The sequence below is a fragment of the Pseudophryne corroboree genome, chromosome 5 (assembly GCF_028390025.1).
Source record: "Pseudophryne corroboree isolate aPseCor3 chromosome 5, aPseCor3.hap2, whole genome shotgun sequence".
NCBI lineage: Eukaryota > Metazoa > Chordata > Amphibia > Anura > Myobatrachidae > Pseudophryne > Pseudophryne corroboree.
In genome coordinates, this window is record NC_086448.1 from 14,677,837 (window position 1) to 14,822,015 (window position 144,179).

At 50.8% G+C, this 144,179-nt stretch overlaps 1 protein-coding gene across 3 annotated transcripts; it reads right to left on the reverse strand.

Moving 5' to 3' along the window:
- Positions 1–4,252: 4,252 nt before the first annotated feature.
- On the reverse strand, positions 4,253–104,761 carry EPPK1 (epiplakin 1). 3 transcript variants are annotated; one of them, XM_063921104.1, is made up of 4 exons: positions 104,685–104,746; positions 82,202–82,301; positions 75,819–75,868; positions 4,253–27,606 (listed from the first exon to the last, which is right to left on the reverse strand). In XM_063921104.1, the coding sequence occupies exon 4, from the start codon at positions 27,546–27,548 to the stop codon at positions 5,700–5,702; it is 21,849 nt and encodes a 7,282-aa protein (XP_063777174.1). In that variant the 5' UTR covers positions 27,549–27,606; positions 75,819–75,868; positions 82,202–82,301; positions 104,685–104,746; the 3' UTR covers positions 4,253–5,699. The 3 variants fall into 3 exon arrangements, with proteins under 3 accessions (XP_063777174.1, XP_063777175.1, XP_063777176.1); XM_063921105.1 differs by lacking the exon at positions 82,202–82,301 and having other exon boundaries at positions 104,685–104,744; XM_063921106.1 differs by lacking the exons at positions 75,819–75,868; positions 82,202–82,301 and having other exon boundaries at positions 104,685–104,761.
- Positions 104,762–144,179: the final 39,418 nt, after the last annotated feature.

A 144,179-nucleotide genomic window follows, 5' to 3' on the forward strand; every position in this document is an offset into this window, starting at 1 on the left:
GTACAGAAGGCCACTGCTGTACCTACCTCTGTGTCGTCATTAAGTATACTATCCATCTACATTCTATACCTGTGGTGCATTTTAGTTTTGCAGTTTGCTGACACAGTGACCACCAGTATACTATATATAGCAGTACGGTACGGAAGGCCACTGCTGTACCTACCTCTGTGTCGTCATTAAGTATACTATCCATCTACATTCTATACCCGTGGTGCAGTTTGCTGACACAGTGACCACCAGTATACTATATATAGCAGTACGGTACAGAAGGCCACTGCTGTACCTACCTCTGTGTCGTCATTAAGTATACTATCCATCTACATTCTATACCTGTGGTGCATTTTAGTTTTGCAGTTTGCTGACACAGTGACCACCAGTATATATAGCAGTACGGTGCGGAAGGCCACTGCTGTACCTACCTCTGTGTCGTCATTAAGTATACTATCCATCTACATTCTATACCTGTGGTGCATTTTAGTTTTGCAGTTTGCTGACACAGTGACCACCAGTATATATAGCAGTACGGTACGGAAGGCCACTGCTGTACCTACCTCTGTGTCGTCATTAAGTATACTATCCATCTACATTCTATACCTGTGGTGCATTTTAGTTTTGCAGTTTGCTGACACAGTGACCACCAGTATATATAGCAGTACGGTGCGGAAGGCCACTGCTGTACCTACCTCTGTGTCGTCATTAAGTATACTATCCATCTACATTCTATACCTGTGGTGCATTTTAGTTTTGCAGTTTGCTGACACAGTGACCACCAGTATATATAGCAGTACGGTACGGAAGGCCACTGCTGTACCTACCTCTGTGTCGTCATTAAGTATACTATCCATCTACATTCTATACCTGTGGTGCATTTTAGTTTTGCAGTTTGCTGACACAGTGACCACCAGTATACTATATATAGCAGTACGGTACAGAAGGCCACTGCTGTACCTACCTCTGTGTCGTCATTAAGTATACTATCCATCTACATTCTATACCTGTGGTGCATTTTAGTTTTGCAGTTTGCTGACACAGTGACCACCAGTATATATAGTAGTACGGTACGGAAGGCCACTGCTGTACCTACCTCTGTGTCATCATTAAGTATACTATCCATCTACATTCTATACCCGTGGTGCAGTTTGCTGACACAGTGACCACCAGTATACTATATATAGCAGTACGGTACAGAAGGCCACTGCTGTACCTACCTCTGTGTCATCATTAAGTATACTATCCATCTACATTCTATACCTGTGGTGCATTTTAGTTTTGCAGTTTGCTGACACAGTGACCACCAGTATATATAGCAGTACGGTGCGGAAGGCCACTGCTGTACCTACCTCTGTGTCGTCATTAAGTATACTATCCATCTACATTCTATACCTGTGGTGCATTTTAGTTTTGCAGTTTGCTGACACAGTGACCACCAGTATATATAGCAGTACGGTACGGAAGGCCACTGCGGTACCTACCTCTGTGTCGTCATTAAGTATACTATCCATCTACATTCTATACCTGTGGTGCATTTTAGTTTTGCAGTTTGCTGACACAGTGACCACCAGTATATATAGCAGTACGGTACGGAAGGCCACTGCTGTACCTACCTCTGTGTCGTCATTAAGTATACTATCCATCTACATTCTATACCTGTGGTGCATTTTAGTTTTGCAGTTTGCTGACACAGTGACCACCAGTATATATAGCAGTACGGTACGGAGGGCCACTGCTGTACCTACCTCTGTGTCGTCAAGTATACTATCCATCTACATTCTATACCTGTGGTGCATTTTAGTTGTGCGCAGTATATATAGTAGTAGGCCATTGCTATTGATACTGGCATATAATTCCACACATTAAAAAATGGAGAACAAAAATGTGGAGGTTAAAATAGGGAAAGATCAAGATCCACTTCCACCTCGTGCTGAAGCTGCTGCCACTAGTCATGGCCGAGACGATGAAATGCCATCAACGTCGTCTGCCAAGGCCGATGCCCAATGTCATAGTAGAGAGCATGTAAAATCCAAAAAACAAAAGTTCAGTAAAATGACCCAAAAATCAAAACTGAAAGCGTCTGATGAGAAGCGTAAACTTGCCAATATGCCATTTACGGCACGGAGTGGCAAGGAACGGCTGAGGCCCTGTCCTATGTTCATGGCTAGTGGTTCAGCTTCACATGAGGATGGAAGCACTCATCCTCTCGCTAGAAAACTGCAGTGCCACTCCTAGATGGGCCAGGTGTTTGTGTCGGCCACTTGTGTCGCTTAGCTTAGTCACACAGCGACCTTGGTGCGCCTCTTTTTTTCTTTGCATCATGTGCTGTTTGGGGACTATTTTTTTGAAGTGCCATCCTGTCTGACACTGCAGTGCCACTCCTAGATGGGCCAGGTGTTTGTGTCGGCCACTTGTGTCGCTTAGCTTAGTCACACAGCGACCTTGGTGCGCCTCTTTTTTTCTTTGCATCATGTGCTGTTTGGGGACTATTTTTTTGAAGTGCCATCCTGCCTGACACTGCAGTGCCACTCCTAGATGGGCCAGGTGTTTGTGTCGGCCACTTGTGTTGCTTAGCTTAGCCATACAGCGACCTCGGTGCAAATTTTAGGACTAAAAATAATATTGTGAGGTGTGAGGTGTTCAGAATAGACTGGAAATGAGTGGAAATTATGGTTATTGAGGTTAATAAAACTATGGGATCAAAATGACTCCCAAATTCTATGATTTAAGCTGTTTTTTAGGGTTTTTTGAAAAAAACACCCGAATCCAAAACACACCCGAATCCGACAAAAATTTTTCGGTGAGGTTTTGCCAAAACGCGTCCGAATCCAAAACACGGCCGCGGAACCGAATCCAAAACCAAGACACAAAACCCAAAAATGTCCGGTGCACATCACTACTGTATACTGCAATCATTGCTTCATTACCCCCAGCTGACGCAGCTCACACACTGCTGACCACAAATCACTTTATTCAGCTGCATTAAAAAACTTAACAACATGTAAGGGAGCTTTAAACTCTGTAACATGTTTCTTTATAAAATATATGTTAGTAACCTAATTGTTTTTAAACTTACTAAAATCGAGGTTTGACAACCACACTATTTTTTAAAAGCAAACGTTAATTAACATTTCCAAGCATTTTGTTTTGTAAGATCTGCTTAATGGCCCTCATTCCGAGTTGTTCGCTCGCTAGCTGGTTTTAGCAGCATTGCACACGCTAGGCCGCCACCCTCTGGGAGTGTATCTTAGCTTAGCAGAATAGCGAACGAAAGATTAGCAGAATTGCTACTAAATAATTTGCTGCAGTTTCTGAGTAGCTCCAGACCTACTCCTAGACTGCGATCACCTCAGTCCGTTTAGTTCCTGGTTTGACGTCACAAACACGCCCTGCGTTCGGGCAGCCACTCCCCCGTTTCTCCAGCCACTCCTGCGTTTTTCCCTGGCACGCCTGCATTTTTTAGCACACTCCCTGAAAACGGTCAGTTTCCGCCCAGAAACACCCACTTCCTGTCAATCACAATACGATCACTCGAGCGATGAAAATACGTCGCTCGAGCTTGTGTAGATCTACAAAGTTTTGTGTGAAAGTACTTAGCGCATGCGCGCTGCGTACCATGCACATGCGCATTTTTGCAGTTTTTTTACTTAATCGCTGCACTGCGAAAATCGGCAGCGAGCGATCAACTCGGAATGACCACCAATGTCTTTTAGCTTCCTAACAGTTTTTTTAGTGCTTTTTTAGCAACCAACACATTTTTTGTTAACAAAACATACCCACATACATTTGGTTATTTTTATTTTTTTTATATCGCCACACACACAAACATATGTTCAAGAACAGCGACACCATTTATTTTTATTATTTTTTTGGCCAGGAAAGTAGGTAGTGCAATATTTGAGCCTAAAACACAGTTGTTTGCAAAAATTGCAACATCAGAAACATGTAAGCAAAAAATGCGTAAAATTGTTAATTTATATGCAAATAATGCGTATTTTTTAAGGTCTTCACAATATTTGCACATTTCGCAAGCCCACCTTGTTTTTGTAACATTAAATTAGTGTTTCAGTTTTTCTGTTTGGGCGTGCTTTTCGCAATTTTTGCAAATTTGTACTTTTTGCAATCCTTACTGAATTGGCCCCTAGGTGCCCTAATAAGGGATGTGCCATTAATACAAATATACCCTAAATTAGTAGTAGCAACCTAAAAACTGATATGCACGCAGTATAATGTATGTACAGCTAATAAATGACACTGCAGGTTGCAAAAGAAAGTCTCAGATTTATTAATATCAGAAATAAAAAGAAACATATACACAGAGGTAGTATAGAAAATGTTGTGTCATACAATGTACAGTATAGAAGACATGTTGCATCATACAATGTAAAGTAGTTTATAGCAGTTATCCCAAAAGTTCCCTGACTGTTTCCTCTTTGGAACATTTTTGGTAGGTTTAAAACCAAATTCAGATTGTTGTATGGGAACCTTACATTACTGAAGTGACTGTGGAGCTTGGCAATAATACCTGTACTCCACAACTAGGCAGCCTAGTAACCTGCCCATTGCAAGAAGACGGACTGGCTGCTGTAATACCTGTACTCCACAACTAGGCAGCCTAGTAACCTGCCCATTGCAAGAAGACGGACTGGCTGCTGTAATACCTGTACTCCACAACTAGTCAGCCTAATAACCTGCCCATTGCAAGAAGACTGACTGGCTGCTATAATACCTGTACTCCACAACTAGTCAGCCTAATAACTTGCCCATTGCTACAAGACGGACTGGCTGCTGTAATACCTGTACTCCACAACTAGTCAGCCTAATAACCTGCCCATTGCTAGAAGACGGACTGGCTGCTGTAATACCTGTACTCCACAACTAGTCAGCCTAATAACTTGCCCATTGCTACAAGACGGACTGGCTGCTATAATACCTGTACTCCACAACTAGTCAGCCTAGTAACCTGCCCATTGCTAGAAGACGGACTGGCTGCTGTAATACCTGTACTCCACAACTAGTCAGCCTAATAACCTGCCCATTGCAAGAAGACGGACTGGCTGCTGTAATACCTGTACTCCACAACTAGTCAGCCTAATAACCTGCCCATTGCAAGAAGACGGACTGGCTGCTGTAATACCTGTACTCCACAACTAGTCAGCCTAATAACCTGCCCATTGCAAGAAGACGGACTGGCTGCTGTAATACCTGTACTCCACAACTAGTCAGCCTAATAACCTGCCCATTGCTACAAGACGGACTGGCTGCTGTAATACCTGTACTCCACAACTAGTCAGCCTAATAACTAGCTCATTAACAGGAAATGGACTGGCTGGCAATAGACTGCACATTTTAATAACGTTAGGTCCAGCCAACTGTTCTTTTTCTCTTTTGTGGAGACACTGTTGTTTATGCAGAACAGAATGATACAAACATATGAACCAAGGACCAAAATGGTGCATCAAATTAGTCCCATGTTGCATCAGTTAGGATCATAGCCATAAACCATGGAACCAACATTTACCAGGAACATGGACATAAAGCAAAAAACTCCCCAGAAAAACTATTTTCCCACAATGAAAGTTCTAGATATCACCACCATGCAGCACCTGCTATGCGGGAACTACTTTCTGTGGTTAGTGAAACTGTGATTCTGTACCGCATAAAAGACTGGAAATGTGGAACTTTGCTTTCAAATTCTTTCAAAGGATTTATTTCTTGGCGACCTCTAACATAAGCAGACCAGTGTCTGGGTCCTGGACACACCTCTGGAGCAGCTGTAGGTAGGTGAGGTTTTCGTGAGTGTTTGGGTCAAAAAACCCTTTCGTGTCATCAGAGGGATCAGAAAGAATTTGGTTCATCCCTTCATCAAAGTAGCCACGTGTATAGGCCACTTCCACTGGGATGCGGTGGCTGTGTACTGGGTCAATGATGCCACCGGTAGCAATCTGGGCTTCCAGCAGACGGATGCCGTGGTCTTTTACAATGAGGTCTTTTTGTATAGCCTGGAACAGGGATATTTTCAGACTGGTGGTGGGGTCTGTGTAGCTAGTCACAGCTTTCTCCGCAGAGAGTAGCTTTTGGTGGAGTTCATGCCCAACCACACGATTGGCTACTGCTTCATCCACGGTGAGCTTAGTATTCTGGATTGGGTCAATAATGAAGCCAGTGGCTGCCTGAGCCTCCAGTAAGACAAGTGCTGTCCCAGGTCTTAAAACATTCTTCAGCATAGCATCATAGATGCTCATTTTCTCTTTCTTGGTGGAATCGGTCTTGGATGAAATAAGTACACCAGCAACGCAGCTAGTGCCCTCAAGATACCTCCTCACTGACTCCATTTCTGCTACTTCACTTAAGGTCTTGGTTCCATGAATTAGCTCAAGTAGAGTGCTTAGGTCAATGATTTTAGATTGTAACAACTCAGAGGCGGACACCTGCTGACGCAGACCCTTAAACTTCAGGTTCCTGCTCTTTTCCTCAGTCTCTTTTATGATTGTTGTGATAACGTTGAAGATTTCTTCCCAAGTTATAGTTTTGGATTCAAACTTCTCAAGAAGTTCCGTTATCTTTGCATCTGTGACATACTTGGTGTGAAGGAGCTCCCACAGGGAATGCTCTTTGCCTTCTAATTTGAATTCCCCAATGTTGACCTGCACTTTGACAGATTTCAGGAATGTGGCGGTGTCTGCTTTTACTGCCACCGGAAGGTCTGCTTTGTGCAGCGATCCTTTCAGCATCATGACAACCCCTTCGATGGATAAATAGTACTTTTTAAGCAGTTGGCGCCATGTGTCTTTGGTAATGGTTTTAGAATGGAGAATATCCCATAGTGAGGTATTTTGTCCTGTGAATTCATTACTAGAAATATCAACAGAAAATGCCTGTAGGGAATTTCTAATTGCGTCTGGATATTCAAGAACTGATGGTTCTGGTGAAGAATGCATAACGATCTGTTGGATACTTTTTATAACATCTTCAAGGGCAAAAGATCCAGCTTCAAACCCTTCGAGAAGTTCCTTCCTTTTCTCACTTGTGATCTGTGCAGAGTTCAGTAGCTGCCACAGGGAAGTTTTGTGGCCTTTGAGGTGACCAACCTCAACCTCTACAGACTGGAAAAAGTTCTGGGTCTGTGCCCTCTTTTTTGCTTGCTCAGTGTCCTCAGGAACAGGTTGACTGATGATGGTGGCACTTCTCTTCTCCAGTTGCTCAATTAAAGATACAATGCTGGTTGTGAGATTTTCTACACTTATAGAGCCAGATTTATATTTGGTCATTAGTTCCTGCCTTTCTTTTTCCACATCTGCCAGGTGGTGAGAGCTGAGAATTTCCCAAAGAGAGATCTTTTGGCCTTGGTATTGTCCAATCTTGATATCTACAGTCAGTAACTCTAAGGTGTTTCTCTTTGCCTGATCTATTTGGAAAAGAGGAGACCCAGAGTCTTTCACTTCTAACATGCAAAGTCCAGTGTCTGGATCCTGAATTCCCCTCTTGAGTAACTGCAGATAGGTTAAATTCTCATGAGTGTTGGGGTCAAAAAATCCCTTTGTGTCATCAGAGGGGTCAGAGAGGACTTGATTAATTTCTTCATCAAAGTAGCCACGTTTGTATGCGACCTCTACTGGGACACGGTGACTGTGCAATGGATCAATGATGCCGCCAGTAGCAATCTGTGCTTCCAGCAAACGAATGCCGTGCTCTTTCACAATTAGATTTTTGTTCATTGCTTGAAAGAGAGAAATCTTTTCACCCGTATAAGGATCATTGTAGCCTGTCACAGCGCGTTCGGCAGATAACAGTTTAGGTTGGAGTTCTTTCCCAATCACCCCAGCAGATACAGCCTCATCTACGGAGAGCTTTTTATTGTTGATGGGGTCAATGATAAACCCAGTTGCCGCTTGAGCCTCTAACAGTACCAGTGCAGTTCCTGGCCGCAAGACTTGTTTCCACATAGCCTGGTATATGCTCATTTTCTCCTTCTTTGATGGATCCTTTTTAGTTGGAACAAACACGCCAGCGATACAGCCAGTGCCTTCCAGGTATCTCTTCACATTGTCCATCTGAGTGACCTCCTCAAGCGTTTTGCTGCCCTGAGACAATTCATTGAGTGTCTTCTGGTCAATAATTTCAGAACTCAGTAGCTCTGTGGCTGTGACTTGTCTCCTGAGTCCTTTGAACTTTAATGTGCTTGACCTCTCTTCTATCTCTGCCAGTATGGTAAATATCATTGTAATAATGTCCTTAACAGTTAAAGTTCCTGCAATATAGGCTAAGAGAATGTCCTTCCTTTTCTCAGGCATTATGATTTCAGAATGCAGAAGATCCCAGACAGATAACTTCTGACCTTTGAAGTGACCCACAGAAATTTCAGTCATGGTGTCTTGTAATGTTTTTTGTTTTGCTTCATCGATCAAGATAGTCTCAACAGTAGAGGCTTCCCCTGTACTCCCCTGAATAATGCTGGTGCAAGCACTCATGACCTCTCTTACAGAACATTTATACATCTGCAATAGCTCATTTTTTTTACCCTCAGACAAACCTTCGCTGTGCAAAAGGTCCCAAACTGAAGCACTCTCCTGTTGTGATTGCTTTGCTGATAAGTCACTGGGAATCGCTTGTAGTGCTTTCTGCAGCTGGTCTTCTGGCGGCCAGCGATCAGCCTCACTGGAAACCGATGGTGCATTTACCACCGGTACAATTACCTCATGCCTAGTTTGCTCTGATTTCTGAATCACAGATAAAACTATGCTGATTATCTCTTCAATGGTTAGTGTTCCAGACTGAAATTTCTCTAACAATTCCTCCCGTTTATCATCAGGGATATACTTGGAATGTAGAAGGTCCCAAAGCGACATGGATTTTTCATGGAAACTTCCTATGGAGATGTCTATTTTTACAGATTGGAAAGACCGCTTAATAGAACTGGGACTTGGCTTTGCTTTCTCTGTAATAATTGTGATAATTATGGTTATCAGTTCTTCAATAGTAAGAGAGCCAGAGTGGAATCTCTTCAAAAGCTCTTTTTGTTTCTCTACTGAAATATACTGAGAATAAAGTAGATCCCAAACGGATATATCTTTCCCTTGAAATTCACCAGCTGCAACCTGAACAGTTTTAGACTGTAGAATAGATTTGTATTTTTGTTCTTCATGAGTAGACGTCTGTGTGCTGTCCTTCATTTCCAGCATACATAAGCCTGTGTCCGGGTCTTGGATGCATCTCTGGAGCAGCTGCAAGTAAGTGAGGTTCTCATGGGTATTTGGATCAAAGAATCCCTTTGTATCATCAGTAGGATCAGAGAGGATCTGGTTCATTTCTTTGTCAAAGTAACCTCGTTTGTACGCTACTTCGACAGGGACACGATGACTCTGCACTGGGTCAATGATGCCACCAGTAGCAATCTGGGCTTCCAGGAGGCGGATCCCATGCTCTTTTACAATAAGGTCTTTTTTCATGGCCTGGAACAGAGAAATCTTTCCGCCTGTGTAAGGGTCATTATAGCCAGTAACTCCTTTTTCTGCTGACAGAAGCTTCTCATAAATCTTAGGCCCAATTAGTCCTGCGAGTAATGCCTCTTCTACAGACAGCTTCTTGTTCTGAATGGGATCAATCACAAATCCAGTAGCTGCTTGTGCTTCAAGAAGAATCAAAGCAGTTCCAGGTTTCAGTATACGTTTCAACATGGCATCATAAATGGTCAGCTTTTCTCTTTGTGAAGGATCTTTCTTTGACGGAACAAACACACCAGCAATACAACTGGTTCCTTCCAGGTATCTCTTAACAGAATCTAACTGAGTGACCTCCTCTACAGTTCTGCTACCCTGGGTCAACTCATTCAGGGTGGTTTGGTCAATGATTTCAGACTGGAGAAGTTCAGCAGCTGTCACTTGCTGCCTAAGACCCTCAAACTTCAAACTGTGACTCTTTTCAGTCTCTTCGATTATTGTTATGATAATTTTAAAAATGTCTTCACTTGTTAATGTCCCTGACTTGTACTTTTCAAGCAGTTCTTTTCTCTTCTCCTCAGTAATATATGTGGAATGGAGAAGGAACCAGACAGAGACATTTTGTCCTTTGAGTTCTCCAACAGTGACCTCAGTGAGCTTAAGTTCCAACTGTTGTTGTATCTGCTCATCGGTTTTCATTTCTGAATCCTCAATTAGTACTCTAATGATTTTCTTTAGTTTTTCTACAGTTGCCTGGTGCTTTTTCAGCTGCTCTCTCCGTCTGTCCTCTGAAATATAGTTAGAGTGGAGGATTTCCCAAAGAGACACTTTTTGTTCTTGAAACCGACTAGTTTTAATGCTGAGAGCAATGGCATTTAAGGCTTTGTTGAATTCATCAGTGTCAATATTTTCCGGTGGTCTTGGCATAGAGACTGTCTCTTCACTAATAATTACTGTGATGATTCTAATGATCTCTTCTAGATCCCAAATCCCTGAGAAATATTTCTGTAAGATCTCTTCCTTTTTACTCTCCGTAATGTACTCAGAGTGCAGAAGATCCCATACTGAGAGATTATTGCCTTGAAATTTACCATTAGTAATCTCAATTAATTTAGTCTTCAGTAGATTTATGTTATTTTTTCTCTGTTCCCATTCTTCAATGGTTGTAATAATGATTGTGGTTAGCTCCTCTGTGGTTATAGTTCCTGATTTGTGTTGTTTCAGGAGTAGCTGTCTCTTTTCTTCCTCCTCTGTGAAATAATGAGAGTTTAGGAGATCCCAGATGGAAATATTCTGTCCTTTATATTGACCGACTGTAACTTGGACAGTTTGTGTCTTCAAGGTGACGTCTAAGGTCTTGTCTGCTGGCAGAGCTTTCTTGTCTTTCATATCCAGGAGGCACAATCCAGTATCTGGGTCCCGAATGCACCGGTTGAGCAGCTGCAGGTACGTGAGATTCTCATGAGTATTTGGATCAAAGAACCCTTTTGTATCATCTGTGGGATCTGAAAGGATCTGATTCATTTCTTCATCAAAGTAGCCACGTTTGTAGGCAACTTCCACAGGGACACGGTGGCTGTGTACTGGGTCAATGATGCCACCAGTGGCAATCTGGGCCTCAAGCAGACGAATGCCATGGTCTTTTACAATCAGATCTTTCTGCATGGCTTGGAAGAGAGAGATTTTGTCACCAGTGTATGGGTCGATGTAGCCAGTCACTGCTCTCTCTGCAGACAGGAGCTTTAGTTTGAGCTCTTGACCAATTATGCCAGTTGATGCAGCTTCATCTACAGATAGTTTCTCATTTGTCAGAGGGTCAATGATAAATCCAGTGGCTGCCTGAGCTTCTAGGAGACACAGTGCTGTCCCACGTGTAAGGATATTCTTAATCATTGCTTTATAGATGCTCATCTTGTCTTTTTTTGAAGGATCTTTGAGCGCTGGTACAAGCACTCCGGCAATACAGCTGGTTCCTTCCAAGTATCTTTTTACATTGTCCATCTGAGTTACTTCTTGCACAGTTTTTGTCCCCTGAGCCAGCTCTGTCATTGTTTTCTGGTCAATGATGTCAGATGTGAGCAGTTCGGTTGCTGTAATTTGTCTCCTGAGACCTTTAAATTTCAGCGTCTTGCTGCGCTCTTCTGTCTCCTCTATAATAGTGGTGATAGTTTTGATAATTTCGTCTATACTGATTGTCCCCAATTTCAGTCTCTCCAGCAGTTCCTGTCTTTTCTCTTCTGAAATGTATTTAGAGTTCAGTAGATACCACACTGAATATTTCTGACCCTTCAAATCGCCTATAGTTACTTCGCTCTGGGCCAGCAGCAGAGAATTATATACTTCCTCCGTCACATTGTATTCTGTGGCAAGAAGGTTTTTGCTGTTTTGGCGCTCAGCTTCCTCAACAGATTGTACAACCAGCCCTATGATATCTTGGACAGTTAGCTTGTAATTCCCTAGCAATTCTTGCCTTTTCTCCTCTTGAATGTATCTGGAGTGAAGAAGATTCCACACGGAAACCTCCTGTCCAGCATACTGTCCATTCCTGACGGAAATGTTTATACTTTGCAGGGCCTTTTTAATTTCATCATCTTGTAGAGATGGGTCAACTTCCACCGGTTGCTGTACTGGTACTGACACATCGTACTCATTCTTTTTATTCTCGGTCTCATTGATGATTGTAATGAGAATTGTAATAACGTCTTGCACAGTAATGGTCCCAGATTTTATGTTACGTAATAATTCTTTCCTTTTCTCTTCAGAGATATAATGAGAGTTCAGAAGCTCCCACAATGAGGCCTTCTCTCCTTTGAAGTCACCTACGTGGACCTCAATCTTTTCTGTTTGGAGCAATGTCTGAACTTGTGCATCTTCATTAGTACTGCCCGACTCTTCTGTTTCATGAATGATTTTGGTGACTACTGTAATAAGATCATTGATAGATAGATTGGCAGTTTTATACTTTTTCAGCAGCTCCTCTCTTTTCTCTGAGGAAATATATACAGAATTCAGAAGTTCCCAGACGGAAACCTCTTTGCCTTCTAAGTGACCCTGTGTGACCCGAACAATTTTTGACTCAAGAATAGTTTTTATACTTATTTCAGATGAAGGAAGCTTGTTTACATTCACTTCCAGCATACATAAGCCTGTGTCCGTGTCTCGGATGCATTTCTGGAGCAGCTGCAGGTAAGTGAGGTTCTCGCGGGTATTCGGATCAAAGAATCCTTTTGTATCATCAGTAGGATCAGAGAGGATCTGATTCATTTCTTCGTCAAAGTAACCTCGTTTGTACGCTACTTCTACAGGGACACGGTGGCTCTGCACTGGGTCAATGATGCCACCAGTAGCAATCTGGGCTTCCAGGAGGCGGATCCCATGCTCTTTTACAATAAGGTCTTTTTTCATGGCCTGGAACAGAGAAATCTTTCCGCCTGTGTAAGGGTCATTATAGCCAGTAACTCCTTTTTCTGCTGACAGAAGCTTCTCATAAATCTCAGGCCCAATTAGTCCTGAGGGTAATGCCTCTTCTACAGACAGCTTCTTGTTCTGGATGGGATCAATCACAAATCCAGTAGCCGCTTGTGCTTCAAGAAGAATCAAAGCAGTTCCAGGCCTCAGTATACGTTTCAACATGGCATCATAAATGGTCAACTTTTCTCTTTGTGAAGGATCTTTCTTTGATGGAACAAACACACCAGCAATACAACTGGTTCCTTCCAGGTATCTCTTAACAGAATCCAACTGAGTGACCTCCTCTACAGTTCTGGTACCCTGGGTCAACTCATTTAGGGTGGCCTGGTCAATGATTTCAGACTGGAGAAGTTCAGCAGCTGTCACTTGCTGCCTAAGACCCTCAAACTTCAAACTGCGACTCTTTTCAGTCTCTTCGATTATTGTTATGATAATTTTAAAAATGTCTTCACTTGTTAATGTCCCTGACTTGTACTTTTCAAGCAGTTCTTTTCTCTTCTCCTCAGTAATATATGTGGAATGGAGAAGGAACCAGACAGAGACATTTTGTCCTTTGAGTTCTCCAACAGTGACCTCAGTGAGCTTAAGTTCCAACTGTTGTTGTATCTGCTCATCGGTTTTCATTTCTGAATCCTCAATTAGTACTCTAATGATTTTCTTTAGTTTTTCTACAGTTGCCTGGTGCTTTTTCAGCTGCTCTCTCCGTCTGTCCTCTGAAATATAGTTAGAGTGGAGGATTTCCCAAAGAGACACTTTTTGTTCTTGAAACCGACTAGTTTTAATGCTGAGAGCAATGGCATTTAAGGCTTTGTTGAATTCATCAGTGTCAATATTTTCCGGTGGTCTTGGCATAGAGACTGTCTCTTCACTAATAATTACTGTGATGATTCTAATGATCTCTTCTAGATCCCAAATCCCTGAGAAATATTTCTGTAAGATCTCTTCCTTTTTACTCTCCGTAATGTACTCAGAGTGCAGAAGATCCCATACTGAGAGATTATTGCCTTGAAATTTACCATTAGTAATCTCAATTAATTTAGTCTTCAGTAGATTTATGTTATTTTTTCTCTGTTCCCATTCTTCAATGGTTGTAATAATGATTGTGGTTAGCTCCTCTGTGGTTATAGTTCCTGATTTGTGTTGTTTCAGGAGTAGCTGTCTCTTTTCTTCCTCCTCTGTGAAATAATGAGAGTTTAGGAGATCCCAGATGGAAATATTCTGTCCTTTATATTGACCGACTGTAACTTGGACAGTTTGTGTCTTCAAGGTGACGTCTAAGGTCTTGTCTGCTGGCAGAGCTTTCTTGTCTTTCATATCCAGGAGGCACAATCCAGTATCTGGGTCCCGAATGCACCGGTTGAGCAGCTGCAGGTACGTGAGATTCTCATGAGTATTTGGATCAAAGAACCCTTTTGTATCATCTGTGGGATCTGAAAGGATCTGATTCATTTCTTCATCAAAGTAGCCACGTTTGTAGGCAACTTCCACAGGGACACGGTGGCTGTGTACTGGGTCAATGATCCCACCAGTGGCAATCTGAGCCTCGAGCAGACGAACGCCATGGTCTTTTACAATCAGATCTTTCTGCATGGCTTGGAAGAGAGAGATTTTGTCACCAGTGTATGGGTCGATGTAGCCAGTCACTGCTCTCTCTGCAGACAGGAGCTTTAGTTTGAGCTCTTGACCAATTATGCCAGTTGATGCAGCTTCATCTACAGATAGTTTCTCATTTGTCAGAGGGTCAATGATAAATCCAGTGGCTGCCTGAGCTTCTAGGAGACACAGTGCTGTCCCACGTGTAAGGATATTCTTAATCATTGCTTTATAGATGCTCATCTTGTCTTTTTTTGAAGGATCTTTGAGCGCTGGTACAAGCACTCCGGCAATACAGCTGGTTCCTTCCAAGTATCTTTTTACATTGTCCATCTGAGTTACTTCTTGCACAGTTTTTGTCCCCTGAGCCAGCTCTGTCATTGTTTTCTGGTCAATGATGTCAGATGTGAGCAGTTCGGTTGCTGTAATTTGTCTCCTGAGACCTTTAAATTTCAGCGTCTTGCTGCGCTCTTCTGTCTCCTCTATAATAGTGGTGATAGTTTTGATAATTTCGTCTATACTGATTGTCCCCAATTTCAGTCTCTCCAGCAGTTCCTGTCTTTTCTCTTCTGAAATGTATTTAGAGTTCAGTAGATACCACACTGAATATTTCTGACCCTTCAAATCGCCTATAGTTACTTCGCTCTGGGCCAGCAGCAGAGAATTATATACTTCCTCCGTCACATTGTATTCTGTGGCAAGAAGGTTTTTGCTGTTTTGGCGCTCAGCTTCCTCAACAGATTGTACAACCAGCCCTATGATATCTTGGACAGTTAGCTTGTAATTCCCTAGCAATTCTTGCCTTTTCTCCTCTTGAATGTATCTGGAGTGAAGAAGATTCCACACGGAAACCTCCTGTCCAGCATACTGTCCATTCCTGACGGAAATGTTTATACTTTGCAGGGCCTTTTTAATTTCATCATCTTGTACAGATGGGTCAACTTCCACCGGTTGCTGTACTGGTACTGACACATCGTCCTCAATCTTTTTATTCTCAGTCTCATTGATGATTGTAATGAGAATTGTAATAACTTCTTGCACAGTAATGGTCCCAGATTTTATGTTACGTAATAATTCTTTCCTTTTCTCTTCAGAGATATAATGAGAGTTTAGAAGCTCCCACAATGAGGCCTTCTCTCCTTTGAAGTCACCTACGTGGACCTCAATCTTTTCTGTTTGGAGCAATGTCTGAACTTGTGCATCTTCATTAGTACTGCCCGACTCCTCTGTTTCATGAATGATTTTGGTGACTACTGTAATAAGATCATTGATAGATAGAGTGCCAGTTTTATACTTTTTCAGCAGCTCCTCTCTTTTCTCGAATGAAATATACACAGAATTCAGAAGTTCCCAGACGGAAACCTCTTTGCCTTCTAAGTGACCCTGTGTGACCCGAACAATTTTTGACTCAAGAATAGTTTTTATACTTATTTCAGATGAAGGAAGCTTGTTTACATTCACTTCCAGCATACATAAGCCTGTGTCTGGGTCTTGGATGCATCTCTGGAGCAGCTGCAGGTAAGTGAGGTTCTCGTGGGTATTTGGATCAAAGAATCCCTTTGTATCATCAGTGGGATCAGAAAGGATCTGATTCATTTCTTCGTCAAAGTAACCTCGTTTGTACGCTACTTTCACAGGGACACGGTGACTCTGCACTGGGTCAATGATGCCACCAGTAGCAATCTGGGCTTCCAGAAGGCGGATCCCATGCTCTTTTACAATAAGGTCTTTTTTCATGGCCTGGAACAGAGAAATCTTTCCGCCTGTGTAAGGGTCATTATAGCCAGTAACTCCTTTTTCTGCTGACAGAAGCTTCTCATAAATCTCAGGCCCAATTAGTCCTGCGGGTAATGCCTCTTCTACAGACAGCTTCTTGTTCTGGATGGGATCAATCACAAATCCAGTAGCCGCTTGTGCTTCAAGAAGAATCAAAGCAGTTCCAGGCCTCAGTATACGTTTCAACATGGCATCATAAATGGTCAACTTTTCTCTTTGTGAAGGATCTTTCTTTGATGGAACAAACACACCGGCAATACAACTGGTTCCTTCCAGGTATCTCTTAACAGAATCCAACTGAGTGACCTCCTCTACAGTTCTACTACCCTGGGTCAACTCATTCAGGGTGGCCTGGTCAATGATTTCAGACTGGAGAAGTTCAGTAGCTGTCACTTGCTGCCTAAGACCCGTGAACGTCAAATTATGAGTCTTTTCAGTCTCTTCGATTATTGTTATGAGAATTTTTAACATTTCTTCGCTTGTTAATGTCCCTGATTTGTACTTTTCAAGTAGTTCTTTTCTCTTCTCCTCAGTAATATACGTGGAATGGAGAAGGAACCAGATAGAGACGTTTTGTCCTTTGAATTCTCCAGCAGTAACCTCACTGAGCTTAAGTTTCAACTGTTGTTGTATCTCCTCATCTGTTTTTATCTCTGGATCCTCAATACATTTTAGAATAGTTTGTTTCAGTTTTTCTACAGTGGCCTGGTGTTTGATTAGCTGGGCATTTCTTGTGTCCTCCGAAACATATTTTGAATTGAGGATTTCCCATAGAGACACCCTCATACCTTGAAATCCTTCAAATTCATCATGAACAGTGAAAACACTTAAGGCATTACGTTGTTCCTCATCACCTGCCACAAGATCCTCTGACTGGGGAATAGAGAATGTGTGATCAACCTCTACTATCTCAATGGTATCTTTAGTCTCTTCAGTTTCTGTAAAAATTATTGTGATGATTCTAATGATCTCTTCTAGATCCCAGATCCCTGAAGAATATTTCTGCAATATTTCTTCCTTTTTAATCTGCGTAATGTACTCAGAGTGCAGAAGATCCCACACTGAGAGATTTTGCCCCTGAAGTTTGCCCTTAGTAATCTCAATTAATTTAGACTGCAGGAGATTTTTCTGCTTTTCTTCAGAAATGTTTTGGTTTAAATGGCTCTCTCTCTTTTCCCATTCTTCAATGGTTGTAATAATGACTCTAATAAGTTCATCTGTGGTTATAGTTCCTGATTTGTGTTGTTTCAAGAGTAGCTGTCTCTTTTCTTCCTCCTCTGTGAAATAATGAGAGTTTAGGAGATCCCAGATAGAAATATTCTGTCCTTTATATTGTCCGACTGTAACTTGGACAGTTTGTGTCTTCAAGGTGATGCCTGGAGTCTTGCCTGCTGGCAGAGCTTTCTTGTCTTTCATATCCAGCATGCACAATCCAGTATCTGGGTCCTGAATGCACCGGTTGAGCAGCTGCAGGTACGTGAGATTCTCATGAGTATTTGGATCAAAGAACCCTTTTGTATCATCTGTGGGATCTGAAAGAATCTGATTCATCTCTTCATCAAAGTAGCCACGTTTGTAGGCAACTTCCACAGGCACACGGTGGCTGTGTACTGGGTCAATGATCCCACCAGTGGCAATCTGAGCCTCGAGCAGACGAACGCCATGGTCTTTTACAATCAGATCTTTCTGCATGGCTTGGAAGAGAGAGATCTTGTCACCGGTGTATGGGTCGATGTAGCCAGTCACTGCTCTCTCTGCAGACAGGAGCTTTAGTTTGAGCTCTTGGCCAATTATGCCAGTCGATGCAGCTTCATCTACAGATAGTTTTTCATTTGCCAGAGGGTCAATGATAAATCCAGTGGCTGCCTGAGCTTCCAGGAGACACAGTGCTGTCCCAGGGGTAAGGATTTTCTTTAGCATCGCATTATAGATGCTCATCTTGTCTTTCTTTGAAGGATCTTTAAGAGCTGGGACTAGTACTCCGCCAATACAGCTGGTTCCTTCCAAGTATCTCTTTACATTGTCCATCTGAGTTACTTCTTGCACAGTTTTTGTCCCCTGAGCCAGCTCTGTCAATGTTTTCTGGTCAATAATGTCAGATGTGAGCAGTTCGGTTGCTGTAATTTGTCTCCTGAGACCTTTAAATTTCAGCGTCTTGCTGCGCTGTTCTGTCTCCTCTATAATGGTGATGATAACTTTAATAAGTTCATCCATACTGATTGTCCCCGATTTCAGTCTCTCTAGCAGCTCCCGCCTTTTCTCTTCTGAAATGTATCTGGAGTTCAGTAGATACCACACTGAATGTTTCTGACCCTTTAACTCACCTACATTTACTTCGGTCTGGGTCACTTGCAAAGAGTTATATACTTCTTCCGTCAAATGGTATTCTGTTTTTAATGTAGATTGGTTACTCAGTTTAATCTCTTTTACTGACCGTATAACTAGCTGCATTATGCCTTGGACAGTTGACCTGTAATCTCTTAATAAGTCATGTTTTGTTGGGTCAGGAATGTATTTGGAGTGAAGAAGCTCCCACACGGACACCTGCTGTCCCGCGTACTCCCCTTTTCTGATGTGAATGTTTATACTCTGCAGGGCCTTTTGAATTTCATCATAGTTTATAGAATGATCTTCAATTGGCTGCTCTACTGTTACAGCTGTATTTTGTGAGACCCATTTAGTCTTTTTAGCCTCAGTCTCAGTGATGACCGTTGTGACAAACGTAATAATTTCTTGTGTGGTCATAGTCCCAGATTTCACCTTTTCTAATACTTCTTTCCTTTCCTCTTCTGAGAAATAATGGGAGTTCAGGAGCTCCCACAATGATAAACTTTCTCCTTTGAAGTCACCAACAGACACTTTCAACTTCTCTGCTTTGAGTGACATCTGGACACTGGAGTCTTGACTTTGTGGGCCTTTTGCATCCACTTCCAATACTGCTCCTTCTGTTTCAGTAATGACTTTGATCATTATAGATATAATTTCTTCAATAGATAATGAACCAGACTCATATTGCTTCAGCAGCTCCTCTCTTTTCTCTACAGAAATATATTTAGAATAAATAAGCTCCCAGATGGAAATACTCTGTCCTTGGAACTCCCCGGTAGAGACCTGAATAACCCTGGATTGTAATTTGTTTTGGATCTGTGAAAAGGAGAACTTCTGGTCTTTTAGCTCCAGTAGATAAAATTCAGAATCTGGGTCTTGGATGCATCTCTGGAGCAGCTGCAGGTAGGTGAGGTTTTCATGGGTATTTGGATCAAAGAACCCTTTAGTGTCATCAGTAGGGTCTAAAAGACTCTGGCTCATTTCTTCAGCAAAATAACCCCGCTTGTAAGCCACTTCCATGGGAACACGGAGGCTCTGCACTGGGTCAATGATGCCACCAGTGGCAATCTGGGCCTCCAGCAAGCGAATGCCATGCTCCCTGACAATTAAATCTTTCTGCATTGCTTGGAACAAGGAGATTTTCTCACCAGTATATGGGTCGGCGTAGCCAGTAACTCCTTTCTCTGCAGATAAGAGCTTTGGATAAATTTCATGACCAATCAGTCCGTCAGTTAAAGCTTCAAATACTGAAAGTTTTCTTTTTTTTATGGGATCAATGACAAAGCCAGTAGCTGCCTGAGCTTCTAGCAGGACAAGAGCAGTGCCTGGTCTCAGCAGCCGCCTTTGCATGGCGTCAAAGATGCTTATGGTTTCCTTTTTGGTCGGATCTTGTTTTGAAGGGATGAGCAGCCCGGCAATGCAACTGGTTCCTTCAAGATATCTCTTAACTGAATGTATTTTAGAAATTTCACTCACAGTCTGTTTCTTCTGAATTAAATTTTCAAGAGTTTCTCTGTTTATAATTCCGGCATCAAAAAGTTCTACTGCTGTGACCTGTTTCCTCAATCCCTGGAACCAGATGTCATTCTGGCCCTTTTCCTTTTCCTCAATTGTTGAAAGGATCACATTGATTATCTCTCTAAGTGTTAAGGAGGTCTTTGTTTTGTAATTCTTGATGAGGTCCTTTCGCATCTCTTCGGAGATGTAGGTGGAACACAGAAGATCCCACAGGCAGACCTCGTGTCCCTTGAACCTGCCTTCATTCATTTTCACCATAGTGGATGTTAGAAGGAGTTTAGTTGGTTCATCAATGTAGAAGTAGTCATCACGTTTTTCAGCCACTTGAAGTAAATACAGTCCAGTTTTAGGATCTTTGACACATCTTTCCAACAAGCTTTTGTATGTAAGTCTTTCATGAGTATTAGGGTCCACAAATTCTTTCTTTTCATTAAGAGCATTTGAGATCATAATGTAAACATCTTCATCCAAATAACCCTTCCTGTAGGCTACTTGCAGAGGAAGCCTATGACCATGAACTGGATCGACAATCCCTCCAGTTGCCAGTTGGGCATCCAACAAAGCAATTCCTTGCTCTCTGTCAATGATTCCTTTCTTGATGGCTTGGAAAAGGGAGATTTTGTTGCCAGATTTAGGATCTATGAATCCACTCACTGCTTTCTCAGCAATTTCAAGTTGCTCCTGAACATCGATGCTGACCACTCCTGCAGACAATGCCTCGGTGAAGGAGAAGGTCTGATTTTTTGAGGGGTCTATAAGAAATCCAGTGGCAACTTGGGCCTCCAGAAGTATCACACCAATGTCTCTAGGTATAATGCTTCTCTTTATAGCCTCATAAATGCTGAGGATCTCGTTGTTTGGTAAGGATATGATTCCAGCTATGCGGCTTGTTCCTTCCAAGTATCTCTTAACCGACTCCATTTGAGAGACAGTTTCTACAGATTGTGTGCCTTTTCTCAGGTCATCCATGGTCTTTTTGTCAATTATGTCTGCGTTGTACAAGTCCGTGGCACTCACTTCTCCTCGAATACCCTTGAATTTCAAGCTGCTACTTGTGGTCTCATATTCTTCTATAAGTGTGGTGAGGTTAGATGTGAGTTGTTCTATGGTAAGCACTCCCATTTTATAGAGTTTAACCAACTCCCTCTTTTTCAGGTCTGTGACATAATGAGAAGTCAGAATCTCCCAGATTGATACTGTTTGATTGGCAAATTTTCCAAACTGCATAGTTATGTTTCTTGATTTTAAGTCCAATTTCATTGGTTCAGTAATAAAGAAATAATCATCTCCCTTATTCACAACCTGCAGCAGATACAACCCAGTTTCGGGGTCCTGTACACATCTTTCTACAAGTTGTAGATATGTAAGATTCTCATGGGTGTTGGGATCAAAGAAACCTTTAGTATCATCACTGGGATCTGAAAGAATTTTGTTCATCTCTTCATTGAAGTAGCCACGCTTATAGGCAACCTCTACCGGGACTCTGTGGCTATGCACTGGATCAATAATACCACCGGTAGCGATCTGTGCTTCCAGCAGGCGGATTCCATGGCATTGAACAATGAGCTCTTTTTGCATGGCTTGGAACAGGGAAATCTTGACCCCAGTATATGGGTCAGTGTATCCAGTCACTGCTTGCTCTGCAGAGAGTAGCTTAGCTAGTATGTCAAGTCCTATTAGTCCATGAGTCAGTGCTTCCTCCACTGATAGCTTCTCATTCTTCAAAGGATCCACAATAAACCCAGTGGCTGCCTGAGCTTCTAGGAGAACCAAAGCCGTTCCAGGTCTCAGAATGCGTTTGAGCATCGCCTCATAAATGCTCATCTTTGTGTTGGTAGACTGTAGGAGAACTCCTGCAATACAGTTTGTACCTTGCAGATACTGCTTTACGCTGTGCATTTCTGTCACTTCTACTATTGTTTTCTTTCCCAGATTAAGCTCGTCAAGGGTTTGCTTGTCTATGACCTCTGACTTGAAAAGGTCACTTGCAGACACCTGCTTCCGAAGGCCTTTAAACTTTATTTTTGTGCTGCTTGCTTCAGTCTCCTCAATGAACACAGTGACTGTTTTTATGATCTCCTTGAGAACTTCAGAACTACTGTTTTTGTATTTAAGGAGGAGTTCTTTCAGTTTATCGAAACTTATGTATTCAGAGTTCAGAAGTTCCCAAACAGACACAGTTTGGCCTTTAAACCTTCCAGCGTTGACAGTGTTAATTGTGGTTGATTTTAGAACATCAATGAGGTGTCCTTCAGCATAAAAGGCAGGACTTTCCGAGAGAGACAGAAACAAAGAGCTTGTATCCGGGTCCGTGTAGCATTTTTCTTTTAGCTGCTGGTAGCTCAGTTTTTCTTTTGTGTTTGGATCAAAGTAGATTTTCAGCTCATTTGTTTGTTTGGATATTTCTTCATCTAGAAACCCCAGCTTGTAAGCCAGCTGCAATGGGACATAATGGCAATGAATGGGATCAATAATTCCACCACTTGCCAATTGGGCTTGGAGCAGCGGAATTCCTTCTTTTTGAGGAATAAGTTCTTTATGGATTGCCTGTCCCAGAGATAACTTGTTTCCAGTGTAGGGATCAGGGTATCCGGTCACTGCACTTTCTGCAATCAGAAGCTTTTCATGAAGTTCAGGTCCTATTACGCCAGCCTTCACGGCACTGTCCACTGTGTGGTTTTCATTTTTTATTGGGTCAACTATAAATCCGGTTGCAGCCTGGGCTTCCAAAAGCATTAAGCCATTGGCATGCAAGATTAGATCCCTTTTCATTGCTTGATAAATGCTAATTTTTTCCTTTGTTGATGGCAGAAAAACTCCAGTGATGTTGCCAGTGCCCTGGAGACATTTTTTTACATTTTCCAGCTGTGAAACTTCTTCAATGGAGATGAGGCCCTGTACAAGTTCTTCAAATGTTTTCTGTGTAATAATGCCTAAATCTAGAAGCCGTACAACTGGCACATTTCCTCTCAGTCCTTGAAAACTAATATGAGTATTCATGGTTTCTTTCTTTTTGACTATTTGCAAAATTTCTGTGATCAGAACTTCCAGCGTCACTTTCTTTGACTTATATTTTTCCAGAATTTCATATCGCTGTTCTTCAGTGAAGAATCCAGAATGAATCAGGTTCCAAACTGTAGTGTTTCTTTCTTCAATCCTGGTGTTCTTGAATGTTTGCCGTATCACCTCATCAGAGTACATTTCTTGTCCTGGAACTTCGGCAAAATCTTGGGGCAGTGGGAGCAAATAAATGCCAGTAGATTCATCTTTTTGTGAACGACCGATGAGTTCTGAATAGGTCACCTTTTCTTTGGTGTTTGGGTCATAGAAGGACTTTGCGTCATCTGTGGGATGAGAAAGACTTTCAAGCACTTCTTCGTTAAGATAACCAAACTTCTTGGCAACAGAATCTGGGAGATGGATGCTGTGTATTGGATCAATAACTCCCCCAGTGGCTAGCTGGGCATCTAAGAGAAGTTTGGCATGTTTTTCTTCAACTAGACCTTTTTTCATGGCTTGGTACAGTGAGATTTTCTTTCCGGAAAATGGATCCTGGTAACCTGTTACAGCTTGCTCTGCAGAAGACAGTCTATCATAAATCTGTGGGTCAATGACGGCTGCTTTGAGAGCCTCATTCACAGACAACTTTTGGTTGTTCACTGGGTGTATTATGTGTCCGGTAGCAGCCTGGGCTTCTAGTAATGGCAGGATGGTGCTAGGCAGCAAGATGTTCTTCTTGGCAGCTTCGTAAAAACTGATCCTTTGGTTGGAGGGCAGAATGAGGATTCCACCAAGCACACCAGAACTGTGCAAGTACCGCTGGACTTTCTCCATTTTAAGTACATCCTCTGCTTTTAGTTTTCCCTCTAGGACTTGTTCAAATTGCTCTTTATCAATGATGTCATACTCCAGCAAATTGTAGATGTTTACCTGTTCTCTCAAGGCAGGGACACGAATCTCTGTCCACTTTTTTATTTCCTCCTCAATCAGTATGATGATTTGTTCCAGCGTTATCTTCTTCAGTCTGTAGTGCTCTAGAACCTCTCTCCTCCTCCACTCATTGAAGTACTCAGAGTTTATGAGAACCCAGGCTGAAACAGTTTGCCCCCTGAATCTTCCATATCTGACATAAATCTCCAGGTTCAGGAAAGAATCCTTGATGGAGCTAATGATGTTGAGCTGACGCTTTGTACTGATGAGGGGAAGAAGACAGAGCTTGGTTGATGGTTCTGAGATACATTTCTCCTTTAGCTGTAGGTAGGTGAGGTTTTCATTGGTGTTTGGATCAAAGAACCCTTTAGTGTCATCACTTGGATCTGACAGTATCACATTCATTTTCTTGTCAAAATACCCTCGTTTGTAAGCAACTTCAACAGGAATTCTGTGGCTGTTTATTGGATCAATGATTCCCCCGGTGGCAATCTGGGCTTCTAGAAGTCGGATGCCATGTTCTTCGACAATTAGGCCTTTGTTCATAGCTTGAAATAGAGAAATCCTTTCTTCTGTATAAGGATCTTTATAACCAGTGACTGATTTTTCTGCGGACAAAAGTTTTTCATAGAACTCTGGACCAATTACTTTTGACTTCATAGCCTCAGCAACTGAATATTTTTTGTTTTCCACAGGGTCAATGATAAAGCCTGTTGCAGCTTGAGCTTCAAGTAGAATCAAGGATGTTCCAGGTCTTAGAAAGCCCTTTCTCTTAGCTTGATAGATGCTCATCTTTTCTTGGGTATCTGTCAGGATCAATCCACCAATACTTCCAGTACCTTCTAGGTATTTCTTGACTGTGTCAATATTGACCACATCGTTTGCTGATGCTTCACCTTGTTGCAATTTCTCAAACAAATCCTTGTCAATAATTTCAGAGTCCAGCAACTGTCCAGGAGTAACAGACTCTCTTAACCCCGCAAATGTGATTTTGGTGGAGGATACCAGTTGCTTAATTGTCTCATCAACTTTGCTAGATAACTCTTCCACTGAAAGGCTCCCTGATATATACTGTTTAAAGAGGGACTCTCTCAGCTCAATAGTGAAATATTCTGAGAAGAGAAGTTTCCACAGGGAAACAAGTTGTCCTTTGAATTTTCCAGATGTCAGTGTAAGTTTTGTTCCATCTAAAGTCACTTTGGTCTTGAAATCTATGAATGAATGTGGTGCTTTGAGTGCATCCTGGGTATTGTCAAACACAGGGATCAGGTAGAGTCCTGTATGGGAATCTACAAGGCATCGCTCCAGCAGTTGTCTATAGGTAAGGTTCTCTTTTGAGTTCGGATCAAAAAATCCCTTGATGTCTTCTGTTGGACTGAGCAAACTATTATTAATTTCCTGGTCAAAACAGCCACGTGTGTAAGCCACCTCCTCTGGAACACGGTGCTTCTTTGACGGGTCAATGATTCCACCAGTAGCAAGTTGGACTTCCAGAAGATGAATTCCATGATCTTTCATAACAAATCCCTTTTGTATGGCTTGAAATAGAGAAAGTGTTTCTCCAGACAAAGGATCGCTGTAACCTGTGGCTGCTTTCTGCGCTGACAGAAGCTTTTCATAAAACTCTGGTCCAATCAAGCCATTTTTCACAGCCTCATCCACAGAGAATTTCAAGTTCTTTGCAGGGTCTATCAAATAACCCGTTGCCGCCTGGGCTTCCAAGAGAGCAATGGAAGTGCCTGGCATAAGAAAGTGTTCTTTCATTGCTTGGTAGATGCTTTTTCTCTCATTGGTAGACACTACAGCCACTCCGGCAATGCACCCAGTTCCCTGTAGATACTGCCTCACCTTCCCCTGTTCTGCAACATCTTGTACAGAGGATTTTCCCTGTTGTAAGTTTTCATAAGTTGTTTTATCAATGATCAGTGAGTGCAGCAGCTCATCACTTGTAACTTTTCCTCTTAAGCCATTGAAAGTGAGTTCCAAAGGTAAAAAGTAGATTTTTGAGTCGGGATCAATTGTACAATGCTTCCTCAACTCTTGGTAAGTGACCAGGTTATTAGTGTTTGGATCCATGAAGCCACCAACATCAGATATTATTTTTGCAGTGTCTTCATCAAGCAAGCCACGTTTATAAGCAACTTCCAGTGGTACATGGAAACTGTGAACAGGATCAATGATGCCTCCTGTAGCAACTTGGACTTCTAGCAGATTAATGCCCAAGTTCTTGGCAATAAGTTCCTTCTTGATTGCTTGGAAAAGGGAAATCTTTTCTCCAGTGTATGGGTCATTAAATCCAGTTACTGCTCTTTCTGCTGTGAGCAGCTTCTCTTTGAGTTCAAGCCCCACCAATCCTTCCTGAATGGCTTCAGTCACAGAGAACGTCTTGTTCCTCGCTGGATCTACAATGAAACCAGAGGCAGCCTGAGCTTCCAAAAGAGCAACTGCAAAGTCTGAAGGAACAAAGTTCTTTTTCATGGCCTGATATAAACTAACTTTCTCATTGGTACTCTTTATGTACACTCCACCGATGCTTGCCAGTCCATGTAGGTATTGCTGAACCTCTTGTAGTTCCTCCACCTTCTGGGTAGTCTGTTTGCCTTGTATGACTTCATCATATTGAATCTGGCTGATGATGCTGGCCTTGAGTAGTTGTTCTAGTGTTACAGTATTCCTCAGCCCTTGCAGAGTCTCCTGTAGGGGAAGCAGGAGTGATCCACTGTCGGAATCTTTGATGCATTTGGACAATAGCTCCTGGTAAGTGGATTCCTCCTTGGTGTTGGGATCAAGGTAGCACTTGGAAAATTCAGAAACTTCAGTAAGCGTTTTAAGCATATGTTCATCTACGAAGTTAAGCTTCAAGGCCTCGGACAAAGGCACTCGATGTCCACTTACATGGTCGATAATGCCACCAGTGGCCGCTTGAGCCTCCAGGAAGCGCACTGTATCGTTTTTAGCCACTATACCTCTTTTGAATGCTTGAAACAGAGATAATGTTTCTTCTTTGTCTTTATACCCTGTTGCTGCTTTGCTAGCGAAGATGAGTTTTTCCCGATACTCCGGCCCGGCGGCTCCCTGTTGGATGGCTGCCTCTACAGTGAGAGTTTGGTTAGTTGTTGGATTGATGATGTTGCCTGTGGCAGCCTGGGCTTCCAGCAGAGCTGTGGCGACTTTCTCAGACACAAGTTTCTTCTGCAGAGCTTGATAGATGCCGACTTTCTCCTTCGTATGAGCTGCTAAAAAGCCACCGATGCTGGGAGAGGCTTTGGCAGGCTCAATCGCTTGCAAGGTCTCATGGTGGCCGATGGCTCCATTAATGTGAGAGGTCTCGTGGTGGCTACTGGACTCAACCATATGTTTAGTAGATACATGATGGCTCTGGGAACTGACAGTGTGTGAGGTGTGCACGACAGTAGTGTGCGAGGAATGATGACTTTGGACACCGTGGAATTCCACTTTCCCCATAGTGTGTTTTACGGTGCGAGTGGTTTTCCTCTCCATGTTTGTGGCTGGGTGAGTAGCGGAGTTTCTTCTCAGTATTGCGTGGTTGCCTCAATCACTATTGAAAGAAAAGAAATGAATGTTATGTTTATGGCTGACATCTGAGCAATAATTATTATTATTATTATACTTTATTTATATGGCGCCACAAGGGATCTGCAGCGCCTTACACAGTACATAATAAGAAAACAGTGACATACAGTACAAAACAATGCAGGACAGGTACAGGGTATATACACATAGCTGCGCACACGTTGCGTATGATAAATGGTGCTCCAGCCAATCAGCTACTAACTGTCATGTGTTTGAAAAATGAAAGTTTTAAGACTCGTTGCATATGATAAAACTTGTTGATAAATGGGCCCCTATGTATACATATGGGAAACTTGGACATTTGTAATGACTATGGGGGGTCATTCTGACCTGATCGCACACTGTCATTCATCAGAAGTGTGCCGGCGCCGTAGTACGCAGGCGCATGGCTGACAGCCGCCGGCTGTTGTTGCCCGTTGCCTAGCCATCGCCTCCGCCTGATTGACAGGCAGAGGCGGTTGCTGGGCGGGAGGGGGAGGAATGGCGGCGTTGGCCGCTGTTTTGTAGTCGCGGTCAGGCCAGCGCAGGCATGGCCAGACCATGCGGGGCGTGGGACGCAGCGGCTGCGTGACGTTACATGCAGCCGCTGCGATCCAGGCAGCGACGAGTAGCTCCCGGCCAGCACGCAGGAGCTGCGCTGGCCGGGAGCTACTCCTGAAGTGCAAAAGCATCGCCGCTTTGCGATGCTTTTGTACTTCTGCGGGGAGGAGGGGGGGGGGCCTGACATGTGGGGCGGGCTAGCCCTGTGCTAGGCGTCCTCCCACATGTCAGGGTGCCTGATCGTAGCCCTGCAAAATTTTGCAGGGCGACGATCAGGTCTGAATTAGCCCCTATGAGAGGGAGCCGAGGACACAGGACATAAGATTCACAGCATCTTCAGCACTTACAACGCGCAGACTCAGGTAAGTACTGTATATAGGGTCATTGTTAATTTCCCGATGGTCGGAATCCTAACAGACGCTCGCTAATCCCACTCGGTTGCCGGGTCCATATAATATAATAGTATGGCGAGCAAAGCGAGCCACTGGGCCTGAAGTGTGGCGAGCGCGGCGAGCCCACGAGGGGACCCGATGCGTCGCTGTCAGGATTCCAACTGTCGGTATCTCCTGACCGCCGGGATCCCAACCATGGGTAAATCATACTGAATCTGTATATACGGTGTAGCTAAGAAAAGATAACTTTCACCGCGGAGATAACGCCAGCGACAAAAGTTATCTCATGAGAACAAAGAACCTGCCATGACAGCGAATTGCCGCCAGCGAGTGCAAATTGCCGCAAAACACTTTTTATTTCTTATAATAATCTTGAATAAACAAGCCCATTATTATAAAAACCGCAATATGGCAGTCTGACCACTGGGTGGCGGAAGAAGGCTGAGGTTAGACAACACTGGCTTTATTACGCACACCTAATAACACAGAATGTCACTACAGCCCCTCCCAACTGTGTCAGGACTCTCCTGATATGAGGAGACAGGAGCCATTACTGCAGCATGTTCAAAGTTCTATTCCCAGGACAGCAATGTTACAGTTATTTGAATGATGTTCACCTAATGACTGATTATCATGCTGCAGGGCTGGCACTAAAACTAGGCGGCTGCCTAGGGCACCAGGGTCTGGGGGGCACCTAAAACACTGGATGAGTGACATAATGCCTGATTGCAAATGACTGTGATTATCTCATTTGGATGTTCTCATTTATTACTCTTAACCAGCCGATGAGGCAGAAGATTGTGACTGGCAGTGAGTGCGTTCAGGCGCAGTATGGCGACAGCTGTGGGGATGCCCGGTACATACGTCTGGTATATCTTTAGAGCAGTGTAGTGATACATGAAGTGTGACACCAAGAACAAATGTCACCCTGAGATATACAAAGCTCTAAAACATATTCCACCACCAAAATCCCATCACCCCAACATCCGGGGCACGTGGGCCGGGCATTACCGTGGCTGCAATATGTTTTATTCATCCATCACTTCCCGCATCGCCCTGTGATCTGCCATTTATAGAGCCGGATGCAGCGGCGATGTGGGACGCAGCGGAGCGATGATATTGGTCCGCACATGCGTCCCCATGGTGTTGGTACAAAGGCGCAGTACAGATTCAGACGCGCGCTAGCAGAACTGTACAGGCAGTGTATGGGGCGGTAACAGGGGGTGTGGCTACAAAGACACGTGCATCGGTAGCGTCTTATGGTCGGTTATAGGTTCCGTACAGAGACGCTCCGCCACTCACACAGGACGCCACACTCAGGCAGAGAAACTCCACCTGATGTGGGGCTGCTGCAAGTTTAGCGTTCTCACTTCTGGCGCATCCGGACGCACGGATGGGCACCAGGGAAGGGCTGTGTAGCGCCATTTGCATAAAGTCACAGACACGTCTGTAGCAAATGACGCTACGTCCGGATCAGTATCCGACCCATAATCTGTCAGTTACTATTATAATTATTATTACCAGTTATTTATATAGCGCACACATATTCCGCAGCGCTGTACAGAGAGTATTTGGCCATTCACATCAGTCCCTGCCCCAGTGGAGCTTACACTCTATATTCCCCACCACATGTACACGTGGCTGTGGATCATTAGATCGACAGTGTCTAGGTCGACCACTATAGGTCGACAGTCACTTGGTCGACAGGGTATGAAGGTCGACAGAGTTTCTAGGTCGACATGTGCTAGGTCGACAGGTCAATAGGTCGACATAGTGGTCGAACTAGACAGTGTTGATCTTCAGACCGGATCCCGTACACGCACACACATTCACGCCAGGGTTAATTTTTCCAGGAGCCAATTAACCCACCAGTATGTTTTTGGAGTGTGGGAGGAAACCCACGCAAGTACGGGGAGAATATACAAACTCCACACAAGTAGAGCCATGGTGGGAATTGAACCCATGACCTCAGTGCTGTGAGGCGGTAATGCTAACCACTACACCCACCGTACTTATTCTCAGACCGCGCTTTTATATGCAATAAATGATTATTGGTTTATTTGTAGCACATTATGGGCTCCTAGAACCTGTGCCCCCTAATTCCTGGACGTCTGCTCTGTCGCTGCCATTACTTCCTAACAGGAACGCAGCATGAAACCCCCCCAGAAGGCGCCCCGTACTCCGTCAGCGAGATGACGCCATTGCAGTCCAGGCCGCCGGCTCCTGGCAATCAGAGGGTTATTCTCTGAGATAAAATGCAGGTAATAAATTCATATGCGGGGAATTGTCCCAACCTGCCCACATTCCAGCTCTGCAATCACAATTAGGTAACAATAAGTTGACGTCCATGATGTCAGCGCGGATCACTCCAAGCGTCGCCCAGTGTCATAATAAGGCCTGCGCTGCACGTAGGTCGGCAGGATGACGCCGCCGTCATATAAGGGAAACCACAATCAGAACCTGCAATTTACTGATATTAACGTTTTACTGCCTTCTGATAAAGAATAAGCATATATAAAATGTGTCTGTAACCTATCTACTTGTGAGCTGGAGAGTCCCACTCCTTATACGGCAATTTGTCCGATTTGTCCTGAGTGATCAGGGCCGTTTCTTGGTGCAGGCGAGCAGTGCAACCGCACTGGGCGCCCGCCGCGGCACTAACTGTGGCTCCCTGCTTCCCCCTCCTATTTCTCCCCAAGTAACCCGCTCGGGGGGCGGAGTTTCACCGAATGACGCGGTTGCGTCGTTACTTCACGACGCAACACCGTCACTCCGCGAAACTCCCCCTCCCCCCCCCCCGAGCGGAGTACAGATGGGGATCCAAGTTAGGAAGAGGGAAAGGCCGGCGCGAGGAGCGACTGGTGAGGCGGGCCGAAGAGCGGTAATCGCCTCTGTAAGTATTCTCTCTCTCTCTCAATGTGTAAAATGGGGACACCTGCCGTAATGTGTGAAATGGGGACTCTTGCCTGCCGTAGTGTGGGGATTTAATGTATCAAGGGCATTGCGGTGTGTGGCATAATATGGTGCAGGGGCATTACTGTGTGGGGCTTAATATGGTAGAATTTTTTTTCCTGTGGTGGTCGTGATCTGTTGGAGCAGGGTCAAAAACTGGATTGTGAGGTAGTCTTTTCAGACGAGGCCACACCCATTTAGACGAGGCCACGCCCCCTTGCCATGTGTGCGCGCAAGTTTTTTTTTTATCTAGGTGTGTGTGTGTGGGGGGGGGCACATTTTTTTATGTCATGGGGGGGGGCGCATTTTTAAATCTCGCACTGGGAGCCAAATTGGCTAGAAACAGCCCTGTGAGTGATTGGGATATTTCGGCAGGTACACGGCTCGATATGGCCGCCATAACTCTGTTTCCAGGGTTACGTCAGCGGGCCTGATTCCGCGCTTATGCGAAAATCCCTGAAATCTGTAACGGAAGCATGTGTTACACCGAGTGTATGCGCGGAGAGGAAGGTGCGATTGAAACGCACGGGATCAGAAATGTCTTTAAATCCCAGAATGCCGGGAGGATCCTGAAAATCAGGGTGGTACTGCCGGTCTCCTGGAAGAGTGGGCAGGTTTCCCGGCCGGACGCCCCTTCCCCCGCAGATTTATATAAAGACATAGGGCCAAGGGAGCAAGGGCCTAATTCAGATCTGATCGTAGCAGCAACTTTGTTAGCAGATGATCAAAACCATGGCCCTCATTCCGAGTTGATCGGTCGCAAGGCGAATTTAGCAGAGTTACACACGCTAAGCCGCCGCCTACTGGGAGTGAATCTTAGCTTCTTAAAATTGCGACCGATGTATTCGCAATATTGCGATTACTAACTACTTAGCAGTTTCAGAGTAGCTTCAGACTTACTCTGCCTGTGCGATCAGTTCAGTGCTTGTCGTTCCTGTTTGACGTCACAAACACACCCAGCGTTCGCCCAGGCACTCCCACCGTTTCTCCGGCCACTCCTGCGTTTTTTCAGGAAACGGTAGCGTTTTCAGCCACACGCCCCTGAAACGCCGTGTTTCCGCCCAGTAACACCCATTTCCTGTCAATCACATTACGATCGCCGGAGCGATGAAAAAGCCGTGAGTAAAATTACTTTCTACATAGCAAAGTTACTTGGCGCAGTCGCAGTGCGAACATTGCGCATGCGTACTAAGCGGATTTTCATTGCGATGCGATGAAAAACACCGAGCGAACAACTCGGAATGAGGGCCCATGTGCACTGCAGGTGGGGTATATGTAACATGTGCAGAGAGAGTTAGATTGGGGTGGGTTATATTGTTTCTGTGCAGGGTAAATACTGTCTGCTTTATTTTTACACTGCAATTTAGATTTCAGTTTTAACACACCCCACCCAAATCTAACTCTCTCTGCACAGGTTACATCTGCCCCACCTGCAGTGCACATGGTTTTGCCCATTAGCTAACAAATTTGCTGCTGCGATCAGGTCTGAATTAGGCCCCAAGTAAGCAGGAGCAGTGATGCCCGCCACGCAGACGCAGTTTACTGCAATATGGGCCTAATTCAGACCTGATCGTAGCAGCAACTTTGTTAGCAATTGGGTAAAACCATGTGCACTGCAGGTGGGGCAGATGTAACATGTGCAGAGAGAGTTAGATTCGGGTGGGGTGTGTTCAAACTGAAAATCTAAATTGCGGTGTAAAAATAAAGCAGCCAGTATTTACCCTGCACAGAAACAATATAACCCACCCAAATCTAACTCTCTCTGCACATGTTACATCTGCCCCACCTGCAGTGCACATGGGCCCTCATTCCGAGTTGTTCGCTCGGTAAAAATCTTCGCATCGCAGCGATTTTCTGCTTAATGCGCATGCGCAATGTTCGCACTGCGACTGCGCCAAGTAAATTTGCTATGCACTTAGGAATTTTACTCACGGCTTTTTCATCGGTCTGGCGATCGTAATGTGATTGACAGGAAATGGGTGTTACTGGGCAGAAACAGGCCGTTTTATGGGCGTGTGGGAAAAAACGCTACCGTTTCCGGAAAAAACGCAGGAGTGGCCGGAGAAACGGAGGAGTGTCTGGGCGAACGCTGGGAGTGTTTGTGACGTCAAACCAGGAACGACAAGCACTGAACTGATCGCAGATGCCGAGTAAGTCTGAAGCTACTCAGAAACTGCTACGAGGTGTGTAATCGCAATATTGCGAATACATCGTTCGCAATTTTAAGATGCTAAGATTCACTCCCAGTAGGCGGCGGCTTAGCGTGAGCAACTCTGCTAAAATCGCCTTGCGAGCGAACAACTCGGAATGACCTCCATGGTTTTGATCATCTGCTAACAAATTTGCTGCTACGATCAGGTCTGGGGGGGTCATTCCGAGTTGATCGCGTGCTAGCTATTTTTTGCAGCGCTGCGATCAGGTCAAAACTCGTCAAAACTGCGCATGTGTATACACGTCGTACGGGTACAAAGTGGATCGGTGCTGAGCGATGGATTTATGAAGAATCCATTCGCACAGCCGATCGCAAGGACATTGACAGGAAGAGGGTGTTTGTGGGTGGCAACTGACCATTTTCTGGGAGTGGTTGGAAAAACGCAGGCGTGTCCAGGCGTTTGCAGGGCGGGTGTCTGACGTCAATTCCGGGACCGGACAGGCTGATGTGATCGCAGCGGCTGAGTAAGTCCTGAGCTACTCAGAAACTGCACAAAACTTGTACCGCTCGGCTGCACATGCGATCGCACACTTGCAAAGTGAAAATACACTCCCCTTTAGGCGGCGACTATCTGATTGCAGCGCTGCAAAAAACAGCTAGCGAGCGATCAACTCGGAATGACCCCCTGAATTAGGCCGAATGAACGCACATCAGAATCAGGCCGGCAGCATACTAAGCAATGACTATTCCTGGACAGCCGTGGTCCGTGGCCTGCGTGCCATTCCCTGGAGTAGGTGCACTCCCTAATGATCTTACTCATCCTTCAATCATTCTCTTCCATTGAATTAATAAACCAATTATGAATTGTAATGAGATGCTGAGATAGAGAGGGCGAGATGAGTGATTAGAGAAGCCGCTGCGGGGTGTATAACGACACGTACTGTGCCCTCTACTACTCACAGCTGGAGAAAGTAATTAGGGGTTAGGAGAGATTTGCATGATACGGCTCCTGTTTGTGCTCCTGGCCCAGAATGCATTGCTGCCCTCGGCCTTTTCCTATAAACAAATCAAGGAGTCCGCGGATCACACATCCGGATAGACAACAAGCGCTGCTGATTAGTAAATGTGTCCTACGTCCAGGGCTTGTGTGCTGCCGGAGCTGTGATGCCGACACACAGGCGTGTAGTCACCCTGTACAGGGCACATGTAGGGGCTGCGCTAAGGTGCAAGCAAAGCGGGAAAATGTAAGAGGGGCAAATATATGTATTATTTATTTGTGCATGCAGAGTAAGTACTGGCTGCTTCTGCATGTAGCCGACACTATGCTGCCATTCAGATCTCAGCTAGGAAACGCCCCCCCCCCCCGCGTCAGACTGGCTGACCGGGGAACCGCTTCCGGTCCATTTATGCCAGGACAATGTTTAGGGGCACCCGGCTTTCTGCACTGCGATGCAGGGAGCGGGCGTAAAGAGCCGGGTGCTTCTAAACGCTGTCCCGGCATAAATGGACCGGAAGCGGATCCCCGGTCAGCCAGTCCGACGCTGCCGCTCCATGCACAACGTGACCCCCTGCAGTGCAGCATGGTGTTACCCAGGTGCCACGTTACCCAGTTCACAACCAGCCCCACAGTGGACATAATATATACATCTTTTGTGCAAATGATTCAGATGAGAGCACAACTGGTGCAATGCCATAATATATATATATATATATATATATTTATTTATACACATCCCGCAGTGAGACAGGGAAGGGCTAGATCAGGCTATGGGGCGACTCTGTCAGGTGAGGGGTTAATGCCGCAGATACCTGGCCCGCTGACACCGATACCCTGCGTTGTATATATGCATGGCACTTGGCACCGAGCTGCCCTGTTGACATTGGGCTCTACAATGGGAGGGGACCGATTCCACACTGACCGGGGCACATTCCTGTCTGCGATCTGCATTGTCAGGGCCCTGCGACACCTATAGACTGACACAATGCAGGTAACACATTCCAGGACAGATGTCAGAGCTGAGGAGACGTCACACTGTGCAGAGACGACCAGGGGAGCAGGGCTGGAGACAAGATGGAGAGATATCTGCACAATGCACACATTACACTCACACACACCTGTGCTAAAGGATGGATACACTGCCACACACACCTGTGCTAAAGGATGGGTACACTGCCACACACACCTGTGCTAAAGGATGGATACACTGCCACACACACCTGTGCTAAAGGATGGGTACACTGCCACACACACCTGTGCTAAAGGGTGGATACACTGCCACACACATCTGTGCTAAAGGATGGGTACACTGCCACACACACCTGTGCTAAAGGATGGATACACTGCCACACACACCTGTGCTAAAGGGTGGATACACTGCCACACACATCTGTGCTAAAGGATGGATACACTGCCACACACACCTGTGCTAAAGGATGGATACACTGCCACACACACCTGTGGTAAAGGATGGCTGCACTGTCACACACACCTGTATTTATGCTATGTCTCTCCTGCCTGAGCTCTGCAGAATTACAGTGTATTATGTGTATATATAATAATGGGGATCCGGTCTGAAGATCGACAGTGTCTAGGTCGACAATGTTTAGGTCGACCACTATAGGTCGACAGTCACTAGGCCGACATGAATGGAAGGTCGACAGGGTTTCTAGGTCGACATGTGCTAGGTCGACAGGTCTAAAGGTCGACATGAGTTTTTCACATTTTTTTATTTTTATTTTTTTTTCATACTTAACGATCCACGTGGACTACGATTGGAACGGTAAAGTGTGCCGAGCGAAGCGTTAGCGGAGCGAAGGCACCATGCCCGAAGCATGGCGAACGAAGCGAGCCATGCGAGGGGACGCGGTGCACTAATTTGGGATCCCGGTCACTCTACGAAGAAAACGACACCAAAAACAACAACAAAATCCTTATGTCGACCTTTAGACCTGTCGACCTAGCACATGTCGACCTAGAAACCCTGTCGACCTTCCATCCATGTCGACCTAGTGACTGTCGACCTATAGTGGTCGACCTAAACATTGTCGACCTAGATACTGTCGATAAAACGAACCACACCCATAATAATGACATCAGTATTTCCTCAGTACAGGCAGTGATTGGTGTGCTCGGTGCTGTACAGCATTGGTTACGTTATACGTTAGGTGTCAGTCATCAGCCCCCACCCGCCATGGACAGCCTCACCCCACTAAGCTATGCCACCGACACCAGCACTGAGAAGAGAGCAAGCTGCAACCTGCATCAGTACACATCCCACACACAGCCTGCGGGCCTCAGCTAGCCACAGGGACACGGAGCCATGGCAGCCGATGCCCACATATAATACCTGTATAACCACAGTATTACCAGCCTGCGGGCCTCAGCTAGCCACAGGGACTCGGAGCCATGGCAGCCAATGCCCACACATAATACCTGTATAACCACAGAATTACCAGCCTCTCCTTATACCTGGCACTTCTGTGGGGGTGAGGGAGAGGATCTGCCCCCTGTAACTGGCCCTTCTGTGGGGGTGAGGGACAGGATCTGCCCCCTGTACCCGGCCCTTCTGTGAGGGTGAGCGGTGGATCTGCCCCCTGTACCCGGCCCTTCTGTGGGGGTGAGGGAGTGGCTCTGCCCCCTGTAACTGGCCCTTCTGTGGGGTGAGGGAGTGGCTCTGCCCCCTGTACCCGGGTCTTCTGTGGGGGTGAGGGAGTGGCTCTGCCCCTTGTACCCGGCCCTTCTGTGGGGGTGAGGGGTGGGTCTGCCCCCTGTAACTGGCTCTTCTGTGGGGGTGAGGGGTGGGTCTGCCCCCTGTAACTGGCTCTTCTGTGGGGGTGAGGGAGTGGCTCTGCCCCCTGTACCCGGCTCTTCTGTGGGGGTGAGGGAGTGGGTCTGCCCCCTGTAACTGGCTCCCCTGTGGGGGTGAGGGAGTGGCTCTGCCCCCTGTACCCGGCTCTTCTGTGGGGGTGAGGGAGTGGGTCTGCCCCCTGTACCTGGCTCTTCTGTGGGAGTGAGGGAGTGGCTCTGCCCCCTGTACCCGGCTCTTCTGTGGGGGTGAGGGGTGGGTCTGCCCCCTGTAACTGGCTCCCCTGTGGGGGTGAGGGGTGGGTCTGCCCCCTGTAACTGGCTCCCCTGTGGGGGTGAGGGAGTGGGTCTGCCCCCTGTACCTGGCTCTTCTGTGGGGGTGAGGGGTGGGTCTGCCCCCTGTAACTGGCTCCCCTGTGGGGGTGAGGGGTGGGTCTGCCCCCTGTAACTGGCTCCCCTGTGGGGGTGAGGGAGTGGGTCTGCCCCCTGTACCTGGCTCTTCTGTGGGGGTGAGGGGTGGGTCTGCCCCCTGTAACTGGCTCCCCTGTGGGGGTGAGGGGTGGGTCTGCCCCCTGTAACTGGCTCCCCTGTGGGGGTGAGGGAGTGGGTCTGCCCCCTGTACCTGGCTCTTCTGTGGGGGTGAGGGGTGGGTCTGCCCCCTGTAACTGGCTCCCCTGTGGGGGTGAGGGGTGGGTCTGCCCCCTGTAACTGGCTCCCCTGTGGGGGTGAGGGAGTGGGTCTGCCCCCTGTACCTGGCTCTTCTGTGGGAGTAACTTTGCACCTTGGTAAAGCCATACCTCCCATCTGTCTCAGTTTTGGTGGGACAGTCCCTCTTTTCAGGCACTGTCCTGTCCTTCCACCTGTGGGCCGCAGGGTCCTGCGCTGTTGGTGTGTGTGTTGGAGATAGTTGGCGGGTGGGGTGTGCTGAGGTGAGAGAGTTAGATTTAGGAGGGGGTGTCCAAGCTTAACTCTAAATTGCAGTGTAAGAGTAAATCTGTCCAGAGCTACATGCAAAAGCAGCCGGTATTTACCCTGCATGCAGATTTAATACATGTATTTACACGCCTTGCACTGCAGCCTGGTCTGTCCTGGTGCACAGTTACACAGCGACATTTTGCCGCAATTTGTTAATGACAGACGGAACACGTATTGCAGACAGGAAGGGAAGTGCCGGGTGATTATTATTATTATTATTCTCCGTATCCTGGAGACTCCAATAACATCCCAATGACACCTCGTACTGTACATCCCAGGGAGAGGAACCACCTAGTACCAGCGTTATTACAGACTGTGTGATTATAATTTCTCACGCACTGTCCCTGTGGAACCCCAGCACGGCCTGGTCTCAAGGTATCCTCAGGAATAATCAGTAGATGTGATGGATTTACCACTACAGATCAATGACATCCAGTAGTCGGTGATGGTGGAAGGTGTTGCTGTCTATGTATCGGGAAGCATGGTTACTATCTATGGCAGCAGTTACAATATCTCCGAATAGCATAACAAAAAACAAGAACACACAACAAATGGCGAAATCTTACAATACACTGGTTATATGATCAAACTACAGTAAATTGTCTAGAAATGTATTAAAAACAGCATCTAATATAATGTATTATATAAAGTGTGAGCTACTGTATGAGGGTGTTTATTTTTACTTCCCCCATGTATGGAGCTCGCTTCCCCCATGTATACAGCTCACTTCCCCCCATGTATACAGCTCGCTTCCCCCTATGTATACAGCTCGCTTCCCCCCATGTATGGAGCTCGCTTCCCCCATGTATACAGCTCACTTCCCCCCATGTATACAGCTTGCTTCCCCCCATGTATACAGCTCGCTTCCCCCATGTATGGAGCTCACTTCCCCCCATGTATACAGCTTGCTTCCCCCCATGTATACAGCTCGCTTCCCCCCATGTATACAGCTCGCTTCCCCCTATGTATACAGCTCGCTTCCCCCCATGTATGGAGCTCGCTTCCCCCATGTATACAGCTTGCTTCCCCCATGTATACAGCTCGCTTCCCCCATGTATGGAGCTCGCTTCCCCCCATGTATGGAGCTCGCTTCCCCCCATGTATACAGCACGCTTCCCCCCATGTATGGAGCTCGCTTCCCCCATGTATACAGCTCACTTCCCCCCATGTATACAGCTCGCTTCCCCCATGTATGGAGCTCGCTTCCCCCCATGTATACAGCTCGCTTCCCCCCATGTACACAGCTCGCTTCCCCCCATGTATGGAGCTCGCTTCCCCCCATGTATACAGCTCGCTTCCCCCCATGTATGGAGCTCGCTTCCCCATGTATGGAGCTCGCTTCCCCCATGTATACAGCTCACTTCCCCCCGTGTATACAGCTTGCTTCCCCCCATGTATGGAGCTCGCTTCCCCCCATGTATGGAGCTTGCTTCCCCCCATGTATACAGCTCGCTTCCCCCTATGTATACAGCTCGCTTCCCCCCATGTATGGAGCTCGCTTCCCCCATGTATACAGCTCACTTCCCCCCGTGTATACAGCTTGCTTCCCCCCATGTATACAGCTCGCTTCCCCCCATGTATACAGCTCGCTTCCCCCTATGTATACAGCTCGCTTCCCCCCATGTATGGAGCTCGCTTCCCCCATGTATACAGCTCACTTCCCCCCATGTATACAGCTCGCTTCCCCCTATGTATACAGCTTGCTTCCCCCCATGTATACAGCTCGCTTCCCCCATGTATGGAGCTCGCTTCCCCCCATGTATACAGCACGCTTCCCCCATGTATACAGCTCGCTCCCCCCATGTATGGAGCTCGCTTCCCCCATGTATACAGCTCACTTCCCCCCGTGTATACAGCTTGCTTCCCCCCATGTATGGAGCTCGCTTCCCCCCATGTATGGAGCTCGCTTCCCCCATGTATACAACTCACTTCCCCCCGTGTATACAGCTTGCTTCCCCCATGTATACAGCTCACTTCCCCCCGTGTATACAGCTTGCTTCCCCCCATGTATGGAGCTCGCTTCCCCCCATGTATGGAGCTTGCTTCCCCCCATGTATACAGCTCGCTTCCCCCATGTATACAGCTCGCTTCCCCCATGTATGGAGCTTGCTTCCCCCATGTATACAGCTCGCTTCCCCCATGTATGGAGCTTGCTTCCCCCATGTATACAGCTCGCTTCCCCCATGTATGGAGCTCGCTTCCCCCCATGTATGGAGCTCGCTTCCCCCCATGTATACAGCTCGCTTCCCCCATGTATACAGCTCGCTTCCCCCATGTATACAGCTCGCTTCCCCCCATGTATACAGCTCGCTTCCCCCCAGGTATACAGCTCACTTCCCCCATGTATGGAGCTCGCTTCCCCCATGTATGGAGCTCGCTTCCCCCCATGTATACAGCTTGCTTCCCCCATGTATACAGCTCGCTTCCCCCATGTATGGAGCTTGCTTCCCCCATGTATACAGCTCGCTTCCCCCATGTATGGAGCTCGCTTCCCCCCATGTATAAAGCTCGCTTCCCCCCATGTATACAGCTCGCTTCCCCCCATGTATGGAGCTCGCCTCCCCCATGTATACAGCTCACTTCCCCCCATGTATACAGCTTGCTTCCCCCCATGTATACAGCTTGCTTCCCCCATGTATGGAGCTCGCTTCCCCCCATGTATGGAGCTCGCTTCCCCCCATGTATACAGCTCGCTTCCCCCATGTATACAGCTCGCTTCCCCCATGTATGGAGCTCACTTCCCCCCATGTATACAGCTCGCTTCCCCCATGTATACAGCTCGCTTCCCCCATGTATGGAGCTCGCTTCCCCCCATGTATACAGCTCGCTTCCCCCATGTATACAGCTCGCTTCCCCCATGTATACAGCTCGCTTCCCCCCAGGTATACAGCTCGCTTCCCCCCATGTATACAGCTTGCTTCTCCCATGTATGGAGCTCGCTTCCCCCCATGTATACAGCTTGCTTCTCCCATGTATGGAGCTCGCTTCCCCCCATGTATACAGCTCGCTTCCCCCATGTATGGAGCTCGCTCCCCCACATGTATACAGCTCACTTCCCATATGTATACAGCTTGCTTCTCCCATGTATGGAGCTCGCTTCCCCCCAGGTATACAGCTCGCTTCCCCCCATGTATACAGCTCGCTTCCCCCATGTATGGAGCTCGCTTCCCTCATGTATACAGCTCGCTTCCCCCATGTATGGAGCTCGCTTCCCTCATGTATACAGCTCGCTCCCCCATGTATGGAGCTCGCTTCCCATGTATACAGCTCACTTCCCCCCATGTATACAACTCGCTTCCCCCATGTATACAGCTTGCTTCCCCCATGTATACAACTCGCTTCCCCCATGTATGGAGCTCGCTTCCCCCCAGGTATACAGCTCGCTTCCCCCCATGTATACAGCTTGCTTCTCCCATGTATGGAGCTCGCTTTCCCCATGTATGGAGCTCACTTCCCATGTATACAGCTCACTTCCCCCCATGTATACAACTCGCTTCCCCCATGTCTACAGCTTGCTTCCCCCCATGTATACAGCTCACTTCCCCCCATGTATACAACTCGCTTCCCCCATGTATGGAGCTCGCTTCCCCCATGTATGGAGCTCGCTTTCCCCCATGTATACAGCTCGCTTCCCCCATGTATGGAGCTCGCTTCCCCCCATGTTTACAGCTCGCTCCCCCCCATGTATACAGCTCGCTCCCCCCCATGTATACAGCTTGCTTCCCCCCATGTATACAGCCTGCTTCCCCCCATGTATACAGCCTGCTTCCCCCCATGTATACAGCTCGCTCCCCCCATGTATACAGCTCGCTCCCCCCATGTATACAGCTTGCTTCCCATATGTATGGAACTCGCTCCCCCCCATGTATACAGCTCGCTTCCCCCATGTATACAGGTTGCTTCCCATATATATGGAGCTTGCTCCCCCCTCGCCCACAGGAGCTGACAGTCTGGAGTCTCGTGGGCGAGTGCTGCTCAGATTGGTGACACTGTGACAGACATGAGGTGAGCTGTGTGTGTGCGGCAGGAGGAGGCTACCTAGTACAGAGTAACAGGGGACGGAATCATAATGACAACACCACAATGCCAACAGTTATGAGGCCACATCGTTGAAATGTTGACTTTGAACATGTCGGCATCTGCAGAATGTCGGCATGTGACATGGGAAGGGGTAGGCCTCAGCAGCAGAGGGCCAGGGTGATGTACTATGGGAGGGTTAGTCATTCAGGAAGCGACACATAATGAGCCGGCAGTCACCGCTGGAGCCGCCGTACCAGGTAAGTCACCGCTAGGACCGCCAGGCACGTTTTGTCATTATTCTAATCATGTCGTCATTTTATCAGTGCCAACATGATGAATGTCAACGTCATCAGTTTTGACGTGCCAAGCGTGACAACATACCGTGTGTCGATATAAGGGACATGTCGACATTCTCATGTTGAAATTTTGTATGTTGACAAACACCACAGACAGTATACAGCAGGGGGGTCTTATATCCTGCTGAGAAAGCATATAAGATCATTCATATGTAACTCACCCTACTACAGCCAACGCTGTAAGGGCATGCTGGTGCTTGTAGTTCAACAATAGCTGACAGCAGACAAGGACAAAAACAGCTGGGACTCAATCGCTCCAGGCTGGATGCCCAAGCTTCCTGCTCGCCAGGCTCCTCCCATCCTCGTGGGAATTCACCGCAAGGCGCTAATAAGACGGTTACTATGACAGCTGGACAATGGGTTTGTAATCACTGGGTGGATTTAATATGGTTCATTATAACAAACCTGTGAGAGACCCGCTGGACAAGAGACAGCATGGAATGGAATGTGTGGCCCTTTGGAAGGCTAGAGAGCTGCCCAATGTGGCCCCTGCGAGATCATCAGGACGCCTGTCTCTAATTTACCCAATTCTGGGACTCCAGGTCGACAACAAAAAGGTCGACACACCTTAGGTCGATGCCAATTGGTCGACACACCTTAGGTCGACATGGACAAAAGGTCGACATGGACAAAAGGTCGACATGAGTTTTTAATGTTTTTTTGTGTCGTTTTCTTCGTAGAGTGACCGGGAACCACAATTAGTGCACCGCGTCCCCTCGCATGGCTCGCTTCGCTCGCCATGCTTCGGGCATGGTGCCTTCGCTTCGCTCGGCACAGATTACCGTTCCAATCGTAGTCCACGTGGATCGTTAAGTATGAAAAGGTTAAAAAAAAAAAAAAAAATCTTGAAAAACGCATGTCGACCTTTTTCCATGTCGACCTTGTTCATGTTGACCTTTTGTCCATGCCGACCCAAGGTGTGTCGACCTAAGGTGCGTCGACCTTTTTGTTGTCGACCTGGAGTCCGGATACCAATTTACCCAGATCCCCCAGTAACTGCATTCGGTGTCACAGCTCATACCTAATGGGACTGTCAGTATGTGACCCGTACATACCCCTCCGGCCTGTCTGAGACCCCCGGCCCTATTGGTATGTGGGACTCCTCTGGGTGTGGGGTGAGGTGTCACACCTGTCTCGTCACAGACTCCTGTGCGTTGTCTAGATCAGGGAACAGGGTTACCTGGAAGCCAGGCGAGTTGTAAGATTTCATAGATAAAGGGGTAATAAAAGAATAAGACCCCTGTGATAACAGATCTTCCTATAAATGACTCATCTTATGGCTGCAATATGAAGAATGCTGATTTATCTACACTATTATACCCTCTGACACTGGGAACAGCTGCTGTATGCAGAGGGGATGGAAGTATAGAGACAGCAGCGTACGGAGCAGAGACAGTAGGGGACGGAGCAGAGACAGCAGGGGACGCAGCAGGGACAGCAGGGTACGGAGCAGAGACAGCAGGGTACGGAGCAAAGACAGCAGGGTACGGAGCAGAGACAGCAGGGTACGGAGCAGAGACAGCAGGGTACGGAGCAAAGACAGCAGGGTACGGAGCAGAGACAGCAGGGTACGGAGCAGAGACAGCAGGGTACGAAGCAAAGACAGCAGGGTATGGAGCAGAGACAGCAGGGTACGGAGCAGAGACAGCAGGGTACGAAGCAAAGACAGCAGGGTAAGCAGTAGAGACCGCAGGGTACGGAGCAAAGACAGCAGGGTACGGAGCAGAGACAGCAGGGTACGGAGCAGAGACAGCAGGGTACGAAGCAAAGACAGCAGGGTAAGCAGTAGAGACCGCAGGGGACGGAGCTGAGACAGCAGGGTACGGAGCAGAGACAGCAGGGTACGGAGCAGAGACAGCAGGGTACGGAGCAAAGACAGCAGGGTACGGAGCAGAGACAGCAGGGTACGGAGCAGAGAGAGCAGGGTACGGAGCAGAGACAGCAGGGTACGGAGCAAAGACAGCAGGGGATGGAGCAGAGACAGCAAGGGACAGAGCAGAGACAGCAGGGGACGGAGCAGAAACAGCAGGGTACGGAGCAGAGACAGCAGGGTACGGAGCAAAGACAGCAGGGTACGGAGCAGAAACAGCAGGGTATGGAGCAGAGACAGCAGGGTATGGAGCAGAGACAGCAGGGTACGGAGCAAAGACAGCAGGGTACGGAGCAGAGACAGCAGGGTACGGAGCAAAGACAGCAGGGTACGGAGCAGAGACAGCAGGGTACGGAGCAGAGAGAGCAGGGTACGGAGCAGAGACAGCAGGGTACGGAGCAAAGACAGCAGGGGATGGAGCAGAGACAGCAAGGGACAGAGCAGAGACAGCAGGGGACGGAGCAGAAACAGCAGGGTACGGAGCAGAGACAGCAGGGTACGGAGCAAAGACAGCAGGGTACGGAGCAGAAACAGCAGGGTATGGAGCAGAGACAGCAGGGTATGGAGCAGAGACAGCAGGGTACGGAGCAAAGACAGCAGGGTACGGAGCAGAGACAGCAGGGTAAGCAGTAGAGACCGCAGGGGACGGAGCTGAGACAGCAGGGTACGGAGCAGAGACAGCAGGGTACGGAGCAGAGACAGCAGGGGATGGAGCAGAGACAGCAAGGGACAGAGCAGAGACAGCAGGGGACGGAGCAGAAACAGCAGGGTACGGAGCAGAGACAGCAGGGTACGGAGCAAAGACAGCAGGGTACGGAGCAGAAACAGCAGGGTATGGAGCAGAGACAGCAGGGTATGGAGCAGAGACAGCAGGGTACGGAGCAAAGACAGCAGGGTACGGAGCAGAGACAGCAGGGTACGGAGCAGAGACAGCAGGGTACGGAGCAAAGACAGCAGGGTACGGAGCAGAGACAGCAGGGTACGGAGCAAAGACAGCAGGGTACGGAGCAGAGACAGCAGGGTACGGAGCAGAGACAGCAGGGTACGGAGCAGAGACAGCAGGGGATGGAGCAGAGACAGCAAGGGACAGAGCAGAGACAGCAGGGGACGGAGCAGAAACAGCAGGGTACGGAGCAGAGACAGCAGGGTACGGAGCAAAGACAGCAGGGTACGGAGCAGAAACAGCAGGGTATGGAGCAGAGACAGCAGGGTATGGAGCAGAGACAGCAGGGTACGGAGCAAAGACAGCAGGGTACGGAGCAGAGACAGCAGGGTACGGAGCAGAGACAGCAGGGTACGGAGCAAAGACAGCAGGGTACGGAGCAGAGACAGCAGGGTACGGAGCAAAGACAGCAGGGTACGGAGCAGAGACAGCAGGGTACGGAGCAGAGACAGCAGGGTACGGAGCAGAGACAGCAGGGTACGGAGCAAAGACAGCAGGGTACGGAGCAGAAACAGCAGGGTATGGAGCAGAGACTGCAGGGGATGGAGCAGAGACAGCAGGATACGGAGCAGAGACAGCAGGATACGGAGCAGAGACAGCAGGGGACGGAGAAGAGACAGCAGGGTACGGAGCAGAGACAGCAGGGTACGGAGCAGAGACTGCAGGGTACGGAGCAGAGACAGCAGGGGACGGAGCAGAGACAGCAGGGGACGGAGCAGAGACAGCAAGGAACAGAGCAGAGACAGCAGGGAATGGAGCAGAGACAGCAAGGGACAGAGCAGAGACAGCAGGGGACGGAGCAGAGACAGCAGGGTACGGAGCAGAGACAGCAGGGGATGGTGCAGAGACAGCAAGGAACGGAGCAGAGACAGCAGGGGACGGAGCAGAGACAGCAGGGGACGAAGCAGAGACAGCAGGGTACGGAGCAGAGACAGCAGGGGACGGAGCAGAAACAGCAGGGGACGGAGCAGAGACAGCAGGGGACGGAGCAGAGACAGCAGGGTATGGAGCAGAGACTGCAGGGGATGGAGCAGAGACAGCAGGATACGGAGCAGAGACAGCAGGATACGGAGCAGAGACAGCAGGGGACGGAGAAGAGACAGCAGGGTACGGAGCAGAAACAGCAGGGTACGGAGCAGAGACTGCAGGGTACGGAGCAGAGACAGCAGGGGACGGAGCAGAGACAGCAGGGGACGGAGCAGAGACAGCAAGGAACAGAGCAGAGACAGCAGGGAATGGAGCAGAGACAGCAAGGGACAGAGCAGAGACAGCAGGGGACAGAGCAGAGACAGCAGGGGACAGAGCAGAGACAGCAGGGGACGGAGCAGAGACAGCAGGGTACGGAGCAGAGACAGCAGGGGATGGTGCAGAGACAGCAAGGAACGGAGCAGAGACAGCAGGGGACGGAGCAGAGACAGCAGGGGACGAAGCAGAGACAGCAGGGTACGGAGCAGAGACAGCAGGGGACGGAGCAGAAACAGCAGGGGACGGAGCAGAGACAGCAGGGGACGGAGCAGAGACAGCAGGGGACAGAGCAGAGACAGCAGGGGACAGAGCAGAGACAGCAGGGGATGGAGCAGACACAGCAGGGTACGGAGCAGAGACAGCAGGGTACGGAGCAGAGACAGCAGGGTATGGAGCAGAAACAGCAGGGGACGGAGCAGAGACAGCAGGGTACGGAGCAAAGACAGCAGGGTACGAAGCAGAAACAGCAGGGTACGGAGCAGAGACTGCAGGGTACGGAGCAGAGACAGCAGGGCAGAGACAGCAGGGGATGGAGCAGAGACAGCAAGGGACGGAGCAGAGACAGCAGGGGACGGAGCAGAGACAGCAGGGGACGGAGCAGAGACAGCAGGGGACGGAGCAGAGACAGCAGGGTACGGAGCAGAGACAGCAGGGGACGGAGCAGAGACAGCAGGGGACGGAGCAGAGACAGCAGGGGACGGAGCAGAGACAGCAGGGTACGGAGCAAAGACAGCAGGGTACGAAGCAGAAACAGCAGGGTACGGAGCAGAGACTGCAGGGTACGGAGCAGAGACAGCAGGGGACGGAGATGAGACAGCAGGGTACGGAGCAGAGACAGCAGGGGATGGAGCAGAGACAGCAAGGGACAGCGGAGACAGCAGGGTACACGGAGTGACATTACAAGGAAGGCCGGGGTAGTATGATGTGAGTTATTGTCCAGGACAGATTTGGATGATAGTAACATAGGAGGAACAGAGCCATTACCCAGCCAGAACAGACATTGGATTTCATTACAGGGATCTGATTAATGGTAAGTGCTGGTTGGTTGCTGCACATTTCCACCTTTACACTTATGTCAGTAACCTAAACCCTTTGTGAGCAGTAATTCCTTTACACAGCGTCTCTCATACCGAGCCAGTCACGTTACCTGTAATGGGGGATACAAAGCACCGCACTCTTCCCTCATATACTCTCACTTATCCCTCCCCGAGGCCTCACATTACTCAATTCAGCTGTCTGCTCGCTGGCGCACAGTACCTGCGCACAAGTGTGCGCATCTCTGATTCTGCCCATTTGCCTCAACTACTGAGGAACTGCTGCTAGCTACTGTGGAACCACAAGCACCAGCATGCCCTTCTAGTCAATGAGAAGTGACGGCAGCCTGGGGCCCCCTGCAGCACCTGGGGCCCGAGCAGCCATTAGCAAGAGCCCTTGCACAAGATGGAGGGAGTAAAGCTCTGTCCCTGGTCCCCACCCCCTGAGTCACACTGCGCCTCTCTCACTGTCTGCCAGCCACTGTGTTTACCCACACACAGCAACACTAGGTGCAAATTACAGTGTGCCAGGGCGGCCTCATCCTGTGCCAACATCAACACAGAGAGCAGACACCAGGTAGCAATTCCCAGCCATCAACACCCACAACGCACGGTAACGCGGCCAGAACACCGTGCCTACAGTTCTAGTTCCACTGTGTTCTTCAAGGAGCCCAGGTGAAAGGGGAGAGCCATGTGGAAGCGAGGGCAGCACTACACACTGTAAGGGTGCGTGCCTGGAGCGCCCAGGTACCCTGCTAGCCGGATGCAGGTGTTGTGGGGTAGCGTCGGTGTGGCCCCCAGAACTCTGTGCCCGGGCTGCAGGACTGCAGACGGCACCCAACAGCTGTCTAATCACTGCCAGCCTGCCAGGGGTATTCAGCCAGACCGGCTCTCCGTCAACTCACCGGAAATGCCCTTTATACAGCCTCGTCGGCAGGCCCCCTGGGACCCACAGGGCCCTGAGCAGCCGCTTTGGTTGCCTTGTGGTAAATCCGCTACTGACCGGTACAGGCCGGCTGAGGGGCATCAGGAGGACGCGATGCGATACAGTATACCATAGGCTACTATGTGAAGAGGTTTGGTAAATCTCACGATTTAGCAACCTCTGTGGAGGGCCCGTGGCAGATATTGGAGATGTCTCTTACATATATCCCGCTACATACATCCATGTGGTAAATATGCCCCTAACGGTCCACACCCGTGAGTGTCGGCGAGATTCATTCTGCGTATATTTCCCCATATTGCGCACTGACGGCAGGAGAGGGTGATGTAAGCGGCGTGATGCAATACTGTCTCTCATCTGGCCTTTGTGGCTGTGGGGAGGACGGATATGCACTCCTGCGCCCGGAACAGGGATCCAGGCTTGTGGAATGGAATTTTCTCAGACACACCTCACTCCTCACTCAGGTGCCAGATGCAGTAACGCGGCTCTACATTCCCAGCGCTGCTATTCCTGTCACTCTACATCACTGACTGCTGTAACCGTGGTAACCGTGGTGCTGCTATTCCTGTCACTCTACATCACTGACTCCTGTAACCGTGGTAACCGTGGTGCTGCTATTCCTGTCACTCTACATCACTGACTGCTGTAACCGTGGTAACCGTGGTGCTGCTATTCCTGTCACTCTACATCACTGACTGCTGTAACCGTGGTAACCGTGGTGCTGCTATTCCTGTCACTCTACATCACTGACTCCTGTAACCGTGGTAACCGTGGTGCTGCTATTCCTGTCACTCTACATCACTGACTGCTGTAACCGTGGTGCCAGGGGGCTCTGTACCAGGAGGGGCGGTGCTACTGGGCCCATGTGCCGCTTGGCCAAGGCCAGTAAATGACGTTATTATAATAAGCTTCAGTCATGACACCAGGGCGTGGGCACCGCTGTAACACGGTGTATTGTTGTGCCCAGAATGAGGGAAAACCCCACACAAAGCTTCGCACAATGTAACTGGTACACACCCGTGGTGCCCTCAGACTGACGCAGCACACCCTACAGCTCACCCAGCCCTGACACGCTAATGCCCAGCTGGCACTGATGTCTCCTACAGCGAAACAGCAGCATTACGCCCACAGGACCAGGGTGGGGAGGCGGATATGGGGCTCTACGGGGGTCCCAGTGACCCCCTCAATGAGGAGACAGATTTCCTCACACAGAATATCACAGTCACATATTTCAGCAGCACGGTGTCACAATGATTAGCATTGCTGACTCGCAGCACTGAGGTCTTGGGTAAAATTCCAGACAAGGCCCTGTCTGTGTGGAGATTGTATGTTCTCTCTGTATATGTGTTTCCTCACACACTCCAAACATAGGGGGTCATTCCGAGTTGATGGCTCGCTAGCTACTTTTTGCAGCGCTGCGATCAGATAGTCGCCGCCTATAGGGGAGTGTATTTTTGTTTTGCAAGTGTGCGAACGCCTGTGCAGCCGAGCGGTACAAAAAAGTTTTGTGCAGTTTCTCAGCCGCTGCGATCACTTCAGTCTGTCCGGGGCCGGAATTGACGTAAGACACCCGCCCTGCAAACACTTGGACACGCCTGCACTTTTGCAAACACTCCCAGAAAACGGTCAGTTGACACCCACAAATGCCCTCTTCCTGTCAATCTTCTTGCAATTGGCTATACGAATGGATTCTTCATTAAATCCATCGCCCTGCACCGATCCGCTTTGTACCCATACAATGCGCCTGCGCATTGCGGTACATACGCATGCGCAGTTTTGCATAGTTTTGACCTGATCGCAGCGCTGCAAAAAATAGCTAGCGAGCGATCAGGTCGGAATGACCCCCATAGTACTGGTTAGGTTAATTATAATCACCACTGAGGCTGGGACTGATGTGTATGGCCAAATGATCTCTGTACAACGCTGGGCAATATGTGTGCGCTATATTAATAACTGGTAATAAATAATAAAATAAACAAATATTCTAGTGAAAGCGGTGATTGGGTCATTCCTGCACTTACACAGAGGCCTGCAGTAGTATCAGTGTAACACTCGAATATATACACAGTATCAGTGTAACACTCGAATATATACACAGTATCAGTGTAACACTCGAATATATACACAGTATCAGTGTAACACTCGAATATATACATAGTATCAGTGTAACACTCCAATATATACATAGTATCAGTGTAACACTCCAATATATACATAGTATCAGTGTAACACTCCAATATATACATAGTATCAGTGTAACGCTCCATCATGTATACATAGTATCAGTGTGACACTCCATCATGTATACATAGTATCAGTGTAACACTCCAATATATACATAGTATCAGTGTAACACTCCAATATATACATAGTATCAGTGTAACACTCCAATATATACATAGTATCAGTGTAACACTCCAATATATACATAGTATCAGTGTAACGCTCCATCATGTATACATAGTATCAGTGTAACACTCCATCATGTACACTTAGTATCAGTGTAACACTCGAATATATACACAGTATCAGTGTAACACTCGAATATATACATAGTATCAGTGTAACACTCGAATATATACATAGTATCAGTGTAACACTCCAATATATACATAGTATCAGTGTAACACTCCAATATATACATAGTATCAGTGTAACGCTCCATCATGTATACATAGTATCAGTGTAACACTCCATCATGTATACATAGTATCAGTGTAACACTCGAATATATACACAGTATCGGTGTAACACTCGAATATATACATAGTATCAGTGTAACACTCGAATATATACATAGTATCAGTGTAACACTCGAATATATACATAGTATCAGTGTAACACTCCAATATATACATAGTATCAGTGTAACACTCCAATATATACATAGTATCAGTGTAACGCTACATCATGTATACATAGTATCAGTGTAACACTCCATCATGTATACATAGTATCAGTGTAACACTCCAATATATACATAGTATCAGTGTAACGCTCCATCATATATACATAGTATCAGTGTAACGCTCCATCATATATACATAGTATCAGTGTAACGCTCCATCATATATACATAGTATCAGTGTAACGCTCCATCATATATACATAGTATCAGTGTAACGCTCCATCATATATACATAGTATCAGTGTAACGCTCCATCATATATACATAGTATCAGTGTAACGCTCCATCATATATACATAGTATCAGTGTAACGCTCCATCATATATACATAGTATCAGTGTAACGCTCCATCATATATACATAGTATCAGTGTAACACTCCATCATGTATACATAGTATCAGTGTAACACTCCAATATATACATAGTATCAGTGTAACGCTCCATCATGTATACATAGTATCAGTGTAACGCTCCATCATATATACATAGTATCAGTGTAACGCTCCATCATATATACATAGTATCAGTGTAACACTCCATCATGTATACATAGTATCAGTGTAACACTCCATCATGTATACATAGCATCAGTGTAACACTCCATCATGTATACATAGTATCAGTGTAACACTCCATCATGTATACATAGTATCAGTGTAACACTCCATCATATATACATAGTATCAGTGTAACACTCCATCATGTATACATAGTATCAGTGTAACACTCCATCATATATACATAGTATCAGTGTAACACTCCATCATGTATACATAGTATCAGTGTAACACTCCATCATATATACATAGTATCAGTGTAACACTCCATCATATATACATAGTATCAGTGTAACACTCCATCATATATACATAGTATCAGTGTAACGCTCCATCATGTATACATAGTATCAGTGTAACGCTCCGTCATATATACATAGTATCAGTGTAACACTCCATCATGTATACATAGTATCAGTGTAACACTCCATCATATATACATAGTATCAGTGTAACACTCCATAATACAATATATACATAGTATCAGTGTAACACTCCATCATATATACATAGTATCAGTGTAACTCTCCATCATATATACGTAGTATCAGTGTAACACTCCATCATATATACATATTATCATTGTAACGCTCCACATACACCGCGGTGACAGGAACACGCCCTGCTGGCTCTGATACAAATACGTGTTTCACAATTATTTATTAATATTATTCACATGAAATGAAACTCCAGACGCATCTGTGGCGGACACACACCCTCCTGGGGGGGATATTAATATCAGGTGTCTGTGACACTTATAATCCTACAAAGGCATCTCCCAGATTACAGTCATCCCTGGTGGCCGGTATTTAAGAGACTGATCTACATACAGGATAGGAGCAGATACTGAGTATTGCACCAAGCAGAAGTAGTGCTGTGCAGTCATAGATACACACAGGATAGGAACAGATACTGAATATTGCACCAAGCAGAAGTAGTACTGTGCAGGCATTTATACATATAGGATAGGAACAGATACGGAGTATTGCACCAAGCAGAAGTAGTACTGTGCAGTCATAGATACACACAGGATAAGAACAGATACTGAATATTGCACCAAGCAGAAGTAGTACTGTGCAGGCATTTATACATATAGGATAGGAACAGATACGGAGTATTGCACCAAGCAGAAGTAGTACTGTGCAGTCATAGATACACACAGGATAGGAACAGATACTGAATATTGCACCAAGCAGAAGTAGTACTGTGCAGTCATATATACATACAGGATAGGAACAGAAACTGAGTATTGCACCAAGCAGAAGTAGTACTGTGCAGTCATATATACATACATACGGGATAGGGCCAGATACTGATTATTGAACCAACCAAATGTAGTACTGTGTAGTCATATATACATACAGGATAGGAACAGATACTGAGTATTGCACCAAGCAGAAGTAGTACTGTGTAGTCATATATACATACAGGATAGGAACAGATACTGAGTATTGCACCAAGCAAAAGTAGTACTGTGCATGCATATATACATACATGATAGGAACAGATACTGCATATTGCAACAAGCAGACGTAGCACTGTGCAGATAGATACTCATACATACAAGATAGGAACAAATACCGAGCATTGCACCAAGCAGACGTAGCACTGTGCAGATAGATACTCATACATACAAGATAGGAACAAATACCGAGCATTGCACCAAGCAGACATAGTACTGTGTGGTTACTCATGCATACAGGGTAGGCACAGGTACTAAGTATTGCACCAAGAAGAAGTAGTACTGTGCAGTCATGTATACATACAGGGTAGAAACAGATACTGAGTATTGCACGAAGCAGAAGTAGTACTGTGCATCCATTCATACATGTACTGTAGGAACAGATACAGAGTATTGCAACAAGCAGAAGTAGTACTGTGTGATGAATCATGCATGCTGGGTAGGGGCAGATACTGAGTACTGCAGCAAGCAGAAGCAGTACTGTGTAATCATATATAAATACGGCGTAGGGTTAGATACTGAGTATTGCACCAAGCAGAAGTAGTACTGTGCAGTCATATATAAATACGGCGTAGGGTCAGATACTGAGTATTGCACCAAGCAGAAGTAGTACTGTGCAGTCATTTATACATGCACTGTAGGAACAGATACTGAGTACTGCACCAAACAGAAGTAGTACTGTGCAGTCATTTATACATGCACTGTAGGGTCAGATACTGAGTATTGCACCAAACAGAAGTAGTACTGTGCATCCATTCATACATGTACTTTAGGAACAGATACTGAGTATTGCACCAAACAGAAGTAGTACTGTGCATCCATTCATACATGTACTTTAGGAACAGATACTGAGTATTGCACCAAACAGAAGTAGTACTGTGCAATCATTTATACATGCACTGTAGGAACAGATACTGAGTACTGCACCAAGCAGAAGTAGTACTGTGCATACATTCATACGTGTACTTTAGGAACAGATACTGAGTATTGCACCATACAGAAGTAGTACTGTGCAGTCATTTATACATGCACTGTAGGAACAGATACTGAGTACTGCACCAAACAGAAGTAGTACTGTGCAGTCATTTATACATGCACTGTAGGAACAGATACTGAGTACTGCACCAAGCAGAAGTAGTACTGTGCAGTCATTCATACATATAGGATAGGAACAGATACTGAGTACTGCACCAAGCAGAAGTAGTACTGTGCAGTCATATATACATACAGGATAGGAACAGATACTGAGTACTGCACCAAGAAGAAGTAGTACTGTGCAGTCATATATACATACAGGGTAGAAACAGATACTGAGTATTGCACGAAGCAGAAGTAGTACTGTGCATCCATTCATACATGTACTGTAGGAACAGATACTGAGTATTGCACCAAGCAGAAGTAGTACTGTGCAGTCATTTATACATGTACTGTAGGAACAGATACTGAGTATTGCACCAAGCAGAAGTAGTACTGTGCAGTCATTTATACATGCACTGTAGGAACAGATACTGAGTATTGCACCAAGCAGAAGTAGTACTGTGCAGTCATTTATAAATACGGCGTAGGGTCAGATACTGAGTATTGCACCAAGCAGAAGTAGTACTGTGCAGTCATTTATAAATACGGCGTAGGGTCAGATACTGAGTATTGCACCAAGCAGAAGTAGTACTGTGCAGTCATTTATACATGTACTGTAGGAACAGATACTGAGTATTGCACCAAGCAGAAGTAGTACTGTGCAGTCATTTATACATGTACTGTAGGAACAGATACTGAGTATTGCACCAAGCAGAAGTAGTACTGTGCATCCATTCATACATGCACTGTAGGAACAGATACTGAGTATTGCACCAAGCAGAAGTAGTACTGTGCAGTCATTTATACATGCACTGTAGGAACAGATACTGAGTACTGCACCAAACAGAAGTAGTACTGTGCAGTCATTTATACATGCACTGTAGGAACAGATACTGAGTATTGCACCAAGCAGAAGTAGTACTGTGCAGTCATTTATACATGCACTGTAGGAACAGATACTGAGTATTGCACCAAGCAGAAGTAGTACTGTGCAGTCATTTATACATGCACTGTAGGAACAGATACTGAGTATTGCACCAAGCAGAAGTAGTACTGTGCAGTCATTTATACATGCACTGTAGGAACAGATACAGAGTATTGCACCAAGCAGAAGTAGTACTGTGCAGTCATTTATACATGCACTGTAGGAACAGATACTGAGTATTGCACCAAGCAGAAGTAGTACTGTGCAGTCATTTATACATGCACTGTAGGAACAGATACAGAGTATTGCACCAAGCAGAAGTAGTACTGTGCAGTCATTTATACATGCACTGTAGGAACAGAGGGGGTAATTCAGACCTGATCCGTGCTGTGCGTTTTCGCACAGCATCCGATCAGGTCTGAACTGCGCATGCGCTGGCGCTGATTGACAGGCAGAGGCGTTCGCTGGGTGGGAGGGGGCGGGCCGGTGGCGTTTGGCTGCCATTTAGAGGGCGCAGTCCGGGCAACGCAGGAGTGCTGGACCATGCGGGGGGCGGGCCGCGGCGGCTGCGTGACATCACACGACCCTCACAGTGACGAGTAGCTCCTGCCAGCGCACACAGGACCTGCGCGGGTAGGGAGCTACTCCTGAAGTACAAAAGCATCGCCGCTGTGCAGTGCTTGTGTACTTGTGCGGGGGGGGGGGGGGGTTGGCCCTGACATGTGGGGCGGACTAGCGCTGTGCTGAGCATCCCCCCGCATGTCAGTGTGACTGATCGTACATGTGCTAAATTTAGCACATCTATGCTCAGATCTGAATTAAGGGGTCATTCAGACCTGATCGCACGCTAGGTTTTTCCACTACGCTGCGATTAGGTGCGAACTGCGCATGTACCACAATGCGCAGCTGCGTCGTACGGGTGCAAAGCGGATCGTTGCCCAGCGATGGATTTAACGAAGAATCCATTCGCACAGCCGATCGCAAGGACATTGACAGTAAGAAGGCGTTTGTGGGTGTCAACTGACCGTTTTCTGGCAGTGGTTGGAAAAACGCAGGCGTGTCCAAGCGTTTGCAGGGCGGGTGTCTGACGTCAATTCTGATCCCGGACAGGCTGAAGTGATCGCAGCGGCTGAGTAAATTCTGGGCAACTCAGAAACTGCACAAACTATTTTTGTACCGCTCGGCTGCACATGCGATCACATGTTTGCAAAATGAAAATGCACTCCCTTATGGGCGACAAAACCAAGTGCAGTGCAGGGGGGGGGGGGGGGGGGGGGCAGATGTAACATGTGCAGAGAGAGTTAGATTTGGGTGGGTTATATTGTTTCTGTGCAGGGTAAATACTGGCTGCTTTATTTTTACACTGCAGTTTAGATTTCAATTTGAACAGACCCCACCCAAATCTCTCTCTCTCTCTGCACATGTTACATCTGCCCCCCCTTCAGTGCACATGGGGGGTAATTCAGACCTGGTCTTACGCAGGCTATTTTTTGCACTGCTGCGACCAGGTAATCACCACCTACAGGGGAGGGGGTTAAGGGCTTTGCAGGGGTGGGATGGGCTGTGCAGTGACCTGCACAGCCCAGGACGCAGCAATGATCGGGGCCGGCCTGCCTGTCAATCTTCTTGAATTGAATTTATTATCATTAAATATTCACGTATGAACAAACAATGAGATTTCCGTATGAGTGAGACAGAATTCACAAGTACAACACCAGTAAAACACCATCAAATATTTTTAAGATATTTATAAAAGCCGTAGGAACACAGATAGACACATAAGCAGGTACTACGCTCCTATCTACCCCCTAAACCATACGATCGTCCTTGCGAACACTTTCGTCGTTGAAGCCGTCGATCTCCGGCGACCCCCTTCGCCGGGCAGCAACGCGCCTGCGCATTGCGGGTCACACACATGCGCAGTTCAGACCCGTTCGCACAGCTGCGAGAAAATGCAGCGTGCAAACGGGTCTGAATGAGGCCCCTGTTATATCTGCCCCCCTGCACTGCACATGGTTTTGCCCAACTGCTAACAAATTTGCTGCTGCAATCAGGTCTGAATGATGGATTATGCTTTTGTACTTCAGGAGTAGCTCCCTACAGAGTACTGCCTATTGCAGCGAGCAGAGTAGTACTGCTTGGTTAGGTTACTCATGCATACAAGGTAGGAACCGGTACTGAGTATTGCACCCAGCAGAAATAGTACTGTGCAGTGACTGTGGTCAATTCATACAGAATAAGAACAGCAATAATTGTATCTAGCACTAGAAGAACTATGCAATTGTCCATACATACAATATAAAGACAGAACCGGAGAATTACATCAAGTACACAGAGCAGGAGAAGTGATACGGGCCCTCATTCCGAGTTGTTCGCTCGCAAGCTGCTTTTAGCAGCTTTACACACGCTAAGCCGCCGCCTACTGGGAGTGAATCTTAGCATAGTAAAATTGCGAACGAAAGATTCTCAAAATTGCGATTACACCTCTCTTAGCAGTTTCTGAGTAGCTTCAAACTTACTCGGCATCTGCGATCAGTTCAGTGCTTGTCGTTCCTGGTTTGACGTCACAAACACACCCAGCGTTCGCCCAGACACTCCTCCGTTTCTTCAGCCACTCCCGCGTTTTTCCCAGAAACGGTAGCGTTTTTTCACACACTCCCATAAAACGGCCAGTTTCCGCCCAGAAACACCCACTTCCTGTCAATCACATTACGATCACCAGAACGAGGAAAAAACCGTGAGTAAAAATCCAAACTGCATAGCAAATTTACTTGGCGCAGTCGCAGTGCGAACATTGCGCATGCGCACTAAGCGGAAAATCGCAGCGATGCGAAGAAATTTACCGAGCGAACAACTCAGAATGACCCCCACTGTGCACAAGTGTAGGAGGGAACACACAGATACATTTGTATAAATGGAGACAGTCATCAGTAAAAGCTGAATATTAAAGTGGTAGTGAGAGTGCTCCGCATACTGCGCACAGCGTCCTAGTGACAGTGCTCCGCGTACTGAGCACAGCGTCCTAGTGACAGTGCTCTGCGTACTGCGCACAGCGTCCTAGTGACAGTGCTCCGCATACTGTGCACAGCATCCTAGTGACAGTGCTCCGCGTACTGAGCACAGCGTCCTAGTGAGAGTGCTCTGCGTACTGCGCACAGCGTCCTAGTGACAGTGCTCCGCATACTGTGCACAGCATCCTAGTGACAGTGCTCCGCGTACTGAGCACAGCGTCCTAGTGAGAGTACTCTGCGTACTGAGCACAGCGTCTTAGTGACAGTGCTCCGCGTACTGAGCACAGCATCCTAGTGACAGTGCTCCGCGTACTGAGCACAGCATCCTAGTGACAGTGCTCTGCGTACTGAGCACATCGTCCTAGTGAAAGTGCTCCGCGTACTGCGCACAGCATCCTAGTGACAGTGCTCCGCGTACTGCGCACAGCGTCCTAGTGACAGTGCTCTGCGTACTGCGCACAGCGTCCGAGTGACAGTGCTCCGCATACTGTGCACAGCATCCTAGTGACAGTGCTCCGCGTACTGAGCACAGCGTCCTAGTGAGAGTGCTCTGCGTACTGAGCACAGCGTCCTAGTGACAGTGCTCTGCGTACTGCGCACAGCGCCCTAGTGACAGTGCTCCGCGTACTGCGCACAGCATCCTAGTGACAGTGCTACGCGTACTGCACACAGCGTCCTAGTGACAGTGCTCTGCGTACTGCACACAGCATCCTAGTGACAGTGCTCCGCATACTGTGCACAGCATCCTAGTGACAGTGCTCCGCGTACTGAGCACAGCGTCCTAGTGAGAGTGCTCTGCGTACTGAGCACAGCGTCCTAGTGACAGTGCTCTGCGTACTGCGCACAGCGCCCTAGTGACAGTGCTCCACGTACTGCGCACAGCATCCTAGTGACAGTGCTACGCGTACTGCGCACAGCGTCCTAGTGACAGTGCTCTGCGTACTGAGCACAGTGTCCTAGTGACAGTGCTCTGTGTACTGAGCACAGCGTCCTAGTGAGAGTGCACCGCGTACTGCGCACAGCGTCCTGGTGACAGTGCTCCGCGTACTGAGCACAGCGTCCTGGTGAGAGTGCTCCACGTACTGCGCACAGCGTCCTAGTGACAGTGCTCCGCGTACTGAGCACAGCGTCCAGGTGAGAGTGCTCCACGTACTGCGCACAGCGTCCTAGTGACAGTGCTCCGCGTACTGCGCACAGCGTCCTAGTGACAGTGCTCCGCGTACTGCGCGCAGCGTCCTAGTGACAGTGCTCCGCGTACTGCGCACAGCGTCCTAGTGACAGTGCTCCGCGTACTGCGCACAGCGTCCTAGTAACAGTGCTCCGCGTACTGAGCACAGCGTCCTAGTGAGAGTGCACCGCATACTGCGCACAGCGCCCTGGTGAGAGTGCACCGCGTACTGCGCACAGCGCCCTAGTGACAGTGCTCCGCGTACTGCGCATAGCACCCTAGTGACAGTGCTCTGCATACTGTGCACAGCATCCTAGTGACAGTTCTCCGCGTACTGAGCACAGCGTCCTAGTGACAGTGCTCCGCGTACTGCGCACAGCGTCCTAGTGACAGTGCTCCGCATACTGCGCACAGCGTCCTAGTGACAGTGCTCCGCGTACTGCACAGAGCATCCTAGTGACAGTGCTCCGCGTACTGCGCACAGCGTCCTAGTGACAGTGCTCCACGTACTGCACACAGTATCCTAGTGACAGTGCTCCGCGTACTGCGCACAGCACCCTAGTGACAGTGCTCCGCGTACTGCGCACAGCGCCCTAGTGACAGTGCTCCGCGTACTGCGCACAGCACCCTAGTGACAGTGCTCCGCATACTGTGCACAGCGTCCTAGTGACAGTGCTCCGCGTACTGCGCACAGCATCCTAGTGACAGTGCTCCGCGTACTGCGCACAGCGTCCTAGTGAGAGTGCTCCGCGTACTGCACACAGCGTCCTAGTGACAGTGCTCCGCGTACTGCGCACAGCGTCCTAGTGACAGTGCTCCACGTACTGCGCACAGCATCCTAGTGACAGTGCTCCGCGTACTGCGCACAGCGTCCTAGTGACAGTGCTCCGCGTACTGCACACAGCATCCTAGTGACAGAGCTCCGCGTACTGCGCACAGCGTCCTAGTGACAGTGCTCTGCGTACTGAGCACAGCGTCCTGGTGAGAGTGCTCCGCGTACTGAGCACAGCATCCTAGTGACAGTGCTCTGCGTACTGAGCACATCGTCCTAGTGACAGTGCTCCGCGTACTGCGCACAGCATCCTAGTGACAGTGCTCCGCGTACTGCGCACAGCGTCCTAGTGACAGTGCTCTGCGTAGTGCGCACAGCGTCCTAGTGACAGTGCTCCGCATACTGTGCACAGCATCCTAGTGACAGTGCTCCGCGTACTGAGCACAGCGTCCTAGTGAGAGTGCTCTGCGTACTGAGCACAGCGTCCTAGTGACAGTGCTCTGCGTACTGCGCACAGCGCCCTAGTGACAGTGCTCCGCGTACTGCGCACAGCATCCTAGTGACAGTGCTACGCGTACTGCGCACAGCGTCCTAGTGACAGTGCTCTGCGTACTGCACACAGCATCCTAGTGACAGTGCTCCGCATACTGTGCACAGCATCCTAGTGACAGTGCTCCGCGTACTGAGCACAGCGTCCTAGTGAGAGTGCTCTGCGTACTGAGCACAGCGTCCTAGTGACAGTGCTCTGCGTACTGCGCACAGCGCCCTAGTGACAGTGCTCCGCGTACTGCGCACAGCATCCTAGTGACAGTGCTACGCGTACTGCGCACAGCGTCCTAGTGACAGTGCTCTGCGTACTGTACACAGCATCCTAGTGACAGTGCTCAGCATACTGTGCACAGCATCCTAGTGACAGTGCTCCGCGTACTGAGCACAGCGTCCTAGTGAGAGTGCTCTGCGTACTGAGCACAGTGTCCTAGTGACAGTGCTCTGCGTACTGAGCACAGCGTCCTAGTGAGAGTGCACCGCGTACTGCGCACAGCGTCCTGGTGACAGTGCTCCGCGTACTGAGCACAGCGTCCTGGTGAGAGTGCTCCACGTACTGCGCACAGCGTCCTAGTGACAGTGCTCCGCGTACTGAGCACAGCGTCCTGGTGAGAGTGCTCCACGTACTGCGCACAGCGTCCTAGTGACAGTGCTCCGCGTACTGCGCACAGCGTCCTAGTGACAGTGCTCCGCGTACTGCGCGCAGCGTCCTAGTGACAGTGCTCCGCGTACTGCGCACAGCGTCCTAGTGACAGTGCTCCGCGTACTGCGCACAGCGTCCTAGTAACAGTGCTCCGCGTACTGAGCACAGCGTCCTAGTGAGAGTGCACCGCATACTGCGCACAGCGCCCTGGTGAGAGTGCACCGCGTACTGCGCACAGCGCCCTAGTGACAGTGCTCCGCGTACTGCGCATAGCACCCTAGTGACAGTGCTCCGCATACTGTGCACAGCGTCCTAGTGACAGTGCTCCACGTACTGTGCACAGCGTCCTAGTGACAGTGCTCCGCGTACTGAGCACAGCGTCCTGGTGAGAGTGCTTCACGTACTGCGCACAGCGTCCTGGTGACAGTGCTCCGCTTACTGCACACAGCGTTCTAGTGACAGTGCTCCGCGTACTGCACACAGCATCCTAGTGACAGTGCTCCGCGTACTGCGCACAGCGTCCTAGTGACAGTGCTCCGCGTACTGCGCACAGCGTCCTAGTGACAGTGCTCCGCGTACTGCGCACAGCGTCCTAGTGACAGTGCTCCCGGTGGCTTTGAAGTGGTAAAGTGATTAGTAGGAGAGGAGATGCCGGTTCCTTCCTGTTACTCCACCTGTAGCCGCTGTCATTATGTCATACACCGCGATTAATCTGCTGTAATCCTCCTGACTGTCTGCACAGCGCCTCTTCTGCCCTGCGGCGCTCTCCTCGCAGAGGCGTTACTGGGCTATTTATAAAGCAGTGATAACCCCTCCTTGCCCACACAACAAAGGGTTAATGCTATGGCTCGGCAGTCTATCTCAGAACAGCGGTGCTGGGTGGAACGCGTTACAGGTCGCTCTGTTCCCTGCAGACCTGCAGTATTATGTGAAGAAAGTATTTTTCCTTTTGGAAATGTTTCCTTTTTCCCCCCCATAACATTTTCTCTGCATTCCTGCGCTGGAGGGTGCGGTGACTGCATGGAGGGCCTGATACAGAGATGGACGGAAACACTGCGCAGCTTTGTATGCATGCTGGAGACGTCTCAGTAGACGAGACGCCTCCTGCGTGTAGCTGCGATCTCAGCACTGCGACCGACGTTGCAGCTGGATCCAACATCGTGAGCATGGGTTTGCGATTTTCACTCAGACGGCCAACTGACCAATGGAGGGGGGTCTGCGAGGCCAGGAAGTCTGTGTGGTGACCCTCGGCTCTCTCCTCCCCCCCAAAAAAGGGGAGACACTGCCCCCCACCCCCACCCCCCCTCACCGCCTCTACCTGTCAATCAGTCAGCGGCGGAGGGGAAATACAGACGGCATTGCATGTGCAGAACGGACCTTGCGCAGCCACAGATTCTCGATAATCGGGACTATGCAAGCGTCCCCTCTCCTGCGTCCATCTCTTAGTCAGGCCCAGTGATACGTAGCCACCTACTGATATATGAATGATAAATAGCTGCATTGAAGCACACACAATACGTGCTGAGTCGCTGCATGTTTTATAGATTGCAAGTTACCCCAAAGGGAAAAGAAATCTATGGAGGCAACGGGACACATCCCTGGATCGCTGCATCCGTCACCCAACCCTTATTTACAAAACACCGGAATGAACCCGATCACTGGGGTCACGGAGCCTGTACCCTGCCAGAGAAACCGGAATTACGGGACCAACTGTCCCAGACCTGCCGGATTCCTGAGCGAATCCCCTGAAGGGCAGGTGGGAAGGGCACGGGGTATTCACCTGACAGGTGAGAGCGGTGGAAGGAAATAGACAGGTGAGAGCGGAGGAAGGGGGGTGGAAGGAGATAGGTAAGAGCGGAGGAAGAGGGGTGGAAGGAGATAGGTGGGAGCGGAGGAAGGGGGGTGGAAGGAGATAGGTGAGAGCAGAGGAAGGGGGGTGGAAGGAGATAGGTGAGAGCGGAGGAAGGGGGGTGGAAGGAGATAGGTGAGAGTGGGGGAAGGGGGGTGGAAGGAGATAGGTGAGAGTGGAGGAAGGGGGGTGGAAGGAGATAGGTGGGAGCGGAGGAAGGGGGGTAGAAGGAGATAGGTGAGAGCGGAGGAAGGGGGGTGGAAGGAGATAGGTGAGAGCGGAGGAAGGGGGGTGAAAGGAGATAGGTGAGAGCGGAGGAAGAAGGGTGGTAGGAGATAGGTGAGAGTGGAGGAAGGGGTGTGGAAGGAGATAGGTGAGAGTGGGGGAAGGGGGGTGGAAGGAGATAGGTGAGAGCGGAGGAAGGGGAGTGCGAAGGAGATAGGTGAGAGTGGAGGAAGGGGGGTGGAAGAAGACAGGTGGGAGTGGGGGAAGGGGGGTGGAAGGAGATAGGTGAGAGCGGAGGAAGGGGGGTGGAAGGAGATAGGTGAGAGTGGAGGAAGGGGGGTGGAAGAAGACAGGTGGGAGAGTGGGAAGGGGGGTGGAAGGAGATAGGTGAGAGTGGAGGAAGGGGGGTGGAAGGAGATAGGTGAGAGCAGAGGAAGGGGGGTGGAAGGAGATAGGTGGGAGTGGAGAAAGGGGGGTGGAAAGAGATAGGTGAGAGTGGGGGAAGGGGGGTGGAAGGAGATAGGTGAGAGCGGAGGAAGGGGGGTGGAAGGAGATAGGTGAGAGTGGGGGAAGGGGGGTGGAAGGAGATAGGTGAGAGTGGAGGAAGGGGGGTGGAAGGAGATAGGTGAGAGCGGAGGAAGGGGTGTAGAAGGAGATAGGTGGGAGTGGAGGAAGGGGGGTGGAAGGAGATAGGTGAGAGTGGAGAAAGGGGGGTGAAAGGAGAAAGGTGAGAATGGGGGAAGGAGGGTGGAAGGAGATAGGTGAGAGCGGAGGAAGGGAGGTGGAAGGAGATAGATGAGAGTGGAGGAAGAGGGGTGGAAGGAGATAGGTGAGAGTGGAGGAAGGAGGGTGGAAGGAGATAGGTGGGAGCGGAGGAAGGGGGGTGGAAGGAGATAGGTGAGAGCGGAGGAAGGGGGGTGGAAGGAGATAGGTGAGAATGGAGGAAGGAGGGTGGAAGGAGATAGGTGAGAGCGGAGGAAGGGGGGTGGAAGGAGATAGGTGGGAGCGGAGGAAGGGGGTGGAAGGAGATAGGTGGGAGAGGAGGAAGGGGGGTGGAAGGAGATAGGTGAGAGCGGAGGAAGGGGGGTGGAAAGAGATAGACAGGTGAGAGCAGAGGAAGGGGGGTGGAAGGAGATAGGTGAGAGCGGAGGAAGTGGGGTGGAAGGAGATAGACAGGTGAGAGCGGAGGAAGAGGGGTGGAAGGAGATAGGTGAGAGTGGAGGAAGGGGGTGGAAGGAGATAGGTGAGAGCGGAGGAAGGGGGGTGGAAGTAGATAGACAGGTGAGAGCGGAGGTAGGGGGGTGGAAGGAGATAGGTGAGAGCGGAGGAAGTGGGGTGGAAGGAGATAGACAGGTGAGAGCGGAGGAAGAGGGGTGGAAGGAGATAGGTGAGAGTGGAGGAAGAGGGGTGGAAGGAGATAGGTGAGAGCGGAGGAAGGGGGGTGGAAGGAGATAGACAGGTGAGAGTGGAGGAAGGGGGTGGAAGGAGATAGGTGAGAGCGGAGGAAGGGGGTGGAAGGAGATAGGTGAGAGCGGAGGAAGGGGGATGGAAGGAGATAGGTGAGAGCGGAGGAAGGGGGTGGAAGGAGATAGGTGAGAGAGGAGGAAGGGGGGTGGAAGGAGATAGACAGGTGAGAGCGGAGGAAGAGGGGTGGAAGGAGATAGGTGGGTGTGGAGGAAGGGGGGTGGAAGGAGATAGACAGGTGAGAGTGGAGGAAGGGGGTGGAAGGAGATAGGTGAGAGCGGAGGAAGGGGGTGGAAGGAGATAGGTGAGAGCGGAGGAAGGGGGGTGGAAGGAGATAGGTGGAGCGGAGGAAGGGGGGTGGAAGGAGATAGGTGAGAGCGGAGGAAGTGGAGTGGAAGGAGATAGACAGGTGAGAGTGGAGGAAGGGGGGTGGAAGGAGATACGTGAGAGCGGAGGAAGGGGGTGGAAGGAGATAGGTGAGAGCGGAGGAAGGGGGGTGGAAGGAGATAGGTGAGAGCGGAGGAAGAGGGGTGGAAGGAGATAGGTGAGAGTGGAGGAAGGGGGATGGAAGGAGATAGGTGAGAATGGAGGAAGGGGGGAGGAAGGAGATAGGTGAGAGCGGAGGAAGAGGGGTGGAAGGAGATAGGTGAGAGTGGAGGAAGGGGGTGGAAGGAGATAGGTGAGAGCGGAGGAAGAGGGGTGGAAGGAGATAGGTGAGAGTGGAGGAAGGGGGTGGAAGGAGATAGGTGAGAGTGGAGGAAGGGGGGTGGAAGGAGATAGGTAAGAGCGGAGGAAGGGGGGTGGAAGGAGATAGGTGAGAGTGGAGGAAGGGGGGTGGAAGGAGATAGGTGAGAGCGGAGGAAGAGGGGTGGAAGGAGATAGGTGAGAGTGGAGGAAGGGGGTGGAAGGAGATAGGTGAGAGCGGAGGAAGGGGGTGGAAGGAGATAGGTGAGAGCGGAGGAAGGGGGGTGGAAGGAGATAGACAGGTGAGAGCGGAGGAAGAGGGGTGGAAGGAGATAGGTGGGTGTGGAGGAAGGGGGTGGAAGGAGATAGACAGGTGAGAGTGGAGGAAGGGGGTGGAAGGAGATAGGTGAGAGCGGAGGAAGGGGGTGGAAGGAGAGAGGTGAGAGCGGAGGAAGGGGGGTGGAAGGAGATAGGTGAGAGTGGAGGAAGGGGGGTGGAAGAAGACAGGTGGGAGTGGGGGAAGGGGGGTGGAAGGAGATAGGTGAGAGTGGAGGAAGGGGGGTGGAAGGAGATAGGTGAGAGCGGAGGAAGGGGGGTGGAAGGAGATAGGTGGGAGTGGAGAAAGGGGGGTGGAAAGAGATAGGTGAGAGTGGGGGAAGGGGGGTGGAAGGAGATAGGTGAGAGCGGAGGAAGGGGGGTGGAAGGAGATAGGTGAGAGTGGGGGAAGGGGGGTGGAAGGAGATAGGTGAGAGTGGAGGAAGGGGGGTGGAAGGAGATAGGTGAGAGCGGAGGAAGGGGTGTGGAAGGAGATAGGTGGGAGTGGAGGAAGGGGGACGGAAGGAGATAGGTGAGAGTGGAGAAAGGGGGTGGAAGGAGATAGGTGGGAGCGGAGGAAGGGGGGTGGAAGGAGATAGGTGAGAGCGGAGGAAGTGGGGTGGAAGGAGATAGACAGGTGAGAGTGGAGGAAGGGGGGTGGAAGGAGATAGGTGAGAGCGGAGGAAGGGGGGTGGAAGGAGACAGGTGAGAGCGGAGGAAGAGGGGTGGAAGGAGATAGGTGGGTGTGGAGGAAGGGGGGTGGAAGGAGATAGACAGGTGAGAGTGGAGGAAGGGGGTGGAAGGAGATAGGTGAGAGCGGAGGAAGGGGGTGGAAGGAGATAGGTGAGAGCGGAGGAAGGGGGGGTGGAAGGAGATAGGTGGGAGCGGAGGAAGGGGGTGGAAGGAGATAGATGAGAGCGGAGGAAGTGGGGTGGAAGGAGATAGACAGGTGAGAGTGGAGGAAGGGGGGTGGAACGAGATAGGTGAGAGCGGAGGAAGGGGGTGGAAGGAGATAGGTGAGAGCGGAGGAAGGGGGGTGGAAGGAGATAGGTGAGAGCGGAGGAAGGGGGGTGGAAGGAGATAGGTGAGAGCGGAGGAAGTGGGGTGGAAGGAGATAGACAGGTAAGAGTGGAGGAAGGGGGGTGGAACGAGATAGGTGAGAGCGGAGGAAGGGGGTGGAAGGAGATAGGTGAGAGCAGAGGAAGGGGGATGGAAGGAGATAGGTGAGAGCGGAGGAAGAGGGGTGGAAGGAGATAGGTGAGAGTGGAGGAAGGGGGTGGAAGGAGATAGGTGAGAGCGGAGGAAGGGGGTGGAAGGAGATAGGTGAGAGCGGAGGAAGGGGGGTGGAAGGAGATAGACAGGTGAGAGTGGAGGAAGGGGGTGGAAGGAGATAGGTGAGAGCGGAGGAAGGGGGTGGAAGGAGATAGGTGAGAGCGGAGGAAGGGGGGGTGGAAGGAGATAGGTGGGAGCGGAGGAAGGGGGGTGGAAGGAGATAGGTGAGAGCGGAGGAAGTGGGGTGGAAGGAGATAGACAGGTGAGAGTGGAGGAAGGGGGGTGGAACGAGATAGGTGAGAGCGGAGGAAGGGGGTGGAAGGAGATAGGTGAGAGCGGAGGAAGGGGGGTGGAAGGAGATAGGTGAGAGCGGAGGAAGAGGGGTGGAAGGAGATAGGTGAGAGTGGAGGAAGGGGGTGGAAGGAGATAGGTGAGAGCGGAGGAAGGGGGTGGAAGGAGATTGGTGAGAGCGGAGGAAGGGGGGTGGAAGGAGATAGACAGGTGAGAGTGGAGGAAGGGGGGTGGAAGGAGATAGGTGAGAGCGGAGGAAGGGGGGTGGAAGGAGATAGACAGTTGAGAGTGGAGGAAGGAGATAGGTGGGAGCGGAGGAAGGGGGGTGAAAGGAGATAGGTGAGAGCGGAGGAAGAGGGGTGGAAGGAGATAGGTGGGAGCGGAGGAAGGGGGGTGGAAGGAGATAGGTGAGAGCGGAGGAAGAGGGGTGGAAGGAGATAGGTGAGAATGGAGGAAGGGGGTGGAAGGAAATAGGTGAGAGCGGAGGAAGGGGGTGGAGGGAGATAGGTGAGAGCGGAGGAAGGGGGGTGGAAGGAGATAGACAGGTGAGAGCGGAGGAAGAGGGGTGGAAGGAGATAGGTGAGAGCGGAGGAAGGGGGGTGGAAGGAGATAGACAGGTGAGAGCGGAGGAAGAGGGGTGGAAGGAGATAGGTGAGAGCGGAGGAAGGGGGGTGGAAGGAGATAGGTGAGAGCGGAGGAAGGGGGGGTGGAAGGAGATAGGTGGGAGCGGAGGAAGGGGGGTGGAAGGAGATAGGTGAGAGCGGAGGAAGTGGGGTGGAAGGAGATAGACAGGTGAGAGTGGAGGAAGGGGGGTGGAACGAGATAGGTGAGAGCGGAGGAAGGGGGTGGAAGGAGATAGGTGAGAGCGGAGGAAGGGGGGTGGAAGGAGATAGGTGAGAGTGGAGGAAGGGGGGTGGAAGGAGATAAGTGAGAGTGGAGGAAGGGGGGTGGAAGGAGATAGGTGGGAGCGGAGGAAGGGGGGTGGAAGGAGATAGGTGAGAGCGGAGGAAGAGGGGTGGAAGGAGATAGGTGAGAGCGGAGGAAGGGGGGTGGAAGGAGATAGGTGAGAGTGGAGGAAGGGGGGTGGAAGGAGATAGGTGAGAGCGGAGGAAGGGGGGTGGAAGGAGATAGGTGAGAGCGGAGGAAGGGGGGGTGGAAGGAGATAGGTGAGAGTGGAGGAAGGGGGGTGGAAGGAGATAAGTGAGAGTGAAGGAAGGGGGGTGGAAGGAGATAGGTGGGAGCGGAGGAAGGGGGGTGGAAGGAGATAGGTGAGAGCGGAGGAAGAGGGGTGGAAGGAGATAGGTGAGAGCGGAGGAAGGGGGGTGGAAGGAGATAGGTGAGAGTGGAGGAAGGGGGGTGGAAGGAGATAGGTGGGAGCGGAGGAAGGGGGGTGGAAGGAGATAGGTGAGAGCGGAGGAAGAGGGGTGGAAGGAGATAGGTGAGAGTGGAGGAAGGGGGGTGGAAGGAGATAGGTGAGAGTGGAGGAAGGGGGGTGGAAGGAGATAGGTGAGAGTGGAGGAAGGGGGTGGAAGGAGATAAGTGAGAGTGGAGGAAGGGGGGTGGAAGGAGATAGGTGGGAGCGGAGGAAGGGGGGTGGAAGGAGATAGGTGAGAGCGGAGGAAGAGGGGTGGAAGGAGATAGGTGAGAGCGGAGGAAGGGGGGTGGAAGGAGATAGGTGAGAGTGGAGGAAGGGGGGTGGAAGGAGATAGGTGGGAGCGGAGGAAGGGGGGTGGAAGGAGATAGGTGAGAGCGGAGGAAGAGGGGTGGAAGGAGATAGGTGAGAGTGGAGGAAGGGGGGTGGAAGGAGATAGGTGAGAGTGGAGGAAGGGGGGTGGAAGGAGATAGGTGAGAGTGGAGGAAGGGGGTGGAAGGAGATAGGTGAGAGCGGAGGAAGGGGGTGGAAGGAGATAGGTGAGAGCGGAGGAAGGGGGGTGGAAGGAGATAGGTGGGTGTGGAGGAAGGGGGGTGGAAGGAGATAGACAGGTGAGAGTGGAGGAAGGGGGTGGAAGGAGATAGGTGAGAGAGGAGGAAGGGTTTGGAAGGAGATAGGTGAGAGCGGAGGAAGGGGGTGGAAGGAGATAGGTGGGACCGGAGGAAGGGGGGTGGAAGGAGATAGGTGGGAGTGGAGAAAGGGGGGTGGAAAGAGATAGGTGAGAGTGGGGGAAGGGGGGTGGAAGGAGATAGGTGAGAGCGGAGGAAGGGGGGTGGAAGGAGATAGGTGAGAGTGGGGGAAGGGTGGTGGAAGGAGATAGGTGAGAGTGGAGGAAGGGGGGTGGAAGGAGATAGGTGAGAGCGGAGGAAGGGGTGTGGAAGGAGATAGGTGGGAGTGGAGGAAGGGGGGTGGAAGGAGATAGGTGAGAGTGGAGAAAGGGGGGTGGAAGGAGATAGGTGAGAGTGGGGGAAGGAGGGTGAAAGGAGATAGGTGAGAGCGGAGGAAGGGGGGTGGAAGGAGATAGGTGAGAGTGGAGGAAGAGGGGTGGAAGGAGATAGGTGAGAGTGGAGGAAGGAGGGTGGAAGGAGATAGGTGGGAGCGGAGGAAGGGGGGTGGAAGGAGATAGGTGAGAGCGGAGGAAGGGGGGTGGAAGGAGATAGGTGAGAATGGAGGAAGGAGGGTGGAAGGAGATAGGTGAGAGCGGAGGAAGGGGGGTGGAAGGAGATAGGTGGGAGCGGAGTAAGGGGGGTGGAAGGAGATAGGTGGGAGCGGAGGAAGGGGGGTGGAAGGAGATAGGTGAGAGCGGAGGAAGGGGGGTGGAAGGAGATAGACAGGTGAGAGCAGAGGAAGGGGGGTGGGAGGAGATAGGTGAGAGCGGAGGAAGTGGGGTGGAAGGAGATAGACAGGTGAGAGCGGAGGAAGAGGGGTGGAAGGAGATAGGTGAGAGTGGAGGAAGGGGGTGGAAGGAGATAGGTGAGAGCGGAGGAAGGGGGTGGAAGTAGATAGACATGTGAGAGCGGAGGAAGGGGGGTGGAAGGAGATAGGTGAGAGCGGAGGAAGGGGGGTGGAAGGAGATAGACAGGTGAGAGCGGAGGAAGAGGGGTGGAAGGAGATAGGTGAGAGTGGAGGAAGAGGGGTGGAAGGAGATAGGTGAGAGCGGAGGAAGGGGGGTGGAAGGAGATAGACAGGTGAGAGTGGAGGAAGGGGGTGGAAGGAGATAGGTGAGAGCGGAGGAAGGGGGTGGAAGGAGATAGGTGAGAGCGGAGGAAGGGGGGTGGAAGGAGATAGGTGAGAGCGGAGGAAGGGGGTGGAAGGAGATAGGTGAGAGCGGAGGAAGGGGGGTGGAAGGAGATAGACAGGTGATAGCGGAGGAAGAGGGGTGGAAGGAGATAGGTGGGTGTGGAGGAAGGGGGGTGGAAGGAGATAGACAGGTGAGAGCGGAGGAAGGGGGGTGGAAGGAGATAGGTGAGAGTGGAGGAAGAGGGGTGGAAGGAGATAGGTGAGAGTGGAGGAAGGGGGGTGGAAGGAGATAGGTGAGAGCGGAGGAAGGGTGTGGAAGGAGATAGGTGAGAGCGGAGGAAGGGGGGTGGAAGGAGATAGACAGGTGAGAGCGGAGGAAGAGGGGTGGAAGGAGATAGGTGGGTATGGAGGAAGGGGGTGGAAGGAGATAGGTGAGAGTGGAGGAAGGGGGGTGGAAGGAGATAGGTGAGAGTGGAGGAAGGTGGGTGGAAGGAGATAGGTGGGAGCGGAGGAAGAGGGGTGGAAGGAGATAGGTGAGAGCGGAGGAAGATGGGTGGAAGGAGATAGGTGAGAGTGGAGGAAGGGGGGTGGAAGGAGATAGGTGAGAGCGGAGGAAAGGGGGTGGAAGGAGATAGGTGAGAGCGGAGGAAGGGGGGTGGAAGGAGATAGGTGAGAGTGGAGGAAGGGGGGTGGAAGGAGATAGGTGAGAGCGGAGGAAGGGGGTGGAAGGAGATAGGTGAGAGTGGAGGAAGGGGGGTGGAAGGAGATAGGTGAGAGCGGAGGAAGGGGGGTGGAAGGAGATAGGTGAGAGTGGAGGAAGGGGGGTGGAAGGAGATAGGTGAGAGCGGAGGAAGGGGGGTGGAAGGAGAGAGGTGAGAGTGGAGGAAGGGGGGTGGAAGGAGATAGGTGAGAGTGGAGGAAGGGGGGTGGAAGGAGATAGGTGGGAGCGGAGGAAGAGGGGTGGAAGGAGATAGGTGAGAGCGGAGGAAGAGGGGTGGAAGGAGATAGGTGAGAGTGGAGGAAGGGGGTGGAAGGAGATAGGTGAGAGCAGAGGAAGAGGGTGGAAGGAGATAGGTGGGAGCGGAGGAAGAGGGGTGGAAGGAGATAGGTGAGAGCGGAGGAAGAGGGGTGGAAGGAGATAGGTGAGAGTGGAGGAAGGGGGTTGAAGGAGATAGGTGAGAGCGGAGGAAGGGGGTGGAAGGAGATAGGTGAGAGTGGAGGAAGGGGGTGGAAGGAGATAGGTGAGAGTGGAGGAAGGGGGTGGAAGGAGATAGGTGAGAGCGGAGGAAGGGGGTGGAAGGAGATAGGTGAGAGCGGAGGAAGGGGGGGTGGAAGGAGATAGGTGGGAGCGGAGGAAGAGGGGTGGAAGGAGATAGGTGAGAGTGGAGGAAGGGGGGTGGAAGGAGATAGGTGAGAGTGGAGGAAGGGGGGTGGAAGGAGATAGGTGGGAGCGGAGGAAGAGGGGTGGAAGGAGATAGGTGAGAGCGGAGGAAGAGGGGTGGAAGGAGATAGGTGAGAGTGGAGGAAGGGGGTTGAAGGAGATAGGTGAGAGCGGAGGAAGGGGGTGGAAGGAGATAGGTGAGAGCGGAGGAAGGGGGGTGGAAGGAGATAGACAGGTGAGAGCGGAGGAAGAGGGGTGGAAGGAGATAGGTGGGTGTGGAGGAAGGGGGGTGGAAGGAGATAGACAGGTGAGAGTGGAGGAAGGGGGTGGAAGGAGATAGGTGAGAGCGGAGGAAGGGGGTGGAAGGAGATAGGTGAGAGTTGAGGAAGGGGGGTGGAAGGAGATAGGTGGGAGCGGAGGAAGGGGGGTGGAAGGAGATAGGTGAGAGCGGAGGAAGTGGGGTGGAAGGAAAAAGACAGGTGAGAGTGGAGGAAGGGGGGTGGAAGGAGATAGGTGAGAGCGGAGGAAGGGGGGTGGAAGGAGATAGGTGAGAGCGGAGGAAGGGGGGTGGAAGGAGATAGGTGAGAGCGGAGGAAGAGGGGTGGAAGGCGATAGGTGAGAGTGGAGGAAGGGGGGTGGAAGGAGATAGGTGAGAGCGGGGGAAGAGGGGTGGAAGGAGATAGGTGAGAGTGGAGGAAGGGGGGTGGAAGGAGATAGGTGAGAGTGGAGGAAGGGGGTGGAAGGAGATAGGTGAGAGCGGAGTAAGGGGGGTGGAAGGAGATAGGTGAGAGTGGAGGAAGGGGGGTGGAAGGAGATAGGTGAGAGCGGAGGAAGAGGGGTGGAAGGAGATAGGTGAGAGTGAAGGAAGGGGGTGGAAGGAGATAGGTGAGAGCGGAGGAAGGGGGTGGAAGGAGATATGTGAGAGCGGAGGAAGGGGGGTGGAAGGAGATAGACAGGTGAGAGCGGAGGAAGAGGGGTGGAAGGAGATAGGTGGGTGTGGAGGAAGGGGGGTGGAAGGAGATAGACAGGTGAGAGTGGAGGAAGGGGGTGGAAGGAGATAGGTGAGAGCGGAGGAAGGGGGGTGGAAGGAGATAGGTGAGAGCGGAGGAAGGGGGGTGGAATGAGATAGGTGAGAGCGGAGGAAGGGGTGTGGAAGGAGATAGGTGGGAGCGGAGGAAGGGGGGTGGAAGGAGATAGGTGAGAGCGGAGGAAGGGGGGTGGAAGGAGATAGACAGGTGAGAGTGGAGGAAGGGGGTGGAAGGAGATAGGTCAGAGCGGATGAAGGGGGGTGGAAGGAGATAGACAGGTGAGAGTGGAGGAAGGGGGTGGAAGGAGATAGGTGAGAGCGGAGGAAGGGGGGTGGAAGGAGATAGGTGAGAGCGGAGGAAGGGGGGTGGAAGGAAATAGGTGAGAGCGGAGGAAGGGGGTGGAAGGAGATAGGTGAGAGCAGAGGAAGGGGGGTGGAAGGAGATAGACAGGTGAGAGTGGAGGAAGGGGGTGGAAGGAGATAGGTGAGAGCGGAGGAAGGGGGGTGGAAGGAGATAGACAGGTGAGAGTGGAGGAAGGGGGTGGAAGGAGATAGGTGAGAGCGGAGGAAGGGGGGTGGAAGGAGATAGGTGAGAGCGGAGGAAGGGGGGTGGAAGGAGATAGGTGAGAGTGGAGGAAGGGGGGTGGAAGGAGATAGGTGAGAGCGGAGGAAGGGGGGTGGAAGGAGATAGGTGAGAGTGGAGGAAGGGGGGTGGAAGGAGATAGACAGGTGAGAGTGGAGGAAGGGGGGTGGAAGTACATAGGTGAGAGTGGAGGAAGGGGGGTGGAAGGAGATAGGTGAGAGTGGAGGAAGGGGGGTGGAAGGAGATAGACAGGTGAGAGTGGAGGAAGGGGGGTGGAAGTAGATAGGTGAGAGTGGAGGAAGGAGTGTGGAAGGAGATAGGTGGGAGTGGAGGAAGGGGGGTGGAAGGAGATAGGTGGGAGTGGTGGAAGGAGATAGGTGGGGGCGGAGGAAGGGGGGTGGAAGGAGATAGGTGAGAGTGGAGGAAGGAGGGTGGAAGGAGATAGGTGAGAGCTGAGGAAGGGGGGTGGATGGAGATAGGTGGGAGCGGAGGAAGGGTGGTGGAAGGAGATAGACAGGTTCTGGGCCAAACAGACATGTTTATCTATAGAGATCTGTACATCGGAGCCTAAGGAGAAATGAGTAGGAATATATCAGATAACTGTTCCAAATGATTGGGGCGCTCAAACTAGCGTATCCCCCCATCACCAGTTACCACACCAGCCGCAACCCCAAGTACAGTACTGGCCTGTGGTCTTCCCAGTGTAACAAAAATATGAAAACAAACATTCCTTTCTTATATATATATCAAGGATCATAGCATGTATACTGAGCACCCGGGAGATAGTAGGAGCAGTGGGCCGGATGAGGGCGTGGTATGAAATGCGCTAGCTGATGACGCAATGCATATGACAGCATAGCTGAGGAATCCTGTTGTTACACACGTTGTGTTACCGTTCCCCACGCACCATTGTCTGATGATGCAAGTGACAGCATTCATGGGTATAGTGTCGTAGAGCGTTGGGTGGATGAAGCGAAATGCGTCACGGCAACCTGCTCCCCCTTTATACACCTCCCCTCCTGGAGAGCAGGACTACCAACCCGGAAAACAGAGCATTACCAATATGTGTGTAGGGAGGGATGTATGAGAGAGAGATAAAGTACCAATCAATCAGCTCCTAACTGTCATTATTCAAATGCACTTTATCTCTCTCCAACACTGGATACATCTCACCCATAGAATAGTACTTTATATACAGTATACCTGTCACACAAATCAGACGCTAGAACAGAATCTATCTGATTGCGCAGGATAATGTGCGCAGGGAGCCGGCGTGTAGCGGCAGCGCCTCGTACTATTATTATTATTTATATGGCGCCACAAGGGATCCGCAGCGCCCAGTTACAGAGCACATAAACACATAAGCAAAACAGGAAACCAGTGACTTACAGTACAAGACAATATAGGACAAGTACAGGGTATATATAGACACAGCTACATCAGCAGACGGCACTGGAATAAGTATCGGGGCGGCAGAAAATCCAGGGATTTGGTGCCATCGGAGGGAGTATGGAGTAGAAGAGAAGGAAACGCACATGAGGGGAGAGGACCCTGCTCGTGACAGCTTACATTTATATAATACAGCGAGCGCAGCACATGATGATACGTGGATCTTACCTTGCAGTTATATACAGTCTGGAAAGCAGGACGAGATGACACGAGGCGCCCTGTAAACATAAACACAAAGCATTTATCACACACGGGTATATACTCTCAGCGTCAGCGTACAACGCAGAGATTACGCCTTTCTGCTCTTCCTAGTAAAGGACAAATATAAATGCACAAAGGGGGTAATTCAGACCCGATCGCTCGCTAGGGGTTTTTGCACTGCTGCGATCAGATAGTCGCCACCTACAGGGGAGTGTATTTTAGCTGTGCAAGTATGCGATCGCATGTGTAGCCGAGCTGTGCAAACAGATGTTGTGCGGTGTCTGTGCAGCCCAGGACTTACTCTGAAGCGGCGATCACTGCAATCAGACGCCCGCCCTGCAAACGCTTGGACACGCCTGCGTTTTTCCAGACACTCCCAGAAAACGGTCAGGTGCCACCCACAAACGCCCTCTTCCTGTCATTAACCTTGAGAACGCCCGTGCAAATGGACTCTTCGCACAAACCCATCGCTGAGCGGTGATCCGCTTTGTACCCATGTGACACACCTGCGCATTGCAGTGCATACGTATGCGCAATACAGACCTGATCGCCCGCTGTACGACAACGCAGCCTAGCGATCAGGTCAGAATTAACCCCAAAATCCGTACACCTCCTACCGCGTTACACATATAATGTCCTTCCATGCAGAATATTTTTGTGGGACACTTTTCATAACTGTGCACATTAAACGGCAGATCTGACGCCCTACAGAGGGCGGATCCCAACAGCCAGCCAATAACACACCTCAGGGACAATTGGTTGCATTTCCCCCACCTCAGAATCTGGCCAGTAACTGAGCAGCCGGGTAACACCGTGCTGCTGCGTTACCCCCACCTCAGAGTCAGGCCAGTAAGTGATGAGCCGGGTAACACCGTGCTGCTGCATTACTCCCACCTCAGGATCAGGCCAGTAACTGAGCAGCCGGGTAACACCGTGCTGCTGCATTACTCCCACCTCAGGATCAGGCCAGTAAGTGATGAGCCGGGTAACACCGTGCTGCTGCATTACTCCCACCTCAGGATCAGGCCAGTAACTGAGCAGCCGGGTAACACCGTGCTGCTGCGTTACCCCCACCTCAGGATCAGGCCAGTAACTGAGCAGCCGGGTAACACCGTGCTGCTGCGTTACCCCCACCTCAGGACCAGGCCAGTAACTGAGCAGCCGGGTAACACCGTGCTGCTGCATCACTCCCACCTCAGGATCAGGCCAGTAACTGAGCAGCCGGGTAACACCGTGCTGCTGCGTTACCCCCACCTCAGGACCAGGCCAGTAACTGAGCAGCCGGGTAACACCGTGCTGCTGCGTTACCCCCACCTCAGGACCAGGCCAGTAACTGAGCAGCCGGGTAACACCGTGCTGCTGCGTTACCCCCACCTCAGGACCAGGCCAGTAACTGAGCAGCCGGGTAACACCGTGCTGCTGCGTTACCCCCACCTCAGGACCAGGCCAGTAACTGAGCAGCCGGGTAACACCGTGCTGCTGCATCACTCCCACCTCAGGATCAGTCCAGTAACTGAGCAGCCGGGTAACACAGTGCTGCTGCGTTACCCCCACCTCAGGATCAGGCCAGTAACTGAGCAGCCGGGTAACACCGTGCTGCTGCGTTACCCCCACCTCAGGACCAGGCCAGTAACTGAGCAGCCGGGTAACACCGTGCTGCTGCATCACTCCCACCTCAGGACCAGGCCAGTAACTGAGCAGCCGGGTAACACCGTGCTGCTGCATCACTCCCACCTCAGGATCAGGCCAGTAATGCCCCTTTCACATCGCACAAATAACCCGGTATCGACACGGCATATTGCCGTGTCGAAACGGGTCAGTGTGCGATGTGAAAGCTCCTTTGCTGAATTAGCGGGTCGCCTGACCCGGTAATTCAACCCGGTAAAAAGAAGGGTTATTACTGGGTTGAATACTGGGTCAGGTGCAGTGTGAATGGGAGCCGTTCCGATGCGACGCGGCTCCCATTCACAGCATAGGGAGAGGCGGCGCAGGAGATGAGCTCATTTCCCAGCGCCGCCTCCACCCCCGCCCCTGCTGCTGCTGCTGCGCCCCCCACTGCTATGGCAACCGACCCGGTATATTGCCGGGTCGGAAAGCCAGCAAAGGAGCGCAAATGCCGGATCCCACCCGGTGAGGACACGTTTCTATTACCGGGTGGGATCCGGCATTTGCAATCTGAAAGCAGCATTACTGAGCAGCCGGGTAACACCGTGCTGCTGCATCACTCCCACCTCAGGATCAGGCCAGTAACTGAGCAGCTGGGTAACACCGTGCTGCTGCGTTACACCCACCTCAGAATCAGGCCAGTAACTGAGCAGCCGGGTAACACCGTGCTGCTGCGTTACACCCACCTCAGGATAAGGCCAGTAACTGAGCAGCCGGGTAACACCGTGCTGTTGCGTTACCCCCATCTCAAGATCAGGCCAGTAACTGAGCAGCCGGGTAACACCGTGCTGCTGCGTTACCCCCACCTCAGGATCAGGCCAGTAACTGAGCAGCCGGGTAACACCGCGCTGCTGCGTTACCCCCACCTCAGAATCAGGCCAGTAACTGAGCAGCCGGGTAACACCGTGCTGCTGCATCACTCCCACCTCAAGATCAGGCCAGTAACACACCGTGCTGCTGCGTTACCCCCACCTCAGGATCAGGCCAGTAACTGAGCAGCCGGGTAATACCGTGCTGCTGCATCACTCCCACCTCAGGATCAGGCCAGTAACTGAGCAGCCGGGTAACACCGTGCTGCTGCGTTACCCCCACCTCAGAATCAGGCCAGTAACTGAGCAGCCGGGTAACACCGTGCTGCTGCATTACCCCCACCTCAGGATAAGGCCAGTAACTGAGCAGCCGGGTAACACCGTGCTGCTGCGTTACCCCCACCTCAGGATCAGGCCAGTAACTGAGCAGCCGGGTAACACCGTGCTGTTGCGTTACCCCCATCTCAGGATCAGGCCAGTAACTGAGTAGCCGGGTAACACCGTGCTGCTGCATCACTCCCACCTCAGGATCAGGCCAGTAACTGAGCAGCCGGGTAACACCGTGCTGTTGCGTTACCCCCACCTCAGGATCAGGCCAGTAACTGAGCAGCCGGGTAACACCGTGCTGTTGCGTTACCCCCATCTCAGGATCAGGCCAGTAACTGAGCAGCCGGGTAACACCGTGCTGCTGCGTTACCCCCACCTCAGAATCAGGCCAGTAACTGAGCAGCCGGGTAACACCGTGCTGCTGCGTTACCCCCACCTCAGGATAAGGCCAGTAACTGAGCAGCCGGGTAACACCGTGCTGCTGCGTTACCCCCACCTCAGGATCAGGCCAGTAACTGAGCAGCCGGGTAACACCGTGCTGCTGCGTTACACCCACCTCAGGTTAAGGCCAGTAACTGAGCAGCCGGGTAACACCGTGCTGTTGCGTTACCCCCATCTCAGGATCAGGCCAGTAACTGAGCAGCCGGGTAACACCGTGCTGCTGCGTTACCCCTACCTCAGAATCAGGCCAGTAACTGAGCAGCCGGGTAACACCGTGCTGCTGCGTTACCCCCACCTCAGGATAAGCCCAGTAACTGAGCAGCCGGGTAACACCGTGCTGCTGCGTTACCCCCACCTCAGGATCAGGCCAGTAACTGAGCAGCCGGGTAACACCGTGCTGTTGCGTTACCCCCATCTCAGGATCAGGCCAGTAACTGAGCAGCCGGGTAACACCGTGCTGCTGCATCACTCCCACCTCAGGATCAGGCCAGTAACTGAGCAGTCGGGTAACACCGTGCTGTTGCGTTACCCCCACCTCAGGATCAGGCCAGTAACTGAGCAGCCTGGTAACACCGCGCTGCTGCGTTACCCCCACCTCAGAATCAGGCCAGTAACTGAGCAGCCGGGTAACACCGTGCTGCTGCGTTACCCCTACCTCAGGATAAGGCCAGTAACTGAGCAGCCGGGTAACACCGTGCTGTTGCGTTACCCCCATCTCAGGATCAGGCCAGTAACTGAGCAGCTGGGTAACACCGTGCTGCTGAGTTACCCCCACCTCAGAATCAGGCCAGTAACTGAGCAGCCGGGTAACACCGTGCTGCTGCGTTACACCCACCTCAGGATAAGGCCAGTAACTGAGCAGCCGGGTAACACCGTGCTGCTGCTTTACACCCACCTCAGGATAAGGCCAGTAACTGAGCAGCCGGGTAACACCGTGCTGTTGCGTTACCCCCATCTCAGGATCAGGCCAGTAACTGAGCAGCCGGGAAACACCGTGCTGCTGCGTTACCCCCACCTCAGAATCAGGCCAGTAACTGAGCAGCCGGGTAACACCGTGCTGTTGCGTTACCCCCACCTCAGGATAAGGCCAGTAACTGAGCAGCCGGGTAACACCGTGCTGCTGCGTTACCCCCACCTCAGGATCAGGCCAGTAACTGAGCAGCCGGGTAACACCGTGCTGTTGCGTTACCCCCATCTCAGGATCAGGCCAGTAACTGAGCAGCCGGGTAACACCGTGCTGCTGCATCACTCCCACCTCAGGATCAGGCCAGTAACTGAGCAGCCGGGTAACACCGTGCTGTTGCGTTACCCCCACCTCAGGATCAGGCCAGTAACTGAGCAGCCGGGTAACACCGCGCTGCTGCGTTACCCCCACCTCAGAATCAGGCCAGTAACTGAGCAGCCGGGTAACACCGTGCTGCTGCGTTACCCCTACCTCAGGATAAGGCCAGTAACTGAGCAGCCGGGTAACACCGTGCTGTTGCGTTACCCCCATCTCAGGATCAGGCCAGTAACTGAGCAGCCGGGTAACACCGTGCTGCTGCGTTACCCCCACCTCAGGATCAGGTCAGTAACTGAGCAGCCGGGTAACACCGCGCTGCTGCGTTACCCCCACCTCAGAATCAGGCCAGTAACTGAGCAGCCGGGTAACACCGTGCTGCTGCATCACTCCCACCTCAGGATCAGGCCAGTAACACACCGTGCTGCTGCGTTACCCCCACCTCAGGATCAGGCCAGTAATTGAGCAGCCGGGTAACACCGTGCTGCTGCATCACTCCCACCTCAGGATCAGGCCAGTAACTGAGCAGCCGGGTAACACCGTGCTGCTGCGTAACCCCCACCTCACGATAAGGCCAGTAACTGAGCAGCCGGGTAACACCGTGCTGCTGCGTTACCCCCACCTCAGGATCAGGCCAGTAAGTGAGCAGCCGGGTAACACCGTGCTGTTGCGTTACCCCCATCTCAGGATCAGGCCAGTAACTGAGCAGCCGGGTAACACCGTGCTGCTGCATCACTCCCACCTCAGGATCAGGCCAGTAACTGAGCAGCCGGGTAACACCGTGCTGTTGCGTTACCCCCACCTCAGGATCAGGCCAGTAACTGAGCAGCCGGGTAACACCGCGCTGCTGCATCACTCCCACCTCAGGATCAGGCCAGTAACACACCGTGCTGCTGCGTTACCCCCACCTCAGGATCAGGCCAGTAACTGAGCAGCCGGGTAACACCGTGCTGCTGCGTTACCCCCACCTCAGGACCAGGCCAGTAATTGAGCAGCCGGATAACACCGTGCTGCTGCGTTACCCCCACCTCAGGATCAGGCCAGTAACTGAGCAGCGGGGTAACACCGTGCTGCTGCATCACTCCCACCTCAGGATCAGGCCAGTAACTGAGCAGCCGGGTAACACCGTGCTGCTGCATCACTCCCACCTCAGGATCAGGCCAGTAACTGAGCAGCCGGGTAACACCGTGCTGCTGCGTTACCCCCACCTCAGGATCAGGTCAGTAACTGAGCAGCCGGGTAACACCGTGCTGCTGCGTTACCCCCACCTCAGAATCAGGCCAGTAACTGAGCAGCCGGGTAACACTGTGCTGCTGCGTTACCCCCACCTCAGGATCAGGCCAGTAACTGAGCAGCGGGGTAACACCGTGCTGCTGCATCACTCCCACCTCAGGATCAGGTCAGTAACTGAGCAGCCGGGTAACACCGTGCTGCTGCATCACTCCCACCTCAGGATCAGGTCAGTAACTGAGCAGCCGGGTAACACCGTGCTGCTGCGTCACCCCCACCTCAGGATCAGGCCAGTAACTGAGCAGCCGGGTAACACCGTGCTCCTGAATTACCCCCACCTCAGGATCAGGCCAGTAACCAAGCAGCCGGGTAACACCGTGCTCCTGAATTTCCCCCACCTCAGGATTGAGCTCTCATCATTTAAATAAACAGATTTCTAATTTATTTCTTATGTAATATATACGTCTTTTTTTTACAATAAAATCGTTTCTTCATGATTTCCACAGAACAGCGATATATCCAATCTCCACCGGAGACGATGAAACGCATCTCATGATACAAGATGGGTGTCTGATATAACAGAGTCCCAGTGACATTACCTCCAGCCTCCCCCAGCGCAGATCTGTATGGATGGTCGCCGTCTCTCAGGAATGACAATGTTCCTCGCTGTACATCACACAGAAATCTGTCGCTCTGCGTCTGTGAACACACGAGAATCGCATTGTTTTACCACAAATCTGAGGTATCTGCCTGTGAGAAGCTGACAGGTAAGTTATTACACCCTAATATATGCAGCTGACAGGTAAGTTATTACACCCTAATATATGCAGCTGACAGGTAAATTATTACACCCTAATATATGCAGCTGACAGGTAAGTTATTACACCCTAATATATGCAGCTGACAGGTAAGTTATTATACCTGTACATACGCAGCTGACAGGTAAATTATTATACCTGTACATACACAGCTGACAGGTAAGTTATTACATCCGTACATGCGCAGCTGACAGGTAAGTTATTACACCAGTACATACACAGCTGACAGGTAAGTTATTACACCCGTACATACACAGCTGACAGGTAAGTTATTACACCCGTACATACACAGCTGACAGGTAAGTTATTACACTAGTACATACTCAGCTGACTGGTAAGTTATTATACCTGTACATGCACAGCTGACAGGTAAGTTATTACACCCGTTCATACGCAGCTGACAGGTAAGTTATTATACCTGTACATACACAGCTGACAGGTAAGTTATTACACCCGCACATACGCAGCTGACAGGTAAGTTATTATACCTGTATATACGCAGCTGACAGGTAAGTTATTATACCTGTACATACACAGCTGACAGGTAAGTTATTACACCCGTACATACGCAGCTGACAGGTAAGTTATTATACCTGTACATACACAGCTGACAGGTAAGTTATTACACCCGTACATACGCAGCTGACAGGTAAGTTATTACACCCGTACATACACAGCTGACAGGTAAGTTATTACACTAGTACATACGCAGCTGACAGGTAAGTTATTATACCTGTACATACACAGCTGACAGGTAAGTTATTACATCCGTACATACACAGCTGACAGGTAAGTTATTATACCTGTACATACACAGCTGACAGGTAAGTTATTACACCAGTACATACACAGCTGACAGGTAAGTTATTATACCTGTACATACACAGCTGACAGGTAAGTTATTACACCCGTACATACACAGCTGACAGGCAAGTTATTACACTAGTACATACGCAGCTGACAGGTAAGTTATTATACCTGTACATACACAGCTGACAGGTAAGTTATTACACCCGTACATACACAGCTGACAGGTAAGTTATTACACCAGTACATACTCAGCTGACAGGTGAGTTATTACACCAGTACATACGCAGCTGACAGGTAAGTTATTACACCCGTACATACGCAGCTGACAGGTAAGTTATTACACCCGTACATACACAGCTGACAGGTAAGTTATTACACTAGTACATACGCAGCTGACAGGTAAGTTATTATACCTGTACATACACAGCTGACAGGTAAGTTATTACATCCGTACATACACAGCTGACAGGTAAGTTATTATACCTGTACATACACAGCTGACAGGTAAGTTATTACACCAGTACATACACAGCTGACAGGTAAGTTATTATACCTGTACATACACAGCTGACAGGTAAGTTATTACACCCGTACATACACAGCTGACAGGCAAGTTATTACACTAGTACATACGCAGCTGACAGGTAAGTTATTATACCTGTACATACACAGCTGACAGGTAAGTTATTACACCCGTACATACACAGCTGACAGGTAAGTTATTACACCAGTACATACTCAGCTGACAGGTGAGTTATTACACCAGTACATACGCAGCTGACAGGTAAGTTATTACACCCGTACATACACAGCTGACAGGTAAGTTATTATACCTGTACATACACAGCTGACAGGTAAGTTATTACACCCGTACATACTCAGCTGACAGGTAAGTTATTACACCAGTACATACTCAGCTGACAGGTAAGTTATTACACCAGTACATACGCAGCTGACAGGTAAGTTATTATACCTGTACATACGCAGCTGACAGGTAAGTTATTATACTTGTACATATGCAGCTGACAGGTAAGTTATTACACCAGTACATACGCAGCTGACAGGTGAGTTATTACACCCGTACATACACAGCTGGCAGGTAAGTTATTACACCAGTACATACTCAGCTGACAGGTAAGTTATTACACCAGTACATACACAGCTGACATGTAAGTTATTACACCAGTACATACGCAGCTGACAGGTAAGTTATTACACCCGTACATACTCAGCTGACAGGTAAGTTGTTACACCAGTACATACTCAGCTGACAGGTAAGTTATTACACCCGTACATACTCAGCTGACAGGTAAGTTATTACACCCGTACATACACAGCTGAGAGGTAAGTTATTACACCAGTACATACACAGCTCACATGTAAGTTATTACACCAGTACATACTCAGCTGACAGGTAAGTTATTACACCAGTACATACTCAGCTGACAGGTAAGTTATTACACCCGTACATACTCAGCTGACAGGTAAGTTATTATACCTGTACATACTCAGCTGACAGGTAAGTTATTACACCAGTACATACGCAGCTGACAGGTAAGTTATTACACCCGTACATACGCAGCTGACAGGTAAGTTATTACACCAGTACATACACAGCTGACAGGTAAGTTATTACACCAGTACATACGCAGCTGACAGGTAAGTTATTACACCCGTACATACACAGCTGACAGGTAAGTTATTACACCAGTACATACACAGCTGACATGTAAGTTATTACACCAGTACATACGCAGCTGACAGGTAAGTTATTACACAAGTACATACACAGCTGACATGTAAGTTATTATACCTGTACATACACAGCTGACAGGTAAGTTATTATACCAGTACATACACAGCTGACAGGTAAGTTATTACACCAGTACATACACAGCTGACAGGTAAGTTATTACACCCGTACATACGCAGCTGACAGGTAAGTTATTACACCAGTACATACACAGCTGACAGGTAAGTTATTACACCCGTACGTACGCAGCTGACAGGTAAGTTATTACACCAGTACATAAGCAGTTGACAGGTAAGTTATTACACCAGTACATACGCAGCTGACAGGTAAGTTATTACACCCGTACATACACAGCTGACAGGTAAGTTATTACACCCGTACATACACAGCTGACAAGTAAGTTATTACACCAGTACATACACAGCTGACAGGTAAGTTATTACACCCGTACGTACGCAGCTGACAGGTAAGTTATTACACCAGTACATAAGCAGTTGACAGGTAAGTTATTACACCAGTACATACGCAGCTGACAAGTAAGTTATTACACCAGTACATACACAGCTGACAGGTAAGTTATTACATCCGTACATGCGCAGCTGACAGGTAAGTTATTATAACTGTACATACGCAGCTGACAGGTAAGTTATTATACTTGTACATATGCAGCTGACAGGTAAGTTGTTACACCAGTACATACACAGCTGACATGTAAGTTATTACACCAGTACATACGCAGCTGACAGGTAAGTTATTATTAGAGATGAGCGCCGGAAATTTTTCGGGTTTTGTGTTTTGGTTTCGGTTCCGCGGCCGTGTTTTGGGTTCAACCGCGTTTTGGCAAAACCTCACCGAATTTTTTTTGTCGGATTCGGGTGTGTTTTGGATTCGGGTGTTTTTTTCAAAAAACCCTAAAAAACAGCTTAAATCATAGAATTTGGGGGTCATTTTGATCCCAAAGTATTATTAACCTCAAAAACCATAATTTCCACTCATTTTCAGTCTATTCTGAATACCTCATACCTCACAATATTATTTTTAGTCCTGAAATTTGCACCGAGGTCGCTGTGTGAGTAAGATAAGCGACCCTAGTGGCCGACACAAACACCGGGCCCATCTAGGAGTGGCACTGCAGTGTCACGCAGGATGTCCCTTCCAAAAAACCCTCCCCAAACAGCACATGACGCAAAGAAAAAAAGAGGCGCAATGAGGTAGCTGTGTGAGTAAGATAAGCGACCCTAGTGGCCGACACAAACACCGGGCCCATCTAGGAGTGGCACTGCAGTGTCACGCAGGATGTCCCTTCCAAAAAACCCTCCCCAAACAGCACATGACGCAAAGAAAAAAAGAGGCGCAATGAGGTAGCTGACTGTGTGAGTAAGATAAGCGACCCTAGTGGCCGACACAAACACCGGGCCCATCTAGGAGTGGCACTGCAGTGTCACGCAGGATGTCCCTTCCAAAAAACCCTCCCCAAACAGCACATGACGCAAAGAAAAAAAGAGGCGCAATGAGGTAGCTGACTGTGTGAGTAAGATAAGCGACCCTAGTGGCCGACACAAACACCGGGCCCATCTAGGAGTGGCACTGCAGTGTCACGCAGGATGTCCCTTCCAAAAAACCCTCCCCAAACAGCACATGACGCAAAGAAAAAAAGAGGCGCAATGAGGTAGCTGACTGTGTGAGTAAGATAAGCGACCCTAGTGGCCGACACAAACACCGGGCCCATCTAGGAGTGGCACTGCAGTGTCACGCAGGATGTCCCTTCCAAAAAACCCTCCCCAAACAGCACATGACGCAAAGAAAAAAAGAGGCGCAATGAGGTAGCTGACTGTGTGAGTAAGATAAGCGACCCTAGTGGCCGACACAAACACCGGGCCCATCTAGGAGTGGCACTGCAGTGTCACGCAGGATGGCCCTTCCAAAAAACCCTCCCCAAACAGCACATGACGCAAAGAAAAATAAAAGAAAAAAGAGGTGCAAGATGGAATTGTCCTTGGGCCCTCCCACCCACCCTTTTGTTGTATAAACAGGACATGCACACTTTAACCAACCCATCATTTCAGTGACAGGGTCTGCCACACGACTGTGACTGAAATGACGGGTTGGTTTGGACCCCCACCAAAAAAGAAGCAATTAATCTCTCCTTGCACAAACTGGCTCTACAGAGGCAAGATGTCCACCTCATCATCATCCTCCGATATATCACCGTGTACATCCCCCTCCTCACAGATTATCAATTTGTCCCCACTGGAATCCACCATCTCAGCTCCCTGTGTACTTTGTGGAGGCAATTGCTGCTGGTCAATGTCTCCACGGAGGAATTGATTATAATTCATTTTAATGAACATCATCTTCTCCACATTTTCTGGATGTAACCTCGTACGCCGATTGCTGACAAGGTGAGCGGCGGCACTAAACACTCTTTCGGAGTACACACTTGTGGGAGGGCAACTTAGGTAGAATAAAGCCAGTTTGTGCAAGGGCCTCCAAATTGCCTCTTTTTCCTGCCAGTATAAGTACGGACTGTGTGACGTGCCTACTTGGATGCGGTCACTCATATAATCCTCCACCATTCTTTCAATGGGGAGAGAATCATATGCAGTGCCAGTAGACGACATGTCCGTATCCGTAATCGTTGTCAGGTCCTTCAGTCCGGACCAGATGTCAGCATCAGCAGTCGCTCCAGACTGCCCTGCATCACCGCCAGCGGGTGGGCTCGGAATTCTGAGCCTTTTCCTCGCACCCCCAGTTGCGGGAGAATGTGAAGGAGGAGATGTTGACAGGTCGCGTTCCGCTTGACTTGACAATTTTCTCACCAGCAGGTCTTTCAACCCCAGCAGACTTGTGTCTGCCGGAAAGAGAGATCCAAGGTATGCTTTAAATCTAGGATCGAGCACGGTGGCCAAAATGTAGTGCTCTGATTTCAACAGATTGACCACCCGTGAATCCTTGTTAAGCGAATTAAGGGCTCCATCCACAAGTCCCACATGCCTAGCGGAATCGCTCCGTGTTAGCTCCTCCTTCAATGTCTCCAGCTTCTTCTGCAAAAGCCTGATGAGGGGAATGACCTGACTCAGGCTGGCAGTGTCTGAACTGACTTCACGTGTGGCAAGTTCAAAGGGCATCAGAACCTTGCACAACGTTGAAATCATTCTCCACTGCGCTTGAGACAGGTGCATTCCACCTCCTATATCGTGCTCAATTGTATAGGCTTGAATGGCCTTTTGCTGCTCCTCCAACCTCTGAAGCATATAGAGGGTTGAATTCCACCTCGTTACCACTTCTTGCTTCAGATGATGGCAGGGCAGGTTCAGTAGTTTTTGGTGGTGCTCCAGTCTTCTGTACGTGGTGCCTGTACGCCGAAAGTGTCCCGCAATTCTTCTGGCCACCGACAGCATCTCTTGCACGCCCCTGTCGTTTTTTAAAAAATTCTGCACCACCAAATTCAAGGTATGTGCAAAACATGGGACGTGCTGGAATTTGCCCATATTTAATGCACACACAATATTGCTGGCGTTGTCCGATGCCACAAATCCACAGGAGAGTCCAATTGGGGTAAGCCATTCCGCGATGATCTTCCTCAGTTGCCGTAAGAGGTTTTCAGCTGTGTGCGTATTCTGGAAACCGGTGATACAAAGCGTAGCCTGCCTAGGAAAGAGTTGGCGTTTGCGAGATGCTGCTACTGGTGCCGCCGCTGCTGTTCTTGCGGCGGGAGTCCATACATCTACCCAGTGGGCTGTCACAGTCATATAGTCCTGACCCTGCCCTGCTCCACTTGTCCACATGTCCGTGGTTAAGTGGACATTGGGTACAACTGCATTTTTTAGGACACTGGTGAGTCTTTTTCTGACGTCCGTGTACATTCTCGGTATCGCCTGCCTAGAGAAGTGGAACCTAGATGGTATTTGGTAACGGGGGCCGACTGCCTCAATAAATTGTCTAGTTCCCTGTGAACTAGCGGCGGATACCGGACGCACGTCTAACACCAACATAGTTGTCAAGGCCTCAGTTATCCGCTTTGCAGCAGGATGACTGCTGTGATATTTCATCTTCCTCGCAAAGGACTGTTGAACAGTCAATTGCTTACTGGAAGTAGTACAAGTGGGCTTACGACTTCCCCTCTGGGATGACCATCGACTCCCAGCAGCAACAACAGCAGCGCCAGCAGCAGTAGGCGTTACACGCAAGGATGCATCGGAGGAATCCCAGGCAGGAGAGGAATCATCAGAATTGCCAGTGACATGGCCTGCAGGACTATTGGCATTCCTGGGGAAGGAGGAAATTGACACTGAGGGAGTTGGTGGGGTGGTTTGCGTGAGCTTGGTTACAAGAGGAAGGGATTTACTGGTCAGTGGACTGCTTCCGCTGTCGGCCAAAGTTTTTGAACTTGTCACTGACTTATTATGAATGCGCTGCAGGTGACGTATAAGGGAGGATGTTCCGAGGTGGTTAACGTCCTTACCCCTACTTATTACAGCTTGACAAAGGGAACACACGGCTTGACAAATGTTGTCCGCATTTCTGGTGAAATACTTCCACACCGAAGAGCTGATTTTTTTGGTATTTTCACCAGGCATGTCAACGGCCATATTCTTCCCACGGACAACAGGTGTCTCCCCGGGTGCCTGACTTAAACAAACCACCTCACCATCAGAATCCTCCTGGTCAATTTCCTCCCCAGCGCCAGCAACACCCATATCCTCCTCATCCTGGTGTACTTCAACACTGACATCTTCAATCTGACTATCAGGAACTGGACTGCGGGTGCTCCTTCCAGCACTTGCAGGGGGCGTGCAAATGGTGGAAGGCGCATGCTCTTCACGTCCAGTGTTGGGAAGGTCAGGCATCGCAACCGACACAATTGGACTCTCCTTGTGGATTTGGGATTTCGAAGAACGCACAGTTCTTTGCTGTGCTTTTTCCAGCTTGAGTCTTTTCATTTTTCTAGCGAGAGGCTGAGTGCTTCCATCCTCATGTGAAGCTGAACCACTAGCCATGAACATAGGCCAGGGCCTCAGCCGTTCCTTGCCACTCCGTGTGGTAAATGGCATATTGGCAAGTTTACGCTTCTCCTCCGACAATTTTATTTTAGGTTTTGGAGTCCTTTTTTTACTGATATTTGGTGTTTTGGATTTGACATGCTCTGTACTATGACATTGGGCATCGGCCTTGGCAGACGACGTTGCTGGCATTTCATCGTCTCGGCCATGACTAGTGGCAGCAGCTTCAGCACGAGGTGGAAGTGGATCTTGATCTTTCCCTAATTTTGGAACCTCAACATTTTTGTTCTCCATATTTTAATAGGCACAACTAAAAGGCACCTCAGGTAAACAATGGAGATGGATGGATACTAGTATACAATTATGGATGGACTGCCGAGTGCCGACACAGAGGTAGCTACAGCCGTGGACTACCGTACTGTACTGTGTCTGCTGCTAATATAGACTGGTTGATAATGAGATGTAGTATGTATGTATAAAGAAGAAAGAAAAAAAAAACCACGGGTAGGTGGTATACAATTATGGATGGACTGCCGAGTGCCGACACAGAGGTAGCTACAGCCGTGGACTACCGTACTGTACTGTGTCTGCTGCTAATATAGACTGGATGATAATGAGATGTAGTATGTATAAAGAAGAAAGAAAAAAAAACCACGGGTAGGTGGTATACAATTATGGACGGACTGCCGAGTGCCAACACAGAGGTAGCTACAGCCGTGGACTACCGTACTGTACTGTGTCTGCTGCTAATATAGACTGGTTGATAATGAGATGTAGTATGTATGTATAAAGAAGAAAGAAAAAAAAACCACGGGTAGGTGGTATACAATTATGGATGGACTGCCGAGTGCCGACACAGAGGTAGCTACAGCCGTGGACTACCGTACTGTACTGTGTCTGCTGCTAATATAGACTGGATGATAATGAGATGTAGTATGTATAAAGAAGAAAGAAAAAAAAACCACGGGTAGGTGGTATACAATTATGGACGGACTGCCGAGTGCCGACACAGTGGTAGCTACAGCCGTGGACTACCGTACTGTACTGTGTCTGCTGCTAATATAGACTGGATGATAATGAGATGTAGTATGTATAAAGAAGAAAGAAAAAAAAACCACGGGTAGGTGGTATACAATTATGGATGGACTGCCGAGTGCCGACACAGAGGTAGCTACAGCCGTGGACTACCATACTGTACTGTGTCTGCTGCTAATATAGACTGGATGATAATGAGATGTAGTATGTATAAAGAAGAAAGAAAAAAAAACCACGGGTAGGTGGTATACAATTATGGACGGACTGCCGAGTGCCGACACAGAGGTAGCTACAGCCGTGGACTACCGTACTGTACTGTGTCTGCTGCTAATATAGACTGGATGATAATGAGATGTAGTATGTATAAAGAAGAAAGAAAAAAAACCCACGGGTAGGTGGTATACAATTATGGACGGACTGCCGAGTGCCGACACAGAGGTAGCTACAGCCGTGGACTACCGTACTGTACTGTGTCTGCTGCTAATATAGACTGGATGATAATGAGATGTAGTATGTATAAAGAAGAAAGAAAAAAAACCACGGGTAGGTGGTATACAATTATGGACGGACTGCCGAGTGCCGACACAGAGGTAGCTACAGCCGTGGACTACCGTACTGTACTGTGTCTGCTGCTAATATAGACTGGATGATAATGAGATGTAGTATGTATAAAGAAGAAAGAAAAAAAAAACACGGGTAGGTGGTATACAATTATGGATGGACTGCCGAGTGCCGACACAGAGGTAGCTACAGCCGTGGACTACCGTACTGTACTGTGTCTGCTGCTAATATAGACTGGATGATAATGAGATGTAGTATGTATAAAGAAGAAAAAAAAAACCACGGGTAGGTGGTATACAATTATGGATGGACTGCCGAGTGCCGACACAGAGGTAGCTACAGCCGTGGACTACCGTACTGTACTGTGTCTGCTGCTAATATAGACTGGATGATAATGAGATGTAGTATGTATAAAGAAGAAAGAAAAAAAAACCACGGGTAGGTGGTATACAATTATGGATGGACTGCCGAGTGCCGACACAGAGGTAGCTACAGCCGTGAACTACCGTACTGTGTCTGCTGCGACTGGATGATAAATAATGATATAAAAAATATATATATATCACTACTGCAGCCGGACAGGTATATATTATATAATGACGGACCTGCTGGACACTGTCAGCAGAATGAGTTTTTTATAGAATAAAAAAACACCACACAAGTCACACGACGAGTGTTTAACTTTTTCAGGCAATCACAATATAGTATACTATACTGGTGGTCAGTGTGGTCAGGTCACTGGTCAGTCACACTGGCAGTGGCACTCCTGCAGCAAAAGTGTGCACTGTTTAATTTTAATAATATGTACTCCTGGCTCCTGCTATAACCTATAACTGCTCCCCAGTCTCTCCCACAATTAAGCTGTGTGAGCACAGTCAGATATTATACATAGATGATGCAGCACACTGGGCTGAGCACAGATATGGTATGTGACTGAGTCACTGTGTATCGTTTTTTTCAGGCAGAGAACGGATTATATTAAATAAAACTGCACTGGTGGTCACTGGTCAGTGGTCAGTCACTAGTAAACTCTGCACTCTCTAGTACTCCTAAGCTCCAGTAAATCAAGTGTCTCTGTCTCAATCTCACTCTATCTCTTCTAATCTAAATGGAGAGGACGCCAGCCACGTCCTCTCCCTATCAATCTCAATGCACGTGTGAAAATGGCGGCGACGCGCGGCTCCTTATATAGAATCCGGGTCTCGCGATAAAATCCGAGCCTCGCGAGAATCCGACAGCGTCATGATGACGTTCGGGCGCGCTCGGGTTAACCGAGCAAGGCGGGAAGATCCGAGTCGCTCGGATCCGTGTAAAAAAAGCTGAAGTTCGGGCGGGTTCGGATTCCGAGGAACCGAACCCGCTCATCTCTAGTTATTATACCTGTACATACACAGCTGACAGGTAAGTTATTACACCAGTACATACGCAGCTGACCGGGGAGTTATTACACCCGTACATACACAGCTGACAGGTAAGTTATTACACCCGTACATACACAGCTGACAGGTAAGTTATTACACCCGTACATATGCAGCTGACAGGTAAGTTATTACACCCGTACATACGCAGCTGACAGGTAAGTTATTACACCAGTACATACGCAGCTGACAGGTAAGTTATTATACCTGTACATACGCAGCTGACAGGTAAGTTATTACACCCGTACATACGCAGCTGACAGGTAAGTTATTACACCCGTACATACGCTGCTGACAGGTAAGTTATTACACCCGTACATACGCAGCTGACAGGTAAGTTATTACACCAGTACATACGCAGCTGACAGGTGAGTTATTACACCCGTACATACGCTGCTGACAGGTAAGTTATTACACCCGTACATACGCTGCTGACAGGTAAGTTATTACACCCGTACATACGCAGCTGACAGGTAAGTTATTACACCAGTACATACGCAGCTGACAGGTGAGTTATTACACCCGTACATACGCTGCTGACAGGTAAGTTATTACACCAGTACATACGCAGCTGACAGGTGAGTTATTACACCCGTACATACGCTGCTGACAGGTAAGTTATTACACCCGTACATACACAGCTGACAGGTAAGTTATTACACCCGTACATACTCAGCTGACAGGTAAGTTATTACACCCGTACATACTCAGCTGACAGGTAAGTTATTACACCCGTACATACACAGCTGACAGGTAAGTTATTACACCCGTACATACGCTGCTGACAGGTGAGTTATTACACCAGTACATACGCAGCTGACAGGTGAGTTATTACACCCGTACATACGCTGCTGACAGGTAAGTTATTACACCAGTACATACGCAGCTGACAGGTGAGTTATTACACCCGTACATACGCTGCTGACAGGTAAGTTATTACACCCGTACATATGCAGCTGACAGGTAAGTTATTACACCAGTACATACACAGCTGACAGGTAAGTTATTACACCCGTACATACACAGCTGACAGGTAAGTTATTACACCCGTACATACGCTGCTGACAGGTAAGTTATTACACCCGTACATATGCAGCTGACAGGTAAGTTATTACACCAGTACATACGCAGCTGACAGGTGAGTTATTACACCCGTACATACGCAGCTGACAGGTAAGTTATTATACCTGTACATACTCAGCTGACAGGTAAGTTATTACACCAGTACATACACAGCTGACAGGTAAGTTATTACACCAGTACATACGCAGCTGACAGGTAAGTTATTACACCCGTACATACACAGCTGACAGGTAAGTTATTACACCCGTACATACGCTGCTGACAGGTAAGTTATTACACCCGTACATATGCAGCTGACAGGTAAGTTATTACACCAGTACATACGCAGCTGACAGGTGAGTTATTACACCCGTACATACGCAGCTGACAGGTAAGTTATTATACCTGTACATACTCAGCTGACAGGTAAGTTATTACACCAGTACATACACAGCTGACAGGTAAGTTATTACACCAGTACATACTCAGCTGACAGGTGAGTTATTACACCCGTACATACACAGCTGACAGGTAAGTTATTACACAAGTACATACTCAGCTGACAGGTAAGTTATTACACCCGTACATACGCTGCTGACAGGTAAGTTATTACACCAGTACATACTCAGCTGACAGGTAAGTTATTACACCCGTACATACGCTGCTGACAGGTAAGTTATTACACACGTACATACACAGCTGACAGGTGAGTTATTACACCCGTACATACACAGCTGACAGGTAAGTTATTATACCTGTACATACTCAGCTGACAGGTAAGTTATTACACCAGTACATACTCAGCTGACAGGTAAGTTATTACACCAGTACATACTCAGCTGACAGGTAAGTTATAACACCCGTACATACGCAGCTGACAGGTAAGTTATTACACCCGTACATACACAGCTGACAGGTGAGTTATTACACCCGTACATACACAGCTGACAGGTAAGTTATTACACCAGTACATACTCAGCTGACAGGTAAGTTATTACAACCGTACATACGCTGCTGACAGGTAAGTTATTACACCAGTACATACGCAGCTGACAGGTAAGTTATTACACCCGTACATACGCTGCTGACAGGTAAGTTATTACACCCGTACATATGCAGCTGACAGGTAAGTTATTACACCAGTACATACGCAGCTGACAGGTGAGTTATTACACCAGTACATACTCAGCTGACAGGTAAGTTATTACACCCGTACATACGCAGCTGACAGGTAAGTTATTATACCTGTACATACTCAGCTGACAGGTAAGTTATTACACCAGTACATACACAGCTGACAGGTAAGTTATTACACCAGTACATACGCAGCTGACAGGTGAGTTATTACACCCGTACATACTCAGCTGACAGGTAAGTTATTACACCCGTACATACACAGCTGACAGGTGAGTTATTACACCCGTACATACACAGCTGAAAGGTAAGTTATTATACCCGTACATACACAGCTGACAGGTAAGTTATTACACCCGTACATACTCAGCTGACAGGTAAGTTATTACACTAGTACATACGCAGCTGACAGGTAAGTTATTACACCCGTACATACACAGCTTACAGGTGAGTTATTACACCCGTACATACTCAGCTGACAGGTAAGTTATTACACCAGTACATACGCAGCTGACAGGTAAGTTATTACACCAGTACATACTCAGCTGACAGGTAAGTTATTACACCCGTACATACGCAGCTGACAGGTAAGTTATTATACCTGTACATACTCAGCTGACAGGTAAGTTATTACACCAGTACATACACAGCTGACAGGTAAGTTATTACACCAGTACATACGCAGCTGACAGGTGAGTTATTACACCCGTACATACTCAGCTGACAGGTAAGTTATTACACCCGTACTTACACAGCTGACAGGTGAGTTATTACACCCGTACATACACAGCTGACAGGTAAGTTATTATACCCGTACATACACAGCTGACAGGTAAGTTATTACACCCGTACATATGCAGCTGACAGGTAAGTTATTACACTAGTACATACGCAGCTGACAGGTAAGTTATTACACCCGTACATACACAGCTGACAGGTAAGTTATTACACCAGTACATACGCAGCTGACAGGTAAGTTATTACACCAGTACATACGCAACTTACAGGTAAGTTATTACACCCGTACATACACAGCTGACAGGTAAGTTATTACACCAGTACATACGCAGCTGACAGGTAAGTTATAACACTAGTACATACACAGCTGACAGGTAAGTTATTACACCCGTACATACTCAGCTGACAGGTAAGTTATTACACCCATACATATGCAGCTGACAGGTAAGTTATTACACCCGTACATACTCAGCTGACAGGTAAGTTATTACACCCGTACATACGCAGCTGACAGGTAAGTTATTATACCTGTACATACTCAGCTGACAGGTAAGTTATTACACCAGTACATACACAGCTGACAGGTAAGTTATTACACCAGTACATACGCAGCTGACAGGTGAGTTATTACACCCGTACATACTCAGCTGACAGGTAAGTTATTACACCCGTACATACACAGCTGACAGGTGAGTTATTACACCCGTACATACACAGCTGAAAGGTAAGTTATTATACCCGTACATACACAGCTGACAGGTAAGTTATTACACCCGTACATACTCAGCTGACAGGTAAGTTATTACACTAGTACATACGCAGCTGACAGGTAAGTTATTACACCCGTACATACACAGCTGACAGGTGAGTTATTACACCCGTACATACTCAGCTGACAGGTAAGTTATTACACCAGTACATACGCAGCTGACAGGTAAGTTATTACACCAGTACATACTCAGCTGACAGGTAAGTTATTACACCCGTACATACGCAGCTGACAGGTAAGTTATTATACCTGTACATACTCAGCTGACAGGTAAGTTATTACACCAGTACATACACAGCTGACAGGTAAGTTATTACACCAGTACATACGCAGCTGACAGGTGAGTTATTACACCCGTACATACTCAGCTGACAGGTAAGTTATTACACCCGTACATACACAGCTGACAGGTGAGTTATTACACCCGTACATACACAGCTGACAGGTAAGTTATTATACCCGTACATACACAGCTGACAGGTAAGTTATTACACCCGTACATATGCAGCTGACAGGTAAGTTATTACACTAGTACATACGCAGCTGACAGGTAAGTTATTACACCCGTACATACACAGCTGACAGGTAAGTTATTACACCAGTACATACGCAGCTGACAGGTAAGTTATTACACTAGTACATACGCAACTGACAGGTAAGTTATTACACCAGTACATACACAGCTGACAGGTAAGTTATTACACCAGTACATACGCAGCTGACAGGTAAGTTATTACACTAGTACATACACAGCTGACAGGTAAGTTATTACACCCGTACATTCTCAGCTGACAGGTAAGTTATTACACCCGTACATATGCAGCTGACAGGTAAGTTATTACACCCGTACATACTCAGCTGACAGGTAAGTTATTACACCCGTACATACACAGCTGACAGGTGAGTTATTACACCAGTACATACACAGCTGACAGGTAAGTTATTACACCAGTACATACTCAGCTGACAAGTAAGTTATTACACCAGTACATACACAGCTGACAGGTAAGTTACACTGATACCGCTGACAGGTACGTTACACTAATACACACCACTGACAGGTAAGGTACACTGATACACACAATAAATATATATATATATATATATATAAAAGAAATAGAGTTTCCCCTGGGAGCTAGTGATATTCTTTGGTATATCAAGAGTTTTCACTTCAAATAAAAAATCATGAGAAATAGACTTATTTATTTAATAAAATACAGTAAAGTAAGCTGTATCACATTATGTCCAAAGTGACAATCAGCAAAGTTTCGTACAAATATTTGTATTGGTAACAATTCAGTCACATAATAACATGATAATTGATCCTCCTTGAAGAGATGACAAAAACCGCTGTCTTAACCAAACGCGTTTCGTCCTACGGACTTCATCAGGGGTTATATTTATAATCAAAGGATCACAGTATGGACAAGCAACTTAGCGTGTATTCAAAGATAAATAAAAACACTTAAAAGTGATATCGAACTAAATCACACCACATGGGATATCAATTAAGCACATTAGATGTAATTCATTCTGTGTTTATCCACTGAGCCAAACTATGTTTGGAGATTTCTGAGAGCAATTGTATTTAAACCACTTGTGTTGAAAAATAGCTCATAGAGCAGCTTTTCACTAAATCGCATCCAAACGTAGATTTTACACAGGGCAGAAAACTGTAAATGTACCTCTCTGCATCCAGTAATGCTCCTAGCTGCTGCACCAATATATATACAAATCCAGAGTGAATCGCACACACTTTCCTAACATCAGATGGGTGCCCGGTGAAACAATCATGTATACGCAAATGCGGAAATCCCACATAGACCAGCACACCAAAACATAGCAGCAAGTTGAGTTAGTACATTTTAATCCATCATAACTCCATATAAAGTGCAATGTGCAAGCATAGCCATAGGCAATAAAGAATTGGTACTTAGCAGTTCAGCATATCAGCAACTCAGAACGAGTGGCAGCTCCTACAGCTGTTTCGGTGCCGTAGCACCTTCATCATGGGAAAAAACCATCAGTGTATATATATATAGGCAGTATGGATGGTGTAATGGTTAGCATTACTGCCTCACAGCACTGAGGTCATGGGTTCAATTCCCACCACAGCCCTGACTGTGTAGAGTTTGTATATTCTCCCCGTACTTGAGTGGGTTTCCTCCGGGCACTCTGGTTTCCTCCCACAATCCAAAAATATACTGGTAGGTTAATTGGATCCCAACAAAAATTAACACTGACGTGAATGTATGTACATGTGATAGGGAATATACTGTGTAGAGTGTAAGCTCCACTGGGCAGGGACTGATGTGAATGGGCAAATATTCTCTGTACAGCGCTGCGGAATATGTGTGCGCTATATAAATAACTGGTAATAATATGTAGGGTGTAGTACGGTCTGCCGGCGGTCGGGCTCCCAGCGACCAGCATACCGGTGCCGGGAGCCCGACCGCCAGCTTACCGACAGTGTGATGAGCGCAAATTGCGGGCACGGTGGCAGGCTACGCGCGCCACGCTATTTTATTCTCCCTCCAGGGGGGTCGTGGACCCCCACGAGGAAAAATAGGTGTCGGTATGCCAGCGCCGGTATACTGTGCGCCGGTATCCCGACAGCCGGCATACTGAAGACCACCCTAATATGTCCTACAGTAATAGTGCTGCTATAAATACACAACCGCCTCTCTCTGGAGATACCAGTGTCACAATGAGCCAGAGATAAAGCCCATTAATAACTAATTCTACTTGGCACAGTAGTGAGAGGGCAGTGGTGCAGGGAGCGCTCAGTCTCTGCCAGTCTCTGTGCCAGTTGTGACAAAGGGTGATAATGAGAGAGCAAATATAATAACAACCCGTCAGTGAGAGTAATAGGGAGGGGGCACATAGATTACCCCATTAGTGAGAGTAATAGGGAGGGGGCACATAGATTACCCCATTAGTGAGAGTAATAGGGAGGGGGCACATAGATTACCCCATTAGTGAGAGTAATAGGGAGGGGGCACATAGATTACCCCATTAGTGAGAGTAATAGGGAGGGGGCACATAGATTACCCCATTAGTGAGAGTAATAGGGAGGGGGCACATAGATTACCCCATTAGTGAGAGTAATAGGGAGGGGGCACATAGATTACCCCTCAGAGAGAGACATAGGGAGGGGGCACATAGATTACCCCTCAGAGAGAGTAATAGGGAGGGGGCACATTATAGATTACCCCATTAGTGATGGTACTGGGGAGGGGGCACATTATAGAATACCCGGTCAGTGACAGTACTGGGGAGGGGGCACATTATAGAATACCCGGTCAGTGACAGTACTGGGGAGGGGGCACATTATAGAATACCCGGTCAGTGAGGGTACTGGGGAGGGGGCACATTATAGAATACCCGGTCAGTGACAGTACTGGGGAGGGGGCACATTATAGAATACCCGGTCAGTGACAGTACTGGGGAGGGGGCACATTATAGAATACCCGGTCAGTGAGGGTAATAGGGAGGGGGCACATAGATTACCCCATTAGTGAGAGTAATAGGGAGGGGGCACATAGATTACCCCTCAGAGAGAGTAATAGGGAGGGGGCACCCGGTCAGTGAGGGTACTGGGGAGGGGGCACATTATAGATTACCCCATCAGTGAGGGTACTGGGGAGGGGGCACATTATAGAATAGGGTACTGGGGAGGGGGCACATTATAGAATACCCGGTCAGTGAGGGTACTGGGGAGGGGGCACATTATAGAATACCCGGTCAGTGAGGGTACTGGGGAGGGGGCACATTATAGAATACCCGGTCAGTGAGGGTACTGGGGAGGGGGCACATTATAGAATACCCGATCAGTGACAGCACTGGGGAGGGGGCACATTATAGAATGCCCGGTCAGTGAGGGTACTGGGGAGGGGGCACATTATAGAATACCCGGACAGTGAGGGTACTGGGGAGGGGGCACATTATAGAATACCCGGTTAGTGAGGGTACTGGGGAGGGGGCACATTATAGAATACCCGGTCAGTGAGGGTACTGGGGAGGGGGCACATTATAGAATACCCAGTCAGTGAGGGTAATAGGGAGGGGGCACATAGATTACCCCATTAGTGAGAGTAATAGGGAGGGGGCACATAGATTACCCCTCAGAGAGAGTAATAGGGAGGGGGCACCCGGTCAGTGAGGGTACTGGGGAGGGGGCACATTATAGATTACCCCATTAGTGAGGGTACTGGGGAGGGGGCACATTATAGAATACCCAGTCAGTGAGGGTACTGGGGAGGGGGCACATTATAGAATACCCGGTCAGTGAGAGTACTGGGGAGGGGGCACATTATAGAATACCCGATCAGTGACAGTACTGGGGAGGGGGCACATTATAGAATGCCCGGTCAGTGAGGGTACTGGGGAGGGGGCACATTATAGAATACCCGGTCAGTGAGGGTACTGGGGAGGGGCACATTATAGAATACCCGGTCAGTGAGGGTACTGGGGAGGGGGCACATTATAGAATACCCGGTCAGTGAGGGTACTGGGGAGGGGGCACATTATAGAATACCCGGTCAGTGAGGGTACTGGGGAGGGGGCACATTATAGAATACCCAGTCAGTGACAGTACTGGGGAGGGGGCACATTATAGAATACCCGGTCAGTGACAGTACTGGGGAGGGGGCACATTATAGAATACCCGGTGAGTGACAGTACTGGGGAGGGGGCACATTATAGAATACCCGGTGAGTGACAGTACTGGGGAGGGGGCACATTATAGAATACCCGGTCAGTGACAGTACTGGGGAGGGGGCACATTATAGAATACCCGGTCAGTGACAGTACTGGGGAGGGGGCACATTATAGAATACCCGGTGAGTGACAGTACTGGGGAGGGGGTACATTATAGAATACCCGGTGAGTGACAGTACTGGGGAGGGGGCACCTTATAGAATACCCGGTCAGTGAGGGTACTGGGGAGGGGGCACATTATAGAATACCCGGTCAGTGAGGGTACTGGGGAGGGGCACATTATAGAATACCCGGTCAGTGAGGGTACTGGGGAGGGGGCACATTATAGAATACCCAGTCAGTGAGGGTACTGGGGAGGGGGCACATTATAGAATACCCGGTCAGTGACAGTACTGGGGAGGGGGCACATTATAGAATACCCGGTCAGTGAGGGTACTGGGGAGGGGGCACATTATAGAATACCCGGTCAGTGAGGATACTGGGGAGGGGGTACATTATAGAATACCCGGTCAGTGACAGTACTGGGGAGGGGGCACATTATAGAATACCCGGTCAGTGACAGTACTGGGGAGGGGGCACATTATAGAATACCCGGTCAGTGACAGTACTGGGGAGGGGGCACATTATAGAATACCCGGTCAGTGACAGTACTGGGGAGGGGGCACATTATAGAATACCCGGTCAGTGAGGGTACTGGGGAGGGGGCACATTATAGAATACCCGGTCAGTGAGGGTACTGGGGAGGGGGCACATTATAGAATACCCGGTCAGTGACAGTACTGGGGAGGGGGCACATTATAGAATATCCGGTCAGTGACAGTACTGGGGAGGGGGCACATTATAGAATACCCGGTGACAGTACTGGGGAGGTGGTACATTATAGAATACCCGGCCAGTGAGGGTACTGGGGAGGGGGCACATTATAGAATACCCGGTCAGTGACAGTACTGGGGAGGGGGCACATTATAGAATACCCGGTCAGTGAGGGTACTGGGGAGGGGGCACATTATAGAATACCCGGTCAGTGAGGGTACTGGGGAGGTGGTACATTATAGAATACCCGGTCAGTGAGGGTACTGGGGAGGGGGCACATTATAGAATACCTGGTCAGTGAGGGTACTGGGGAGGGGGTACATTATAGAATACCCGGTCAGTGACAGTACTGGGGAGGGGGCACATTATAGAATACCCGGTCAGTGACAGTACTGGGGAGGGGGCACATTATAGAATACCCGGTCAGTGAGGGTACTGGGGAGGGGGCACATTATAGAATACCCGGTCAGTGAGGGTACTGGGGAGGTGGTACATTATAGAATACCCGGTCAGTGAGGGTACTGGGGAGGGGGCACATTATAGAATACCCGGTCAGTGAGAGTACTGGGGAGGGGGCACATTATAGAATACCCGGTCAGTGAGGGTACTGGGGAGGGGGCACATTATAGAATACCCAGTCAGTGAGGGTACTGGGGAGGGGGCACATTATAGAATACCCGGTCAGTGAGGGTACTGGGGAGGGGGCACATTATAGAATACCCGGTCAGTGACAGTACTGGGGAGGGGGCACATTATAGAATACCCGGTCAGTGAGGGTACTGGGGAGGGGGCACAATATAGAATACCCAGTCAGTGAGGGTACTGGGGAGGGGGCACATTATAGAATACCCGGTCAGTGAGGGTACTGGGGAGGGGGCACATTATAGAATACCCGGTCAGTGACAGTACTGGGGAGGGGGCACATTATAGAATACCCGGTCAGTGAGGGTACTGGGGAGGGGGCACATTATAGAATACCCAGTCAGTGAGGGTACTGGGGAGGGGGCACATTATAGAATACCCGGTCAGTGAGGGTACTGGGGAGGGGGCACATTATAGAATACCCGGTCAGTGAGGGTACTGGGGAGGGGGCACATTATAGAATACCCGGTCAGTGAGGGTACTGGGGAGGGGGCACATTATAGAATACCCGGTCAGTGACAGTACTGGGGAGGGGGCACATTATAGAATACCCGGTCAGTGAGGGTACTGGGGAGGGGGCACATTACAGAATACCCGGTCAGTGAGGGTACTGGGGAGGGGGCACATTATAGAATACCCGTCAGTGAGGGTACTGGGGAGGGGGCACATTATAGAATACCCGGTCAGTGAGGGTACTGGGGAGGGGCACATTATAGAATACCCGGTCAGTGAGGGTACTGGGGAGGGGGCACATTATAGAATACCCGGTCAGTGAGGGTACTGGGAAGGGGGCACATTATAGAATACCCGGTCAGTGAGGGTACTGGGGAGGGGGCACATTATAGAATACCCAGTCAGTGAGGGTACTGGGGAGGGGCACATTATAGAATGCCCGGTCAGTGAGGGTACTGGGGAGGGGGCACATTATAGAATACCCGGTCAGTGAGGGTACTGGGGAGGGGGCACATTATAGAATACCCAGTCAGTGAGGGTACTGGGGAGGGGCACATTATAGAATGCCCGGTCAGTGAGGGTACTGGGGAGGGGGCACATTATAGAATACCCGTCAGTGAGGGTACTGGGGAGGGGGCACATTATAGAATACCCGGTCAGTGAGGGTACTGGGGAGGGGCACATTATAGAATACCCGGTCAGTGAGGGTACTGGGGAGGGGGCACATTATAGAATACCCGGTCAGTGAGGGTACTGGGGAGGTGGTACATTATAGAATACCCGGTCAGTGAGGGTACTGGGGAGGGGGCACATTATAGAATACCCGGTCAGTGAGGGTACTGGGGAGGGGGTACATTATAGAATACCCGGTCAGTGAGGGTACTGGGGAGGGGGCACATTATAGAATACCCGGTCAGTGAGGGTACTGGGGAGGGGGCACATTATAGAATACCCGGTCAGTGAGGGTACTGGGGAGGGGGCACATTATAGAATACCCGGTCAGTGAGGGTACTGGGGAGGGGGCACATTATAGAATAGGGTACTGGGGAGGGGGCACATTATAGAATACCCGGTCAGTGAGGGTACTGGGGAAGGGGCACATTATAGAATAGGGTTCTGGGGAGGGGGCACATTATAGAATAGGGTACTGGGGAGGGGGCACATTATAGAATAGGGTACTGGGGAGGGGGCACATTATAGAATAGGGTACTGGGGATCAGGCACATGGAATATATAAAGTGTATATAATATGATATATAAGAGTGAGGTGAGGGGCACACGAGTCTGGGGTCCTGGGATAACAGGGTAGAGAGCAGGTGCCCACTCCCCTCCCCACCACCCACTCCCCTCTTACCTGTGTCCTCCTGTGGCTCAGTCCCCGGCTCCCCTGTCACTACCAGGCTCATTCCACCTCTGAGTCCCAAATCTGCTCAGCCTCCTGTGTGATTATTTAAAGGGCTGGGACAGTCCTGCCCTCCCCTCCCCGCCCTCCCCATACTCAGCCATACAGGAGGGGCTGGCGTGCCAGGTATGTAGGGGCTGCTACCCAGACACTGAATCAGAGGAAGGGGAGGAATGATCTCACATTGAAGGGTTAAGCAGTGTCCCCCGGCAGTGAAAGGGTGTGCTCTGTGTCCACTGGGGGGCGCTCTCTGCACTCAGAGTCATCACTACCAGTGTAATCACTCATTTACCAAGCATTAGTTCTGCAGTGCGTTATTCCACACATCGGGGGGAATTCAGACCTGATTGCTAGGCTGCGTTTTCGTACAGCGGGCGATCAGGTCAGAACTGCGCATGCGTAGACACCGCAATGCACAAGCGCGTCGCACGGGTACAAAGCGGATCGCCGCTCAGCGATGGGTTTGTGTGAAGGATCCATTCGCACGGGCGATCGCAAGGAGAGTGACAGAAAGAGGGCGTTTGTGGGTGGCAACTGACCGTTTTCTGGGAGTGTCTGGAAAAACGCAGGCGTGTCCAGGCGTTTGCAGGGCGGGTGTCTGACGTCAATTCCGGGACCGGACAGGCTGATGTGATCGCAGCGGCTGAGTAAGTCCTGGGCTGCGCAGAGACTGCACAACATCTGTTTGTACAGCTCTGCTACACATGCGATCGCACACTTGCACAGTGAAAATACACTCCCCCTATAGGCGGCGACTATCTGATCGCAGGACTGCAAAAATCGCTGCCTAGCGATCAGGTCTGAATGACACTCCCATGACCCAGGAGGTTACCCTGCGCCTCTTCTCTCGCGCATAGGGGCCTATTTCATGATTACCCGCTGTGGCCGATGGTCACATGACGGAGCAATTATCACTAGACTGCGCAATTGGTGCAATGTGCATGTGCAAAGGTGCCACTGCGATCCCGCTCACAATGATGATTGACAGGAAGGGATCATCTGGAGGTGGTAACAGGGAGTTTACGCAGGCGCAGGCGACTCACGGCCATTTTTGGGGGCGTGTATCTGCGAGCTCGTACGTGCAAATACATGGCGCCTGCATCACTACTGCTGTGTTCAGTCTACGTAGGGGTGTAGTAGGGTATGCCGGCGGCCCGGCTCCCGGCGACCAGCATACCAGCGCCGACATACCGATAGCTGGGCGAGCGCAAATGAGCCCCTTGCAGGCTCGCTGCACTCGCCATGCTGCGGGTACGGTGTACGCGCGCCACGCTATCTATTCTCCCTCCAGGGGGGTCGTGGACTCCCAAGAGGGAGAATAGATGTTGGTATGCCGGCGGACGGGATTCCGGCACCGGTGTGCTGGTCGTCGGGAGCCCGGCCGCCGGCATTCAGAAGACCACCATCTACGTATCCATAAGGCAACCCTCAGCCCCGATGTTCCTCGTTATTGTGTACGCAATTGTGACTGAAATCGCGATGGCTCCGGTGGGCGTCTATTTTTATTTCTGGGCGACAGCGTCACTTGCTGACATCAGCAGCTCCGAAGCCTGGAGAATCGCAATTGCACCTGCGGAAAAACATGAATTAGGCCCATAGATTGCAAGCTCTTGAGGCTGGAAATCTACTTTAGGCTCGTGTTTACAATTATGAGCTCAATGACGTGACCATTGTAGCATTGGGGCAGAAATAAAGTTATTTACAGCTTCACATGTCTATTTGTGCCCTATACACCCTAGTTATTATTACATAGCGCCAGCACATGCCGCTGCACTGTACAAAGCAACTCCTTCCATCCATTCATTTAATGGGCTTTGGAATAAAATATTTATCACGCTGCATCGCTGGACGTTCCCTGAGACACTGTCACGCTGCATCGCTGGACGTTCCCTGAGACACTGTCACGCTGCATCGCTGGATGTTCCCTGAGACACTGTCACGCTGCATCGCTGGACGTTCCCTGAGACACTGTCACGCTGCATCGCTGGACGTTCCCTGAGACACTGTCACGCTGCATCGCTGGACGTTCCCTGAGACACTGTCACGCTGCATCGCTGGACGTTCCCTGAGACACTGTCACGCTGCATCGCTGGACGTTCCCTGAGACACTGTCACACTGCATCGCTGGACGTTCCCTGAGACACTGTCACGCTGCATCGCTGGACGTTCCCTGAGACACTGTCACGCTGCATCGCTGGATGTTCCCTGAGACACTGTCACGCTGCGTCGCTGGACGTTCCCTGAGACACTGTCACGCTGCATCGCTGGACGTTCCCTGAGACACTGTCACGCTGCATCGCTGGACGTTCCCTGAGACACTGTCACGCTGCATCGCTGGACGTTCCCTGAGACACTGTCACGCTGCATCGCTGGATGTTCCCTGAGACACTGCCACGCTGCTTCACCGGACGTTCCCTGAGACACTGTCACGCTGCTTCGCTGGACGTTCCCTGAGACACTGTCACGCTGCATCGCTGGACGTTCCCTGAGACACTGTCACGCTGCATCGCTGGATGTTCCCTGAGACACTGTCACGCTGCATCGCTGGACGTTCCCTGAGACACTGCCACGCTGCGTCACCGGACGTTCCCTGAGACACTGTCACGCTGCATCGCTGGACGTTCCCTGAGACACTGTCACGCTGCATCGCTGGACGTTCCCTGAGACACTGTCACGCTGCATCGCTGGACGTTCCCTGAGACACTGTCACGCTGCATCGCTGGACGTTCCCTGAGACACTGTCACGCTGCATCGCTGGATGTTCCCTGAGACACTGTCACGCTGCATCGCTGGACGTTCCCTGAGACACTGTCACGCTGCGTCGCTGGACGTTCCCTGAGACACTGTCACGCTGCATCGCTGGATGTTCCCTGAGACACTGTCACGCTGCATCGCTGGACGTTCCCTGAGAGACTGTCACGCTGCATCGCTGGATGTTCCCTGAGACACTGTCACGCTGCATCGCTGGATGTTCCCTGAGACACTGTCACGCTGCGTCGCTGGACGTTCCCTGAGACACTGTCACGCTGCGTCGCTGGATGTTCCCTGAGACACTGTCACGCTGCATCGCTGGATGTTCCCTGAGACACTGTCACGCTGCATCGCTGGACGTTTCCTGAGACACTGTCACGCTGCATCGCTGGATGTTCCCTGAGACACTGTCACGCTGCATCGCTGGACGTTCCCTGAGACACTGTCACGCTGCATCGCTGGACGTTCTCTGAGACACTGTCATGCTGCATCGCTGGACGTTCCCTGAGACACTGCCACGCTGCGTCACCGGACGTTCCCTGAGACACTGTCACGCTGCATCGCTGGACGTTCCCTGAGACACTGTCACGCTGCATCGCTGGACGTTCCCTGAGACACTGTCACGCTGCATCGCTGGATGTTCCCTGAGACACTGTCACGCTGCATCGATGGATGTTCCCTGAGACACTGTCACGCTGCATCGCTGGAAGTTCCCTGAGACACGGTCACGCTGCATCGCTGGATGTTCCCTGAGACACTGTCACGCTGCATCGCTGGATGTTCCCTGAGACACTGTCACGCTGCGTCGCTGGACGTTCCCTGAGACACTGTCACGCTGCATCGCTGGATGTACCCTGAGACACTGTCACGCTGCGTCGCTGGATGTTCCCTGAGACACTGTCACGCTGCGTCGCTGGATGTTCTCTGAGACACTGTCACGCTGCATCGCTGGATGTTCCCTGAGACACTGTCACGCTGCATCGCTGGACGTTCCCTGAGACACTGTCACTCTGCATCGCTGGATGTTCCCTGAGACACTGTCACGCTGCATCGCTGGATGTTCCCTGAGACACTGTCACGCTGCATCGCTGGACGTTCCCTGAGACACTGTCACGCTGCGTCGCTGGACGTTCCCTGAGACACTGTCACGCTGCATCGCTGGACGTTCCATGAGACACTGTCACGCTGCATCGCTGGATGTTCCCTGAGACACTGTCACGCTGCATCGCTGGACGTTCCCTGAGACACTGTCACGCTGCGTCGCTGGACGTTCCCTGAGACACTGTCACGCTGCGTCGCTGGATGTTCCCTGAGACACTGTCACGCTGCATCGCTGGATGTTCCCTGAGACACTGTCACGCTGCATCGCTGGACGTTCCCTGAGACACTGTCATGCTGCATCGCTGGACGTTCCCTGAGACACTGTCACGCTGCATCGCTGGACGTTCCCTGAGACACTGTCACGCTGCATCGCTGGACGTTCCCTGAGATACTGTCACACTGCGTCGCTGGATGTTCCCTGAGACACTGTCACGCTGCGTCGCTGGACGTTCCCTGAGACACTGTCACGCTGCGTCGCTGGACGTTCCCTGAGACACTGTCACGCTGCGTCGCTGGACGTTCCCTGAGACACTGTCACGCTGCATCGCTGGACGTTCCCTGAGACACTGTCACGCTGCGTCGCTGGACGTTCCCTGAGACACTGTCACGCTGCATCGCTGGACGTTCCCTGAGACACTGTCACGCTGCATCGCTGGACGTTCCCTGAGACACTGTCACACTGCATCGCTGGACGTTCCCTGAGACACTGTCACGCTGCATCGCTGGACGTTCCCTGAGACACTGTAACGCTGCATCGCTGGACGTTCCCTGAGACACTGTCACGCTGCGTTGCTGGACGTTCCCTGAGACACTGTCACGCTGCGTTGCTGGACGTTCCCTGAGACACTGTCACGCTGCATCGCTGGACGTTCCCTGAGACACTGTCACGCTGCATCGCTGGACGTTCCCTGAGACACTGTCACGCTGCGTCGCTGGACGTTCTCTGAGACACTGTCACGCTGCATCGCTGGACGTTCCCTGAGACACTGTCACGCTGCATCGCTGGACGTTCCCTGAGACACTGTCACGCTGCATCGCTGGACGTTCCCTGAGACACTGTCACGCTGCATCGCTGGACGTTCCCTGAGACACTGTAACGCTGCATCGCTGGACGTTCCCTGAGACACTGTCACGCTGCATCGCTGGACGTTCCCTGAGACACTGTAACGCTGCATCGCTGGACGTTCCCTGAGACACTGTAACGCTGCATCGCTGGACGTTCCCTGAGACACTGTCACGCTGCATCGCTGGACGTTCCCTGAGACACTGTCACGCTGCATCGCTGGACGTTCCCTGAGACACTGTTACGCTGCATCGCTGGACGTTCCCTGAGACACTGTCACGCTGCATCGCTGGACGTTCCCTGAGACACTGTAACGCTGCATCGCTGGATGTTCCCTGAGACACTGTCACGCTGCATCGCTGGACGTTCCCTGAGACACTGTCACGCTGCATTGCTGGACGTTCCCTGAGACACTGTCACGCTGCATCGCTGGACGTTCCCTGAGACACTGTCACGCTGCATCGCTGGACGTTCCCTGAGACACTGTAACGCTGCATCGCTGGACGTTCCCTGAGACACTGTAACGCTGCATCGCTGGATGTTCCCTGAGACACTGTGACGCTGCGTCGCTGGACGTTCCCTGAGACACTGTCACGCTGCATCGCTGGACGTTCCCTGAGACACTGTCACGCTGCATCGCTGGACGTTCCCTGAGACACTGTCACGCTGCGTCGCTGGATGTTCCCTGAGACACTGTCACGCTGCATCGCTGGACGTTCCCTGAGACACTGTCACGCTGCATCGCTGGACGTTCCCTGAGACACTGTCACGCTGCATCGCTGGACGTTCCCTGAGACACTGTCACGCTGCATCGCTGGACGTTCCCTGAGACACTGTAACGCTGCATCGCTGGACGTTCCCTGAGACACTGTCACGCTGCATCGCTGGACGTTCCCTGAGACACTGTCACGCTGCATCGCTGGACGTTCCCTGAGACACTGTAACGCTGCATCGCTGGACGTTCCCTGAGACACTGTAACGCTGCATTGCTGGACGTTCCCTGAGACACTGTCACGCTGCATCGCTGGACGTTCCCTGAGACACTGTTACGCTGCATCGCTGGACGTTCCCTGAGACACTGTCACGCTGCATCGCTGGACGTTCCCTGAGACACTGTAACGCTGCATCGCTGGATGTTCCCTGAGACACTGTCACGCTGCATCGCTGGACGTTCCCTGAGACACTGTCACGCTGCATCGCTGGACGTTCCCTGAGACACTGTCACGCTGCATCGCTGGACGTTCCCTGAGACACTGTCACGCTGCATCGCTGGACGTTCCCTGAGACACTGTAACGCTGCATCGCTGGACGTTCCCTGAGACACTGTAACGCTGCATCGCTGGATGTTCCCTGAGACACTGTCACGCTGCGTCGCTGGACGTTCCCTGAGACACTGTCACGCTGCATCGCTGGACGTTCCCTGAGACACTGTCACGCTGCATCGCTGGACGTTCCCTGAGACACTGTTACGCTGCATCGCTGGACGTTCCCTGAGACACTGTCACGCTGCATCGCTGGACGATCCCTGAGACACTGTCACGCTGCATCGCTGGATGTTCCCTGAGACACTGTCACGCTGCATCGCTGGACGTTCCCTGAGACGCTGTCACGCTGCATCGCTGGACGTTCCCTGAGACACTGTCACGCTGCATCGCTGGACGTTCCCTGAGACACTGTCACGCTGCATCGCTGGACGTTCCCTGAGACACTGTCACGCTGCATCGCTGGATGTTCCCTGAGACACTGTCACGCTGCATCGCTGGACGTTCCCTGAGACACTGTCACGCTGCATCGCTGGACGTTCCCTGAGACACTGTCATGCTGCATCGCTGGATGTTCTCTGAGACACTGTCACGCTGCATCGCTGGACGTTCCCTGAGACACTGTCACGCTGCATCGCTGGACGTTCCCTGAGACACTGTCACGCTGCATCGCTGGACGTTCCCTGAGACACTGTCACGTTGCATCGCTGGACGTTCCCTGAGACACTGTCACGCTGCATCGCTGGACGTTCCCTGAGACACTGTCACGCTGCATCGCTGGACGTTCCCTGAGACACTGTCACGCTGCATCGCTGGACGTTCCCTGAGACACTGTCACGCTGCATCGCTGGATGTTCCCTGAGACACTGTAACGCTGCATCGCTGGGCGTTCTCTGAGACACTGTCACGCTGCATCGCTGGGCGTTCTCTGAGACACTGTCACGCTGCATCGCTGGACGTTCCCTGAGACACTGTCACGCTGCATCGCTGGACGTTCCCTGAGACACTGTCACGCTGCATCACTGGACGTTCCCTGAGACACTGTCACGCTGCATCGCTGGATGTTCCCTGAGACACTGTCACGCTGCGTCGCTGGACGTTCCCTGAGACAATGTCACGCTGCGTCGCTGGATGTTCCCTGAGACACTGTCACGCTGCAACGCTGGATGTTCCCTGAGACACTGTCACGCTGCATCGCTGGACGTTCCCTGAGACACTGTTACGCTGCATCGCTGGACGTTCCCTGAGACACTGTCACGCTGCATCGCTGGATGTTCCCTGAGACACTGTCATGCTGCATCGCTGGATGTTCCCTGAGACACTGTTACGCTGCATCGCTGGACGTTCCCTGAGACACTGTCACGCTGCATCGCTGGACGTTCCCTGAGACACTGTCACGCTGCGTCGCTGGACGTTCCCTGAGACACTGTCACGCTGCGTCGCTGGATGTTCCCTGAGACACTGTCACGCTGCATCGCTGGATGTTCCCTGAGACACTGTCACGCTGCATCGCTGGACGTTCCCTGAGACACTGTCATGCTGCATCGCTGGACGTTCCCTGAGACACTGTCACGCTGCATCGCTGGACGTTCCCTGAGACACTGTCACGCTGCATCGCTGGACGTTCCCTGAGATACTGTCACACTGCGTCGCTGGATGTTCCCTGAGACACTGTCACGCTGCGTCGCTGGACGTTCCCTGAGACACTGTCACGCTGCGTCGCTGGACGTTCCCTGAGACACTGTCACGCTGCGTTGCTGGACGTTCCCTGAGACACTGTCACGCTGCGTTGCTGGACGTTCCCTGAGACACTGTCACGCTGCATCGCTGGACGTTCCCTGAGACACTGTCACGCTGCATCGCTGGACGTTCCCTGAGACACTGTCACGCTGCGTCGCTGGATGTTCTCTGAGACACTGTCACGCTGCATCGCTGGACGTTCCCTGAGACACTGTCACGCTGCATCGCTGGACGTTCCCTGAGACACTGTCACGCTGCATCGCTGGACGTTCCCTGAGACACTGTCACGCTGCATCGCTGGACGTTCCCTGAGACACTGTAACGCTGCATCGCTGGACGTTCCCTGAGACACTGTCACGCTGCATCGCTGGACGTTCCCTGAGACACTGTAACGCTGCATCGCTGGACGTTCCCTGAGACACTGTAACGCTGCATCGCTGGACGTTCCCTGAGACACTGTCACGCTGCATCGCTGGATGTTCCCTGAGACACTGTCACGCTGCATCGCTGGACGTTCCCTGAGACACTGTCACGCTGCATCGCTGGACGTTCCCTGAGACACTGTTACGCTGCATCGCTGGACGTTCCCTGAGACACTGTCACGCTGCATCGCTGGACGTTCCCTGAGACACTGTAACGCTGCATCGCTGGATGTTCCCTGAGACACTGTCACGCTGCATCGCTGGACGTTCCCTGAGACACTGTCACGCTGCATCGCTGGACGTTCCCTGAGACACTGTCACGCTGCATCGCTGGACGTTCCCTGAGACACTGTCACGCTGCATCGCTGGACGTTCCCTGAGACACTAAACGCTGCATCGCTGGACGTTCCCTGAGACACTGTAACGCTGCATCGCTGGATGTTCCCTGAGACACTGTGACGCTGCGTCGCTGGACGTTCCCTGAGACACTGTCACGCTGCATCGCTGGACGTTCCCTGAGACACTGTCACGCTGCATCGCTGGACGTTCCCTGAGACACTGTCACGCTGCGTCGCTGGATGTTCCCTGAGACACTGTCACGCTGCATCGCTGGACGTTCCCTGAGACACTGTCACGCTGCATCGCTGGACGTTCCCTGAGACACTGTCACGCTGTATCGCTGGACGTTCCCTGAGACACTGTCACGCTGCATCGCTGGACGTTCCCTGAGACACTGTAACGCTGCATCGCTGGACGTTCCCTGAGACACTGTCACGCTGCATCGCTGGACGTTCCCTGAGACACTGTCACGCTGCATCGCTGGACGTTCCCTGAGACACTGTAACGCTGCATCGCTGGACGTTCCCTGAGACACTGTAACGCTGCATTGCTGGACGTTCCCTGAGACACTGTCACGCTGCATCGCTGGACGTTCCCTGAGACACTGTTACGCTGCATCGCTGGACGTTCCCTGAGACACTGTCACGCTGCATCGCTGGACGTTCCCTGAGACACTGTAACGCTGCATCGCTGGATGTTCCCTGAGACACTGTCACGCTGCATCGCTGGACGTTCCCTGAGACACTGTCACGCTGCATCGCTGGACGTTCCCTGAGACACTGTCACGCTGCATCGCTGGACGTTCCCTGAGACACTGTCACGCTGCATCGCTGGACGTTCCCTGAGACACTGTAACGCTGCATCGCTGGACGTTCCCTGAGACACTGTAACGCTGCATCGCTGGATGTTCCCTGAGACACTGTCACGCTGCGTCGCTGGACGTTCCCTGAGACACTGTCACGCTGCATCGCTGGACGTTCCCTGAGACACTGTCACGCTGCATCGCTGGACGTTCCCTGAGACACTGTTACGCTGCATCGCTGGACGTTCCCTGAGACACTGTCACGCTGCATCGCTGGACGATCCCTGAGACACTGTCACGCTGCATCGCTGGATGTTCCCTGAGACACTGTCACGCTGCATCGCTGGACGTTCCCTGAGACGCTGTCACGCTGCATCGCTGGACGTTCCCTGAGACACTGTCACGCTGCATCGCTGGACGTTCCCTGAGACACTGTCACGCTGCATCGCTGGACGTTCCCTGAGACACTGTCACGCTGCATCGCTGGATGTTCCCTGAGACACTGTCACGCTGCATCGCTGGACGTTCCCTGAGACACTGTCACGCTGCATCGCTGGACGTTCCCTGAGACACTGTCACGCTGCATCGCTGGATGTTCTCTGAGACACTGTCACGCTGCATCGCTGGACGTTCCCTGAGACACTGTCACGCTGCATCGCTGGACGTTCCCTGAGACACTGTCACGCTGCATCGCTGGACGTTCCCTGAGACACTGTCACGTTGCATCGCTGGACGTTCCCTGAGACACTGTCACGCTGCATCGCTGGACGTTCCCTGAGACACTGTCACGCTGCATCGCTGGATGTTCCCTGAGACACTGTCACGCTGCATCGCTGGACGTTCCCTGAGACACTGTCACGCTGCATCGCTGGACGTTCCCTGAGACACTGTCACGCTGCATCGCTGGATGTTCCCTGAGACACTGTAACGCTGCATCGCTGGGCGTTCTCTGAGACACTGTCACGCTGCATCGCTGGGCGTTCTCTGAGACACTGTCACGCTGCATCGCTGGACGTTCCCTGAGACACTGTCACGCTGCATCGCTGGACGTTCCCTGAGACACTGTCACGCTGCATCACTGGACGTTCCCTGAGACACTGTCACGCTGCATCGCTGGATGTTCCCTGAGACACTGTCACGCTGCGTCGCTGGACGTTCCCTGAGACAATGTCACGCTGCGTCGCTGGATGTTCCCTGAGACACTGTCACGCTGCATCGCTGGACGTTCCCTGAGACACTGTCACGCTGCAACGCTGGATGTTCCCTGAGACACTGTCACGCTGCATCGCTGGACGTTCCCTGAGACACTGTCACGCTGCATCGCTGGACGTTCCCTGAGACACTGTTACGCTGCATCGCTGGACGTTCCCTGAGACACTGTCACGCTGCATCGCTGGATGTTCCCTGAGACACTGTCATGCTGCATCGCTGGATGTTCCCTGAGACACTGTTACGCTGCATCGCTGGACGTTCCCTGAGACACTGTCACGCTGCATCGCTGGACGTTCCCTGAGACACTGTCACGCTGCGTCGCTGGATGTTCCCTGAGACACTGCCACGCTGCATCGCTGGACGTTCCCTGAGACACTGTCACGCTGCATCGCTGGATGTTCCCTGAGACACTGTCACGCTGCATCGCTGGATGTTCCCTGAGACACTGTCACGCTGCATCGCTGGACGTTCCCTGAGACACTGTCACGCTGCATCGCTGGACGTTCCCTGAGACACTGTCACGCTGCATCGCTGGATGTTCCCTGAGACACTGTCACGCTGCATCGCTGGACGTTCCCTGAGACACTGTCACGCTGCATCGCTGGACGTTCCCTGAGACACTGTCACTCTGCATCGCTGGATGTTCCCTGAGACACTGTCACGCTGCATCGCTGGACGTTCCCTGAGACACTGTCACGCTGCATCGCTGGATGTTCCCTGAGACACTGTCACGCTGCATCGCTGGACGTTCCCTGAGACACTGTCACGCTGCATCGCTGGACGTTCCCTGAGACACTGTCACGCTGCATCGCTGGACGTTCCCTGAGACACTGTCACGCTGCATCGCTGGACGTTCCCTGAGACACTGTCACGCTGCATCGCTGGACGTTCCCTGCGACACTGTCACGCTGCATCGCTGGATGTTCCCTGAGACACTGTCACGCTGCATCGCTGGATGTTCCCTGAGACACTGTCACGCTGCATCGCTGGACGTTCCCTGAGACACTGTCACGCTGCATCGCTGGACGTTCCCTGAGACACTGTCACGCTGCATCGCTGGATGTTCCCTGAGACACTGTCACGCTGCATCGCTGGACGTTCCCTGAGACACTGTCACGCTGCATCGCTGGACGTTCCCTGAGATACTGTCACGCTGCATCGCTGTACGTTCCCTGAGACACTGTTACGCTGCATCGCTGGACGTTCCCTGAGACACTGTCACGCTGCATCGCTGGACGTTCCCTGAGACACTGTTACGCTGCATCGCTGGACGTTCCCTGAGACACTGTCACGCTGCATCGCTGGACGTTCCCTGAGACACTGTCACGCTGCATCGCTGGATGTTCTCTGAGACACTGTCACGCTGCATCGCTGGACGTTCTCTGAGACACTGTCACGCTGCGTCGCTGGACGTTCCCTGAGACACTGTCACGCTGCGTCGCTGGATGTTCTCTGAGACACTGTCACGCTGCCTCGCTGGACGTTCCCTGAGACACTGTCACGCTGCATCGCTGGACGTTCCCTGAGACACTGTAACGCTGCATCGCTGGACGTTCCCTGAGACACTGTCACGCTGCATCGCTGGACGTTCCCTGAGACACTGTCACGCTGCATCGCTGGATGTTCCCTGAGACACTGTCACGCTGCATCGTTGGACGTTCCCTGAGACACTGTCACGCTGCGTCGCTGGATGTTCCCTGAGACACTGTCACGCTGCATCGCTGGATGTTCCCTGAGACACTGTCACGCTGCATCGCTGGATGTTCCCCGAGACACTGTCACGCTGCATCGCTGGATGTTCTCTGAGACACTGTCACGCTGCATCGCTGGACGTTCTCTGAGACACTGTCACGCTGCGACGCTGGACGTTCCCTGAGACACTGTCACGCTGCGTCGCTGGATGTTCTCTGAGACACTGTCACGCTGCATCGCTGGACGTTCCCTGAGACACTGTCACGCTGCATCGCTGGACGTTCCCTGAGACACTGTAACGCTGCATCGCTGGATGTTCCCTGAGACACTGTCACGCTGCATCGCTGGACGTTCCCTGAGACACTGTCACGCTGCATCGCTGGATGTTCCCTGAGACACTGTCACGCTGCATCGCTGGACGTTCCCTGAGACACTGTCACGCTGCATCGCTGGATGTTCCCTGAGACACTGTCACGCTGCATCGCTGGACGTTCCCTGAGACACTGTCACGCTGCATCGCTGGATGTTCCCTGAGACACTGTCACGCTGCATCGCTGGACGTTCCCTGAGACACTGTCACGCTGCATCGCTGGATGTTCCCTGAGACACTGTCACGCTGCATCGCTGGACGTTCCCTGAGACACTGTCACACTGCATCGCTGGACGTTCCCTGAGACACTGTCACGCTGCATCGCTGGATGTTCCCTGAGACACTGTCACGCTGCGTCGCTGGACGTTCCCTGAGACACTGTCACGCTGCATCGCTGGACGTTCTCTGAGACACTGTCACGCTGCGTCGCTAGATGTTCCCTGAGACACTGTCACGCTGCATGTTCCCTGAGACACTGTCACGCTGCGTCGCTGGACGTTCCCTGAGACACTGTCACGCTGCATCGCTGGACGTTCCCTGAGACACTGTCACGCTGCATCGCTGGATGTTCCCTGAGACACTGTCACGCTGCATCGCTGGATGTTCCCTGAGACACTGTCACGCTGCATCGCTGGACGTTCCCTGAGACACTGTCACGCTGCATCGCTGGACGTTCCCTGAGACACTGTCACGCTGCATCGCTGGATGTTCCCTGAGACACTGTCACGCTGCATCGCTGGACGTTCCCTGAGACACTGTCACGCTGCATCGCTGGACGTTCCATGAGATACTGTCACGCTGCATCGCTGTACGTTCCCTGAGACACTGCTACGCTACATCGCTGGACGTTCCCTGAGACACTGTCACGCTGCATCGCTGGACGTTCCCTGAGACACTGTTACGCTGCATCGCTGGACGTTCCCTGAGACACTGTCACGCTGCGTCGCTGGACGTTCCCTGAGACACTGCTACGCTACATCGCTGGACGTTCCCTGAGACACTGCTACGCTACATCGCTGGACGTTCCCTGAGACACTGTCACGCTGCATCGCTGGACGTTCCCTGAGACACTGTTACGCTGCATCGCTGGACGTTCCCTGAGACACTGTCACGCTGCATCGCTGTACGTTCCCTGAGACACTGCTACGCTACATCGCTGGACGTTCCCTGAGACACTGTCACGCTGCATCGCTGGACGTTCCCTGAGACACTGTTACGCTGCATCGCTGGATGTTCCCTGAGACACTGTCACGCTGCGTCGCTGGACGTTCCCTGAGACACTGTCACGCTGCATCGCTGGACGTTCTCTGAGACACTGTCACGCTGCGTCGCTAGATGTTCCCTGAGACACTGTCACGCTGCATCGCTGGACGTTCCCTGAGACACTGTCACGCTGCATCGCTGGACGTTCCCTGAGACACTGTCACGCTGCATCGCTGGATGTTCCCTGAGACACTGTCACGCTGCGTCGCTGGACGTTCCCTGAGACACTGTCACGCTGCATCGCTGGACGTTCCCTGAGACACTGTCACGCTGCATCGCTGGATGTTCCCTGAGACACTGTCACGCTGCATGTTCCCTGAGACACTGTCACGCTGCATCGCTGGATGTTCCCTGAGACACTGTCACGCTGCATCGCTGGATGTTCCCTGAGACACTGTTACGCTGCATCGCTGGATGTTCCCTGAGACACTGTCACGCTGCATCGCTGGACGTTCTCTGAGACACTGTCACGCTGCATCGCTGGACATTCCCTGAGACACTGTCACGCTGCATCGCTGGACGTTCTCTGAGACACTGTTACGCTGCATCGCTGGACGTTCCCTGAGACACTGTCACGCTGCATCGCTGGATGTTCCCTGAGACACTGTCACGCTGCATCGCTGGATGTTCCCTGAGACACTGTCACGCTGCGTCGCTGGATGTTCCCTGAGACACTGTCACGCTGCATCGCTGGACGTTCCCTGAGACACTGTCACGCTGCGTCGCTGGATGTTCCCTGAGACACTGTCACGCTGCATCGCTGGATGTTCCCTGAGACACTGGCACGCTGCATCGCTGGACGTTCCCTGAGACACTGTCACGCTGCGTCGCTGGATGTTCCCTGAGACACTGTCACGCTGCATCGCTGGATGTTCCCTGAGACACTGTCACGCTGCATCGCTGGATGTTCCCTGAGACACTGTCACGCTGCATCGCTGGATGTTCTCTGAGACACTGTCACGCTGCATCGCTGGACGTTCTCTGAGACACTGTCACGCTGCGTCGCTGGACGTTCCCTGAGACACTGTCACGCTGCGTCGCTGGATGTTCTCTGAGACACTGTCACGCTGCATCGCTGGACGTTCCCTGAGACACTGTCACGCTGCATCGCTGGACGTTCCCTGAGACACTGTAACGCTGCATCGCTGGATGTTCCCTGAGACACTGTCACGCTGCATCGCTGGACGTTCCCTGAGACACTGTCACGCTGCATCGCTGGATGTTCCCTGAGACACTGTCACGCTGCATCGCTGGACGTTCCCTGAGACACTGTCACGCTGCATCGCTGGATGTTCCCTGAGACACTGTCACGCTGCATCGCTGGACGTTCCCTGAGACACTGTCACGCTGCATCGCTGGATGTTCCCTGAGACACTGTCACGCTGCATCGCTGGACGTTCCCTGAGACACTGTCACGCTGCATCGCTGTATGTTCCCTGAGACACTGTCACGCTGCATCGCTGGACGTTCCCTGAGACACTGTCACTCTGCATCGCTGGACGTTCCCTGAGACACTGTCACGCTGCATCGCTGGACGTTCCCTGAGACACTGTCACGCTGCGTCGCTGGATGTTCCCTGAGACACTGTCACGCTGCGTCGCTGGATGTTCTCTGAGACACTGTCACGCTGCATCGCTGGACGTTCCCTGAGACACTGTCACGCTGCATCGCTGGACGTTCCCTGAGACACTGTCACGCTGCGTCGCTGGATGTTCTCTGAGACACTGTCACGCTGCATCGCTGGACGTTCCCTGAGACACTGTCACGCTGCATCGCTGGACGTTCCCTGAGACACTGTAACGCTGCATCGCTGGATGTTCCCTGAGACACTGTCACGCTGCATCGCTGGACGTTCCCTGAGACACTGTCACGCTGCATCGCTGGATGTTCCCTGAGACACTGTCACGCTGCATCGCTGGACGTTCCCTGAGACACTGTCACGCTGCATCGCTGGATGTTCCCTGAGACACTGTCACGCTGCATCGCTGGACGTTCCCTGAGACACTGTCACGCTGCATCGCTGGATGTTCCCTGAGACACTGTCACGCTGCATCGCTGGACGTTCCCTGGGACACTGTTACGCTGCATCGCTGGATGTTCCCTGAGACACTGTCACGCTGCATCGCTGGACGTTCCCTGAGACACTGTCACGCTGCATCGCTGGACGTTCCCTGAGACACTGTCACGCTGCATCGCTGGACGTTCCCTGAGACACTGTCACGCTGCATCGCTGGATGTTCTCTGAGACACTGTCACGCTGCATCGCTGGATGTTCCCTGAGACACTGTCACGCTGCATCGCTGGATGTTCTCTGAGACACTGTCACGCTGCATCGCTGGATGTTCTCTGAGACACTGTCACGCTGCATCGCTGGACGTTCCCTGAGACACTGTCACGCTGCATCGCTGGATGTTCCCTGAGACACTGTCACGCTGCATCGCTGGACGTTCTCTGAGACACTGTCACGCTGCGTCGCTGGACGTTCCCTGAGACACTGTCACGCTGCATCGCTGGATGTTCTCTGAGACACTGTCACGCTGCATCGCTGGATGTTCCCTGAGACACTGTCACGCTGCATCACTGGACGTTCCCTGAGACACTGTCACGCTGCATCGCTGGACGTTCCCTGAGACACTGTCACACTGCGTCGCTGGACGTTCCCTGAAACACTGTCACGCTGCATCGCTGGATGTTCCCTGAGACACTGTCACGCTGCATTGCTGGATGTTCCCTGAGACACTGTCACGCTGCATCGCTGGACGTTCCCTGAGACACTGTCACGCTGCATCGCTGGACGTTCCCTGAGACACTGTCACACTGCATCGCTGGACGTTCCCTGAGACACTGTCACGCTGCATCGCTGGATGTTCCCTGAGACACTGTCACGCTGCGTCGCTGGACGTTCCCTGAGACACTGTCACGCTGCATCGCTGGACGTTCTCTGAGACACTGTCACGCTGCGTCGCTAGATGTTCCCTGAGACACTGTCACGCTGCATGTTCCCTGAGACACTGTCACGCTGCGTCGCTGGACGTTCCCTGAGACACTGTCACGCTGCATCGCTGGACGTTCCCTGAGACACTGTCACGCTGCATCGCTGGATGTTCCCTGAGACACTGTCACGCTGCATCGCTGGACGTTCCCTGAGACACTGTCACGCTGCATCGCTGGATGTTCTCTGAGACACTGTCACGCTGCATCGCTGGATGTTCCCTGAGACACTGTCACGCTGCATCGCTGGATGTTCCCTGAGACACTGTCACGCTGCGTCGCTGGACGTTCCCTGAGACACTGTCACGCTGCATCGCTGGACGTTCTCTGAGACACTGTCACGCTGCGTCGCTAGATGTTCCCTGAGACACTGTCACGCTGCATGTTCCCTGAGACACTGTCACGCTGCATCGCTGGACGTTCCCTGAGACACTGTCACGCTGCATCGCTGGATGTTCCCTGAGACACTGTCACGCTGCATCGCTGGACGTTCTCTGAGACACTGTCACGCTGCATCGCTGTACGTTCCCTGAGACACTGTCACGCTGCATCGCTGTACGTTCCCTGAGACACTGTCACGCTGCATCGCTGGATGTTCCCTGAGACACTGTCACGCTGCATCGCTGGACGTTCCCTGAGACACTGTCACGCTGCATCGCTGGACGTTCCCTGAGACACTGTCACGCTGCATCGCTGGACGTTCCCTGAGACACTGTCACGCTGCATGGAGTGATGGATACAGAATTCCTGAGGTTTCCTGGGAGCAGAGGGGAGGGGGAATCTCCCTCTAGTGTCTCTGATAAATCTCAGAAGTCCTTGTCAGATTTCTCTGGAAGGTGCGGCTGCCAGGACACGGCCCCCCGGCCCCGGCCCCGAACAGGAATGGGTTATCCTGCTGCAGCCACCACAGGACCTCACTGTGGCCTTTCTCCTTATAATAATGTCAGTCTGTTTCTTAGTTGTACGCTGATATTTACCTGTGTGGAGTTTGTATGTTCTCCCCGTACACGTGTGGGCTTCCTCCGTGTACTCCGGTTTCCCCCCACAATCCACCAAAATTCATATACTGGCAGGTTAATTGGCTGCCAACAAAAATGAACCGTAGTGTGTAAGTGTACGTGGGCAGACCACATGGGCCACGTGGTTCTAATCTGCCGTCACATTCTACGTTTCTAGTTCCTGGCGGCTGCAGCATTATCTGCTGCGTACAAATGGAACGCTGCTAATCCATTAGTGTACATCTCTGTTCCCAAGAGGTTGCAATCTATAGGACCCTATAACCTCCATTACAAGCCAAACCAGGTTAAGACCCTGGCCCTCATTCCGAGTTGTTCGCTCGCTAGTTGCTTTTAGCAGCTTTGCACACGCTAAGCCGCCGCCTACTGGGAGTGAATCTTAGCTTATCAAAATTGCGAACGAAAGATTCGCAATATTGCGAAAAGACTTCTCTGTGCAGTTTCTGAGTAGCTCGAGACTTACTCTTCCAGTGCGATCAGTTCAGTGCTTGTCGTTCCTGGTTTGACGTCACAAACACACCCAGCGTTCGCCCAGAAACTCCTCCTTTTCTCCGGCCACTCCCGCGTTTTTCCCAGAAACGGTAGCGTTTCTTCACACACTCTCGTAAAACGGCCAGTTTCCGCCCAGAAACACCCACTTCCTGTCAATCACATTACGATCACCAGAACGAAGAAAAAAACTCGTAATGCCGTGAGTAAAATACCTAACTGCATAGCAAATTTACTTGGCGCAGTCGCACTACGGACATTGCGCATGCGCATTAGCGACTAATCGCTCCATTGCGGAAAAAAAATAACGAGCGAACAACTCGGAATGACCACCCCTGTTGGGCCCTAGGCAACATATGCCACTTTCAGAACGCAATGCTGGGTCGCACCCAGGATTTGATAACGGGTCCATTCCAGGTACGACTGGCATTAAACCCTTTCACACTGGCTTCCCGACCCGGCCATCAGAGATCTCCTCGCCGCCTCCTCCATAGTGTGACTGGTTCCTGAGTCACATCGACCCGTTCACACTGCACCTGACCAGGCCACCCGGGACTGACCCCATTCACACCGCACAGCGACCCACGTCGACCTGGCGACATACCGGGTTATTTGTGTGGTGTGAAAGGGGTAATACCGGGCTGGGACCCCCATTAGTCAGATCCATCTATACCCCTATATAATATTTATGTACTTTGTGGAAGGTGAGCTTTGAATCTATGTAAATTAGTCAGTATATATTTATATATTCATCTGTGGTGGCAATGGCCAGGATGTACTAAACGGAAAATGCGTTAAACCCCCGTTTACCGCATTTTCCGAATGCACTAAGCCCCGGCAGCTGGGACATACCCCATAGAAGCCTATGGGCTTCTCTCCGCGGCCCTAGTGTGAGGAATCCAATCGGATCCCTCCCAGCATGCCCCGCCCCCATCACTCTGCACATGCGCACAATGACTCCCGGGGCCGAAAACGTGGAAGTCAGGGAGCCGCCGGGGATCGCGGAGGACAGCTCTTATCGGAAGAGCTGTCCTTCGCGATTAGTACCGCGACGATGGGCGGAGATGTCACTTAGTACATCCCGACTTCCCGATGAAGCCGACTTTGGGGGTCATTCCGAGTTGATCGCTCGCTGCCATTTTTTGCAGCGCAGCGATCAGGTCTCTACTGCGCATGCGTATTCACCGCAGATCGTTGCTGAGCTATGGATTTAACGAAGAATCCGTTCACACGGGCGATCGCAAGGAGTTTGACAGGAAGAAGGAGTTTGTTGTTGTCAACTGACCGTTTTCTGGGAGTGGTAGGGAAAACGCAGGCGTGTCCAAGCGTTTGCAGGGCGGGTGTGTGACGTCAATTCCGGCCCCGGTCAGGCTGAAGTGATCGCAGCGGCTGAGTAAGTCCTGGGCTACTCAGAAACTGCACAAAACTATTTTTGTACCGCTCGGCTGCACATGCGATCGCACACTTGCAAAGCGAAAATACACTCCGCAGTGGCGGAGACTATGCGTTTGCACGGCTGCTAAAAGTATCTAGCGAGCGATCAACTCGGAATGGGGTCCTTTGTCCCGTCAGTATTGATATTTAAAGTATTTTGATGTAATAATCCCCAAGTATCGCGTAGAGCGCGTCTCTTTTATTACTGTATTGTATACCTGTATTTTGGAGCCGTCATGTCCGCGTCACTAGTTGTTCAGCCTGGCATTGCTGGGATTGTTTGTCCCTCTCTCCTCCCCCGCCTTCCCATCTCTCTCCCCCTCCTCCCCTGTCTCTCTCCTTCTCTCTGGAGTATATTTACTAATGTTCAGTTTTGGATTCGATTTTAAGGTCGGTTTATAAATAAAATAAAAAAAATTGAATCGACATTTTTGTTTCACTGTCCTAATGGTTCATTTACTGACGTTCCAGTTCCAAATTGATTTAAAAATAAGATTTGATGTGTGTAAATCTTGTGTTAATTGTTGGTTTTGGGATCCGTTTCAAAATCAAACATAAAATCATCTATAAAATTGAAAATTAAATCAAATGAAATGAAATAAAAATCAACAAACAATTCATTATGTATTCCTATCGAACAAAACGGGATGGTATCGGGATCCCGTCGCTTGGGATGCCGGAGGTCAGAATACCGACAGTGGCACCCTGACATGCAGGATCCCGACGCCTGGAAGGTAAGTACGCTAACCCTTATCCCCTAACCCCCCCCCAACCCTCCCTTCCCACGGCTTGACCCTAACTGTCCTCCTCCCCGAGTCTAACCCTAACCCTCCCCGGTGGTGACTATCCCTAACCCCCCCCCCCCACACACACACACACACCTCCCCGCAGCCTAAACCTAACCCCCCCTCACCGCAGCCTAACCCTAACCTTCCACCCTCTGCAACCTATCCCTGACCCTAACCCCCCTCCCCGCAGCCTAAACCTAACCTTCCCCCCTCTGCAGCCTATCCCTAACCCCCCCTACCTCCCCGCGGCTTAACCCTAACTTCCCCCCTCTGCAGCCTATCCCTAACCCCCCTCCCCACAGCCTAACCCTAACCTTCCCCCCTCTGCAGCCTATCCCTAACCCCCCCTACCTACTAGCAGCCTAACCCTAACCTTCCCCCCTCTGCAGCCTAACCCTAACCCCCTCTACCTCCCCGCCGCTTAACCCTAACCTTCCCCCCTCTGCTGCCTATCCCTAACCCCCCCCCCCCCCGCAGCCTAAACCTAACTTTCCCCCCTCTGCTGCCTTTCCCTAACCCCCCCCCCCCCCGCAGCCTAAACCTAACCTTCCCCCCTCTGCTGCCTATCCCTAACCCCCCCTCCCCGCAGCCTAAACCTAACCTTCCCCCCTCCCCGCAGCCTAACCCTAACTTCCCCCCTCTGCAGCCTATCCCTAACCCCCCCTCCCCGTAGCCTAACCCTAACCTTCCCCCCTCTGCAGCCTATCCCTAACCCCCCCTACCTACTAGCAGCCTAACCCTAACCTTCCCCCCTCTGCAGCCTAACCCTAACCCCCTCTACCTCCCCGCCGCTTAACCCTAACCTTCCCCCCTCTGCTGCCTATCCCTAACCCCCCCCCCCCGCAGCCTAAACCTAACCTTCCCCCCTCTGCTGCCTATCCCTAACCCCCCCCCCCCCCCGCAGCCTAAACCTAACCTTCCCCCCTCTGCTGCCTATCCCTAACCCCCCCTCCCCGCAGCCTAAACCTAACCTTCCCTTCTCTGCAGCCTATCCCTAACCCCCCCTCCCCGCAGCCTAACCCTAACTCTCCCCCCTCTGCAGCCTATCCCTAACCCCCCCTCCCCGCAGCCTAACTCTAACCTTCCCCCCTCTGGTGCCTATCCCTAACCCCCACCCCCCCCGCAGCCTAAACCTAACCTTCCCCCCTCTGCTGCCTATCCCTAACCCCCCCTCCCCGCAGCCTAACCCTAACCTTCCCCCCTCTGCTGCCTATCCCTAACCCCCCCCCCCGCAGCCTAAACCTAACCTTCCCCCCTCTGCTGCCTATCCCTAACCCCCCCTCCCCGCAGCCTAACACTAACCTTCCCCCCTCTGCAGCCTATCCCTAACCCCCCCCCCCGCAGCCTAACACTAACCTTCCCCCCTCTGCAGCCTATCCCTAACCCCCCCTCCCCGCAGCCTAACACTAACCTTCCCCCCTCTGCAGCCTAACCCTAACCCCTCCTCCCCGCAGCCTAAACCTAACCTTCCCCCCTCTGCAGCCTATCCCTAACCCCCTCTACCTCCCCGCCGCTTAACCCTAACCTTCCCCCCTCTGCTGCCTATCCCTAACCCCCCCCCCCCCGCAGCCTAAACCTAACCTTCCCCCCTCTGCTGCCTATCCCTAACCCCCCCCCCCCCCCCGCAGCCTAAACCTAACCTTCCCCCCTCTGCTGCCTATCCCTAACCCCCCCTCCCCGCAGCCTAAACCTAACCTTCCCTTCTCTGCAGCCTATCCCTAACCCCCCCTCCCCGCAGCCTAACCCTAACTCTCCCCCCTCTGCAGCCTATCCCTAACCCCCCCTCCCCGCAGCCTAACTCTAACCTTCCCCCCTCTGGTGCCTATCCCTAACCCCCACCCCCCCCGCAGCCTAAACCTAACCTTCCCCCCTCTGCTGCCTATCCCTAACCCCCCCTCCCCGCAGCCTAACCCTAACCTTCCCCCCTCTGCTGCCTATCCCTAACCCCCCCCCCGCAGCCTAAACCTAACCTTCCCCCCTCTGCTGCCTATCCCTAACCCCCCCTCCCCGCAGCCTAACACTAACCTTCCCCCCTCTGCAGCCTATCCCTAACCCCCCCCCCCCGCAGCCTAACACTAACCTTCCCCCCTCTGCAGCCTATCCCTAACCCCCCCTCCCCGCAGCCTAACACTAACCTTCCCCCCTCTGCAGCCTAACCCTAACCCCTCCTCCCCGCAGCCTAAACCTAACCTTCCCCCCTCTGCTGCCTATCCCTAACCCCCCCCCCCGCAGCCTAAACCTAACCTTCCCCCCTCTGCTGCCTATCCCTAACCCCCCCTCCCCGCAGCCTAACACTAACCTTCCCCCCTCTGCAGCCTATCCCTAACCCCCCCCCCCGCAGCCTAACACTAACCTTCCCCCCTCTGCAGCCTATCCCTAACCCCCCCTCCCCGCAGCCTAACACTAACCTTCCCCCCTCTGCAGCCTAACCCTAACCCCTCCTCCCCGCAGCCTAAACCTAACCTTCCCCCCTCTGCTGCCTATCCCTAACCCCCCCTCCCCGCAGCCTAAACCTAACCTTCCCTTCTCTGCAGCCTATCCCTAACCCCCTCTACCTCCCCGCCGCTTAACCCTAACCTTCCCCCCTCTGCTGCCTATCCCTAACCCCCCCCCCCCCGCAGCCTAAACCTAACCTTCCCCCCTCTGCTGCCTATCCCTAACCCCCCCCCCCCCCCCGCAGCCTAAACCTAACCTTCCCCCCTCTGCTGCCTATCCCTAACCCCCCCTCCCCGCAGCCTAAACCTAACCTTCCCTTCTCTGCAGCCTATCCCTAACCCCCCCTCCCCGCAGCCTAACCCTAACTCTCCCCCCTCTGCAGCCTATCCCTAACCCCCCCTCCCCGCAGCCTAACTCTAACCTTCCCCCCTCTGGTGCCTATCCCTAACCCCCACCCCCCCCGCAGCCTAAACCTAACCTTCCCCCCTCTGCTGCCTATCCCTAACCCCCCCTCCCCGCAGCCTAACCCTAACCTTCCCCCCTCTGCTGCCTATCCCTAACCCCCCCCCCCCGCAGCCTAAACCTAACCTTCCCCCCTCTGCTGCCTATCCCTAACCCCCCCTCCCCGCAGCCTAACACTAACCTTCCCCCCTCTGCAGCCTATCCCTAACCCCCCCCCCCCGCAGCCTAACACTAACCTTCCCCCCTCTGCAGCCTATCCCTAACCCCCCCTCCCCGCAGCCTAACACTAACCTTCCCCCCTCTGCAGCCTAACCCTAACCCCTCCTCCCCGCAGCCTAAACCTAACCTTCCCCCCTCTGCTGCCTATCCCTAACCCCCCCCCCCGCAGCCTAAACCTAACCTTCCCCCCTCTGCTGCCTATCCCTAACCCCCCCTCCCCGCAGCCTAACACTAACCTTCCCCCCTCTGCAGCCTATCCCTAACCCCCCCCCCCGCAGCCTAACACTAACCTTCCCCCCTCTGCAGCCTATCCCTAACCCCCCCTCCCCGCAGCCTAACACTAACCTTCCCCCCTCTGCAGCCTAACCCTAACCCCTCCTCCCCGCAGCCTAAACCTAACCTTCCCCCCTCTGCTGCCTATCCCTAACCCCCCCTCCCCGCCGCTTAACCCTAACCTTCCCCCCTCTGCTGCCTATCCCTAACCCCCCCTCCCCGCCGCTTAACCCTAACCTTCCCCCCTCTGCTGCCTATCCCTAACCCCCCCCCCCCCCCCCCCCCCCGCAGCCTAAACCTAACCTTCCCCCCTCTATTTATTTTACAATTGATAAAAACATGTAACACCCTGTAATCTGGACCTGTCACATGATTCATTCATGGGATACAGAGGTACTGCGGGCGTGTCAGCAGCTCATGGAGGGCTGGTCACGCCCCCGCAGTGTCGGAGAACTGGGGCATGGCTCGTGTTTCCAGATTTCAGGATGTTGGGAGGTATGGAAATGTTTCCCCATGGAATAGGAGTCGTTAGATGGTTGCCCGCTCTCCGATGCTGCCCATCTCATGGTTATCTGCTCGTATACAATATTGGACCCCCGGAGGTTCCGATTGCTCCTGTACATGTGCACAGTACAAACATCGATGGTTATACCATCACATGAGCTGGATGCGATGGCTGCTAGCTATTGTATCACATGATTGTATGCCAGGCTTCCAATGTCCATCCCTATTCAGGGGGAAATGTAATAGCCTGTGAGAGGCAGGAAACCAGGGCCACCGAGAGATACAGGGAGCATGGACAGAACTTCATAGTGCCTTCTATCCCTTTACAGTGCCTCCTAGGCCTTCATAGTGCCTCCTATCCCTTCATAGTGCCTCCTATCCCTTAATAGTGTCTCCTATCCCTTCATAGTGCCTCCTATCCCTTCATAGTGCCTCCTATCCCTTCATAGTGCCTCTTTCCTCTCTTCATAGTGCCTCCTATGCCTTCTTAGTGCCTCATATCCCTTCATAGTGCCTCCTATGACTTCTTAGTGCCTCTTATCCCTTCATAGTGCCTCTTTTCTCTCTTCATAGTGCCTCCTATACCTTCATAGTGCCTCTTATCCCTTCATAGTGCCTCCAATCCCTTCATAGTGCCTCCTATGCCTTCATAGTGCCTCCAATCCCTTCATAGTGCCTCCTATGCCTTCATAGTGCCTCCTATCTTTTCATAGTGTCTCCTACTATATGCCTTCATGGTGCCTCCTATCCCTTCATAGTGTCTCCTATGCCTTCATAGTACCTCCTATACCTTCATAGTGCCTCCTATCCCTTTATAGTGCCTCCTATGCCTTCACATTGCCTCATATCCCTTCATAGTGCCTCCTATGCCTTCATAGTGCCTCCTATCCCTTCATAGTGCCTCCTATGCCTTCATAATGCCTCCCATCTCTTCATAGTGCCTCCTATCTCTTCAAAGTGCCTCCTATCCCTTCATAGTGTCTCCTATGCCTTCATAGTGCCTCCTATGCCTTCATGGTGCCTACTATCCCTTCATAGTGCCTGCTATGCCTTCATAGTGCCTCTTTCCTCTCTTCATAGTGTCTCCTATCCCTTCATGGAATGGATTTGTTGGGTCGACCCTATTTAGATCAACACTTATTAGGTTGACACCTGGAAAAAGGCCAACATGAGGGGGGGGGTTTTGGTGTCGTTTTCACCGTACCCCAATTAGAGGAACTCCAATTAGAACACCGTGTCCCCTCGCATGGCAAGCGAGCTTCACCTGGTTACTATTCCCAATCCAAGAGAAAGGGAAGAAAATGTCACTAGACCTGTTCTTGTCAGGAGAGTAACAACAGGTTTTACCATTCCATTCTTTTCTAGTTATCTGGTGGAGCTTCCACAGAGTGACTCCAGCAAATAGAAGGGAAGGTGAAGCCCAAAAGGGCAGCAAAATAGAACTCTAGGGGGTCAAGCCCTCATCTTGTCATAGAAAGAGAAGGAGTAATACAAAATGTAACCTTTAATTATATTTGTTTAAAATCCCTAGATTATGGTGTGTACACATATACACATAGCTGAGGCGAAATATAAACAAGTACACAAACATGACAAGAACAATACAACACATCAAACAGTTACAAAGCAAAGAGGTCCTTTCTTAATATATTTGCCACTGATCCACTCTTTGTCAATAATAGTAGTAATAAGAGATAGCATAGACAGGACTATTGAGGTACCTTCAGAGTTCTGCTGCCCCCCATTTGCCTAAGTCAGAGGTTCCAAAACTTTTTTGAATCACGGCACCCTAGAACAGCAGAATCTTTCTCACAGCGCCCCTAGGCCAAAAGTTTCTTATTGAGAAATTTGGAAATAAATGTTAAATTAAGCAAATTGTGTTTATATGTCATCCTAAGGTTCTATTGTGTGGTGAGGGACAATATTAGCATCTGCTTGTCCACATGTTATACGGATGACAGCCATCGGAACTGTTTTTTTTTACATTGCCCATAAATAACTTGAATTGGTCATGGACCACCAATCCAAGGCGCCCCTGCAAGGGTCCTGAGGCACCCCAGGGTACCACGGCACACAGTTTGAGAACCATTGGCCTAGGCATTGAATGGGTGGTGAGATACTCGTACTGGTGCCAGTCCTTAGAAGATTTAGTAGGTGTGAGGGAGAAGGGAACTTTTCTGCTTTTGGCTGATGATTACAAGGAATCAGCGCAGCCAGTGAGAGAATTACTAGGTGACCCTTCTTCTCTCACTGATAGAAGGTAAGGTGTAGTGACAACAAAGGTCACATATGTCATTCAGAATGAGAAAAGGGAATTTGTGCATGCATTAGGATGAAGGTCACAAAATGCTCTCGTATATTTATCAAGCTAATAGGCCCTACACACTGGCCAATACCAGTGGAAGATATGAACGATCTCGGTCATTAATGGATGAGATATTGTTCATAGCTTTCAGTGTGTGGGCACCAGCGATGAACGCAGAGCCGGCCCTAACCAATATGATGCCCTAGGCAAGATTTTGGCTGGCGCCCCCTAGCACCACCGCTGGTTCCGCCTCTGACCTTGCACCTCTTTCCCAGCACCATCACCCCTCACCCATAGCAGTCCTTGTTTTGGTGTTTGTACCCCCTATATTTTAAATAGGAACAATTTGCACATTTGGCGCACAGCCCAAAAAGGGGTGTGTTTTGCTGGCAAGGGGCATGGCCACACAATAGTAACCCCAATTCCAATTACGCCACACATTACTGCAACTTTATTCACATTTGATCATGCGAATTCATATTACATCCCAGAGCAGTATCACTTTACCTTATAAACATTACTCCTCACATTAGAGCCCCTTATTCACATTACATCACACTGAATTGCTCCTTATTCACATTACACCACACCCTATTGCTCTTTATTCATATTAGACGACACAGTAGTGCCCGTTCTATACGCAACACCACATAGTAGAGCACCTTATACACATAATGCCACACATTAGTAATGCATTTATACACATAATTCCACACAGTAATGCACCTTACACATATGACACACATTATTAATGTCCTTATAAACATAATGCGCCTTACACATTATGACAACCTTTATTGATGCCCTTTTACACATAATGTCCCTTACACATATGCCGCACATTATTAATGTTCTTATACACATAATGACACATAGTGCCCCCTACACATTTGCTGCACATTATTAGTGCCCCTATACACATGATGACATACATACAGTAGTACCCTGTTACACATATGCCGCACATTATTAGTGCCCCTATACACATGATGACACAGTGTCTCTTACACATATGTTGCACATTATTAATGCATTTTTACATGACACACATAATGCTCCTTACACATAGGGAGTAATTCCAAGTTGATCGCAGCAGGACATTTTTTAGCAGTTGGGCAAAACCATGTACACTGCAGGTGGGGCAGATATAACATTTGCAGAGAGAGTTAGATTTGGGTGGGTTATTTTGTTTCTGTGCAGGGTAAATACTGGCTGCTTTATTTTTACACTGCAATTTAGATTGCAGATTGAACTCACCACACCCAAATCTATCTCTCTCTGCACATGTTATATCTGCCTCCCCTGCAGTGCACATGGTTTTGCCCAACTGCTAACAAAGTTCCTGCTGCGATCAACTCAGAATTACCCCCATATTCCAAACACTACTGCACAACCAACCCACTCACATGCACACAGCACTCACACTGCCACTAACACTGTGACCTCTGCCTCTGCTTGGATACAGATCTGTCTTCATAAATCTTGCCTTAATGCTAACGTCTGGCACCTTTTTTTTATGAAAATGCATCTTATTTGCATTGCTATGTGGCTAGGATACACAAGCAGCTTCTGCTGATTAAAATGATATGCAGCATGCCTATATACTGTGTGAGACTGTGGCTGTATCTGCATAAGAAATGCTACACACAGAATATAGGCATGCCGCATATCATTTAAATCAGCAGAAGCTGCTGATGCCCCTAGGCATATCAAATGCCCTAGGCAATTGCCTAGTTTGCCTATGCCTATGGCCGACTCTGGATGAACGATGTGCGGCCCCGCGCTCGTTCATTATTGGTGCCGGCTCATTTAAACATGCAAGCCAATATGGACAATCTCCTCCTTATTAGCATGCAGTGCTATGGAGCCGAGTGACAGGGGGGGAGTGAAGAAACTTCTCTCCCCCCATCACCCCTCCCCCTTCCCCCACCTCCGGGTCGCCCGTATCGGCCGTCGGGCACCTCAGCGGCGCATCACGCTGTGTGTAGGGCTCGTTAGTTAAGTATCCATAACAGATACAGAAACAAGCATACAGAGTTCTGTTCCAAAGGAGTCGCTATCTGTGCCTGGTAGATTCTGTTCCAGAGCGCCAATCTGTCACAGTATAATTTCAGCCATAGAAGTATTAGTGCGGGATGTTTACCGCATTTTCATATGTACTAAGATCTGTCCGCCAGGTTTTCGCAGCCAAGAGTATTGCCATCTTTTTATGGCGATACCCTAGAGAAGCCTATTGGCTTCTTTCGCACACCCGCCGCCGCCAAGTGCTGCACCCGCCACGAACGCCGCACCCGCCGACCCTCCCACCCACCCTCACCTGTGTCCTGGTGCCGCTACAGAATCCCTGCCTCCTTCTCCCCCGCTGCACAGACATCTCTGCTTCCAGCTGCAGGGGGGAGGAGGAAGATCCGGTGGACTCCCAGCACATGTCACCTCCCGGGGCTAGGAGGGAACCCACAGAGACCCCCGCAATCCTTCTCACAGGTATCGCAGGGGATCTCTGTCACCGCATTGCGATTAGCATCGATGCGGTAGGCGGGGAGGGGCGGCGGTGTATTTTAATACAGCCCGCCCTTAGAGAAGTAACGTTTAGTAACATTTAAACATCAAAGCATAATGTGTGCCCTCTTCATAGTGCCTCATTCCTCTCTTCATAATGCCTCCTATCCCTTCATAGTGCCTCTTTCCTCACTTCATAGTACCTCTTTCCTCTCTTCATAGTGCCTCTTTCCTCTCTTCATAGTACCTCTTTCCTCTCTTCATAGTACCTCTTTCCTCTCTTCATAGTGCCTCATTTCCCTTCATAGTACCTCTTTCCTCTCTTCATAGAACCTCTTTCCTCTCTTCATAGTGCCTCCTATCCCTTCATGGAATGGGTTTGTTCGGTTGACCCTATTTAGATCGACACTCATTAGGTCGGCAGGTCGACATGGAAAAAGGGTGACATGGAAAAAGGTCGATATGAGGTTTTTTTTGTAAGGTTTTCATCGTAAAGTGACCTGGAACCCCAATTAGTGCACCATGTCCCCTCACATGGCTCGCTACGCTCGCCATGCATCGCCAGGTTCCTGTTCCCAGTCAGAGTCCACGTGGATCGTAAAGTATGAACACATTAAAAAAATGTCAAATTTGTGAAAAACTCATGTCGACCTTTGTCATGTTGACCTCATGCTCCAGGTGTCGACCTAATGCATGTCGACCAATAGTGGTCAACTTATTGAGTGTCGACCTAAGTGAGGTCGACCTAAGGACCGTATCCACCCTTCATAGTGCCTCTTTCCTCTCTTCATAGTTCCTCCTTTCCTTTTATAGTGCCCCTCTACTCATAGTGCCTCCTATCCCTTCATAGTGCCTCATATCCCTTCATAGTGTTCATCTCCTCTCCTCACAGTGCCTCCTTTCCCTTCATAGTGTCGCTCTCCTCTCTTCACAGTGCCTCCTATCCCTTCATAGTGTCTCTCTCCTCTCTTCACAGTGCCTCCTATCCCTTCATAGTGTCCCTCTCCTCTCTTCAGTGCCTCCTATCCCTTCAGTGTCCCTCACCTCTCTTCACAGTGCCTCCTATCCCTTCATAGTGTCCCTCTCCTCTCTTCACAGTGCCTCATTTCCCTTCATAGTGTACCTCTCCTCTCTTCACAGTGCCTCATATCCCTTCATAGTGTACCTCTCCTCATAGTGCCTCTTATCCCTTCATAGTGCCCCTCTCCTCACAGTGCCTCATATCCCTTCATAGTGTTCATCTCCTCTCCTCACAGTGCGTCCTTTCCCTTCATAGTGTCCCTCTGATCTCTTCACAATGCCTCCTATCCCTTCATAGTGTCTCTCTCCTCTCTTCACAGTGCCTCCTATCCCTTCATAGTGTCCCTCTCCTCTCTTCAGTGCCTCCTATCCCTTCATAGTGCCCCTCACCTCTCTTCACAGTGCCTCCTATCCCTTCATAGTGTCCCTCTCCTCTATTCACAGTGCCTCATTTCCCTTCATAGTGTACCTCTCCTCTCTTCACAGTGCCTCATATCCCTTCATAGTGTACCTCTCCTCATAGTGCCTCTTATCCCTTCATAGTGCCCCTCTCCTCACAGTGCCTCATATCCCTTCATAGTGTTCATCTCCTCTCCTCATAGTGCCTCCTATCCCTTCATAGTGCCCCTCTCCTCATAGTGCCTTATATCCCTTCATAGTGCCTCATATCCCTTCAGTGTCCCTCTCCTCATAGTGCCTCCTATCTCTTCATAGTGCCCCTCTCCTCTCTTCACAGTGCCTCATATCAATTCATAGTGTCCCTCTCCTCTCTTCACAGTGCCTCATATCCCTTCATAGTGTCTCTCTCCTCTCTTCACAGTGCCTCCTATCCCTTCATAGTGTACCTCTCCTCATAGTTCCTCCTATCCCTTCATAGTGCCTCCTATCCCTTCAGTGTCCCTCTCCTCGTAGTGCCTCCTATCCCTTCATAGTGTCCCTCTCCTCTCTTCATAGTGCCTCCTATCCCTTCAGTGTCCCTCTCCTCGTAGTGCCTCCTATCCCTTCATTTTGTCCCTCTCCTCTCTTCACAGTGCCTCCTATCCCTTCATAGTATCCCTCTCCTCTCCTCATAGTGCCTCATATCCATTCATAGTTATTATTATTACATTTTATTTATAGGGCGCCACAAGTGTTACGCAGCGCCGTACAAAGGACAGTACAGGGAGACAAAACTGAGCATAACAGTAATTAAATAACAAAACTGGAGTACAAGTAACAAAGAGCAGCACAGTTCTCAGAACATAATACAGCTTAGATGTAAGTAGTGAGGGAGTAATCATTGTACTACTTGGGGCTGGCGGCCATAGATAGAGATAAGCCTTTACCAGCAGGAGAAAAAGCAGGTAAAGGTGGTCGCTGACTGAAATGTGTCGAGAAGTGGGCTTAGACAACAATAGGAAAGATGGCCCTGCTCTGAAGAGCTAACAATCTAGTGGGGAGGGGTGACAGACAGATGACATGAGGTGCAAGCAAGTGGGAGGTAGCCTGATGGCCGGATGTAAGCAAAGCAGAGATGTCCAAGGCATGGGGCAGGGGGTTGGAGGAGCAGCCTAAGGACTAGGTTATGCATTGGAGGGGTACGCTTTGATGAATAGGTGGGTTTTTAGTGCCCGTTTGAAGATTTGCAAGGTCGGGGAGAGTCTAATGGAGCGGGGGAACGCGTTCCACTGAAAGGGTGCAGCACGGGCATAGTCTTGAACTCGAGCATGGGAAGCAGTGACCAGGGCAGAGGAGAGGCGACGGTCATTGGCCGACCGTAGTGGGTGGGAGGGAGTATGAAGGGAGAGGGGGAGAGGAGGTCGGAGATGTAGGGAGCAGTGGAATTAGAGATGGCCTTGTATGCGAGGGTGAGGATGGTGAAGAGGATTCTGTAGGGGAATGGAAGCCAGTGTAGATTTCGTCAAAGGGGAGTGGCAGAAGTGGAGCGGCAGGAGAGGAAGATGAGCCTAGCTGCGGAGTTGAGGACAGATTGGAGGTGTGCGAGGTGGAAGCAAGTGAGGCCAGAGAGGAGAACATTGCAGTAGTCGAGTCGTGAGATGACCAGTGAGTGGATGATAAGTTTAGTTGCACTCTGGGAGAGAAATGGCCTGATGCGAGCAATGTTGCGTAGCTGGAACCGACACAATTGCGCCGGAGCTTGGATGTAGGGTGCAAAGGAGAGGGAGGAGTCAAGAGTGACGCCCAGGCAGCGGAGTTGGGGAACGGGGGAGATGATAGTGTTGTCAACAGTGATAGAGATATTTGTAAGGAGTGTTGCCTCCTATCCCTTCATAGTGTCCCTCTCCTCACAGTGCCTCCTATCCCTTCATAGTGTCCCTCTCCTCTCTTCACAGTGCCTCCTATCCCTTCATAGTTCCTCTCTCCTCTCTTCACAGTGCCTCCTATCCCTTCATAGTGTCCCTCTCCTCTCTTCAGTGCCTCCTATCCCTTCATAGTGTCCATCATCCCTCTTCACAGTGCCTCCTATCCCTTCATAGTGTCCCTCTCCTCTCTTCACAGTGCCTCATATCCCTTCATAGTGTCCCTCTCCTCTCTTCACAGTGCCTCATTTCCCTTCATAGTGTCCCTCTCCTCTCTTTACAGTGCCTCATATCCCTTCATAGTGTACCTCTCCTCATAGTGTACCTCTCCTCATAGTGCCAGCTATCCCATCATAGTGCCCCTCTCCTCATAGTGCCTCATATCCCTTCATAGTGCCCCTCTCCTCATAGTGTACCTCTCCTCATAGTGCCTCCTATCCCTTCATAGTGCCCCTCTCCTCATAATGCCTCATATCCCTTCATAGTATTCCTCTCCTCCCCTCACAGTCCTTCATAGTGTCCCTCTCCTCTCTTCACAGTGTCTCTTATCCCTTCATAGTGTCCCTCTCCTCTCTTCACAGTGCCTCCTATCCCTTCATAGTGTCCCTCTCCTCTCTTCACAGTGTCTCTTATCCCTTCATAGTGTCCCTCTCCTCTCTTCACAGTGCCTCTTATCCCTTCATAGTGCCTCCTTTCCCTTTATAGTGCCCCTCTCCTCTCTTCATAGCAGTGACATGTAGTGAGGTCAGTGGCTGGGGATGTATACACATGCAGTATATGATTTGCTGGTGAGTTTTGACTATAAAAATGATTAGAATATAAATATATAAGTTATAAATATTTTCTGTGTATTATTCTAATCATTTTTATAGTCAAAACTCTGGAGAGTACTGGAGTATGACAGGTCAGGCTCTGCCCCCAAAGGCCCCACCCCCGCCTACCTGACCGCATGCACTAGTGCCCCTCTCCTCATAATGTACCTCGCCTCATAGGGCCTCCTATCCCTTCATAGTGCCCCACTCCTCATAGTGCCTCAAATCCCTTCATAGTGCCTCCTATCCCTTCATAGTGTCCCTCTCCTCTCTTCACAGTGCCTCCTATCCCTTCATAGTGTCTCTCGTCTCTTCACAGTGCCTCCTATCCCTTCATAGTGTCCCTCTCCTCTCTTCACAGTGCCTCCTATCCCTTCATAGTGTCCCTCTCCTCTCTTCACAGTGCCTCCTATCCCTTCATAGTGTCCCTCTCCTCTCTTCACAGTGCCTCCTATCCCTTCATAGTGTCCCTCACCTCTCTTCACAGTGCCTCCTATCCCTTCATAGTGTCCCTCTCCTCTTTTCACAGTGCCTCATATCACTTCATAGTGTCCCTCTCCTCTCTTCATAGTGCCTCATTTCCCTTCATAGTGTCCCTCTCCTCTCTTCACTGTGCCTCCTATCCCTTCATAGTGCCCCTCTCCTCATAGTGCCTCATATCCCTTCATAGTGTTCATCTCCTCTCCTCATAGTGCCTCATATCCCTTCATAGTATTCCTCTCCTTCCCTCACAGTCCTTCATAGTGTCCCTCTCCTCTCTTCACAGTGCCTTCTATCCCTTCATAGTGTCCCTCTCCTCTCTTCACAGTGCCTCCTATCCCTTCATAGTTCCCCTCTCCTCATAGTGCCTCCTATCCCTTCATAGTGTCCCTCTCATCTCTTCAGTGCCTCCTATCCCTTCATAGTGTCCGTCAGCTCTCTTCACAGTGCCTCCTATCCCTTCATAGTGTCCATCTCTTCTCTTCACAGTGCCTCATTTCCCTTCATAGTGTCCCTCTCCTCTCTTCACACTGCCTCATATCCCTTCATAGTGTCCCTCTCTTCTCTTCACAGTGCCTCATTTCCCTTCATAGTGTCCCTCTCCTCTCTTCACAGTGCCTCATATCCCTTCATAGTGTACCTCTCCTCATAGTGCCTCCTATCCCTTCATAGTGCCCCCCTCCTCATAGTGCCTCATATCCCTTCATAGTGTTCATCTTCTCTCCTCATAGTGCCTCATATACCTTCATAGTATTCCTCTCCTCCCCTCACAGTCCTTCATAGTGTCCCTCTCCTCTCTTCACAGTGCCCCCTATCCCTTCATAGTGTCCCTCTCCTCTCTTCACAGTGCCTCCTATCCCTTCATAGTGTCCCTCTCCTCTCTTCACAGTGCCTCCTATCCAGTGCCGTTTCTAGCGGCGGGCGAGCCGTGCAACCGCACAGGGCGCCCGCCGCGGCACTTTGTTACTCCTTATCGCCTCTCCCGAGCGCTCCTGCTCGGGGGGCGGAGTTTCACGGAATGACGCGTTGTGTCGTGACGTCACGACGCAAACGCGTCATTCCGCGAAGCCCCGCCCCCTGAGCAGGAGCGCTCGGGAGAGGCGATAAGCATGAAGGAGGAGGCGGCCGGCGCAGGGACGTGAGGCGGCGGGACCGAAGAGCGGGAAGACGTAAGTATTCTCTCTCTCTCTCTCCCCCTTCCTTCCCCTCAACTTGAAACCTGCCTGCCGCTGCCGCACTGTGTAAAATGGGGACACCTGCCTATGGGGATACCTGCCTGCCGCACTGTGTAAAATGGGGACACCTGCCTATGGGGATACCTGCCTGCCGCACTGTGTAAAATGGGGACACCTGCCTATGGGGATACCTGCCTGCTGCACTGTGTAAAATGGGGACACCTGCCTATGGGGATACCTGCCTGCCGCACTGTGTAAAATGGGGACACCTGCCTATGGGGATACCTGCCTGCGTACTGTGTAAAATGAGGACACCTGCCTATGGGGATACCTGCCTGCGTACTGTGTAATATGGGGGCACCTGCCTGCGTACTGTGTAATATGGGGGCACCTGCCTGCGTACTGTGTAATATGGGGGCACCTGCCTGCGTACTGTGTAATATGGGGACACCTGCCTGCGTACTGTGTAAAATGGGGATTTCTGCCTGCCGTACTGTGTAAAATGGGGATACCTGCCTTCCGTACTGTGTAAAATGGGGACACCTGCCTGCCGCACTTTGTAAAATCGGGACACCTGCCTGCCGCGCATTGTAAAATGGGGACACCTGCCTGCCACGCTGTGTAAAATGGGGACACCTGCCTGCCGCGCTGTGTAAAATGGGGACACTTGCCTGCTGTAATGTGTAAAAAGGGGACTTTTTTATTTTTATTTTTCCCCCCTGTGGTGGGTGTGATGATATCAGATGAGGCCATGCCCACTTTAATGAGACCACGCCCATTTTAATCAGGCCACACACCCTTGCCGGGAGCGCGCGCGCCAGAGGCGCGCGCATGCTTTTTCTTTTTATGGCTATATGGGGGGAGGGGGGGGGGGCACGCATTTTTTTTTTAGAGCAATTGGGAGGGGGGGAGGGCGCATTTTGAAATCTCACACTGGGAGCCAAATTGTCTAGAAACGGCCCTGCTCCTATCCCTTCATAGTATCCCTCTCCTCTCTTCATAGTGTCCCTCTCCTCTCTTCACAGTGCCTCCTATCCCTTTATAGTGTCCCTCTCCTCTCTTCACAGTGCCTCCTATCCCTTCATAGTGTCCCTCTCCTCTCTTCAGTGCCTCCTATCCCTTCATAGTATCCCTCTCCTCTCTTCATAGTGTCCCTCTCCTCTCTTCACAGTGCCTCCTATCCCTTTATAGTGTCCCTCTTCTCTCTTCACAGTGCCTCCTATCCCTTCATAGTGTCCCTCACCTCTCTTCACAGTGCCTCCTATCCCTTCATAGTGTCCCTCTCCTCTTTTCACAGTGCCTCATATCACTTCATAGTGTCCCTCTCCTCTCTTCATAGTGCCTCATTTCCCTTCATAGTGTCCCTCTCCTCTCTTCACTGTGCCTCCTATCCCTTCATAGTGCCCCTCTCCTCATAGTGCCTCATATCCCTTCATAGTGTTCATCTCCTCTCCTCATAGTGCCTCATATCCCTTCATAGTATTCCTCTCCTTCCCTCACAGTCCTTCATAGTGTCCCTCTCCTCTCTTCACAGTGCCTTCTATCCCTTCATAGTGTCCCTCTCCTCTCTTCACAGTGCCTCCTATCCCTTCATAGTTCCCCTCTCCTCATAGTGCCTCCTATCCCTTCATAGTGTCCCTCTCATCTCTTCAGTGCCTCCTATCCCTTCATAGTGTCCGTCAGCTCTCTTCACAGTGCCTCCTATCCCTTCATAGTGTCCCTCTCTTCTCTTCACAGTGCCTCATTTCCCTTCATAGTGTCCCTCTCCTCTCTTCACACTGCCTCATATCCCTTCATAGTGTCCCTCTCTTCTCTTCACAGTGCCTCATTTCCCTTCATAGTGTCCCTCTCCTCTCTTCACAGTGCCTCATATCCCTTCATAGTGTACCTCTCCTCATAGTGCCTCCTATCCCTTCATAGTGCCCCCCTCCTCATAGTGCCTCATATCCCTTCATAGTGTTCATCTTCTCTCCTCATAGTGCCTCATATACCTTCATAGTATTCCTCTCCTCCCCTCACAGTCCTTCATAGTGTCCCTCTCCTCTCTTCACAGTGCCCCCTATCCCTTCATAGTGTCCCTCTCCTCTCTTCACAGTGCCTCCTATCCCTTCATAGTGTCCCTCTCCTCTCTTCACAGTGCCTCCTATCCAGTGCCGTTTCTAGCGGCGGGCGAGCCGTGCAACCGCACAGGGCGCCCGCCGCGGCACTTTGTTACTCCTTATCGCCTCTCCCGAGCGCTCCTGCTCGGGGGGCGGAGTTTCACGGAATGACGCGTTGTGTCGTGACGTCACGACGCAAACGCGTCATTCCGCGAAGCCCCGCCCCCTGAGCAGGAGCGCTCGGGAGAGGCGATAAGCATGAAGGAGGAGGCGGCCGGCGCAGGGACGTGAGGCGGCGGGACCGAAGAGCGGGAAGACGTAAGTATTCTCTCTCTCTCTCTCCCCCTTCCTTCCCCTCAACTTGAAACCTGCCTGCCGCTGCCGCACTGTGTAAAATGGGGACACCTGCCTATGGGGATACCTGCCTGCCGCACTGTGTAAAATGGGGACACCTGCCTATGGGGATACCTGCCTGCCGCACTGTGTAAAATGGGGACACCTGCCTATGGGGATACCTGCCTGCTGCACTGTGTAAAATGGGGACACCTGCCTATGGGGATACCTGCCTGCCGCACTGTGTAAAATGGGGACACCTGCCTATGGGGATACCTGCCTGCGTACTGTGTAAAATGAGGACACCTGCCTATGGGGATACCTGCCTGCGTACTGTGTAATATGGGGGCACCTGCCTGCGTACTGTGTAATATGGGGGCACCTGCCTGCGTACTGTGTAATATGGGGGCACCTGCCTGCGTACTGTGTAATATGGGGGCACCTGCCTGCGTACTGTGTAAAATGGGGATTTCTGCCTGCCGTACTGTGTAAAATGGGGATACCTGCCTTCCGTACTGTGTAAAATGGGGACACCTGCCTGCCGCACTTTGTAAAATCGGGACACCTGCCTGCCGCGCATTGTAAAATGGGGACACCTGCCTGCCACGCTGTGTAAAATGGGGACACCTGCCTGCCGCGCTGTGTAAAATGGGGACACTTGCCTGCTGTAATGTGTAAAAAGGGGACTTTTTTATTTTTATTTTTTCCCCCCTGTGGTGGGTGTGATGATATCAGATGAGGCCATGCCCACTTTAATGAGACCACGCCCATTTTAATCAGGCCACACACCCTTGCCGGGAGCGCGCGCGCCAGAGGCGCGCGCATGCTTTTTCTTTTTATGGCTATATGGGGGGAGGGGGGGGGCACGCATTTTTTTTTTAGAGCAATTGGGAGGGGGGGAGGGCGCATTTTGAAATCTCGCACTGGGAGCCAAATTGTCTAGAAACGGCCCTGCTCCTATCCCTTCATAGTATCCCTCTCCTCTCTTCATAGTGTCCCTCTCCTCTCTTCACAGTGCCTCCTATCCCTTTATAGTGTCCCTCTCCTCTCTTCACAGTGCCTCCTATCCCTTCATAGTGTCCCTCTCCTCTCTTCAGTGCCTCCTATCCCTTCATAGTATCCCTCTCCTCTCTTCATAGTGTCCCTCTCCTCTCTTCACAGTGCCTCCTATCCCTTTATAGTGTCCCTCTCCTCTCTTCACAGTGCCTCCTATCCCTTCATAGTGTCCCTCTCCTCTCTTCACAGTGCCTCCTATCCCTTTATAGTGTCCCTCTCCTCTCTTCACAGTGCCTCCTATCCCTTCATAGTGTCCCTCTCCTCTCTTCATAGTGTCCCTCTCCTCTCTTCACAGTGCCTCCTATCCCTTTATAGTGTCCCTCTCCTCTCTTCACAGTGCCTCCTATCCCTTCATAGTGTCCCTCTCCTCTCTTCACAGTGCCTCATATCCCTTTATAGTGTCTCTCTCCTCTCTACACAGTGCCTCATACCACTTCATAGTGTCCCTCTCCTCTCTTCACAGTGCCTCCTATCCCTTCATAGTGTCCCTCTCCTCTCTTCACAGTGCCTCCTATCCCTTTATAGTGTCTCTCTCCTCTCTACACAGTGCCTCATACCACTTCATAGTGTCCCTCTCCTCTCTTCACAGTGCCTCATACCACTTCATAGTGTCCTTATCCTCTCTTCACAGTGCCTCATACCACTTCATAGTGTCCCTCTCCTCTCATCACAGTGCCTCCTATCTCTTCATAGTGTCCCTCTCCTCTCTTCACAGTGCCTCATATCCCTTCATGGTGTC

Coding starts and splice junctions, on each gene's coding strand:
- EPPK1 (XM_063921106.1), bottom strand. CDS start 27,548: ATGGAGAGGAAAACCACTCGCACCGTAAAACACACTATGGGGAAAGTG.